Source organism: Gobio gobio (genome assembly GCF_949357685.1).
Source record: "Gobio gobio genome assembly, chromosome: 5".
Taxonomy (NCBI): domain Eukaryota; kingdom Metazoa; phylum Chordata; class Actinopteri; order Cypriniformes; family Gobionidae; genus Gobio; species Gobio gobio.
The window spans coordinates 58,596,456-58,740,634 of NC_137101.1; the positions used below are offsets into that span (position 1 = coordinate 58,596,456).

The 144,179-nt window shown below is 40.5% G+C and overlaps 5 protein-coding genes and 1 pseudogene across 13 annotated transcripts in view; 3 read left to right on the forward strand and 3 right to left on the reverse strand.

Annotated features, from left to right (window-relative positions):
* LOC307127066 (uncharacterized protein) overlaps window positions 1-3,345 on the forward strand; it is a 290,663-nt gene extending 287,318 nt beyond the window's left edge. For 3 of the 4 annotated variants that reach the window (XM_079818043.1, XM_079818042.1, XM_079818041.1), the window contains 2 exons: window positions 1-1,881; window positions 2,205-3,345. The exon at window positions 1-1,881 is cut by the window's left edge and continues 187 nt beyond it. In XM_079818043.1, the coding sequence (XP_079674169.1) occupies window positions 1-1,842 (1,842 nt within the window). In that variant the 3' untranslated portion in view covers window positions 1,843-1,881; window positions 2,205-3,345. The remainder of the gene's footprint in view (window positions 1,882-2,204) is intronic. The other variant, XR_013816596.1, reaches the window with a different exon arrangement.
* Window positions 3,346-18,634: 15,289 nt separating this feature from the next.
* Window positions 18,635-93,614, reverse strand: LOC307127074 (uncharacterized protein). Of its 4 annotated transcripts, none has more exons than XM_079818058.1 (10): window positions 93,236-93,324; window positions 42,235-42,359; window positions 30,159-31,422; window positions 29,871-29,918; window positions 27,665-27,701; window positions 20,155-20,243; window positions 19,847-20,042; window positions 19,552-19,693; window positions 19,287-19,401; window positions 18,702-18,940 (listed from the first exon to the last, which is right to left on the reverse strand). In XM_079818058.1, the coding sequence occupies exons 2-6, from the start codon at window positions 42,317-42,319 to the stop codon at window positions 20,157-20,159; spliced, it is 1,521 nt and encodes a 506-aa protein (XP_079674184.1). In that variant the 5' UTR covers window positions 42,320-42,359; window positions 93,236-93,324; the 3' UTR covers window positions 18,702-18,940; window positions 19,287-19,401; window positions 19,552-19,693; window positions 19,847-20,042; window positions 20,155-20,156. The 4 variants fall into 4 exon arrangements, with proteins under 4 accessions (XP_079674186.1, XP_079674184.1, XP_079674183.1 ...); XM_079818057.1 differs by lacking the exon at window positions 93,236-93,324 and adding an exon at window positions 43,184-43,263; XM_079818060.1 differs by lacking the exon at window positions 42,235-42,359 and having other exon boundaries at window positions 18,635-18,940; window positions 93,236-93,614.
* LOC307127065 (uncharacterized protein) lies at window positions 43,578-68,081 on the forward strand. The gene is made up of 14 exons (XM_079818040.1): window positions 43,578-43,639; window positions 44,027-44,197; window positions 44,822-45,168; window positions 47,391-47,523; window positions 47,645-47,849; window positions 54,276-54,552; window positions 54,633-54,810; window positions 54,924-55,000; window positions 55,090-55,270; window positions 56,554-56,802; window positions 58,944-59,115; window positions 59,191-59,321; window positions 59,438-59,582; window positions 66,411-68,081. The coding sequence occupies exons 2-13, from the start codon at window positions 44,077-44,079 to the stop codon at window positions 59,548-59,550; spliced, it is 2,184 nt and encodes a 727-aa protein (XP_079674166.1). The 5' UTR covers window positions 43,578-43,639; window positions 44,027-44,076; the 3' UTR covers window positions 59,551-59,582; window positions 66,411-68,081.
* Window positions 73,343-93,237, forward strand: LOC307127076 (uncharacterized protein). 2 transcript variants are annotated; one of them, XM_079818062.1, is made up of 3 exons: window positions 73,343-73,406; window positions 78,478-78,661; window positions 91,658-93,237. In XM_079818062.1, exons 2-3 carry the CDS (start codon window positions 78,541-78,543, stop codon window positions 92,695-92,697), a joined length of 1,161 nt encoding a protein of 386 aa, XP_079674188.1. In that variant the 5' UTR covers window positions 73,343-73,406; window positions 78,478-78,540; the 3' UTR covers window positions 92,698-93,237. The 2 variants fall into 2 exon arrangements, with proteins under 2 accessions (XP_079674188.1, XP_079674189.1); XM_079818063.1 differs by lacking the exon at window positions 73,343-73,406 and adding an exon at window positions 74,648-74,710.
* Window positions 93,615-115,319: 21,705 nt separating the features above from the next.
* On the reverse strand, window positions 115,320-127,366 carry LOC307127073 (E3 ubiquitin/ISG15 ligase TRIM25-like; annotated as a pseudogene). Its single transcript, XR_013818686.1, has 6 exons — window positions 126,753-127,366; window positions 116,961-117,056; window positions 116,643-116,876; window positions 116,312-116,471; window positions 116,138-116,173; window positions 115,320-115,996 (listed from the first exon to the last, which is right to left on the reverse strand). The product of XR_013818686.1 is annotated as an E3 ubiquitin/ISG15 ligase TRIM25-like (transcript).
* Window positions 127,367-130,607: 3,241 nt separating this feature from the next.
* LOC307126341 (uncharacterized protein) lies at window positions 130,608-132,209 on the reverse strand (the record flags this gene model as incomplete). The annotated part of the gene is made up of 1 exon (XM_079816804.1): window positions 130,608-132,209. One exon carries the CDS (start codon window positions 132,207-132,209, stop codon window positions 130,608-130,610), a length of 1,602 nt encoding a protein of 533 aa, XP_079672930.1.
* Window positions 132,210-144,179: the final 11,970 nt, after the last annotated feature.

A 144,179-nucleotide genomic window follows, 5' to 3' on the forward strand; every position in this document is an offset into this window, starting at 1 on the left:
TCTGTCAATAAAAATCCACCCAAAGATGGCTATACATTCATCAAATACCCTGAGTCCTTTCGCGCCTGCCTTATGCAAGTGTGTAACTCTGGTTGGTGGGCATTTCTTGAGGCCCATAAGAGCATGGATCAGATTCGCCTCCATACCTCCCAAGTTCCAGATTACATGAATGCAGCTGCGAGGATTCTGTTCCAAGATGATAATGAAGTTGTTAACACATTTCTTCCTGATCAGCTGAACAATATCATCGTCGTTGCTGAAGAATGTGTTAAGTTGTCTGAGGGCGCTGTAAAGCATTTCACCGATGTGATCAACATCATCCAAGAGCTGCTTGAAGCGTGTATCAATGCACAGAGCTTTTATGGGGAGGAGCTGGAAGCAATGAAGAAAAAAATACAAGAGAGCAAACTGAGGATGCAGTCAGCACTAGAATCCAAGAAAATATTTGAGAAGACAATGAGTGCTGTGGAGAAGCAAATGGATCGGGCTCATGAGGACTACAAGAAAGCCATGGATTCTCTCCCCAGTGGATGGGAAATGGTTGGAATGGATGTTGTGAGTGGGTTAACACAGTCCATTACAGGCCTACTTAATGGATTGGCAACTGCTATTTCTCAACCAGCACAATTTTTGGGAAAAATTAAAATGATAGATGCAATAAATGTATATAGTAAATCAGCTACAATTCTAAATTGTGTACTGACGTTCCTTAATTTTATGAATGTGAAGAGTGAGGGGAACCACATTGACTGGACAAACCTATACGATCAGAAGAATAAAACCACAAAGACGGATTTCATAGCAAAACAGTTTGAAGGACTCAATGAAATTTTTAAAGAAACCCCTGACAGCGACGCAAAGACACAAGCACAGGGGATTTCAAATAAGGGCTTGGAAATATGCACTGAGCTTGCAAAATATGCACCAGAAGGCAAACTGGACAAAGACAAAAGCACTCAGATAATACAAATGGTCTCGAACCTGATTAAGTCTGCTCGTAGTTTTGATAGCAAAAGCAAAGAAGTCACAAATTCTCCAGCCATTTTTCAAAAACCACCAATGATGTTTAAAGAAGAACAAAAGTTAGAGAGACCGACTGCTTCCCAGAGGGCTTCAGATAATGCAAGATTTTCCATAGAGCAGACCCGAGCTCAGCTGGACAAGACAAGAGAGGACTATAATAAGTGTATGGAGAACCTAGAGAAGAACCGGAAGGAACTGATTGATATCCTGGTCACTATGAGAAATTGTGAACTGAAAGAGATTGACTTCAAAACTACCATAGCAATGCTGACCAAAGGATTGGATGCCATGGGGAGAGTGAAGGAGCAGTGGGAGAAGATGGTCCTCTTATTTCAGATGGTATCCAACATTGTGAAAATCAGCCTGAGCACAACTCTCAAAAACTTTGTCTCAACATCTGAGAATACATCTCAACTCCTCTCCTACAGCGGAAAGCTCTTCTCAAAAGATATGCTGTACTTTCAAGTTTTCCAAGCTAGTAACCTTGCCAATCTGGTCTATATAATCTCTGGAACATACACAGATGTTTCCAGCAAGTACCTGATGGGCCGTGTCAGTTCACTGGGAAAACTGATGGCCATGGATAAAACTAAACCAGAATTTGAGACCGAGCGAATCGAGCTCCAGAAAGGCTGTGATGAGGCACAGGGTGAGATCCTAAAGCTTGTCCTGAAGAATAAACAGGAGTATGAACAGAAGAGCACTGCAAGACTAGAAAGGATCGAACGCGAATTGCTTGCCATTCTACCTGCTGCTCCCCCCGAAAAAATCAAGAGTATTCAAGAAGATGTTAAAGCTGGATTCAGTGAATACGTCTGAGGGAATGTGAAGAAATGTGTATTTTCTAGTTTTGCATTGGTAAGCACCAGATGATAATATGATTCAAATTGAAGTTGTTTTTCTTTAACACAAAGTCATGATAGAACGTTTTAGACTATTGCATTTCTTAGACTGTTAAAATTGAACTATTACTGTTTAAAAATGTGCAATTGTGTCTTTTGAATGGGAGAGTATTTTTAAAGACATTTCACAGACATTTCACGGTAGAAACACCATTAAACAAAATGTTATAATATTAAAAACATCCACCTGATATTAATTTGGCTTCAACATTGTCTGTGTGATAGCTTTGTCTTTTAAAATGGTTCAGGATTTCAATAACTGTGTATATTTCTTTTTAGAAAATACGAGACAAGACAAAAGCCTCTTCTTTCAAAAGCAACAACCATTATCGTCATCGATCAACATCTGCATTCCGAATTAATTGAGGAAAATTGGAGAGCATCTTTTTGAGTATATGGGATTTAGTGTGATTTTACTTATGGTGTTGGCTTATGCATTTCTCTTTGGATTTAACTATACTTCTGTTTACTTTTCTGTTTAAGAGTGTATTTCTATTTAGGAGTGTATGCAAATATTAATGGAGAGCACAATTATTACTTTAGTTCTGCTTTAAGTCTGCTTATATTGTTTTCTTCTTGAACTTAATTACATATCATGAACTCTTCTGCTTGCTAATTTTTGCTTTTTCCTAATAACTTGCCATGATTGAATACTAAACAAATCAATAACCATTTATTAACATTAGTTAACTATATTTGTTAACATTAACTAACAATGAAAATACCCCTGAAGCATGTATTAGTTTATGTTAATTTCAACATTTACTAATACATTGAAATCAAAAGTTGTAAGTTAGTATTATTTGTAGTATTATAGACTTGAGAAATAAGAATGAACAGTTGTGTTATTAACTGTTAATGTTATGAGCTAGTGTTAACAAAGATAAATAAATAATGTAACAAATGTATTGCTCATTGTTTTGAGCTATTTTTGGAAAAAGGGGTTCATTTTCCGTCTCCTCTAGAGTTTTCGAATCCATTCATTCTCCGGGTCTGGCGGTTGCACTTTTAGCATAGCTTAGCATAGATTAAATTGAATTGAATCTGATTAGACCTTTAGCATCTCACTCAAAAATAACCAAAGAGTTTCTATATTTTTACTATTTAAAACTTGACACTTCTGTAGTTACAACGTGTGCTAAGACAGACAGAAAATGAAAAGTTCAATGGATTCAAAAACGGTAAAACTCAACTGTTTAACTCTAGGGGAGTTGGAAAATGAGCCTATTTTCAAAAATAGTGGTGTGTTCCTTTAATGCATTAATCAATGTTAACTAATGGAACCTTATTGTAAACATGTGTTACCAATAGGCAAAATCTAAAGTATCTCTGTTCTGATAACCTGTTGGTCAGAGTTTACTTTTAAGGTGTGTAGCAGTGATTATCAAATTATAATAAAAGTTGATAATTATAGCAAACTGCTTCTGAGTTTAAATTTTATTTATTAATCGATGTGCAACAAAATGTAATTTGGGGAAAAAAATTCTGTTCTCTGATTGGCTGCCAACTCATACCGTTCACTTTAAGCAACCGTCTAACAGATCGAATAGTGTAGTAGACTGAGTGGATAATAATCTGGAGGGGATCAGAATTCACAGTATTTGGTAAAACGGTTTATCCCGGTAATTAATATACAATACAATATTTAGCACAAAGCACATTTTAAAACAACCAAGGCTGACTAAAGTGATGTATATAAAGTAATCAAACGAAAAGATAGAGAAGAAAAAAGTACCAAACTTAATGAACACACAACAATAATAAAACAATAACCGAACCTAAGATCAAGGAGTATTGAAAGCCTGAGAGAATAAATAGGTCTTTAGAGCAGATTTACAGGTGGAAATAGAGGGAGCTAATCTGATGTGAAGAGGTAAACTGTTCCAAAGTTTTGCGCGATCGGTGCGTTTTAAAAAAAAGTCTAGATCTAGGCACGATGAGTAGAATCGTTGAGTAAATCAACCAGCTAATCACGACTGTTTCCCGAAACCGTATTGTTGTAAAATCCACGTTGGTTAATGATATAATGAATCCAAGGTTGAATTAATGGTAGATTTCTTGCTATAATTTATGAACATGGCATCTGAGGACTAATTCACATTTTTCTCAGTTATTTTGATTATTTCCAGACTCAATCATTGGCCTGTCCTTACGTACTAGAGCACGTACGCACATGCGCAGTCTTCAAAAACAGTGCTTTAAAGCTCTTGACAAACTAAAAGACGTAAATTACATTTGTATGTATTCTAAATAAAATATATACATTGTAATGAATGTCAAACTTTGAATTGTGCAAACAAGAAACTATGCTTCTAACCACAGGTGGAGAGCTGTCGTTCCAACCACGCAACTTTGCGATGCTGTTTGCGAATGTTCTTTGGAACTATAGTTTCGGGAACCACAGACTCTTTGAACTTTGTTGATGACGACAGAACTTGCGACCATGGTTGGCTAACGACACTTTCGGGAAACGCACCCCAGATAAGTCAGGTACTGAGGGGCCAAATTGTTGAGGGATTTGTAAACATATAGAAGAATTTTAAAATCAATTCTAAATTTTACAGGTAGCCAAGTGCAGTTCAGATAAAATAGGAGTTACTTGCCAATACTTGCGGGTCCCAGTGAGGAGTCTAGCAGCTGCATTGTGCACGAGCTGTAGACGGGAGAGAGAAGACTGAGAGACACCATAATAAAGGGAATTACAATAATCTAAACGAGTTGTTACAAAAGCATGAATCACTGTTTGGAAGTTGCTCTGGGATTAAAACGGTTTCACTTTAGACCGTTGGCGAGGATGAAAAAAGCATGATTTCACATCAGTACTGATCTGCCCATACGGAAATGTAATATATGTACATATATGAAATATACATATATTAAATATATCCACATAGAGAGTGAAAACATATATGTACATATATATCTGCCCATATATAAAACCTATTAGAAAATGGAACAATTTCATATATTGACATATAAAACTAGCCCATATATTTTCAATATACAAACTACACATATATGCATAGCATATTGCTTGCATACATGTTACATATATGTCCCTAATATATGTTTTTATATAGTCTTATTATATATTTTACATTTAAAATTAAATATATAAAATATATTTTTGATAAATGTATATGGAATATATAAATGACATGCTTTCATTAATTTTGTACATATTTTTTAAATATAGGTTATGGATGTGTACTTACTGTCACAGGGTGTTTTGGTGATGGTTCATGTTCATTGTTCTTGGTTCTGTTTTCAGTTTATGTTCATGGTTATGTTTGAGTTTGTCATGTTCACAGTCTTGTCGTGCACTTCCTGGTCTTGTCATGTGACTCCCATGCCCTCATGTGATCTTGTGTCTTGTCCTGTCATTGGTTCATTGTCTCATCACTGTTCACAGGTGTCACTTGTCTTGTCATTAGTGTGTGTGTATTTAAGCCCTCATGTTTGCCATGTGTCTTTGTCAAGTATTGAATGTTGTAACCCGCTGTCGGTGAGTTTAGTTATTGTCAAGTCAAGTCAAGTCAAGTCAAGTCAAGTCAAGTCAAGTCAAGTCAAGTCAAGTCAAGTCAAGTCAAGTCAAGTCAAGTCAAGTCAAGTCTTTGTTTTATGTTTGGATGTAGTCAAGTCAAGTCTTTGTTTTATGTTGAGATTTATGTTTAATTGTAAATAAACTGCACTTGGGTCCTTCAACTTGCCTCCAGTGGATATACGTTACAGAATACTTGACCCAAAATTATGAACCCAGCAGTTGCCATCCTTCGCCTACTCCAAGGCCATCGATCCATTGAGGACTATGTTGTAGAATTTTGTGGACTCTCCAGTGAGGTAGATTTTAATGATGTAGCCCTCAAGGACATTTTTAGGTTTGGGCTAAACGACCCTATCCGCTCACAGATGCCAGGGGGGAAGATCCATTTTTCCCTGGCCCAATATATTGACTTTGCTCTTCTGCTGGCTGGGTCTTCTTTTACGGTGGGGACTGTGGAGGAGGGGCCCCACAACCCCACAGTACCCACCACAACCCAGCCAGAGTCATCCGCTCCAGCCCACGTCCAGGCTCCAGCCCAAGTCCAGGCTCCAGCCCAAGTCCAGGCTCCAGCCCAAGTCCAGGCTCCAGCCCAAGTCCAGGCTCCAGCCCAAGTCCAGGCTCCAGCCCAAGTCCAGGCTCCAGCCCAAGTCCAGGCTCCAGCCCAAGTCCAGGCTCCAGCCCACGTCCAGGCTCCAGCCCACGTCCACGTCCAGGCTCTTGCCCACGCCCAGGCTCCAGCCCAAGGCCCCGTCCAGGCTCCAGCCCAAGGCCCCGTCCAGGCTCCAGCCCAAGGCCCCGTCCAGGCTCCAGCCCAAGGCCCCGTCCAGGCTCCAGCCCAAGGCCCCGTCCAGGCTCCAGCCCAAGGCCCCGTCCAGGCTCCAGCCCAAGGCCCCGTCCAGGCTCCAGCCCAAGGCCCCGTCCAGGCTCCAGCCCACGGCCCCGTCCAGGCTCCAGCCCACGGCCCCGTCCAGGCTCCAGCCCACGGCCCCGTCCAGGCTCCAGCCCACGGCCCCGTCCAGGCTCCAGCCCACGGCCCCGTCCAGGCTCCAGCCCACGGCCCCGTCCAGGCTCCAGCCCACGGCCCCGTCCAGGCTCCAGCCCACGGCCCCGTCCAGGCTCCAGCCCACGGCCCCGTCCAGGCTCCAGCCCACGGCCCCGTCCAGGCTCCAGCCCAAGGCCCCGTCCAGGCTCCAGCCCAAGGCCCCGTCCAGGCTCCAGCCCAAGGCCCCGTCCAGGCTCCAGCCCAAGGCCCCGTCCAGGCTCCAGCCCAAGGCCCCGTCCAGGCTCCAGCCCAAGGCCCCGTCCAGGCTCCAGCCCAAGGCCCCGTCCAGGCTCCAGCCCACGGCCCCGTCCAGGCTCCAGCCCACGGCCCCGCTGTCCCGCCCAAGAAAATTTTGGGGGGGGGCAAGGGGTACATGGAGGCCATGAAGGCCCCGCCTCTGTGGCCTGATGAACTCCCGTTACCGCCATGGCCTGATGAACTCCCGTTACCGCCATGGCCTGATGAACTCCCGTTGCCGCCATGGCCCGGTGAACTGCCGTTGCCGCCATGGCCACCCACGCCTGAGGGTCCAGGTCCTCCCACGCCTGAGGGTCCAGGTCCTCCCACGCCTGAGGGTCCAGGTCCTCCCACGCCACAGGGTCCAGGTCCGCCCACGCCACAGTGTCCAGGTCCGCCCACGCCACAGTGTCCAGGTCCGCCCACGCCTCAGGGTCCAGGTCCGCCCACGCCACAGGGTCCAGGTCCGCCCACGCCACAGGGTCCAGGTCCGCCCACGCCACAGGGTCCAGGTCCGCCCACGCCACAGGGTCCAGGTCCGCCCACGCCACAGGGTCCAGGTCCGCCCACGCCACAGGGTCCAGGTCCGCCCACGCCACAGGGTCCAGGTCCGCCCACGCCACAGGGTCCAGGTCCGCCCACGCCTCAGGGTCCAGGTCCGCCCACGCCACAGTGTCCAGGTCCGCCCACGCCTCAGGGTCCAGGTCCGCCCACGCCACAGGGTCCAGGTCCGCCCACGCCACAGGGTCCAGGTCCGCCCACGCCACAGGGTCCAGGTCCGCCCACGCCACAGGGTCCAGGTCCGCCCACGCCACAGGGTCCAGGTCCGCCCACGCCTCAGGGTCCAGGTCCGCCCACGCCACAGGGTCCAGGTCCGCCCATGCTCCCAGGCCCGTCCAGGTCATGTCTGGGTCCGGTGCCCCTGCACGTGCCTGGCCCACCATCCCTCCCCCAAGACCGCCCCCCAAGACTTTTTGTTAAGACTTTGTTAGGCCATGGGTGTTTTGGTATTGTTTGGGCGTCAGGGGCCGCCCATAGAGGGGGGGATCTGTCACAGGGTGTTTTGGTGATGGTTCATGTTCATTGTTCTTGGTTCTGTTTTCAGTTTATGTTCATGGTTATGTTTGAGTTTGTCATGTTCACAGTCTTGTCGTGCACTTCCTGGTCTTGTCATGTGACTCCCATGCCCTCATGTGATCTTGTGTCTTGTCCTGTCATTGGTTCATTGTCTCATCACTGTTCACAGGTGTCTCTTGTCATTAGTGTGTGTGTATTTAAGCCCTCATGTTTGCCATGTGTCTTTGTCAAGTATTGAATGTTGTAACCCGCTGTCGGTGAGTTTAGTTATTGTCAAGCCAAGTCAAGTCTTTGTTTTATGTTTGGATGTAGTCAAGTCTTTGTTTTATGTTGAGATTTATGTTTAATTGTAAATAAACTGCACTTGGGTCCTTCAACTTGCCTCCAGTGGATATACGTTACACTTACACACTTACAATGCAATACATATGACATGCTTAAGCCTTAAATGTTAAACGGTGCAGTTAGCAACAAATAAGTAATACAGTAAAACATTTAAACTTTATTAAAACAGTTTTAAAATAAAAAGAAAAATTAAGCTGCGCAAAATTAGAAAACTACTGAACACACAACTTTATTATATATAAATACAATATTACAACAAAACAAGTAATAAATAAAACAGCACAGAACATGAAAATCCACCAACAGGTATATGATACAGCCTGTAATTTTAAGTTAGAGTCTTTTTGGATGTCCTCAGCTCAGTGATCTTTTGATTTATAGCTACCCCTAGTTGGCCCCTGGTGGTTCCAGGAAATTTCTGGATCCCCGATCACGGTTGTTCAGCTTAGGCTTGCGCCCTTGTCCTTTACGCACTGAAATTCCTCCAGATTCCTTGAATCTTTTAATTATGTTATGCACTGTTGAATGTGAAATATCCAAATCTCTTCCTATCTTTCTTTGAGGAACATTGTTTTTAAACATTTCAATAATTTTCTCACATATTTTTTGGCAAACTGGCGATCCTCGGCCCATCTTTGCTCCTAAAGTATTAGACCTTTCTTGGATGCTGCTTTTGTACCAAATCATAATTACAATCACCTGTTGACATCACCCGTTTCAAATCACATCATTATTTAACCATTTTACCTCATTACTAGCCCTAAATTGCTCCTGTCCCAACTTTTTTTGAAATGTGTTGCAGGTCTGAATGACATGAAGTTGACCAGACAAAACATGAAATATTTTGTGTTCACATTGTCTGCAATGAAATACAAGTCAAAGTAAATTTAGAAATCACTTGTTTTCCATACTGTCCCAACTTTTTCTGATTTGGGGTTGTATATATTTATATAAAAAAAACCTTTTTTTAATGAAATGTGGATTGTGTAGACTGTTCAAATAAGGAAAAGAAGGAATTAATTAATAAGGAAACCATAGGCATATAAAATGTATGTATGTTGTTTAAATAAATGGGCATATATAAATTAAACATATCGGTGACATATATGGTCATAACATACAATATTTTATAAACAATAGTCATATATATCGTATTAATATATGTCAATATACTAATTTAATATGGAAAATGTATATATGTTATAAACTTATATCAACATATATCTAGAGATATGTATATATGTGATAGCAATATATTGTCTTATATTTAGCATATATGACGGCGTCATTTGCGATATAGGGACATATATGTCATATATTACATTTCCGTATGGGTGTTTATCACATTTTAGGTTGTGATCAAATAGAACGCCTAGATTTCCAACGCATTGAGTTTAATATGGAGCGAGAGAACCACGGTCAACATCAAACACACAGTTTTCTTTAGGCCCAAATAGAATTATTTCAAGGGTTTTTTTTTTTCATTTAAATGTAGAAAATTTAGCAATAAAGAAGACAGAAAAATCCGCTGAGGGATTATTTTTCTATTATGTTGTTCAGATTCAGATTATAATTGTTTTGAATGTTGTTTCTATACATTAAGCCATTGTGACTTAAATGCAAATGTTCAATAGTATTCTTTTTTCATAACAAATCATTGCAGTTTTAAAGAATTGTGAGACATTGATTTCATTTAATAATTTCATTAGAAATGTTTTCACACCTATCATAGTAAAAACGTTTATTTTTTTTAAAGAGATGTTTGCGATCCAAAAGAGTCGGCTCACGAAAAAGAGCCGGAATGCCCATCACTAAACTGTAGCGTGTGAATGGGACTTTTATTATGGTCTGGTGGTGTGACATCATAAGGCTGCGCCGCGCTCTTGCATCTGTTGTGATTCGACCGAAGAAAGGTTTGTGTTTTAAGCATTTACGGTGTTTAAAACTGCAGTTGTAATCTTTTACAAACGACACAGATTGAATAATTTATTATTAAATGTAACATTGCTCACACAACGTTAAGCAATGCAAAGTAACGCAAATGAAAACACAAGAGTAACATAAATTCAGTCACTGGTGAGTAATGATGAGAGAAACTGAGCTTTAAATGCCTAAACTGTCTAAAATATATATTTATTTTTATTTATTTTACCTTTATTTAACCAGGTAAATCGGTTGAGAACAGGTTCTCATTTGCAACCGCGACCTGGCCAAGATAAGGCGCAGAGTACAAGGCGACATGAAATTACACATGACATACCAACATTCAAATACACAGTCATAAATATAGAAGACATTCAAATTTCAAATAAAAAGTTCTAGACATTGTGTAAAAAAAAATAATAATAAAAATGTGCAAATAGATGCAATAACAGCCATTTAGTTTGGTACGTGCAAAAAAGCAACAACTATATTCGCAAAAAGCATCAACATGTACAGTGGTCTGTCAGTAAATTTGATAGTAAAACTTTAAAAGTAGTGATTGAGACAATGGATTCTAATTTGAGAGACTTTTGTAAAGTGTTCCAATCATTTGCAGCAGAAAATTTAAAAGAAGAGCGGCCAAAAGAGGTGCAGGATTTTGTGGGGTCTAGAGAGATATATTTACTCGAGCGCAGGTTAAATACAGGCACTGATATGGTTATTAAAGTGCTTAGGTAAGATGGTGTTTTGCCTAGTATGGACTTGTAAATTAACTGATACCAGTGATTTAGGCGCCGGTTGTGTAACGAAGGCCATCCAACTAGTGAGTAAAGAGTGCAGTGGTGGGTGTTGTATGGGGCTTTAGTAATAAAGCGAATAGCACTGTGGTAAACAACGTCCAATTTCTTGAGTAAAGAATTAGAAGCAGTTCTGTATTCAACATCACTAAAGTCAAGCATTGGGATGATGGTCATTTTCACAAGGGCCTGTTTTGCAGGAAGAGTAAATGAAGCTTTATTTCTGAATAGAAACCCGATCCTGGACTTGATCTTTGACTGAAGATGGTTTATGCGGGTTTGAAAGGAAAGCGAGGGGTCTAGCCAGACCCCTAGATATTTGTATTTCTCCACATATTCCAGCTTAGACCCATTCAAGGTGGTGATGTTTATTGGGCACGAAGATACAGAATGTGTCCGATTAAAAATCATGCATTTTGTTTTACTAGAATTTAGAGACAATTGAAGATCACAGAAGGCTAATTGAATGTCTAAAAACTCTTTTGAAGTTTTTCTAAAACGTTGTCCAATGTTGAGCCTGAAGTGTACAGAACGGTATCGTCTGCGTAGAGATGAATAAAAGAGTTGCCCGCAGCACGAGCGACATCATTAATATAAACAGAGAATAACATTGGGCCAAGAATCGAGCCTTGGGGCACCCCCATAGATACAGCCATAGGCTCAGACAGCAAGCCCTCAGACTTAACACACTGAAATCTGTCAGTGAAATAATTAGAAAACCAGGAAAGGCACGTGTTTGAGAGACCCAGGGCCTTAAGTTTTCCAATGAGAATACTGTGGTTGACAGAATCGAAAGCTTTGGCCAAGTCAATGAAAACAGCAGCACAATGTTGTTTTTGGTCGAGAGCTGTTATAACATCGTTTAGGACCTTTAGTGTTGCTGAGGTGCACCCATGACCAACTCTGAAACCAGATTGCATATCAGAGAGGAAATGATGTGACTCAAGATGACCTATTATCTGTTTATTGACTTGACTTTCAAAGACTTTTGAAAGGCAGGGTAGGACGTTGATGGGTCGGTAACAGTTTGGGTCTGTAGTGTCCCCCCCTTTGAATAGGGGGACAACTGCAGCAACTTTCCAGTCTTTAGGTATCTCTGATGAAACACATGAGAGATTAAAAAGGCTGGTAATGGGTGAGGCAATGATTGCAGCTGACATCTTCAAAAAGAAGGGGTCCAGATTGTCAAGTCCAGCTGATTTATATGGGTTGAGGTTTTGTAGCTCTCTCAAGACATCTTCAGTTTGAATTTCAGCAAAAGAGAACTGTGGGTGGTTAGAGCCAGGTGCTACCGTAGGTGTTGTGTAGTTGGGCCGGGTAGATCCAGCCAGATGGAATGCATGGCCAGCCATAGTGAAGTGTTTATTGAGCCCCTCTATCATAGTGGACTTGTTGGTGGTGATGATGTCTCCTAGCTTTAAAGCCGTGGGCAGTTGAGCGGAAGTGTTCTTGTTCTCCATTGATTTAACTGTGTCCCAAAACTTTTTAGAATTTGTACTGCAAGAAGCAAATTTATGTTTATAGAAGCTAGCCTTAGCTTCCCTCACTGCCTGTGTGTACCGGTTTCTGGTTTCCTTAAAAAGCTGCATATCATGAGGATTAGTTGAGGCAAGGGCAGTCCGCCATAGACTGTTTTTGTGCTTGCTGAGGGCGGTCAATTCCGGGGTAAACCAAGGACTATATCTGTTTTTAGTTCTAAACTTTTTGAATGGAGCATGCTTATTCAGAATAGAAGTAAAAGCATCCTTAAAAAAGAACCAGGCATCTTCCACATATGGTATCAAGTCAATGTCCTTCCAGGGTACCTGGGCAAGATCTATTAAAAAGGCTTGTTCGCTGAAGTGCTTTAGAGAGCGTTTGATAGTGATGAGGGCAGGTCTTTTAACTGCAGCCCCATTACGAACACATGCGATAAGACAGTGATCACTTAGATCCTGACTGAAGACCGCTGGAGTATATTTTGAAGGCATATTAGTCAGAGCTATATCAATTAAAGTACTTTTGTTTGCAAATTTTAAATTGTATCTAGTGGGTTCATTAATCAATTGTGTAAGGTTGAGTGCATCCAACTTAGACTGAATATTTTTTGAAACGTTTAACATGTCCAAATTTAAATCTCCTAATAGTAAGAACTCAGAAGATAAGAATGGGGCAATCAATTCGCATAATGTATCTATAGCACAACTGGGAGCTGAAGGAGGTCTGTAACAAACGGCTACTGTAAGTGACTTATCTTTAGAGAAGTGGATTTTTAAAATTAAGATCTCAAACATTTTGGGGGCCTAGATAGAACAATGGAACATTTGAAGATTATCTCTGCAATAGAATCCAACTCCGCCCCCTTTTGCAGATCTATCTTGACGGAAGATATTGTAATTTGGGATAGATATTTCTGAATTTTTTGTGGATTTCTTAAGCCAAGATTCAGACACAGCTAAAATGTCAGGGTTAGCTGAATGTGTCAGTGCAGTGACTAAGTCAATTTTAGGGAGGAGGCTTCTAATGTTAATGTGCATGAAACCAAAGCTTTTACGATTACAGAAGTCATCAAATGAAAATATATGAGGCGTTAAGTTTTCAACAGAGTTTGCAGGGCCAGGATTTAACTGGACGTCACCTGAGGAAAATAGGAGAAGGAGGATAAGAGCCCGGCTGATGGCTTTGAAAACTGGCCGTTTAGTGCACTTAGGAAAATAAAATAAAGAAATAGGATTATGAAGATAGTACAATGAATACAGAGATTTGGGAATGAACAATGGTATCACTGCCTGGATATAAAAAGGAGGTGAACCTAAGCATTGTGTAACAATAAAGGCAATTGTATCTCTAGAAGAACCAGTTAAATCAGATGAGGTTATAGAGAAGAGGGGAATTGAAAGAACAGATGGTCCAGGTTCATGATGAATGAAAGATTTACAATGAAATAGTGCAATGGTAAAAATCAAAAGCAATAATGAACGAGACATACTGGTATTGTAGGCAACAGAAAACAGTCAACCGAACCAGCGCGATCACCGGCCAAGCGTTGCGCATGCGCACAGGGTCCTGCGTCAACACCAACGCACTGCAAGCGTATTTCTCCTGACGCAGCACTGTTCTGGCGAAACAATGTGTAATCCAATAAATAATCCAAGAGTCCTGCTAAGTATATGTAGTCCGAATTGCAGAAATTCCAGGAAAACAGCGAGGACCCGAAAGCGTTTAGGGGCAGGATGGGCCACCAAAGCTAGCCTGCCAATGTCTACCTCCGTACAGCCACAGATCCGCTCAGAGGTGGACAGTAACTAAGTACATTTACTTGAGTACTGTACTTAAGTACACTTTTTGAGTATCTGTACTTTACTGGAGTAATATTTTTTAGGGATACTTTTACTTTAACTTCACTACATTTGAAAGACAAATATCGTACTTTTTACTCCACTACATTTCTATCAAGGTCCTCTAAGTCGAAAGTCGTTTCTGTAGCAGCTTTAAAAATCAGTGGATACATTTTTTCTTCTTTAAAAGTTTTTTTTTTTTGCAGACAGCCTATCAGTAATCACTCTTGTATAGGGTCATGTGAAGTTTCCCAACATTTTTTGAACACTGGTCAGTTTATAGCAAAATGGAAGAAGACGGTTCCTCGGCACAGTGTGTGCACCCATGGCTATACTTAAAAAGTATGTTTCAGTTTTCTAAAAAGATTAAAGATTAGTTTAGTTGGCATACACTTTGATGCATGTCTCATAAAATGTTCAAAAATGTAAATGTCTGGGAGAAAGAGAAGAGTAAACAGTTGGGAGAATATCGGATGTGTATCAGTGTATAGGGTCCATGCATTCAGCCTTAAAGTGACAGCAGCTTTGTAACTTTTATACAAGAAATTGAAAATTTCAGTACTTGTATAAAAGTTACAACACTCTATATAAATGTAAAGAAATGAGTTTAAGGTGGTCGTATGCTAGCATGTCGGATGGAGCATCACTGACTGGCTTAAACCACCTTGTTGGCAGAATGTGCATTTATACAACAATAAAATAATGAATTGACATAAAAAAGGAAATTTACTTTTGATACTTAAGTACTTTTAAAAACAAATACTTCTGTACTTTTACTTAAGTAAAAATCTGTTTTTAGAACTTTCACTTGTAACGGAGTAATATTTGACCAATAGTACTTTTACTCTTACTCAAGTAATAGAGTTGTGTACTTTGTCCACCTCTGGATCCGCTAAACCAGCTGCCTGTGCTGGGGCCGATGTCCGATGTCAAGGGCTTTAACAAGCAGGTCCAACAGAATCTGGAGGGTTACTCATGATTAGCTCATCATGCTGAAAAATCATGCTGGAGATCCTGCCACAGTCGGGGACTCGGGGCACATCTGAGGAATACGTCGGCGATGCAGTTGGTTTGGATGTCGGCAACAACAGGTGTCCTGGGGCTGAAAACCCTCTCGACTCAGCGAAAAAGTAAGACGCAAACAGGACTAACATTACATAATATTAGACCCGGAGTAAAAGCAAGTGATGAGTTTTTGCGTCTGGAATGTGATAATATACTAATACAACTTTAAAAAATTTAAAAATAGAAACAGAAACAAGACAAAAACTAAACACAAGACGAACTGAATACACGCCTCACACGTTACGCCATCTTGTCTCGACCGACAGCTTCGCTTCATCAACAGTAGTATGTAATATGTAATAAATAATGACAGAGTAATTTGATTGCACTTGATTTTTCATTTACTACATTTTGAATATAACTTTTTACACTAAAATGACAGACACATACACAGCAATCTAATCTAAAAGGGCTTCTGGTCCTGCTCCATCTGAGAAAAACGGGACCAGGGTCTGAACATCCTGTAGGTTGGGCTTGTCGAAGGCAGCACATAAGTGATCTGCAACCTTCAGTTCATTCATCAGCTCTTGGTATGGGCCAGGATTAAAGACCACCTCCTCAAATAATAGTCTTAGCAGAGTCTCCACATAGTCTATAATAAGAAATATACAATGAATATGGCAGTTATGTAGACACTTTTCCACAGTAGGGATCAAACAACATTGTGGTCAATCAAACAACATTTTCCATATGTAACATATTCAATTAACATGTTGTGTATCTAATTTCGCAGTAGATAAACATCTTTTCCATAATTATTGGACAGTTACGTTATCCTTATACTTACTGTATGTTGGTGCTGTTTTTATGCAGAAAAGGGAATGGTCCCCTTTTTTGTATTTTGGCCATTTGACTCTGATTGATGGTTCACCACTCTGGTTGCATGCATATTCACGATTAGCATTTTCATTGTAGTGAAGAGCAGCAAGGAGTAACCTTCTTCGTTAAATCAAAATATGAAAAGGTTAAAATTGGTGAGAGGGCCTTGAGCAAGGTGTGATTCATTATGTGGATAAATTATATAACCTGTTCAGCATTCCCACAAAGGAAATTCAGATTTCAAATTTCAGAATCAGGCTATGGAAGCCTTCAACTGAGGAGGTCTGATGTTGAGGGCTCAGTTTTGCCACATCTTTCAAGAGTCGCTGGTTTATCATCAGGTCGCAAAAGCGTTTACAATCTTTAGTGCCTAATAAAGACAAAGAGTCCTAATCAACATATGTAATAATAATAATTAGTTACATTTATATAGCGCTTTTCTAGGCACTCAAAGCGCTTCACATATAGAAGGGGGGAATCTCCTCAAGCACCACCAATGTGCACCTGGGCCGTTTCTCAATATGCGTACTTGTCTGTACTTGTGTTCTCGTGGACTTGTGAAACGTCATCAGTCGCAGCCCAAGTACTGTTCCGATTCAAAGTTCACATCTAGCCATAGACAAGTACAGTTCAAATGTCCGGATGTGTCCTTGATCCGCCCCTTTTATCGAGGATGCATCGAGAGGAGACTTCAGACAGACCGGTATCCCAGAATGCATCTTGCACCGACGGACGCAACGATCAGTAATGCCCCCCAACACCCCCGCATGATAAGCTGAACTTGGTCGTGCGCGAGCCTCTACTACTAAGAACGTAACCGAGAGCAGAGCGACATTATCATATAATAATACTGTTAGCATGTGCTTTATAACAGTCTCAACGGGAATGCCATTGTTTTGTCACATGCAACACATCCAGAATACACATAATTTCTGCTTAAAATAAGCCTAAAATGCAAAACAAGACCAATTTAGGATAGTAAGAGTTATTTTTAAGCACAAGCCTAATAAAACATTTGAAGTAAAAAAAATTTTTTTATGTATTACTTATATAGTAGTATAAACTTGTGAAAATTAAAATATTAAATACAATTATAAAATGTTAAAATATTTGTTAAATAGTTTTATTTATCATATTTATGTTTTATTGTTGTAATGTGTTTTTGTTAAGTCATGTTATAATATTGTTTTGAACTGCTTGTTATTTACAATGGCAACTATTAACTCTTTAATTTTTTTTTTTCTCGGGTGCGTTGAATTGTATTAAATCCACATAAAAATCCTAATAATCAAACTAAATAATAATAATTATTAATGTTAATATTATAATAATATAGAGAGCCCACAACAACAACAAATAAACAAACAAAAACATTTAAAAATCCCGTTTTTTAATTAAAGAATAATAACAAATGAGATTTTAGTGATATTTTGACCACTCACATAGGAAATGTCCCCGGTTTCCATTTCAGAAATCTGGTCACCTTACCTAAACCACATATTAATGTTTAATATAGGCCTTTTTTTTTTATCTAAACGAAAAGAGGCAGGGTTGTGTTTTATACTTCGTTTTGTTATAAATATATAAGATAATCAATGTAACTGCCTGAACGACATTTGTGTGGCTAATATGTTTAAGATTTTTTTGTAAAAAAAAATGAAAAGAGGCAGTGGTGTTTTATGACATATTTCGTTTTATTGTAGCCAAAAATATACGTTTCTCTATACCAAGTAGGCCTATGCGAACTTCTGACTTGCGTCCGTGGTTAATTCAGGCTCGCCAAGTTCAACTCCGGAGAACGAACTCCCGAGGACGGGAGGACAATAGTCCGGTACTCTGCTAATGGAACAGCAGCGTTCTTGATAGTGTTATTCAGTGTATATATGTATATTTTAGGCTACAATAAAACAAAATATATGATAAAACACCACTCTGTCTCTTTTAATTTTCATTAAAAAAATATTAAACATATTATAGCCACACAAATGTAGTGCAGGCAATGTTATTGCATGTATATTTATAACAAAACGAAATATTAAAAACCCTGCCTCTTTTCGTTTACATAAAAAAAACCATTAATATGTGGTTCAGACAAGTGTGATTATCACTATATAAAATGAATTATGACATAAAACAACCCAGTCTATTTTTGTTAAAATGTCAGTTTGTGTTTAATAGCCTAAAAATATAAAGTTATGAAACTTCACTTTGCCCTCAGTCAAAACGATTTGCCAGGGAACAAATTATAAATTCATGAGACCAAAGATCGCCCGTTAGAAGACGAATTATATCTGAAGACATCAGAGCCAGCGGCAGACGGCAGAAGGACTGGCCGTGTTTAGGCTGGTTTCGGCGGGGAGATCGCCCGCTACTGTTATTTTTTTGGCTGGAAATATCTAAATAAAATATTAAATCACATTACATTTTTATATCACTGTGTTACTTGAATTCAACAGATTGTTGTCAATTTTAACCTATTATAGTCATGGGTTATAAAAGAAATTCTATCATTTCACTCAGAGCAGAATCAGTATTTTTTTTTTAAAAGTCAGTATAATACTTCAAGGCATTTTTCAGTATTATAGTTTAAAGCATTAGTTCAATCCTTACTTGGTGTCAGCCAAGCTCGCATCTCAAGAGGTGGGTGGGCACAGACTGGGAATAAGTCGCTGCTATGATGATGCACATTTTGCACGTGGTTGGTTACAGACTTCCACTTTTCCACGGCTTCTTCACCAGTCTTGGAGGAGGATGCACACCAGTACAGGTGGTTTATTATACTTTTCCTCCAGGCCAGATCCTCTCCGCAACTACACTATTTTCCTAGTGCATCATCTTCTTGGCAAGACCTTAAGTAGCAATTAGAGAAAATAGAATGAATTCAAATGTTAAACTATTCTCATAACATGTCACTTAGTTCAAGATAATTTGTGCTTTTGTCACTCGAGTCAAAAGTTGTGATATTATGTTTATGCTGTGTATACATCTGATTAATCTCAAATGACAAAAAAGTTACCCTTAGAGACTTGCCAGGTGTTATAGTCACAAGGTGTTATAAAATTTTAATAAAAAGTCTCTACACTGTTTTTTAACATAAAATTCTTCATAGCTCCACAAATTTCATAATGCTTTTACTGTGGTTGGAATGACCAGAAGAAACTGAATGTTATTATTTTAAACTCAAAATGAACAAACCTGTTGAATCAGCCCTCATGTCACCACCCAAGACAACAGCCTTTCCAGAATGCCTTGAACTCTCCAACAAAAATGTCCTGGGACACATACATTCCAGACAGAGAGCTGACAGGACCTAGAATATAAGTATGGCTCGCTGTTACACTGTTTTTTGTGGAGGCAATATTGAAGAAATAAAATGTATATGAACAATATCCTAAATGGCAATAATTAAATAAACCAAAATATGTTTGTACCAATTTGTAAGTGCTACATTTATAATCACCTGCGTGATGGATACAAATATACCGTTTACAAATTTCTCAACTGTGCAGGTATGACAGCATGCTGGACACGTCCGAAAAAGCTGTAGTAAATTGTCTTCATACACCATGTATTTCCTGGCTTTGTAGAGTGTTTGGCAAACCCTGGACAATCATAAATCAGCAAGTCATATCATACTTTCTAATAAGCAATCTTGTTTTGATCATCTCATACACTGACATTTTTTAATGCTTGACATTTTAGTAATAACCTGTGTACATCTATGTAAAACTTATCTCTACTGCCTATAGACTTACTTTTCACTGGCCTCCTGAGTGATATCAGGCTCATAGGTGATATCTGAAAGTTGTATTGAGGTGCGTGTTGAGCTCTCATCAAATGTAGTGATTTCCATGCGAGGCCTTTTATTTGGTGTTGAAGTGAGACATGGAGGTTCAATACCTGTGCCAACACTCACACCAACAGAGTGGCCAAAAGGCTTCACTTGAATCGCTAAAATTTTCAAAACACACGTATGACAATAAAACAAATGAAACACAACACAAGAATACAAATACCAGCTTATACAATGGAGATAAATATAGCTAGTGGCCTATAACTTTACCTTTACTCCGTCTTTTCGGCTTCCGTTTGAATTGACACACTCTTCAAAGATGGTGCATCATATTGACAGGCCACATCTCTTGTTAGGGGCTGTGTAACATAATAATATAATAAGCGATTACATGAGACATGATTGATTCTAATAAATTATTCTGTATATTTCAACATAAAGTTAAACTCTATATCGGTCTGACAAATCTCAATCTTGGTTATTTATTTAGTTTATTATGCATAATATGACATCAAGTCACACTCTGACATCCATACTAACACACCCACACAATTATGGCTGCATAATTTATCAAACTGACTTTATAATATGCGGAATAAAGTGAATGTTTGCTTTATAGGCCAAAAATTGTTAAAAAATAGTGAAGCCTTGCCAACAGAATGAAAGCCTATTAACAAAGATTGAATGTTAAAGTTAAATGGTTCTGAGATTTAAAAAGTCCAAAATGTCCTGAGAGGAAGTATTTTCAGTTACTAGTGTAAAATTGATTTTTGAAAGGAAATGAGGATGAAAAAGTAAAATTCCAATAAAAATACACACCTGTGCCAATATGTATGTAGTTGTCATTAACACAGGCTAAATTAACAAAAACCAAAACTGAATAAGACCAAAATGTCCATAAGGTCTTTAAGGGTTAATTACGTTGTCTGCGTTCGCTCGAACTGATTGGCTGAAATCAGGAACGGTAATAGTTTAGAGCCAGCCAATGACATTGCCGTTTGTGCATTACTCCCGCCCACTTCTGTGGCATTATCTTTGGCTTGTTCTTAAAAGCTGAATAATTCAGCCACTGCGCAATACCCACAAATCACAGTGGGATGGCGGGTGTTCATTTCATACACTGTGTACAATGGTAGCTTATTTAATGCATAAATTAAGATATATGTCCAAAAAACTGGAAGAAATGATACACACTTTTATCATGGCGTAATCATCTGAATCAAACAAAAAGCAGAACCGACAGGTCACTATGGGTATCAAATACAGTTATGGTGTTCATAATATACAGTTAACTTTATATCAGGGGTTCCCTTTCAGTCGGTCATGTTCGACGTACGTCGGTTGTACCGACTAATTGTTTCAGTGAGTGCAGACACAGGACTGCACTTACCTCCTGTGTGCTGCCACGGTCTTCCCCTGGGTGCTTCAGCACTGTTGAAAGAGCGTTTCCTCACAAAAGAGCAACACGGGTGTGACACTGCGTCTTTTTCAAGACGTCATTCCACTCGTGCGTTTCTGGATGCGGTTGTTTCCTGTCCTGACGGCCACGATCCCTCTCGCATAAACATGTTGAAACTGTGTTCGTGGGTGATCCATGTTCTCTCAGGGGAACGGGATCACGTCGACGCGCTGTTCATCTCACCTTCCGCGTGATGGTTTTAGGGTTCAGCGCGCCGTGTGGCATCTAGCTGCCGGGTGACGGCAACCCAGCGCGCGTGACTCGGCGCCTCCGATGCGTGGTCGAGACTATGATACCTCAAACGGGGTTGAGTCCCTTCGCTAATTCCCCGATCTAGTCTCTTTTCTGGTGCACCAGAAAAGGGGCTACTTTGGCTGATAAGTCAGGGTGACCTGAGGATTACAGTGAGGCTTCCCTGCCGAGTACACCTCCGTGGGGCCCCCACTCTATCGCATCGCAAGCATGTTGAGACTGTGTTTGTGGGTGGTCTATGCTCTCTCTCATGAGAGCATAACCACGTCGGCACGTTGTTCGTCTTGCCTTTTTCATAAGGGCTTGAGTGTTCAGCGCACCGTGTGCCGTCTCACGGCCACACTCACTGTCTCACATGTCTGCTGATAGCTTACAGATGAGATTGCTGGTCCTTAAAAAAAGGGGACCTAGCGTTTCATTTGGGGCTCTAGCAGAGGACAGATGTCAATCGCTGCATCGGAGAGAGGGCTGTTTTGTGTTGAAAATGAAGATGATGTTGTTCTTCTGTTCTTCCCCCGGAGGAGGGCCGAGTGGAAAACCATCCATTAGTAATTCTGTTCCGCCACTGGTGTTAAAAACAGCCAGTGGTACCCAAATAAAAAAAAACAAAAAAAACAAGAGCAGTTCCAATACCTCTGGGTCTCGGGAGTTCAGGAATGGCAGCGTGTGACGCTACAAAGCCTCGCCGCTCTCATTCCCCTCCCCACAAGAGGGTGAGAATTGGAGTGTGTGTGACGCTACAAAGCCTCGCCGCTCTCATTCCCCTCCCCACAAGAGGGCGAGGATGGCAGTGTGTGACGCTACAAAGCCTCGCCACTCTCATTCCTCTCTTCTCAGCGGTGCGTGGACGACAGTGCGCAACGCTATGCCTCGCCGCTCTTGTTCCCCGCTGAGGAAGGAGGTGAGGCAGGCCGTGTGCGACGCCACAAAGCCTTGCCACGCTCAGCCCCTCCTTCATTTGGAGAGCGCACTTGGCGGTGTTCAACGCTCTCATGCCTTGTCAGCCTCTGGTGCCTCCCCCAATCGCCAGCAGGGGGTGCCGGATGTGGGAACACACGCAAGCGGCCTTCCCACACCCGCACACCCCCTCATCGGAAGAAGGTAGTGTGGCACAGCACACTCAGACCCCACTGCGGGCCGCTACCAGGCGGTCCGTCGGGTCCCTGCATGCCGCTACGCTGCCCCTCTGCAGGTACGTCTCTGGTGCCGTTGGTCCCGCTTGCACGGCCTCTGGGAGCCTGGCTAGTGCTTCCCAGCTTGTCTCGCTGGCTTATCCGTACCATCAGACTCGGCTATGCGATTCAGTTCGTCCCGGCGCTCCCCAAAGTTCAGGGGCGTTCACTTCACTTCAGTATCGAAGGAGGACGCCCCTGTGCTTCAGGCGGAGATCGCAGTCCTACTGGCGAAGGACGGGATAAAGCCGGTCCCTCCAGCCGATATGGGGTCCGGGTTCTACAGCCCGTACTTCATTGTACCCAATGCGGCGGGTTACGACCGATCTTGGATCTGCGATACTTGAACCGCTCCCTTCACAGGATGCCATTCAGAATGTTAACGCAGAAACGCTTCTTCAGGTGCATCCGTCCCCAAGATTGGTTTGCAGCGATCGACCTGAAGGACGCGTACTTTCATGTCTCGATTCTCCCTCGACACAGACGCTTTGCATTCGACGGACGAGCATATCAGTATGAGTCCTGCCCCTCGGACTGTCCCTGTCGCCCCGTATCTTCACGAAAGTCGCGGAGGCGGCCATTGCTCCCATGAGAGAGTGAGGTGTTCGCCTTCTCAACTATCTCGACGACTAGCTGATACTTGCCCAGTCGCGGGATCAGTTGTGCGAACACAGGGACATGGTGCTCCGGCACCTTAGCCAGTTGGGTCTCTGTCCCGCACAGAGGATCTCTTTTCTCAGGATGGAGATTGACTCGGTCGCCATGACAGCGCGCCTCACAGAGGAGCGCGTCCAGTCAGTGTTGAACTGCTTGAATTTGTTCAAAACGCAGTAGAGCGGTACCACTGAAACATTTTCAGAGGCTCCTGGGGCATATGGCAGCCGCAGCCGCAGTAACACCGCTAGGGCTGCTCCATATAAGACCGCTTCAACACTGGCTACACTACCGAGTCCCGAGATGGGCGTGGCACAGCGGTCCCTCCCTGTCCAAGTGAAGCCAAGATGCCGCCAAACCTTCAGCCTGTGGTCGGATCCTTCATTTCTACGGGCAGGAGTGCCTCTAGAACAAGTGTCCAGGGATTCTGTTGTCTCCACGGATGCCTCATCCACCGGCTGGGGTGCCACGTACAACGGGCTTGCAGTTTCGGGTCTGTGGACGGGGCCCCAACTGCAATGGCATATCAATTGCCTGGAGTTGCTGGCAGTTTATCTTGCTCTCAGCCGCTTCAAAACGGCGCTCAAAGACAAGCACGTTCTGGTCCGGACAGACAGCACTGCGGCCGTTGCGTACATCAAAAAGTGGTCTACGCTCCCTCCCTTCCTACGCTGAGGTCCCTTCGTGCATTCACATTCCGGGCCCGCTCAATCGTGCGGCCGACGAGCTGTCATGGTTGCCGGTGCTCCCTGGAGAGTGGAGACTCCACCCCCAGGTGGTCCAGCTGATCTGGAGTCGCTTTGGGGCCGCACAGATCGATCTGTTTGCCGCCCCCGACACCACCCACTGCCAGTTGTTTTATTCCCTGATCGAGGGAACCCTCGGGATGCCCTGGCACACAGCTGGCCCCGGGGCCTACGCAAATATGCGTTTCCCCCAGTGAGCCTTCTCGCACAGACACTGTGCAAGGTCAGGGAGGACGAGGAGCAGCTCCTCTTGGTCGCTCCGTATTGGCCCAACAGGACTTGGTTTCCGGAACTAGTGCTCCTCGCGACAGCCCTCCTTGACCCACTCCTCTGAGGAAGGACCTCCTGACTCAGAGACGAGGCACCCTGGGGCACCCGCGTCCGGACCTCTGTCTATGTCTGGTCTCTGGATGGGACGCGGATGTTCGTTGTGACTTACCACAGGCTGTGGTAGACACCATCACTTCCGCCAGAGCCCCTTCTACAAGTGGAACCTATTCGTCGGTCGGTGCTCTTCTCATCGAGAAGACCCCCGAAAGTGTTCGGTCAGATCTGTGCTCTCTTTCCTTCAAGATGGGTTGGAGCGAAGGCTGTCTCCCTCCACCCTCAAGGTGTACGTTGCCGCTTTTGCCGCAAATCACAATATGGTTAATGGTGAGCCCTTAGGCAAGCACGATCTGATCGTCAGGTTCCTGAGGGAGACGAGGAGACTGAATCCGCCTCGTCCTCCCTCTATAACCTCTTGGGACTTAACTCTGGTGCTGACCGCACTGCAAAGGGCGCCCTTCGAGCCTTTGCAGTCAGCTGAGCTGAAAATCTTGTCTCTAAAGACAATACTGCTGATTGCATTGGCCTCTGTTAAGAGGGTAGGGGACCTGCAGGCATTTTCGATCGACGAATCGTGCCTGGAATTCGGGCCAGGCGACTCTCAGGTGAGACCCTGAGACCCCGGCCCGGATATGTGCCCAAGGTTCCCACTACTCCCTTTCGGGACCAAGTGGTGAGCCTGCAAGCGCTGCCCTAGGAGGAGGCAGACCCAGCCCTGGCTTTTCTCTATCCAGTTCGCACCCTGCGCATCTATGTTGACAGAACGCAAATCTGCAGGACCTCAGAGCAGCTCTTCGACTGTTACGGAGGACAGCAGAAGGGAAAGGCTGTCTCCAAGCAGAGGATGGCCCACTGGATAGTGGATGCCATCGTCTTGGCGTATGAATCCCAAGACGTGCCCTGCCCGCTTGGGGTTAGAGCTCACTCCACCAGGGGTGTAGCTTCTTCCTGGGCGCTGGCTTGTGGCGCCTCGCTGACAGACATTTGTAGAGCTGCTGGCTGGGCAGCACCTAACACTTTCGCTAGATTCTATAGCCTACGTGTAGAGCCGGTTGCTTCTCGTGTGCTCGCTTCCCATAGTCAGCTACACTGAAGTGCCCGTTCTAGTGTCGGCTTGCTGCGCCATTCCCTTCCCCATGGAACGGATACGTGCGCTTATTTCTCCAGATGAGTTCCCCAGGAAATGGCGAACCCTGTTGAGTCCTCCGCAACCCGCGGCAGTCGGATGTGGTGGAGCTTCCGACGCCAGGTCTGGCACTTGTATGCATTGGTGGAACTTGTCAGGCTGGGTTCCGTATGTTGTGACCCCTACAGCGGTCCCATGTGTATTCTCCACGATACAGCTCCCTTCGGTGAGCTTGTGTCTTTCCCTCGGCAGATCTCCTCTGCCGTCTCAGTACGGTGTTGTTCCCCCGCCTACAACAGGCCGGGGCCACCTCTGGGACTTCCGTATATTGCACTGCCCAAGGCCAGTCCATACGTGTTCTCCACATGGTAACTCCCTCCGGGCATGATGTGGCTTCCGCAGCATTCCTCCTGGCACACTTTCCCAGCCTTATCCAATAGTCTGCTGAGTGGGACTGCATGACCCCTTTAATATTTGATAACTGTTTACGATAGATGTATTCAACTACCCACAGTTATATCAAAATACAATGATTTTTTAATTTTACTGTTCATATTTTTTAATGGATATTCACCATCTTTTATTAAAATATGATATGACACATTCTGCATTTTTGACATATGTGCATATTTTAAATAAAATACTATTTGCAAAGAGTTTAGCCTAAATGGATTACCTCTCAATTAGGCTACTATTAGACTAGAACTTCTTTTACCGTTCTTTTTTTACTTCTTTATTCCCTTAAATCCCCATTTTATTTTTCAGGTATCATTACATGCTTGGCCTGTGTTTTCATTGCATTTAGTTTTGACCAACATGGGTCGCCATTTGTGTGTTTTGTGCATATCTGGATGTATTTCTGGATTACAGTGTGCGTTTCTGGATCTGTTAATGTTTTCACTTGATATATAACGGAAATTCAAGCTCTTTTCGGGCCAGACGCCTGGATAATTTTTAGATGATCATTTATTTATAATTATTTGTAGACCGAATAATTTCAGATACGTTAACACAGCTTTATCCATTTCAAAGTTTCTGTTATGGCATCTTTTAAAGTAACGGTTCACAGTTCATCATTCCAGATAATTTACCTCAAGCGCTCTGCGCACTGATGGAGAAGCATTTCCATTGGCTGCAGTCTGCCAGTATTGGCCACTCACAAAAGTCAACATTGCGACCACAGACTTGGCAACACTGATTGCTCATCCAATATAACAGATTATCCCGCTATGTTTTTATTATTATACATTACGCTACGTTTATGTGGCCATTATATTGTTGACTATTGAGTGGCTAAAATATAGAAATCCTTTTAATTTCCAAAAAAAAAGAAAGAAAATCTAACCCTTTTTTTTTCAACTGCAACGCCGCTCCCCTTGAAATTCACTCCCCAGACTCCGCCCCCCCCCCCCCCCCCCCCATTTCCACCCCTGCATACAACCATTTAACAACAGCGAAACAAGAGCAAGAAACATAAAGAAGAACATAATACAAATTAATATAATGAGTGATGAAATGAGACAACACAAACTTGTTTGCTCAGGTTCAAGTTCATTTAAAAAGTCAAATTACATCTATAGATAGCCAGTGTAAATATGTGGTTCTAAAATGAATCAATATATGATACAACACTAAAACACTGCTCCATATTTGAAACAACAGGAAAGCAAACGATCAGACGTGGCCACAGGCATTCATTGTAAATGCCAAAGGAAAAGAAAATGCATCAGGCAAAGTATAAAGACATTAAAATAAGTGTAAAATAACCAGTGACAAACATGCCAGAGTGGAGCGTCACCTGATGAGTATGATAGAGACCAAACTGTTCACGTTTCTGGTCTCTTTGAATGGAGAAAATCCTCTCACATTGAAGACAGAAAAGGCTGCTCTGCAGTGTTAAGCCTCATGATCATGTCAACTAACCCTTTAATTCACCCCAAAATTTACACTTACACTTTATTTTAAGGTGTCATTGTTACTTTTATTACTATGGTGAGTACATGGTAAGTATGGTAAGTACCAAATTCTGTCATCATTTACTCACCCTCATGTTGTTCTGAACCCATAAGACTTTGGATTGTCTACGAAACACAAATAAAGATAATTTTAAAGAAAAGAGATTTCTGAGGGCACCTACTATTATGACTTGAGTGGTTTAGTACACATTTTCTGAAGAGATTGATCGCTTTATATGATGAACAGATGACCACCAATGAGGTTCATTCTCATGTTACGCAGCACGTTTGAGCTTCAGTAAGAACCAATGAGGTTTGTTCCCATTCAGTAAGTCACTCCCGACACCACAACGGGGACCGATGAATAGGAATTTCGCTCGCTAGAGCCAATCTACTTCCAGTGTAACTAAACAAGCCAATGCACATTGGCATGCAATGATTGCACCAGCTGCTCATGCCACGCACTGCGGGTATAAATGAGGCACAGGTGCTTGCATCAAATTAGCTTTGTGCTTTGGAACCGAGGGGTGGATGGTTCGTCCACGATTCAGTTTACCCATTATCCCCCCAGGTTCATGGGTGTCTGCTTCACTTCACTTCTTCCTTGACACAGGCCATTTCTGCGCTTTGCGTTCAAGGGTCGAGCATATCAGTACAAAGTTCTGCCCTTCGGGCTGTCCCTGTCCCCCCGGGTCTTCACAAAGGTCGCGGAGGGGGCCCTTGTTCCCAAGAGAGAAGTCCAGGGATCAGTTGTGCGAACACAGCGACCTTGTGCTCAGACACCTCAGCCAGTTGGGTCTTCGGGTCAACTGGGAAAAGAGCAAACTCAGTCGACCTGTTTGCCTAGGCAGAAACATCCCACTCCCAGTGGTTTTATTTGCTGACCAAGGGCACACATTTCCCCCAGTCAACCTACTTGCACAAACCCTGTGAAAAGTCAGGGAGGACGAGGAGCAGGTCCTGTTGGTGACGCCGTACTGGCCCAACCAGACTTGTTCTCAGAGCTAATGCTCCTCGGGACAGCCCCTCCCTGGCAGATTCCTCTGAGGAAGGACCTGGAGGATGCCATTGTGGGCCTAAAGGCTGAGGAGAAGGAGAAGAATTTGATTTTGGACTTTCCTCAGCCTGCTGCAGACTATTCGGGCTTCCGAAACAGTCTAAAGAAGAACCTGGTATGCCTGGAAAACTGTATAATTCAAGAGATCGCTCACTGGCACGGTCAAAGTGATCAATGTAAGCTTCGAGAAGGTCGTCCATGTGCGAATAACATTTGATTCATGGAAATGCTATGCTGACATTTCTTGTACGTACATGAATAATGTTTATGGATGCGAAGATGTTGACACATTCTCATTTTCCATGGAATTTCCTTCCAAGTTCTGTGGCCCCACATGAGCAGGTGGAGTTCTGTTTGGACCTTCTGACTTAGAGACAGGGCACCCTGTGGCACCCACGTCCAGACCTCTAGAAACATCTGGTCCCTGCACAGGACGCGGAGGTTCTAGGTGATTTACCCCAAGAGGTAGTTAACACCATCTCTGCGGCACGAGCACCGAAGAGCCTCTGCAGCCGGCAGAGTCAAAAATTCTGTCCTTAAAGACTTGCACATTGCTGCTGGCTGCACTGGCTTCCAACAAGAGGGTAGGGGACCTGCAGGCATTTCAGTCGACAAATCATCCCTAATGTTCGAGCCGGGTAACACCCAGGTGATTGTGCCCAAGGTTCCTACCACTCCCTCCAGGGACCAGGTGGTGAACCTGCAAGCGCTGCCCCTGGAGGAGGCAGACCCAGCCCTAGCTCTGCAGCCGTACGTGGATAGAATGCAAAGCTTCAGGACCTCAGATCAGCTCTTTGTCTGTCACAGAGGTCAGCAGAAGGAGGGAACAGAGATGCCACGTACCATCGCCATGTCCTCTGTAACCTGCTGGGGTGCCAGTTCACCTACTTGGCTCCTCAGCAAAATTTAATTTGATGCAAGCACCTGTGTCTCATTTATACCCGCGCTGCGTGGCATGAGCAGCTGTTGCAATCATTGCATAGCAATGTGCATTGGCTCGTTTAATTACACTCGAAGTAGATTGGCTCTCGCAAGCAAGATTCCTATTCTTCGGTCCCTGCTTCAGGGAACGAGGGTTACATACGTAACAGAGTCGTTCTCATGTGTTGATCTCTTTATGTTTGCTGATCAATGTTTATATTAGACTAAAAGCCATAATAAATATATTTATCATATAATATAATATTTGGACTAAACAGTCAGATTCGTATGGATTATTTTTACAATCTCTTAATTACCTTTTTGTAGCGATTTTATGAGCTCCTCTTTTTGAGTTTCGTGGACTGCTAACGGAGAAACAGAAATCAGATTTTACAAAAAATATATTCATTTTTGTTTCAAAGATGAATGAAAGTCTTAAAGGTTTAAAATAACATGAGGGTTCTTTATGTGTGAAACTGACGTGGAAGTGTGAACTCTCATGTGTTTTAAGTTTTATGTCTTTTCAAGAAATACTATTCGCACACATTCTTTCCAGTGTGAATTTTCATGTGAACCACAGGGTTTCCTTTTCGGGTGAAACATACTCATCACTGCAGGTCAAAGGCTTTTTTCCAATGTGAATTCTCATGTGCCTTTTAAGGCTTCCTTTTCCAGTGAAACTCTTTCCACACTGTTGGCAGGTGTAAGGCTTCGCTCCAGTGTGAATTCTTATGTGGACGTTAAGGTTTCCTTGTTGATTGAAACTCTTTCCACACTGTTGGCAGGTGTACGGCTTCTCTCCAGTGTGAACTCTCATGTGGACTTCAAGCTGTCCAGTTTCAGTGAAGCTCTTTCCACACAATTTGCAGGTAAAAAGCTTATTTCCATTGTGAATTCTCAAGTGCCTTGCAAGGCTTCCTTTTTCAGTGAAACTCTTTCCACAATATTGGCAGTTGTAAGGCTTCTCTCCAATGTGAATTCTCATATGGACTTTAAGGTTTCCTTTTTGAGAGAAACTCTTTCCACACTGTTGGCAGGTGTACGGCTTCTCTCCAGTGTGAACTCTCATGTGGATTTCAAGGTGTCCAGTTTCAATGAAGTTCTTTCCACACAACTTGCAGGTAAAAGGCTTCTTTCCATTGTGAATTCTTAAGTGCCTTGCAAGGCTTCCTTTTTCAGTGAAACTCTTTCCACAATGTTGGCATGTGAACGGCTTCTCTCCAGTGTGAACTCTCGCGTGGGCTTTAAGGTGACCTTTTACAGTGAAACTCTTTCCACACTGAGGGCAGGTGTAAGGCTTCTCCCCAGAGTGAATTCTCATGTGGGTGTTAAGGCTTCCTTGTTGAGTGAAACTCTTTCCACACTCATGGCATTCGAAAGGCTTCTCTCCAGTGTGAATTCTCATGTGCCTGGTAAGGCCATTCATTCCTGAGAATCTCTTTCCACACAGACGACAACAGTTCTCTCTTAAGTGAATCCTAAAGTTGTTATTAAGGTTTACTTTACGTGTGAATCTCTTTCCAGACTGATCACATGTGGACGGCTTCTCTCCAGAGTGAATGCTTAGGTGATACCTAAGGTTTAGTTCTGTTGTGAAAGTCTTTCCACACTGTTGGCAGGTGTAAGGCTTCTCTCCATTGTGAATTCTCATGTGGATTTTAAGGTTTCCATAACAACTAAAACTCTTAACACATATAAAGCAAGTTAAAGAATGTCTAGTTCCAGTCTTCTGAGCTATTATTTGTGAGGAAGTCTTTTCAGTCTCTGAAGCAGAATTTTCTCCAGTTATGAAATCAGGATGTTTCTCATGCTGCTCTTTCTCTTCATTTTCATTCAGTTTTTCACTCTCCTCTTTCAGTGGCATCAGGTCTAAGACAAAAAGAGGCAAATTCAAATTAACCCCAGTTTAAAGGCAAAAACCAACAGACGTCAAAACATTTAGGCATTTAAGCATCAAAACTAACATGTATGCTAGATTATATACCCACTAAGCTACTGTAAAATGTTACCTGTAACCTGAAAAACTTCTCAATGGTGGTAACTCTTCTCTCTCTCTTTCAGAGAAAAAGTATTTGTGAATTTTAGATAGGATTTAACCCTTAGAGGTCGGTGGTCGTGCTGGCGTGACCACCTCACTTTATTTCTTAGTGTGAAAGAGACTCAAAATACTCGATTTAGTGTTAAACACCATTATAAACGGTCTACTTTTATTTTTGCATACCTCACAATAGCATTTCAATGACGTTCATTCTGATACTCATCAGAAAATAAACTGTAACTTAGCGAATACTTGTCACACAAATATGAGATAACATGTCTAAAGAAATGTTAAAAATGTCAGATTTTAAATCAGGTTAATCAAATCGAAATATTCTCTGTTTATGTAATCTGTTTGTAAAGAGATAGATGTCAGTCGGACACATATTTACTACAGGACCCTCAGTCCCGTAGGGGTTAAGATTACTTAAGATTACCCTGTTGTATTACTTAAGATCACAGCTACATCTATCTTCTAGACTAGAGCAATTAGATCTTTCAACAACATATAACTTGACATTATCCTGGATATTTTTGTTGACATTTGTGGACAAGCAATAGCACAGTTTAGGTCCTATCAATCCAACTGCTATTAATTAATTAGCCCAAAGGTAAATATGAATAATTCATTATAATTGATAATAAATAATTGGATCAGTTGATGTAGCCAAAATAAATCTTTAATTGCAAGATTCATTGGACAGAGTAGACAGCTTCACTGATTTTAATGGGAGTTTTTGCAAGAGTGCCGCTTTGTGTGCCTCGCACTGTCATTTACAGCTTCCGTAATAATGTCAGTGATCTTTGCTTGCTTTCTATGTATAATATAAATATTTTTCATGCTGCTACAGTTTCTGGACTGACAACCGTATCACCGTTCACATGGGTAGGGAACTTTGTACTGCGTGTTTATCCCTCTAAAGCTGCTTTGAAACAATCTGTATTGTATAAATAAAGTTGATGACTGGACTTGTGCATGGATAACTGTGTTCGTCTACCACCACCAGGGCCTGAAATTAACTTTTTTGACCACCAGCCACTGTAGCAGGTGGACTTAAAAATCCACCTGCCACAGTGACTTTTTCCCAGCCATTTTTTTTTTGCCTCACAGGGCATTAAGCCTGTTCACGTGCTTGTCCTGATTTTGTTTGTGTTTGTTGTAAATATAATTTATTCTGAAGAAATATTCTCAACAGTGTTCAATCTTCTTTCACATATTTAAATCTGCATATCTTTGATATTGTTACCTTTTATAAAGAGCATTTTTTCCATAATCTTATTAAATATAGGCTATGCTTCAGCTTTCAGATTATATTTTTAAATTTGATCTATAAATTAAATTAGAATAATTAGGGATGCATGATATTTATCGGACAGATAAATTATCGGGCGATATGGGTGAAAATTACATCATTTTTATTGCTCCGATAAATAAAAGAAATCCGATAACTAGATCCGATAAAGTACACGTGCTGGTAAATCAGTCTGATCCGAGGGTGTCTCAATCAGCTCCCTAGTTCAGTAGTCAGGGGACTGATCAGGGAGTCAACCCATTGTCTGTTTCCCTGATCAGTGCCCTGACTACTGAACTAGGGAGCTGATTGAGACACACCCCGAGATTCATCTGCTTTCCGAGTGCAAGTGACTGTGTCGCAGCTTGCGCTCATTTCGTCATCATCTATGAACATGTCTTCGCCGGTCTGGAAGTTTTTCTCTGTGGCAGCGGAGGACAGTGCTATTGCTATTTGCAAAGCAAGAATTCCGAGAGGGGGGAAAAGGCGTCAAGTTTTAATACAACAAATCTTATATCTCACTTGAAAGGGTATCATTGCGACGAAGCTGTATTAAAGGAACATGAAGCGGCCGCGGCTGCAGCTACTAGCGCTCGATGTCCCCGTTCAGCTGGCATTTGAACATTGTAAACGGTTTTCCAGAGACAGCGAAAAGGCTAAAGCCATAAACGGCAAAGTAATGGATTTCATTGATGACCAATGCATTTGATTTATTATATATTTGATACCTTCCTCATCCCTCATATTTATTTTGTTAAACTATATAATTTATCAACTATGCCCTATGCTCTTTTGTTGAAGATGCACTTTATTTTTGTTGAGGATGCACGAGAGAGAGTGAAAATGAAATGTCAATGCATTTTATTTGAAAAACATGTGACTTAAAGTCTATATACTGTACCTTCCTCATCCTCATGCACTTAGGTAAATAGATGCAGTTTTTTATGCATGAAATACTTGAATATAAATGTGTTGTTAATGAGTTAAGTGCAGATAAACCATATAGGTCTGTCATAGTTCAACCCTTTCTGTTACTAAGTATTGTGGTGCCTTATACAAAAAATAAAAGCATTTGAAGAATTTGCCATTAAATAGGCCAGAGCTACTAAAACATCAGTTTCATCAGTGCATCTTAGATGTTCTATTCTCCTGGGTGCACAAACTGTAGATTACATGGAAATTATAACATAAAAATATGAATGTATTGGTTATCGGTATCGGAATCGGCCATGAGAAGGACTTAATTATCGGTTATCGGTATCAGTTAACATTTTTCATATCGTCCATCCCTAAGAATAATAAGGCACTATAGGGCTGTTACCAATCAAATTAAATAATTTACACTGAAAAATGACAACTGCATTAAAAAATTTAATATTTTGAATATGTACAAATAAGAAATGTTGGAAAGAATGTTTAAACATGAAACTTAACTGCCAGTAGGTGGCGGCAGGTCTTAATGAGCGAGTCATTGAGTCGATTCGTTCAAACGGCTGATTCATTTAAGAACGAGGCAGTCGTTTATGGATAGGTCATTGAATCTTTGATACAAACGATTCATTCAAAACGATTAATCGTTCAGTAACACACTGTAGCTGTGAGATTCGTTATGGTTCTGCTATGATCTTTGTTTGGAACTATTTTCACTGCTGAAATTGAACAAAAACACTTAATAGTGTATCTAAAATGTAAGTGACTTAATATTAATTAATTGATTTCTCCTCGAGAGGCTGCGCGAGCGTCAACAGCGCAACACTGTTACCGTCAGTTTATTATATATTACATTAGACTATATATTATTATCCACTATCGATCGCCACTTACACTAAATTAATGCAGAATCATTCTTGCATTTTTGTGAATCCCTAGTTGTTTTTTGTTATTGACGTTTTAATGTCTAGAAAAATTCTCTTACACTTGCCCCTTCAAAAAATCCACTAGTCCCACAAACATTGTTCTTTAACTTGTAAGAATACACATTTAAGTGCTGTCAAGATATTAACGAAATAAATATAAGAAATAATAACTCTTCCAATATACATTTTTAAAAATCTTTTTATTAATTGATTTCCCGTTTCACAGGCAGTCATACTGACTGCTGCTAATCTGAGTCCACAGATATAGCCCTATCGCAGCTCGTATGTGAACACATCACACGCGGCTGTGTTGATGGCTGATTTAGTCACGTAGTCAGGTCCAGATCCAGTTAGAAGGCTTTAATCTACAAATCAGCAACATTTACCATGGGTTTACTGTAGTAACACAAACCGAAACATGGTAATTGTAGTACATTAGTATAGCATAGCACTAAGGGAATATAATTACAGTAATTTGTGTTATGAAACTGCAGCAGTTACATTTACATTAAAAATGTGTTTAAACTACATTCTCACATCCGGGGATTTGAACTGTCCTTGATGTAAAATCTTAAAGGGGTCATGAACTGGATTTTTTTATCGTTTTATAATGTTGTCAGAGGTCAACTTATTACGTTTGTTTGGTTTTTACATTCAAAAACATCATAATGAATAAGTAACAGGCTATTTTCTACCCTCGTTTTGAGGCTCTCTCAAGAAATGCTAGTTTTTTATGGGCGTGCCACACTGAAGACTTGGAAGTAAACGCCCACTGCTATGATTAGGGATGAAACGATTACCGGTTTCACCAGGGCCGGCGTTTGCTATAGGCGAGCTAGGCGGTTGCCTAGGGCGACAAATGTGTTGGGGGCGCAGCCAGGCGCCCTCTAGTGGCGCCCTTAAACTTATTTCCCATTAAGCATAGAATTAAAACAAGCGAAATAAAACATACTGTTTATTAAACATGATCATCCTTGGGCGCCCCCTCAGCCGCACGTTTAATTACTTAACCTGATTATTAGATTGAATTGAAAGTGAATATTGTCTAGCACAGGCGTTATGTCAAGCAATTGGTCATCACTGGCGCGTTCTTCAATAATGAAGCGGTCTAAACCCTCAAGTACACAGGGACGGAAAAAGAGAAAGGCAGACGATCAAAAGAAAGCCCAGTATAGAGGTAAGTCTTCTCATCTCAGCCATAAAGGTGTCAAACGAAATAAATTTACTTCGTATTATCGATATTATCAACTAATATTGGACGGCATTGGACGTTTTATTGCTGTCACTAAGCTATCACTAGCTAGCTAGTTATCTACATATTACAACGCATTTCACTGACAATAAGGAAGTCCAGACGAGCCAAATTTTAATGCTGTGTCAATTTTGAAGGTGAATAGAAATGCCAGAAACAACTGTTCATCTTTTATTATTTAAGATAGGGATAGAGCTACAATAACTTATATATTTTAATTTTGTAGTGGTAAGTAAAGTGTATCTATAATAGCACTTTTGTTTGTAGAGGGTATAACGTTAGTTAATCCAGTTTATGGGTCATAATTTGCTTAAAGGTCCCATGGCATGAAATTTTCATTTAATGAGGTATTTCAACATTAATATGAGTTCCCCTAGCCTGAATATTGTCCCCAAGTGGATAGAAATGTTGATCGGTGTAAAACCGAGTTGTGGCTGTCTTTCTCTGCCTTTGAGAAAATGACAGGCCAGACGAGCCAATCCTGAAGTCTCCTGGTTTGACGTCCAAGCAGGAACGGTTTCCTCCCTTTCCTCCGCCCAGAGAATCTGGCACGCCCATGCAAACGCTTGAGAGGTCATGGGTTGTGAACGAGTGAACGCTGGCAGTTTCTCAGTGTTTGGATGTACAAATGAAAACAGAAGTCTTTTTTCAGTTCCTTCTGATCTGTGATCAGTGATTTCTTATGTGTAGCTAATTATTTATTATTCGTGCACACACTGCGGCTTCTTTCTCTCTCGACAGACAGAACGGTGTTTTCTATCTTGTGAGTCAGTGTTTTTGTACGTCCTCGTCGCGTCTATCGGTTCTAAAATGTGCATACAGTCGTTTCTGCTCAACATAGAGAGCCACATCTTTAGAGATAAACCTCACACACGCCGAAGCTCGGGCTGACCGGTCGGCCTTCATCATCCCCGACCCCCAGTACTGCATCTGGCCCACAGCGGAGGCGCCTTACGCGGCGCGAGATAAAGCAGACGGGGGGTAAGCGTGAGGGTATCCGGCTAGGCTAGCCAGCTTTTCCCACAATAAACTGGATTACATTCGATTACTGCTGTTGTGTCTTTGTTTGCGCTGTGTACTCAATGCGCGTCACTGACGCTTTTCATTTGATAGGAACATGTCTAAAAATAATGCTATTATCAACACTTACTCGTAACTCGTTCGTCTCGACAGCTGTAATGGTACTTTGCATGTGTTACAAAGTTGGTAATAATGATGAAGACGGACTCGGTGTGACTGGAACTCGTGTTTATTCAGAACTCTCAGAAACAAACACAATAAACTCGCGCTGACAGACAGCGCTCTCACAACTCAGTAGTTACTATAAATAACTGTTAGTAATCGCTCCGTCTCCGTGATGTCCGGTTCGCGAACGAATCATTCTTTTGAACCGGTTCTTTTTATTGAACCGAATCAGTTGACCAAATCGAACTGAATCGTTCTAAACGGTTCGCGTCTCGAGTCAGCGCTGATCCATAATTTACTAAAGTTACTAACTTTCTGACATGAGTGACAGTCCCTCCGACTAGAAATAAACTAATAACCTGAAGTATATGCTGTAACTACAACAGTTCAGACATGCTGAGAACTGATGTGAAGTGAACTCAGGTCCATCCGTCTCTCTGGCAGCAGCTCGTGCCTGCTCGTGCCTCGTAGACCTCGTTAAACCACGCCCCCTCCGCTCATTTAAAATGCAAAGATGTCAGCCAATCACAACAGTGGGCGTTTTTACTGAAGTCTCACAGCAGACACGCCTCTTGAAGCAGGGCATTCAGCCAGAGGACAAACAGCAGTATTGAAAAAATGCCTTTTATTTCTAAATTATGACATTTTATGATGTAAAAATCATACTAACAATATAAGTACACCTCAGGAAACATTATAAAATAATAGAAAAATGCCATGCCATGGGACCTTTAAGTGTCTTTACAGGTGCTTAAGAGAGTTTTTGCACAGTTTATGGAGTTAATATTTGGTAAATATCCTTGAACATTCTTTCTAGCATTTGTATATGACCAATTTATTGCAGTTGATCCTTCAAGTCTTAACTTTCTTGATTAAGTGTTGGAGTGACTATAAAAGCATTTTTGTTTGTTCATCCATAGTTTGAGTCATAATTTGTTAAATATCCTCCAACTTTCTTTGTAGCATTTTTGTATGTGCAATTTATTAGAGTGTATCATTTAAGTCATAATTAGCTTTTTAAGTCTTGGAGTAACAATAGGAGCATTTTTGTTTATATAGTTTTTATAAATACTTAACCCATTTGTGCCCAATTTTTTCTGAATGGCATGTTCTGCATTTATTTTCCCCAGGTTTTTGTATTTTTTCTTGAAAATCGTATTTGAATCTGTGGCAACTATAGTTGCCGGTGGGCAAATATGTTGTATGCACCCCTTCAATGTCATTTAGCATCTAACTCAAAATAACTGCTTTCAACAGATCAATCTTTATTCATAATCAAATTTATTATGTTTGACTAAGTATACTAAAAACTATAGATCTGTTGTAAGATGTGTTTTGTTTGGATGATTCTAGAGACCTTCATGATTATGTTGATATATTATGTCAACAAAAAATACTTATTAGTAACATGAAAATGACCTTTCTTTGGGAGGGTTTGCCTTCGTTGCGCTCCCTGGAAGTAGGGGTAGGAAGTTGGCAGTCTCATGTGACAGGAAGGAAGTTAATATATATTTTTTTTCTTGAAATCCTTTATTTGGTTGTCTGCTTGTGTGTCATTAAGATATAAAACATGGATAATATCTAGAAAAATACTTACAGAAGGAAAATGACAACTATACACTGGCAACTATAGTTGCCGGTGGGCTTAACAATTAGGGGGGGGGGGGGATTATGGGCGCAAAACTCAATCTCGCCTAGGGCAACCAAAGAGCTAGAGCCGGCCCTGGGTTTCACGATAAACCACGATAAAATTTAGTGACGGTTAGTAATATCGTATAAAATTTTATTATCATTAAAACCGCGTGTGATTATCACGGTTGTGAAAACTCGCGGTAAATCTTGTCCAGTCAGCGTCAGTCTGGCGCACCGCTGTTTTCTGAATGAGGAGAAATGGCAGAAAGCAGTGACAGCACTCAGGGGATTGTTCTGCCTTCTAAAAGGACCAAATCTGAGGCGTGGTCATATTTTGGCTTTTACAAAAGTCCTGAGGGAAACTTAATCTAAGATGGTCACCCTGTCTGCAAACATGCCAGAAGAAAGTCGCTGTAATAGGGAAAACACTTCAAAACTACGAACGCAAGGCAAGTGGACTTTGACCTCAATACCAAACCTACGTCTGGGAAATAATAACGTGAAGCGAACGAACAAGTTCAGACAAGACTAGGGTGACATTTAAGGGATAATAATCAGGGTTTGACATTAACAACCGCCATTTGCCGGTGTAACGTTATTTCGGCTGCACACTAGCCACTCTGGCTGTTGAACTTATAATAGTCTTCTCAAAAGCCATCTGTTATAATCGCGTTGCGCATTATAAGCACTTACACGTGCTTCTATTGAGTTTATGAATGCAATATCTCATAATCAGAGGCGTTCAGATTAGCGGAGTTTTGTTCAGAGCGCGCGCCGCTCTCACTGAAATCTGCACTCAAAGCAGAGATAAACGTGCGCTGTACGCAGGAGATTCACTCATCATACAGTGGATGACTGCTTTCGTTCTATTTCAGCAGCGAAAATGGTTTAAAAAAAACAGAGCAGAACCACTGCGCATCTGATATGACTGGCATAACGCAGGCGAATTTAGGGACCGTCTGTAAAGTTACATACAACATTGGTAACGTTATACACGTTTCAAACTTCAATAGCATTTGAAGAGAATGACAGTCATAAAACTGACTGTAAAGTGTTCATCTAGGTGTCAGGTATGATACACACATTTTGATATTTAATAAAATAAACTGTCAAATCATATGGAAATATGGATATGCATTATTTCACTAGGATACTGTTTGGGCTCTAACACAAAATATGCTAGATTTAAATGTGTCTGATAGAACACTGATGAGAATATTGCTTGGGAATATATTTACAGTGATAATATTAGAAATTATATTTACGACAAATTATTATTATTTATGTGTTATGCGTTGCTATTGATGACGGCCATTAAGGAAGGAAATCCCACAGAATCTAGCTTAAAAAAGTGCTTAGAGCTGCTTTAGTTATTTGTTGTTTGTTGAATTTCAAATATAAAACTTGTTGAAATTTTTTAAGTGTGTGAATCTGTTCTTTTTGAACACTTTCATTTCGTTTGAACAAAACCGTGATAATATTGATAACCGTGATAATTTGGGTCACTATAATCGTGATGTTAAATTTCCATACCGTTTCATCCCTAGCTATGATTGGATAAGATTTGCATATTATAATGAGCTTCAGCTCCCCGTCAGTACATGTGAGGAATTGTTTTGAAAACTTCCAATTTTGAGAAACGGCAACCATAATGATTCGCCCACAGGGCTCGCAAAATGTCTTTATCAAACAAACACAATGATTTCTCTCTCATCCACCCGCGATTGATTGGAATGTTATTTTTTATTACTTGTCGCTGGATATAACCGCAAATCACACACACACACACACACACACACACACACACACACACACACACACACACACACACACACACACACACACACACACACACACAAACACACACACACAAACACACACACACACAAACCAAGTACGTGCATCAGCAAAACTTCACTGCAGACAAATCAGCATGATCAAAACTTCAACGATTGTATTTTTTTCTTCAAATATCAAGTCAAGAGAGTGAACAACTCACATCAAGAAAAAAAAATGTATTTCACTATTTAAGATAGCCCATCTGTGATACGTTTTGGTAGCCCGACTGGAAAATCCGTCGGGCTAGAGATTTTGCGAGCCCTGGCCCATACATGTTCTAGTCTGATCCCGAATCGCAGGACAATGAACCAACTAGGGCCGCATCGTAAAATTATTGTAGAGTCACTGTGGTGAGATGGACTTTGTAACGACGTGCCTTTTATGGGTCTTGGGAGTGTGAATGTACTGAATGCCAATGGAGGCCTATCTGAAGCCTTTCTCAGCCATCAGCTTTACACTAAAATATCTTCATATGTGTTCCGAAGATGAACGGAGGTCTTACGGGTGTCGAACGACATGAGGGCGAGTAATTAATGACAGAATTTTCATTTTTGGGTGAACAAACCCTTTAACACGCCCAAAACAAATTAATAACCCTTTAAGTAATGCCGACGTTGTTCCGTGGGAGTTTTATTCAGCGTCCACCTGGCTGAGGTTTAGACGCGCGTATGTGTCTCTCCAGTGTTTCCCCACACATATCACATGTGCGCCACATATTGCGTCTTTTGGCAGCCGCCAAAGCAAATTTTTATGTGACAAAGTGTACAGCAAACAAGCTAAACAAAACCCATAAGTTTTTATAAGCTGTTGACCCAAAAAACGAGCGTTTAAAGACAAAAAAGTGGATTCAGGCCATTGAGACAGAGCACCACGTTATATTACACTGAGAACTACGACGACTAGAGAGGAACGTAATCAGCGACAGGAAATAACATATATAAAACTGACATTTGGATATTTGACTTAACAGTGACAAAATGTTTACTGCACACATACTGAGACACACTGAGTGTCAGGATCCCAAAAATGACCCATTCTTCAGCTGAAGCGTCACGTTTTACTGCCTTTATCCACTTTTGTCTCCTTAAACTCTCGTTTTTTTGGGTCGACAGCTTATAAAAACTTATTTCTGTGTTTTTTAGCTTGTTTGCTGTACACTTTGTCACAAATCAGCAGTTAGACATTGTTCTGTTTTTTGTTATAAGTCAGAAATGACAAGGATGCAGCCTCACAAGGACAAGGATGCAGGGATTGTTTCCCCCCCGGTGTGGGCGTGGCCTAAATACGCTCTGTCTCTATTGTTATCATCATGATCATTGTGTCATTTTTATGATGTAAATTGAAGGAGCAAAAGCAGTATCGGCTCCAAATATTGGCTCAAGAAAATCGGCAGCCGGTATCGGTTATCGGCTAAGGCGGATGAAAAAAAAATTGGTATCGGCACTAAAAAATCCATATCGGTCGATCCCCATTTGATACAGCAAAAGATATTAAGATTGAGAAGAGCATTCTTCAAAAATATCACTCATTTCTGTAGAGCTGGACATTTGAATAAGGATCCGAGTTCAGCTTTGAGAATAAAACCAACCTGTTTGTTCCTCAGTTTCTTCAAGTTTCACTCTGAATGTTTCTTCAATCTTCACGTCTTCACTCTCCTCTTTAATAAATGCCATCTTTATAATTGTTTCACCAGGAGTTTTCTGTGTGTTTGTCCTGTTTAAGATGAGAATAATTCAGAGGAAGAAAAACACATACAAAATAAATCTCTAGGTGCGTCTTAATCAGCTCTAGGCAGTGAGAGTTATAGGCCTTAAATGACGACAAATCCCTTAAAAATAGGCCCTTTTCACATGACGTCACACATGGTTACTTATGAAGTTCCCTTCTACATCTGCCAGAAATACGTCTGGATGTTGTACAGCGACTTTCAGACAAAATTTCACTCACAACACGTTCTAAACTTGATAAAGGATACAAATTGTACATTGAACAGTACCCGTTTTATTATAAAAATAAGCGTTTTTAGGGCCTATTAGTGCTACAAATTAATTAAAGGACACAAACTACATACACATCATATTTAGTTATTATTTTTATGTTACATTTAATGATGAATGAATAAACAATTGATTACGCTTTCATGAAAGTAAACATTTGGAATTGGTAAACTTTAATGACGCCCGTGGGATGTGCATGTGACGTCAGCGTGCTCTGTTCAGGTGAATCATTTGGTGAATCGATTCAAATGACTCGGAGTTTCAAATTGCTCAGCTTCTCCCATCACTACTTACCAGTGCCCGAATTCGTGTGTACGATGCACTGATTCACGATATAAATAGCGAAACGAGACGCACCCTTTCTGTTACTCACGTGCGGAAGAGCTTTACGCACAAACATATCGCTCTTTAGTATTAGATAAAGCATTGCAATGTTACATTCAATAATAAGTGGTTCGTTTTGCAGCTATTGTAAAAACTAGGCAATTGCCTGGACGGTTTGCATCGAATTAAACATTTAAAACGCTTAAAAACACAAACCTTTCTTCAGCCGAATCACAACAGACGCGGGAGCGCGACGCAAACGTGTGACGTCATACTCCCGTACAAAATAAAAGTTCACAACGTTCACAACTTCACATGCTAAAATCGCTAAAACATACAGATAATTAAACTGTGAGTTCGTTCATTTAAACTCTAAATGTATAACATTGGCAAGGAAACGTTTTTTTTTAACAATACCAAGCCTTTTTTATTTCATTTTTGTTTGATGCATTTCTTTAAAAAAAATTTTTAAACTATTTTAATATTATACAAAAATGAAACCTTTATTATAGTCACTAAAACAGGGATTATATGGTGTAAAAAAATCGTTAAGACATATACAGTAGTTTGTGATTTTGGACAGCAAGAGTGTGAACGGGACTTTTATTATGGTGTGTGACGTCACAAGGCTGCGTCGCGCTCCTGCATCCGTTGTGCTTCGACTGAAGAAAGGTTTGTGTGCATTTCACCCGTTTAAGTCGATGGAAACCGTTCAAGCAATGAGAAATTAGTTTATTTACTATTGAATGTAACATTTTAATGCTTTATCTAACTTTAATACAGGTTTTTTTTTTGTGAATAAAGCATCCACTGGCGAGAAACAGTAAACTTTTCCCTCGTTCACCATAAACGCGAGTTCAGTCTCAAACAAACCTGTTATCATTAAAAAGTGTCCATTATAATTTATAAATGAAATACAAAATGTAGATCATGAATGTTTAGATAGGAATATAGTACCGTTTGGGTTCTTTTATTCATTTGAAGTGCTAGTTTTGAGTGTATCTCTTATTGCACCCAAAGATTTTCTTTCTTTTAATTATTCTCATCTTAAACACACAGAAAAACTCCTGGTGAAGAGACTGAGATCCACGTGACACACTATTATAAAGATGGCTTTTATTAAAGAGGAGACTGAAGACATAAAGATGGAGTTTGTTAAAGAGGAGACTGGAGAACTGAAGATTGAAAATGTATTCACTTTGAAACATGAAGAGACCGAGGCACAAACAGGTTGGTTTAATTTGATCCTAAACAAAATCATTAATCAACATTACGAATAGAGAACAATGATATATTCATCCTCCTACTAACATTTTAACACGTTAAGAATGCACTGATGCCACTTTTTCTGATGCCAATACTTTGCAGATACCTTTATAAACCAAAAGAATATGAATCATGTTAGTTGGCTTAATATGTTTAGCAAATATATATTTCCTTCAGTTATTTTCATGCTTAATCCTGCTAAAATATACTGTAGAGTCTTCTGTTACGTTCACTGATCATCATATGTTCAGGGATCAATGCTAGATTGGTTCAAATGTTTCGATACCTATGAAATAATTTTAACTCTCTATTCCAATTTTGATACTACAACAAAAGGTTACTAGCCTAGTTAATGTAAATATAACCGTATTAAAGGTACCATGTCACTTTATGAGTTTTTCAAACATTAATGAGTTCCCCTAGCCTGTATATGGTCCCCCAGTGGCTAGACATTTCGATAGGTGTAAATCTGGGTGTCCTGCTCTGCATCTGAGAAAATGAAAGCTCAGATGGGCCGATCTGGAATCTTCCCTATATGTCGTCATACGGGGAAAGGTTACCTTCCCTTTCTCTGCTTTTCCCGCCCAGAGAATATGGCCCGCCCGTGCGATGTTGGTTTTTCCTCGACCTCGAGAGACACCGGGGCTTTCAAACGAGCGAGGCATAGCAGTTGCTCCGTGTTTGGATGCACAAATGAACACAAAAGTCTTTATTCGGTTCCTTCATCCAATCCTCTGAAGGACCAGTGGGTTAATTTTATCTTCTCTGGAAATGCGCCGACACAACTTCCCAAACTTTTGTATGTCTGCGCCAACCATTTCACCGACGACTGTTTCCTCAACTTGGGCCAATTCAGAGTTGGCCTTGCTGAACGTCTGAAAATAATATCTGGATCAGTACCAACTCTCCTTGGATATGCTAAAAACCTCGGACAAGTAAGTCAACTAGCGTTATTTAATTTGGATGCTTTACTGTATATGGTTAGCTAGCTTGTTTCCCTAATGCTGCGTTCACACCGAACCCGGATAGAGTGTCTGGAGCGAGGGATTTCCATGTTACGTCAATGTTAAGACGCCTTTAGCGTAAACACGCCTGCGACACGATAGACGCCTTTAGCGTAAACACGCCTGCGGCACGATAGACGCCTTTAGCGTAAACACGCCTGCGGCACGATAGACGCCTTTAGCGTAAACACGCCTGCGACACGATAGACGCCTTTAGCGTAAACACGCCTGCGGCACGATAGACGCCTTTAGCGTAAACACGCCTGCGACACGATAGACGCCTTTAGCGTAAACACGCCTGCGGCACGATAGACGCCTTTAGCGTAAACACGCCTGCGGCACGATAGACGCCTTTAGCGTAAACACGCCTGCGGCACGATAGACGCCTTTAGCGTAAACACGCCTGCGGCACGATAGACGCCTTTAGCGTAAACACGCCTGCGACACGATAGACGCCTTTAGCGTAAACACGTCTGCGGCACGATAGACGCCTTTAGCGTAAACACGCCTGCGGCACGATAGACGCCTTTAGCGTAAACACGTCTGCGGCACGATAGACGCCTTTAGCGTAAACACGCCTGCGGCACGATATACGCCTTTAGCGTAAACACGCCTGCGGCACGATAGACGCCTTTAGCGTAAACACGTCTGCGACACGATAGACGCCTTTAGCGTAAACACGCCTGCGGCACGATAGACGCCTTTAGCGTAAACACGCCTGCGACACGATAGACGCCTTTAGCGTAAACACGCCTGCGGCACGATAGACGCCTTTAGCGTAAACACGCCTGCGACACGATAGACGCCTTTAGCGTAAACACGCCTGCGGCACGATAGACGCCTTTAGCGTAAACACGCCTGCGACACGATACATGCCTTTAGCGTAAACACGCCTGCGACACGATAGACGCCTTTAGCGTAAACACGTCTGCGGCACGATAGACGCCTTTAGCGTAAACACGCCTGCGACACGATCGACGCCTTTAGCGTAAACACGCCTGCGACACGATCGACGCCTTTAGCGTAAACACGTCTGCGACACGATAGACGCCTTTAGCGTAAACACGCCTGCGGCACGATAGACGCCTTTAGCGTAAACACGTCTGCGGCACGATAGACGCCTTTAGCGTAAACACGCCTGCGACACGATACATGCCTTTAGCGTAAACACGCCTGCGACACGATAGACGCCTTTAGCGTAAACACGCCTGCGACACGATCGACGCCTTTAGCGTAAACACGTCTGCGACACGATCGACGCCTTTAGCGTAAACACGCCTGCGACACGATAGACGCCTTTAACGTAAACACGTCTGCGACACGATAGACGCCTTTAGCGTAAACACGCCTGCGGCACGATAGACGCCTTTAGCGTAAACACGTCTGCGACACGATAGACGCCTTTAGCATAAACACGCCTGCGACACGATAGACGCCTTTAGCGTAAACACGCCTGCGACACGATAGACGCCTTTAGCATAAACACGCCTGCGACACGATAGACGCCTTTAGCGTAAACACGCCTGCGACACGATAGACGCCTTTAACGTAAACACGTCTGCGACACGATAGACGCCTTTAGCGCAGTGCAATGGATGCAAATTCGCCTCATGCGTCCGAGTGATTTTATTTGGTGCTTTTTGTCTATTCACGCGTTTGAAGCTAATTCACGCCTGGCGCCCGAGTTTAAAAAACTGAACTTTGCCGTCTGTTCACGTCGCATTAACCAATCAGGAGCCTGCTTGTGATAAACTCGATACTCGCTCCGGGACAACAGGTCATCAAACCGCCTAGCACCCTTTCGCCTCGAATGCGCGTCTATTTAGCTTCAAAAGTTTGAATTATACACGTGAATGGATTCAAAATGTTCAAGCGTCCAACTAGACGCGGATTTGACGTCCATTTGCATTCGGTGTGAACGCAGCAGTTGAATGTGGCTAACAGCCCAGTTTCTGTCGCGAATGTAAGGGTAGATAGTAGGGAGTATGTGTGTGAATACACACACTGTAACGCGAGGGTTGTACTCTTCTTTGTTATTTGGATAACTGTAATATGATTTTATCAATTCATTCATTCAAGTATGAATGTTATGCACTAAACATGCTTATCTTCTTGCACTTGGAATATAATTTGGCCGTGTTGTCTCTTCACAGGCCAGCACATCAAGCCCTTACATTCATCTGCCTCTCTCAAGGGATGTTGCCTGCCAGACAGACCGCCTGCCAAAGCGCACTGTAGGCACACAGCTTTCCGCAAAGACCCTGGGGCCCCACTTCAGAAGTGAAGGTATGTACGTGCCACCTTCGGTACATTACTTTTAAGAAGTAGTTAGTAAGTATTCTGGCATTTCTCTTTGCTATGTGTTGTTTCATTAGACTTGCCTTAGTAAAATGAACTTTGGCCGCAGGTGTCCAGGCAACTGTGTCCTGCAAAGATTTCGGTGTTGGGACGGTGTCACCGACACCTTTAAAAAGACCTCGCCTAGAGCCCGAAGAATGCGAGGAGGAAGATCCATTGGAGAGCAGCTCTTCAGTGGAAGCTTCAGACGGACAGGATTCCACTTATGATCCTGCCGACTCCATCACATCATCGTTAGACGACTCCATAAAGTCGTAAGTTACTGAGTGTGAAAATATATGTGTGGCTCGTGGCGCCGTTTGATTGGTTAATGGGCCATAAAGAGCGGTTACGCTCCGTGCGGATGAATCGTGTGTGTTTCGAAGACTATTGAAGAGAACTTATGCGACACAGAAAGGATAGGGACGCGCAGTCTCATGAATAATTAAACGAGGCCTCTTCTCTTGGATAAGGACATGTAGTCTCATGAATAATTAAGCGAGGACTATTCTCATAGGATAAGGACACGCAATCGCATGAATAATTAAGCCAGGCCTCTTCTCATAGGATAAGGACGTGCAGTCTCATGAATAATTAAGCGAGGCCTCTTCTCTTGGATAAGGACATGCAGTCTCATGAATAATTAACCAGGCCTCTTCTCATAGGATAAGGATGCGCAGTCTCATGAATAATTAAGCCAGGCCTCTTCTCATAGGATAAGGACGTGCAGTCTCATGAATAATTAAGCGAGGCCTCTTCTCATAGGATAAGGACGTGCAGTCTCATGAATAATTAAGCGAGGCCTCTTCTCATAGGATAGGGATGCGCAGTCTCATGAATAATTAAGCGAGGCCTCTTCTCATAGGATAAGGACATGTAGTCTCATGAATAATTAAGCGAGGACTATTCTCATAGGATAAGGACACGCAATCGCATGAATAATTAAGCCAGGCCTCTTCTCATAGGATAAGGACGTGCAGTCTCATGAATAATTAAGCGAGGCCTCTTCTCTTGGATAAGGACATGCAGTCTCATGAATAATTAACCAGGCCTCTTCTCATAGGATAAGGATGCGCAGTCTCATGAATAATTAAGCCAGGCCTCTTCTCATAGGATAAGGACGTGCAGTCTCATGAATAATTAAGCGAGGCCTCTTCTCATAGGATAAGGACGTGCAGTCTCATGAATAATTAAGCGAGGCCTCTTCTCATAGGATAGGGATGCGCAGTCTCATGAATAATTAAGCGAGGCCTCTTCTCATAGGATAGGGATGCGCAGTCTCATGAATAATTAAGCGAGGCCTCTTCTCATAGGATAGGGATGCGCAGTCTCATGAATAATTAAGCGAGGCCTCTTATAGGATAAGGACATGCAGTCTCATGAATAATTAACCAGGCCTCTTCTCATAGGATAAGGACACGCAGTCTCATGAATAATTAAGCGAGGCCTCTTCTCATAGGATAAGGACATGCAGTCTCATGAATAATTAAGCGAGGCCTCTTCTCATAGGATAAGGACGCGCAGTCTGATGAATAATTAAGCCAGGCCTCTTCTCATAGGATAAGGATGCGCAGTCTCATGAATAATTAAGCGAGGCCTCTTCTCATAGGATAAGGACATGCAGTCTCATGAATAATTAAGCGAGGCCTCTTCTCATAGGATAAGGACGCGCAGTCTGATGAATAATTAAGCCAGGCCTCTTCTCATAGGATAAGGACGCGCAGTCTCATGAATAATTAAGCAAGGCCTCTTCTCATAGGATAAGGACACGCAGTCTCATGAATAATTAAGCAAGGCCTCTTCTCATAGGATAAGGACACGCAGTCTCATGAATAATTAACCAGGCCTCTTCTCATAGGATAAGGACGCGCAGTCTCATGAATAATTAAGCGAGGCCTCTTCTCATAGGATAAGGACGCGCAGTCTCATGAATAATTAAGCAAAGCCTCTTCTCATAGGATAAGGACGCGCAGTCTGATGAATAATTTAGCCAGACCTCTTCTCATAGGATAAGGACGCGCAGTCTGATGAATAATTAAGCGAGGCCTCTTCTCATAGGATAAGGACATGCAGTCTCATGAATAATTAAGCGAGGCCTCTTCTCATAGGATAAGGACGCGCAGTCTGATGAATAATTAAGCCAGACCTCTTCTCATAGGATAAGGACGCGCAGTCTCATGAATAATTAAGCAAGGCCTCTTCTCATAGGATAAGGACACGCAGTCTCATGAATAATTATCCAGGCCTCTTCTCATAGGATAAGGACGCGCAGTCTCATGAATAATTAAGCGAGGCCTCTTCTCATAGGATAAGGACGCGCAGTCTCATGAATAATTAAGCAAAGCCTCTTCTCATAGGATAAGGACGCGCAGTCTCATGAATAATTAAGCGAGGCCTCTTTTTATAGGATAAGGACGTGCAGTCTCATGAATAATTAAGCCAGGCCTCTTCTCATAGGATAAGGGGCCGGTTGCGTAAAGTGCTTAGACTAGTCTTAAAAGTTAGTCGTCTATTTTTTTTCTTCAAGATTGATTCCTCAATATTTTAAAGTCAGTTACATAAAAAGTTAGATTGGTCTAATTTGAATCAGAAAAGTTAGACTGATTACCTCTTGACTAATTTCTAGTGTGTCAAATTAGTTCTTAAGACATAGTCTAAACATAATGGCTAAGTTTACGCAACTGGCCCAAGGACGCGCAGTCTCATGAATAATTAAGCCAGGCCTCTTCTCATAGGATAAGGATGCACAGTCTCATGAATAATTAAGCCAGGCCTCTTCTCATAGGATAAGGACACGCAGTCTCATGAATAATTAAGCGAGGCCTCTTATAGGATAAGGACACGCAGTCTCATGAATAATTAAGCGAGGCCTCTTCTCATAGGATAAGGACATGCAGACTCATGAATAATTAAATTAGACACTAATGAGTCATCACATTCTGTGACGTTGATCCAAAGATTAATTTAAAGGGTTAGTTCACCCAAAAATGAAAATTCTGTCATTAATTACTCACCCTCATGTCGTTCAAGACCCGTCAGACCTCCGTTCATATTCGGAACACAAATGTAGATATTTTAGTTGAAAGCTGATGCTGAGAAAGGCTTCACACAGGCCTCCATTGGCATTCAGTACATTCACACTCACAAGACCCATAAAAGGCACTTAAAACGTCGTTACAAAGTCCATCTCACCACAGTGACTCTACAATAATTTTACGATGCGACGACAATAGTTTTTGTGCGAAAAATAAAATAAAATTAACACCTTTATCCAACTTGTTCTTGTCTTCCGCGTGTGCCTCCAGGACGCATGCGCGAGAATAGGACGCAGGGCTCTACGGTAACATTTTTCTTGAGGAGCACTTGTGCTCCTAATTTTAAAAAAATTAGGAGCACAGTCAAAAATCTAGGAACACTTTCTGATCAATAACACGCATTCCAATTATAACTTTCCCATTACAGGACGATCTTTGTCCCTTTAAATTAATGCCATGGGGCATTTTTACCATTATAAGAGCAATGCTTTCTAATCTTATTAAATATATGGGTCATATTGTCAATTTCTTCAATTAAAATAGAAAAGTTGTTTTTAAAATGTTAATTTAAACAATAAATTCAGTTAGAGCAATAAGACACAATCAGACTGTTACCAATCGAATTAAATCAGCATCTAAAGATCCATCTTTGCTGTGTTTAAGTGGCTCAGCAGCTCTATCTGAAGTGCTGGTTAGACTGTTTAAGATGACAGGACGCGCGCAGCTCATGGGTAAATAATGTTGTATGAATGTTTTAAATATAAGTTTTTGAATTTAGAAATGGGTTATGTACAAGTTAAACTTTAAAATTTTTATATTTTAATTAAAAAGTTAATGCAAAGTATAAATATGAAAATAAAACCATGTCATTGATTCAATCAGATTCATTCGAACTGAACCGCTTGGAGATGCGCAACAGTTCTGGTGTTGTTTTGATTTTCACGAAATAAACAGTATTGTGGCTAAAACGTTGTTGCTTAACATCAGCTTGTCAATTGGACTTTTGTACAAGATCAGTATCACATTTGCAATCATGCCAACTCGGAGCAATAGCAGTCCGGGACTTTTGGCGCTCTGGCGCTAATAAACAGGGGCCCGTTTATAAGAGCAAGATTAATTGATGATGAACTCTTTCTCAGGAATGTTGCTACACAACTAAAGTCCTGTAGAAAACACTACACAATCACACAATCACACACAATCAAACACACAATCACTACCCTAACCCACCAGGGGCCCGTTCTTCGTACCTCGCTAACTCAGTTAGCCGGATTTGATTGTTGACGATTTGGCATGATCTTGGATTGTTTGGTTCTTCGAAGCTCATCCTGGACTTGCTGTCATAGTAACAGGTCCGTAAACTTAAACCTGCTCGAGCGGCTTATTTAATGTAAACAGGATTAGATTGCATCTTGAGGTGCTACTTAAAATCTGTCCCAGCCACTGCTACTTTATTACAAGAGTTCATTACTGAACCAGGGCAATAATAATAATTTTAAATAATAATATAAAAATTGTATATTGTATATGTATATGAGAATGTATAATACTATAGACACAGCCACTTGATTGAGCGATTTATTTGTGATGGAATAATGAATTTATAATTTTATTGGAGGTTTACACACGTTGTATAGTTACTCTGAGCCGTGCATTAATTTAAGTGATCACAGATATTATGGGATGGCTTGATGCAGCGCAAGAGATGCAGATCATTTGATCTTGACCCTTAAGAAACTTTAATACTGTCACGTTACAAATCTGCTCCAAATTGAATTAAACATTTAATTACAACATTGAAATAAAAATGTAAAGGGTGTACAAATACTGTATAAAATCTGAATATAAATATAAATAATTGGTAATCATGTAAAAAAAAAAAAAGATTTTTTATCATTTATCTGTTATAACCTATGTTGGTTTGGTGGTTTGGCTGTTTCCTTATAAAGGTTCAGAAATTCGTGGGGTTTTTATTGTGTCAATTTTTTTGCCAGGTGGCTTTTTTAATTATATGATGTCATTGCGTTGCTGTCTTGACGCCAGCCAATCGCTGCATTGCGGATCGTGGTTTCGAGTATCGATGCATCTGCCCTCTTCAGGGAACACAAGAACGTGCAGTGATCTTAGATCATTTAATCCAGATATTTTAATCCAATCCGCAAATTCGTTTGAAGAACCAAATTAGCCTGAGATCAGTTATCACGATTAAAAGATCTGGGATCTGTCAAATCATCTCAGATGTAATAAGCAACGTACGAAGAACGGGCCCCAGAACTGCACGTGTCTTGCGGAAGAACATTGCAGCCGGATCTACTTCTCTCTGTTTATGTCTATGGCGAGTCACACAGGGACTGTGCTCGTCCGCAGCGCTGAAACCCAAACTGGAATAAAATAGTGAGAATATAAACACTTATTATATGTGTACCGTAGTGATTCAGGGTAAGATAAAAACACGGTTTGGAAAATGGATTCATGATGTACTCTCATATATACATCTAGTCATTTTTAAACACGAGAAAAGTTATGGACTGCAGCTGATAAAGATTAAATCAAGAACTCATACAGGGGCTTTTTTAAATTATTATTTATTAATTCATAATTAATAATTTCCGACCTTGTTTTTGATATCCAAATGTGGTATTTCTAGTTAATTTGGATTTGGCTGCAAATAAACATCAGCGCGAGGCGTCTGGTATGGCTGCGTCACACCCGTTTCACCTGGTAAACAATAAAGTGCACACGTTTTTTGCACATGCTCTGCTGACAGAAGGCATGACAAGCAGTCGATCGCAGAACGAAACGTAACTGTTGTTCAGTCAGTGTTGATGCACTTTGGCAGCTGTAGTTTTTATTCCGATTGTATTATACATCTATTCATGAGAATCGATCGGGTCACTCGCACCGGTGCGCCTAAATATTTTTTCACAGTCGCACACAGTATTTTTCAGGCGCAAATGCGCCCAAAATGGTCGCTATGTAGAGCCCTGTGACGTAGCGCCAGCGTTCGGGAATCCATGAAATGCACACTCTAACCCCATTTTGAGCACTGCGCCGAGACCTAAAGCACGATCAATGTAGAATCCAACAGCTGAGATACGCGCGTCTTCCTCTGCTTGTAAACAAATCGCTTCTGGGTCATGTGTCCGAACGCCGGATCTGCGCCATATTCTTGCGCATGCGTCGTGGAGGCACACACGGAAGACGAGAACAAGTTGGATAAAGGTGTTATTTTGATTTTTTTTTTGCGCACATAAACTATTGTCGTCGCATCATAAAATTATTGTAGAGTCACTGTGGTGAGATGGACTTTGTAACGACGTTTTAAGAGCCTTTTATGGGTCTTGTGAGTGCGAATGGACTGAATGCCAATGGAGGCCTATCTGAAGCCTTTCTCAGCATCAGCTTTCAACTAAAATATCTTCATTTGTGTTCCGAATATGAACGGAGTGAACTAACCCTTTAAACCCGAAAGTTGAATACAGAAAATTAACTACTTTTCTCCACCAATCAAAACGAATGGATAGTAACATTGACTTCTATGATGCTCAACACTCATAACTCTTGTTAAAATCTCAGAAAATTGGGTTTAGGGTTTCACGACCCTTTATGAAATGTTCAATCTGTTTAACTCAAAATGAGTTTTCCTTTCTTTGTGGTTTGATATAGAGAAGAGCCATCCACTCCCACCCACCACAGCAACAAGTACATTATGTACGAGAGCTGCATCATGGAGTTGTTTAATGTATGTCCAGTCTGCACGGGGGCTTGTGACGTGAGGACCCAAAGGCTGGGGACGTTCCTGTCTGTGAATCAGCAGTGCCCCCATTGCTCATTTAGCAGACACTGGAATAGCCAGCCTATCCTTGGGAGTACGCCTGCTGGAAATCTGCACCTTTCTGCCGCCATGTACCTGAGTGGGGTATCTTTCAGACAAATCGAAAAGGTAAATGATGTGCAACTTGACTGTGAATTACTTCAATTTGGATCAAATTACATGTATTATTTATCCCCCCACACCAACAGGTCTTCAAGGCAATGAACCTACAGTTGTTTCAGTATGAAACATATCGCCGCCATGCCAGAGCTTTCATTGAACCGGCAGTTATTCACCACTGGAAAGTCACACAGGATGTGAATCTGCAGCGGCTGAATCAGGTGGAAAAAGTGACACTTGGTGGTGAAATGAGAACTAACTGTCCAGGTATTGATATTTTACTGAAATCGTGTAGTTTACACAGGGGTTAGATATTGTTTGCAGTTAAAATGAGTGACCTAAATAAAATGCCACTAATGTCACTATTTGAACAAAAACAGGCCACCCTGCAAAGTATGGGAGTTATACAATGATGGATCTCCATACTAACACCGTTGTGGACATTCAGTTGGTTCAGGTGAGTTGTCAAAATGTGATTGGTTGTGATTTGAAAATCAAAGTCCATAATGCATTTTCTATTAATATATTGTTTTTCTGTGTTAACAGAGAAACGAGGTTGGTGGTAGCTCCCACATGGAAAAAGAGGGCCTGACGAGGAGTCTAGCATTACTGGAGTCGCGTGGCGTCAACCTTGATTGCATTGTCACTGATCGCCACCCACAAGTGCAGAAGTTCCTCGGGGAGAGAAACATAACCCATTACTACGATGTCAGGCGCATGGCAAAAGGTATATTGACGTCCATAGTCCATTATACCATACAAAAGCCTTTTCCTTCCTTTGAGTTGTCAGTGATATCCTTTTGGTGAGAAGGACCTGATTTTAGATGTTTTTGAAGCTTGCGTAAAGACTTTGTTGGGGTAACAGCTTAGCACCCAGGACCAGTAGTGAAAAATGAAGACCACGAGTCAGGAGTTAGATTAACTAAAGAAAAATTTACTGAAGAATAGTTTGCAGTTTCATCAGCAGAAACCAGCTTCAAGTCTCACAAGGAGTTCATAGGCTGCGCTCCCTCTAACGGTCTCCCCGCCTCCGCTTCTCGTATATACAATTTCTGAACAGTTATACTGTTTTCAAGGTCTAACCACGTCATTATTGCTATGGGTAATGATTCTGATTGGCTCAGAGTAAATGGACAGTCTTGGTAAATTTCCACACATTGTCAGTTAATCAGATTCAAGTGTACAGATATCACTTGTTGACGCTTTCACCCCGGAATTAGGCACGTAATGACCTTCCAGATTCTGGAGCAGGCGCCAGCTTGCCCAGAACAACAAGCCCCTCATCTTTTAGGATGCCCATAATCCACCTCCAATACTGATCTGTAACACCGAATACTGTGCACATACACAGATTCACAGTCTTGCCAAGGTTGGAGTTGGTGAGATCTGGTCCAAACCAGAGAAGGTTTTCCAAAACGTATTGATAACGTGCTTTTCTCTCAGTGAGAGATACAAACAATAGTACAGACCATATTCATCTGGATTCTTTAGGGTTTCAGTAAAAGGAAATATAAAGAAATAAAATGAAAGACAAATCCATATTTCATCTCTGGAAGCCGGGCTAAATGAGCAATCACTGTTACTGCATTCCTGTTGAGTTGGAGGCGTATGATGCCTCTAAAATCCAAACACACGACAACATGTTGAAATCAAGTGTTTTTGCGAAACATCTCACACCACCAGGACAGATCCTCAGTCACCACTCAGAGACCAAATACAAACTTTAGAAATTATAAAGGAAGAAACAATCATGGGTCCTATTGATATAAGCAAACTCATAACTGGAAAGAATCATTAAAATCATAATTATATAGGAGGATGAATATTGATTGAGGCTTTGATTATAAATTTAATTAGGATATATACAATTATATTGAAGTGGTAGTGGATTTCAGAATCCACCTTTCAACTTTTTCGTGCTTTGAAATTGATTATGAAATGCTACAATAGAGTAATCACTCAGTTTATGAGTATCTTAGCGAAGTGTAATGTATTTTGCTTTCATCGTAGGAATTTCAAAGAAACTTGAAGTAATCAGTAAGCAGAAAGACTGTGAGAAACTCAAGAAGTGGATTAAAAGCATCGTCGACCACATATACTGGACTGCGGCTGGCTCAACCTCCGGGCCAGAGAGAATTGCAAAGTGGACCACGATCCTGAACCATGTTCGAGATGTCCATACACATGAGGATCCTCTTTACCCCAAGTGCGAGCATCCGATCCGCAAGACAACTGACGAGAGTAAATGGCTCCAAGCTGGTATGTCATCAATATACAGGCTAAATGTCAAAACAAACAACTACACATAGTTACAGTGTTAATTTTGACCGCAAATTTTGATTTAGTTTTAGTCATAGTCTTTTGACTAAAATGCCATTTAATTTAAGGGGGTTTTCACACCTACCTTGTTTGGTCTGTATTTTCGGACTTTTCAGTTTGGTCCGAATCAAAATTACAGGTGTGAAACCACGGTCCGGACCAAACAGACGAAATTTGGTTCGACAAAAAGAGGCAGTCTCGGTCTGGATCAAACTGAACAAAGGTTCGGTTCGTTTCTAGTGTGAAAGCATTTTCTGTATGGTTTGTACTTTCAGACCATTAGTTCCTGTTTATGTTTAAATATTATGTTATTTTTAAATTTCATCTAGGCTACATTGATTATGAAAAGTGAAAAGATGCGCAATCTGTCAGAAGGTCAGAAATTATTTTGAGAGAAATTTTGAATGATTTTGCTTAGAAAGCCTTTCTTTAATGTGAATTTCGTTTTGTATAAATTGTATCTTATTTTTAATCAACGTTTAATCAGATAATTGCCTGGATTTAATAAATAAGAAGCAAATAGTCTAGCAGACAATAATCGCGGTAGAGATCACATGCTTTGCACATGAACTGGAGACCGAAACTCAGTAGCTACTTGTCTCACAAACATGAGAAATATGTGTATATAAAGCTTGAAATGTCCACTTTTAAACGTAACGAAAAGAAAATAGTCAAGCAATGCGCACTGTTCAATAGTGGCAACGATATGCGTCCGTTCCTTCATTCTTGTCAAAGACGCTGACGTCAGACGCTCGTCCGTTTACAAACCAATCAATGTCCAGATGCCGCCCACATAGATGATGACGAGTGGACGCAAGTGTGTCATGTACAGTTCTTTAGTGCGCTCGCATAATTGCAATGTGAAACCAAACCAAAACTAACCGAATGTATAAAATGTATCAAAACATGAACTTCGGTTCGGACCTTGGTGCGGACATTCAGGTGTGAAAACGCCTGTAGTCATATTTTAGTCACCTGAATTGTTTTTAGTTTTAGTCGACTAATTCTACAGTAGTTTTAGTCTCCTTAAATCTAATGAGTTTAGTTCAGTTGTAATACATTAAGCATTTAAGCATTACATAACCGACTGTAACTTGAACTGACATTTTTACATAATTTTGTTTTTGACATTAAAATACAGGAAAGAGAGCACAATTCACTTTTTTGTTTGTTTTTTTAAAAACATCTATATGGTTTTTATAACTCTGTATTTCAGTTTTAGTTAGTAGGCCATATAAGGTTAAGCTAAAGCTTCAAATAAGTTTGTTTATTTATTTTTTTAATTTCAGTTAACATTTATTTAGTTTCAAGTAATGAAGATTTTTTTTATGGTTTTAGCTGACTATTATAACCCTGATACTTTATTTGAATATGTGTCAAATACTGGTCTTTCTCCTGACAATGAATTAAATGGGAATTAAATTAAATACAGTTTATTGTGTAACCAAAAACGAATATATAATGCGTGACTTTTAATTATAAAGAAGCTGGAAATACACCGGGACCGTCGAAATACAGACGGGAAATGTCTGCACCTTATTATTGCAGTTGCAGGAGCTCATTCAGATGAGGAGATACAATATGCATTGTTACAACCGTCTAAAACATATTACTATATAAACATCGTAAAGTAAACATTGTCATTATTCGATCGCACTAGTTCATAAACAATTGCCTGGCATAAATGTGCGCTATTCATTGATTTTGAGCCGCGCTGGATTGGGGATGCGAGAGCCTGTGGGCCGTGTTTTCCAGCGGTTAGATCAGCACGCGTTCAAATCAAATGTACGCATCTGTTACACAGGACATCAGTTCTGACTGGATCTCGTCCCTAATCGTCCCTCCCTAACATTTTCATCTCGTTTTTATTCGTTAACGAAAATGACAGTACGTTTTTGTCATCCAACACTAGTTTTTATTTAGTTATCGTCTCGTTTTCGTCAGTGAAAAAAGGTTGTTGACGAAAATTATGACAAATTATTTGTCAACGAAATTAACACTGTATAGTTATTAAGTCACTTTCAGAAATTTACCAGAGATCATTGTTGTAATATTCTGTACTGTATTGTTTTCTAATGCAGCAACTGTAGTTTTCAACAAGTTGGAGAAATTGCTGACAAGCAAAAGAACGCTGGAGGATGTTGAAAAACTGAGCCCCTACCACCAAACTTCATCGTTGGAGGCTTTCAACGCCGTCACCCTTAGTTTTGCCCCAAAGAATATTCTCTTTCCCTTTATTGGAATGCTGTGCAGGTAAAAGAACGTTTGTTTACTCAATTGTAGCCTAAAACATCTGTCAATATGAACAGGTTTTGTCTTGTACTTCAGACTCTACCTGGCTGCTATGCATTATAATGAAAACGCGGACCGACCACAGGCCGAAACGGAGGAAGGGGCAAAAATCTCCTTTCCGAAGGCTAGGAAGGGAGAGTGCAAGGTTAAACCTGGAAAGACCTATGGTATGGGTTCAAATCAATTCAAACAACACATATTTTGGAATTCTACAATTTATTTCTCTAGATGAAAAATCAATTAAATACAAAAACACAGTACAAACAAAACCTTTATGATACAGGTTATGTTGCTGACATGATGGACCTCATTTTTGAGAAAGTCTTTGTCGACCCTACGCCATACACCGATGCGCTGTTGGCCATCCCTGTCCCAGAGGACCTATCAGCACAGTAGGAGAAGCCGGACAAGGAGGAGGTCATTGCCAGGTCATTGAACAATTGATTCTGATCTTTAGTCTTGCATTGATTTATCATTGGTTTGTGTTATTGTTATCTAAACAAATCGTATTATGCTCCTATGGATAATCTTAATTGAATGTAACAATTTTCAAGTGTTTTGTTCCCTCCGATGTAAATTAATCTTGACACTGTCTACACTATTGAATGAAAATTATTGGTGATTTGTTGGTGGAATAAACAGTCAAGACTCAAGACAAGACTTAATTTATTATTTGATTAACTTCTGTAACAAAGCACAGCTTACTGGTGTATTCCTCTCAAATGTAGAGGACCATAGTCAGCTCTGTATATTTGGACGGCATTCTGCAGAGAGCAGACATTGAGGCAGACAGGCTCTAATAATGGATGGTCAACCATGCATGTGAGCTGTTCCTTGACCTCCTGTAGTCTTCTAGAAACCTAATTAGAAGTAGAGATGGTAAGTGTCATTTTCATGGCACAATTAGTTGTCAAACGAAGAGACAAAATAGTTTCCAATTTAGTGGTGAGAATGCTACCTGAGGTATCTCCAAGCAGCAAATATTGTCAGCTTCGGTGGGCATGGTAGCTTTTTTTTCACAACGGCACCTATTTAAAAAGGTAGATGTACGGCCAGAGGTCTGACTAATATAGTCGTGTATGTACATATCAACTCAACACCTGCTTGTCCACTGTCATATATATATGAATATGAATATGACTGAGTGGAGAAGCAGGTGTTGAGTAGAGGTAAATCATGGGTTATGTGTAACATGACTTCAATATACTTGGACATGGAGAACTTTGTCATTTAAAAAATGAACCAGAGTTCAGTCTTCTCTAAACTACAAAGAGTACTGATATAGATGCTAATACCGCTTTAGAACGATAGCAAATCAGAGCAGCACGAAAAGCCAACAACGGCGTTAGCTACATGATGATAACTGTAGCAGCATACATAAACAAACCAACTAAAGTACCGTATCCAGACACAATATTTTAAACTAACCATTCGGAGACGTCCTGCTGAGTTGCAACTTCTTCAGGTGCTTCTCCATCCGGATCAGATTCTGTGTCAAACTGGAAAGCTTGAACGACTGTGTGTCCACGAGCCATTGCGATACCTCAATTGTAAACATTAGCACATGGTACCATTGCCGCAAGCTGGTCAAGGACACACCGCCTCTTTCCTCCTCATTAGCATTTAAAGCTACAGACACAGAAATGGCACGTCCTAAGGAAAGCTCATTGTGGGAATGGCTCGTATTGGCTGTAATTGTGCACCAAGGCTGAATTTCGGGAAAGAGACTTGAGATGCAGTATTAGAGGACCACTAAGGCCTATATAAAAGCATCCAAAAAGCCTTTTTAAGGGTTCCTCATTTTGTTTTGCAGTCTCCTACAACATGTTTACATGCATCAAAGGTCAAAAAACACTTTCTCATTATATTTCACTTTGCCTCATTTCACTTTACCCCATTCAAGATTCAGTCTCTCTAAACTCCTTTCCGTGAACTACTCTGTTCTACTACTTATTCTGGTCATATGGCCCAGTCTGCTCTGATTGGTCAGATGGCCCAGTCTGTTGGGATTGGTCTACCGCTTGCAGCATGTGTCAGAAACAAAACACCTTTCAATCATCCAAGATTTTACAATCCTCTGCGATTGTACGCTGTAAAAACGGTAACAATGGCGGCAATTTTACCATATTAATATTGAATTATTGTCTGATAATTCAATGGCCAGCAATCGATTTTTCCACTTATGCACACCTCAAGTAGGGTTCCAGACTAACATTTGAGAGCGGTAACACCAGTGCCACTAATGGCTCGTTTCCACTGAGTAGTACAGTACGATTCAGGATGGTAAACCCTGATCTGGCTTGCGTTTCCACCTCCAACAGTGCCCTTACTTGATGGGCGTGGTGTATGCCGGAAAGTAGCGATCAACGTCATTCTCGCACGAAGAATGGAAGGGTCCCAAAAAAGTGGTACGGCACAGTTCGATATTTCGGTACCATTCAAAACTTCTGACAATCGAAATGGAAATAGTTGCATACAGTACTGTATTGTTATGTAGCATATAGCTCGGTGGAAACAAGCCATAAGCCATCAGTTGGTAGCGTTGAGCGGAGAGGGGCATACAAACCCTGAAATTGTCTATTTATGCCACAATACCATGGTTACAGTGGCATGGTGGTCCATGGTGAATGTTGGTGCTTTTTGGAGTGAAAAGCCTTCTATAACTTGTTCGTTCATGGCACAATGTTTCTCTTGGTTTCCACTAGGAGTGAAACGGTTGGATCATGGTTTTAGGGTCACGGTTTTCGGTTTGGTTTGGTATGTGCTCAGGGAAAAAGGAAAAAGAACAAATAATCATATACTACAAGCAACAACACAAATAAATACAATAGAATACAAAATAAACAGTGCTTTTGGGTGTCTAAGATTAGTTTTCAGGTACAGAAATGGAATAATCAAATGTAAATAAATATTGCAAATTATAATCTTTACTGTATAAATTAAATAAAGATTGATTATTAAAGTTACAAAAGCTATTCAATCAAAAGCAGCAAGTCATTTTCTTGTCTTTTGTTGTTTGATTAACATTAAGACCACAGGCAGCAGGAATATTAGGCTGCTGTCACTTTAAGACATATTGTACGGATCCAGTACACTAATACTGTACACATGACAAATTTCTGGACTGCTTACTAAAGACATAACCTACTAGGTTTGCTAGGATACTTGCCAAGACCAGCATGTTGATATAATCATTTTGAAATTGTCCATTATATTCTCAATATGGGCGCACTGTCTGAGAAGCGGCTTTATGTGTGTGCGCTTCCGATAAGTGCGCACACAAATATTCTCACAGTACGTGATTCAGTTCCCAAACTTGCTCTTGAATGTCTACATTGGCAAGGCTTAAATGAGTTTAGCTTCAACGCAGATAGCAACGAGCGCTATCATATTGTAGCTTACGGCACTTGCATTGAACAAAGATTACAAAGAGTGACTGTTTTGACCACATTTTTTTAATTAATTTGGTCACGCTAGTGCATCAAATCTTTTTGACATTGAAGGAAGAAGAGAGACTGGTCTGTAGTATTCAACTACTGCAGGATTGAGTGTTGGATTTATAGCAGTGGGGTTACCCAAGCCTGCTAAATGCAGTGGGAAATATGTCAGAAGTGCAGGATGTGTTGATAATGTGAATCAGAGCAGGTAGCAATGTTGGTGAGATCTCCTTTTGGATAGGATTGGGTCTAATGCTGTGTTCACACCGAACGCGAATAGAGCGCCTGGAACAAGTGATTTCCATGTTAAGTCAAAGGAAAGGCGCGTTGACGCGCGTCTGGAGGTCCTGCAGCGTGATAGACGCGATGGACGCGATTCCGCTTCTCAACCCTGGTCCTCGAGGCCCACTGTCCTACAGAGTTTAGCTCCAATCTTGATCAAACTCACCTGCCTGCAGGGTTGCCAGGTTTTCACAACAAAACTAGCCCAAAACAAGCCCTTCGCATTTGGGGGGTAAAATGTTTTTTTTTGGCATGGTTGCCTACTAAAATTTGCATTCCCGGGGATGAATATCACATAATTGGGGTTGCTTCAACCCGTGGACATGAAAAACAGCCCGCGGCAACAATGTTGAAGTAGCCCAATTCCACGGCAAAACCGCGGACTTGGCAACACTGCCTGTCTGTAGCTTTCTAGTAATCCTGAAGAGCTTAATTAGCTGTTTCAGGTGTGTTTGATTAGGGTTGGAGCTAAACTCTGCAGGACAGTGGGCCTTGAGGACCAGTGTTGAGAATGCCTGCCTTATGCTGCGTTCACACCAAACGCGAATAGAGCATCAAAATCGCGTCTAGTTGGACGCTTGAACAATTTGAATCCAGTCGCGCGTCCACAGCGAATTGGACCTGCGTATAAATTGAGCGTTTGAAGTGAAATAGATGCGCATTCAAGGCGCTCCAGGAGAAAACACCACTCTGCCTCTTTTCATTTTCATTAAAAATGTATATTAAACATTAATAGCCACACAAATGTGGTCCAGGCAACTCCTACATTATCTTCATTGCATGTATATTTAAATATCCTAAAAAAATAAAGTTATTAAACTTCTCTTTGCCCTCAGTCAAAACGATTTGGCAGACAACAAATGATAGATTCATGACACCAAAGATCGCCTGTTAGATCCACACAAGACGAACCACTACAGGACATCAGAGCCAGCGGCAGACGGCAGAAGGACTGGCCGAGGAAAGGCTGCCATCGCCGGGGTTAATGAGCGCTGAATGCCCGGTGATCGCCTGGATCTCACAATTTTTTTTTTTTAATAGGCTCTCTCTTTATAAATAAAAGCGTAAACCAATCAGAAGCCTGCTTGCTGTTGTCACGTGGTAAAGTGACGTGATGAGAAACCCTGCATAATTTAAAAATACTACTGTTGTGTCACAAAATGTAGTTTTAAGACTTTTTCAGGTGGGAATGTAGTTTAAAGCTCAAATCTGTGGTTTATTTCTAAAGAGAGCGCCTATTTAAAAAAAAAAATTATTGTGAGCTCCAGGCGATCAACGGGCGCTCATTAACCCCGGCGATGGCAGCCTTTCCTCGGCCAGTCCTTCTGACGTCTGCCACTGGCTCTGATGTCCTGTAGTGGTTCGTCTTGTGTGGATCTAACGGACGATCTTTGGTGTCATGAATCTATAATTTGTTGTCTGCCAAATCGTTTTGACTGAGGGCAAAGAAGTTTCATAACTTTATTTTTTAAGGATATTTAAATATACATGCAGGGAAGATAATGTAGGAGTCACCTGGACCACATTAGTGTGGCTATTAATGTTTAATATATATTTTTAATGAAAAGAGGCAGAGTGGTGTTTTATGACATATTTCCTCTGGAGCACCTTGAACGCGCGTCTATTTCGCTTCAAATGCTCAATTTATATGCGTGTCCAATTCACTGTGGACGCGCAAATGGATTCAAAATGTTCAAGCGTCCAACTAGACGCGTTTTGCATTCTCAACCCTGGTCCTCAAGGCCCACTGTCCTGCAGAGTTTAGCTCCAACCCTAATCCAACACACCTGAAACAGCTATTTAAGCTCTTCAGGATTACTATAAAAGATACAGGCAGGTGAGTTTGATCAAGGTTGGAGCTAAACTCTGTAGGACAGTGGGCCTCGAGGACCAGGGTTGAGAACCCCTGGTCTAAGGGGCAGGTTGTATTATGGCTGGCACTGAGAACTTTGGAGACCTCATTCTCTTTGAGGGGAGAGAAGGTAGAGAATGACTCCAGGGGAAGGTTGGCCGTGAGTAAGTGGTGCAGAGAACTCAAACAGCTGGCAAAGTCATCAGCAGACAGAAGGTGTGGAGGAGGACCGAGTAAAGAGATCATCATGTACATATTTACAAGTGTCTGAGGTGTTGCTGATTTTGTTTTCATAATAAGAGACCTTGGTAACAAAAACTCTAGAGAAGAAAGTGAAGTTCAGCTGGGTCTTTTGCCATTTCCTCTTAGCAGATGAGCTATGGTCACAAAGAACACAATAATCAGAAAGAGCTTTACTGCCAAGTGTGCCCTTTTCCTCACTCTGGAAAAGTACAGGTCCTGGAGAGTGGGCCGGGTGGCACCAATAATCCTCTCAGCAGCGGGCTGTCCGTTGTAGTCTCCCACTGTCTGATATGGTGGCTGAACCAAACCAGACCATTTTAGATGAACACAGGACAGACTCAATGCCAGCTGACTTCCTCAGTTGGCGAAGGAAGTACACCCTTTGCTGGGCCTCAATGTGATTGTCCCACTTCAGGTCCTGAGAGATGGTGGTGCCCAGGAACCTGAATGACTTCACTGCTCCCACAGTGATGTCCATGATGGTGAGTGGAGGGAGTGCTGAGATGTTCCTCCTGAATCCACCATCGTCTCCACTGTTTTGAGAGCGTTTAGCTCCAGGCACCAGCTAGCCAGTTGTTCAACCTCTTGACTCTAAGCAGACTCGTCACCATTTTGGATAAGACTGATGACTGTGGTGTTGTCTGCAAACGTAAGGAGTTTGACAGAAGAGTCTTTACAGGTGCAGTCATTTGTGTAGAGGGAGAAGACGCAACACTGAGGAGCGTCAGTGCTGATAGTGACGGTCCTGTATGTGAGTTTTCCCAGCCCCACTTGCTGCTGCCTATCTGTCAGAAAGCTGGAGATATGCTGGTCCAGTTTGTATGATAGAAGATCTGTCCTGATGGTATTGAAAGCCAAAGCAAAGTTTACAAATAAGATCCTTGCTGAAGTCCCAGGTCTGTTGAGATGTTGCAGGGTGTAGTGCAGTTCCATGTTGACTGCATCCACAGACATGTTTGCTCTGCAGGCAAACTAAAAAGGATCCAGCCGGGATCCAGTGATGTTCTACAGGTAGGCCAATACATTGGGCCAATTTCCATAATGACCAACACAATTTACCAGTTAGCGCCTGGTTTAAGATTTGTTTTGGGTGGCAAACAATGCCACAAAAACCAGTGAATTGAAGAGTACAAACCTTAGTAAATCACTTTGCATGGTTAATTTAAATACTCTCCACCCATAAACTTTGCTTCTGAAACAGAAATTCCTACAAAAATACTGAAATTTGTTTCTCAGTAAATCCCGACAGTAGTTTTTTTTTTGCGCCAAAAGTGATCGTTCTGATGCAACTTTTTGAGCAACCGCCCTCCTCTCGCCCCGTTGTGACGCCCCATGTATAGGATCTAGTTTTATATTGGTTTTGATGCTTTACATGTCTAAATGTTTTGTCTGTTGCTTTGTGCCATTAAACTGGTGTTAATTTGCATTTCTTTTCACCTTAGACCTGACTTCCCTGAAAGAGGAGAGCGAAGTACTGAATGAAATAGAAGAAAAAGATCAATATAACAATCATCATGATTTCATAACTGGAGAAAAAACGTTTAGTTGCTCACAGACTGAACAGACTGCCTCGCGAAAAAGGGCTAAAAAGACAAGAACTGGAAGTAATTTCACCTGCCAACAATGTGGAAGTAATTTCTCTCAAAAAGTAAGCCTTAACAGACACATGAGGATTCACACAGGAGAGAAGCGTCATACCTGCCAACAGTGTGGAAAGTGTTTTGCTGAAAAAGTAAGCCTTAAAAGACACCTGAGAGTTCACACTGGAGAGAAGCCTTACACCTGCCCTCAGTGTAGAAAGAGTTTCAGTTGTAAAGGAAACCTTAAAGTCCACATGAGAGTTCACACTGGAGAGAGCCCTTACACCTGCCAACAGTGTGGAAACAGATTCTCTCTAAAAGGAAGCCTTAAAAAGCACATGAGGACTCACACCGGAGAGAAGCCTTACACATGCCCACAGTGTGAAATAAGTTTCACTCTGAAAGAAAGTCTTAACAGACACATGAGAACTCACACAGGAGTGAAGCCTTACACATGCCCTCAGTGTGGAAAGACTTTTGCTGAAAAAGGAAGCCTTGACAGGCACATGAGAATTCACACTGGCGAGAAGCCTTACACCTGCCAACAGTGTGGAAAGGGTTTCACTCAGATTGGAAACCTTAAAGCCCACATGAGCGTTCACGCTGGAGAGACGCCTTTCACCTGCCAACATTGTGGAAGAAGTTTCAACCGAAAAGGAAACCTTAATTGCCACATGAGAGTCCACACTAAAGAGAGCCTTTTCATCTGCAAACAGTGTGGAATAAGTTTCACTCAAAAAGAAAGCTTTGATAGACACATTACAATTCACACTATAGAGAAGCCTTACACATGCCAACAGTGTGGAAAGTGTTTTGATCAACATGAAAAATTTAAAGTCCACATGAGACTTCACCCTGGAGAGCAACCCTACACGTGCCCTCAGTGTGGGAAGAGTTTCAAACAAGAACGACACTTTAAAATCCACATGAGAATTCACTCTGGAGAGCAACCCTACACATGCCCTCAGTGTGGAAAGAGTTTCAATCAGAAACAACACTTTGTAGACCACATAAGGATTCACACTGGAGAGAAGCCGTTCATCTGCCAACAGTGTGGAAAGAGTTTCAACCGAAAAGGAATCCTTACCAGGCACATGAGAGTTCACACTGGAGAGAAGCCGTTCACTTGTGGGCACTGTGGGAAAGGTTTTAGGTATAAAGTAGGCCTTAAGTACCATATGAGGATTCATGTATGAGAACTGTTTTTATGTCATCAGTAATAACAGAAACGGAAGATCTGGCAGTCGCCGCTTTTCCACAGTGAGCCAGGGCTTTTCAATGGGCCAGGTGGCCAATAGCCGTGGTCCTGTATCACCGAGCATAAAATCACTGTTTCCACCGTCGGGCCAGAAGCTCTGCAGTGCTTTACTAAAACCCTCCCTTAACACTTCTCGAAGTGTGATCAGACTACAAACTAGCGAGATCGCAAAATTAACATGATAAATGTTTTCCTTTGTTTTTTTACTTAAAGCATCAATGTTGTACCACAGTAATCATACAGAAATAAAGTGGTTTTTTTTTTACCATTATTTCACAGGAGAGGGAAGACACGTACTTATTCAGTGACGTCCGTTTCTGTTTATTTGTAGTCACAGGACAGCACAAAACTCTGGGGCTTTAGTCCGGAAGCATGCACATTTAACAAAATATAAAGTCTCATGTTTAACATCAAATTTCCTTAGAAAGAATGATAATTTCTGTAATTTTCCATAATCTGAGGAGCTTTGAGCGCTCTCTCCAGTCCCAATATAGTGTTATCATTTCTGCCAGAGAAACAGAGGGAGCTTTCGAATGAAAAACAGGAGTTATGATGGAGGAGGCTATATCTACTCACAGTTAATGGTACGTTGACACGGTTCGGTGCGCGTGTGTACTGAACGGTTATGAATGCAATCTTTAACAGTTAACAGTCGGCTTGTTTTAAAGGAACACGCCACTATTTTTGAAAAAAAGTCTCATTCTCCAACTCCCTTAGAGTTAAACTGTTGAGTTTGACCGCTTTCGAATCCATTCAGCCGATCTCCGGGTCTAGCGGCAGCACTTTTAGCATAGCGTAGCATAGATCATTGAATCGGATTAGCCCGTTAGCATCTCGCTCAAAAAAGACCAAAGAGTTTCCATATTTTTCCTATTTAAAACTCGACTCTTCTGTAGTTACATCGTGTACTAGAAACTTTCATGAAAAGTTGTGATTTTCTAGGCCGATATGGCTAGAAACTATACTTTCATTCCTGCATAATAATTAAGAGCTTTGAGCCGTCCCACGAGTGCAGCGGCGCAATGATATTACACAGCGCCTGAAAATAGGCTAACTTACGTCAACATAACCAACGTGACAACCGGCTTACACAGGGAGCGCTGGGGACTATTTTCAGGTGCTGTGTAATTGCCTACCGCAAGACCGTGGGATTAACTCCCACCTCGACTTTTTTCTCGCTATTTTTTTTTTATCAGAGCGAAAAACCATTTTCTGTGAAAAAAAAATGCCAATGGGGTAAGAAAAATAATCTTATTCCTTTGAAATCTTGTTTCTGTCCCAAACAGTCCCACACAAATCTTGTTTCTGACAAGATTTCAAAGGAATAAGATTAATTTCCTTACCGCATTGGCAGATAATTTTGCTTGCGAGACTCGAGTACAACTTTTCGCGACTTGGACTTCACAGACTCTGATGCAATTTTACTCTTACTTTATTTGGACTCGAAGGTTTGGGACTAAAGCCCTATTCGGACGGGATTAGTTTAACATGGGGAGGTGGGGGTAAAGTAATTATTACCAGAGGTTCTCTGTGATTTTAGTCCCGTCCGAATGTGCCATCTCGGTTATCATTACGGACAATGTCAGTAAAGATTACGGAGACTTTTACCTTCTGTAAAAAGGTCCGGAAAAATGACCTTGGGTAAAACTAATCCCGTTCGAATAGACCCGCTGTAAAAATGTACGGTAAAATTCCATCATTTCCTGTTTAAAAGTAGTTTTGGCGCATTTTGCAAGCATGGAAGCGCTTGAAGAAGCACTCGGTTTCGTTGTAGGTGGTGGGACCAGTCCCGCCGCTTTGATGCCCTAAGCGCGATCACTTTATGATGCCCGCGGTGGCGGCGTTCGCGAATTTTGCAGAGCCGCGGGAGGGTAGAGAGAGCATTTTCTTGTGGTGCGCGTGATGGTAGCGGCGTCACTGGGTGGGACAACTCTGTGGCAAACCTCCAGTATTTTCCGCATACCATTTAAAGCAAAAATAAGATCGAAAGCACTTTTTAGAGGCACAACACTTCTTTTAGCTCTTGGTAAGTGTCTATTACCAACACAATCCAAACAGAATCGTTAGACTGGACCTAAATGTTTATGTTTATATATTTATTTATATATATATATATATATATATATATATATATATATATATATATATATATATATATATATATATATATATATATATATATATATATATATATATATATAACACACACACACACACATATATATTGTGTGTTTGCTCACGTGAAAACAGGAAGCAACGCACATGACGACAAGGAGGTTACGGGGGTGCGTAAAGCGAGTTACCCCTCCCACTTCTGCTAGTTTTACTGAGATGTCTTATCCCGTGCGAATTGGCCATTAATATTACAGACGTCCTGAGGTAAAATTACTCTACCCCCACCTCCCCATGTTAAACTAATCCCGTCCGAATAGGGCTTAAGAAGGTGTCACTTGGTTTAGTGGGTTGAAATAACAGCACAGAAGGTTGCTGGTTCGATCCCAGCAGTCCTTGAGCAAGGCACTTTATTCCATGTTGCTCCAGGGGGATTGTCCCTCTAATAAGTGCACTGTAAGTCGCTTTGGATAAAAAGCGTCTGCCAAACCATGAGACCAACCAAGTCCAGAGACAAATGATTTGACGTAATTGTCACTGTCCAGATTGGATCAGTACTGCATTGTCACGAAAATGTCAATCATTCGCTTGAGTTTTTAAGTCTTGCCTGTTTATACGATCAATTAGAAGAAGAGTTTCTGTGCACGCTCACAGAAAGTGCTCACCAATCAGTCAGCATGCAAATGCCGAATTAAGCTTTCTTTCACGTCTAGACACTTGCTTTTACACACTTGAATACACACAGTGAGTATGCCCGTAAACACAGTCAGTTATGTCTTAAGCTAACAAACAGTTGGGGAGAAAATCAAATGTGTATTGGATGCATGCGTTAGATCTTAAAATGACAGCAGCTTAATAAACTGTCCTTAAAGCTACACTGTGTAACTTTTTTAGTTTATTCTTAGCTAAAAACACTTAGTTCTTTCAAAAATATTTGCTCATTAATGTATATTTACTTCTTTCAAGTAATAAAGTATTCTCGTAAGTTTATATGCCGCCATTGAAAATACATACGGGTGAGGGGTTTGAATGCGGGTCGCCATGTTGCTCCTCCATCTTGAAAGTACATTAGCCAAAGAGGGACATACCCGTAAATTCAAGCTTCGCCTTTCGCGTTTTAACACTCGATGGCACCGTGTCGAATGTGGACGAGGTCGAACTGGAAGCCATGTTAATCTTGGACTAAATCGGCCACCGTAGGAGTTAAAACGAAATCGGAATTGAGAGGAACAGAAACTAATATTCACTGGATGGTCATATACCTTTTCACCGCTAGATGGGGGAAAATATCACACAGTGTAGCTTTAATGACAATCAAACAACAAAAGAAAAATGATTCACTGCTCTTGACTAATTTTAATAATAATCCTTCATGTTTAATGCGTATGTAACAACTCTATATAGTGGTTGACTATGTTACAGTGACAGGTCGCTCTAAGCACCTGATATTGGACCAGTGTCTAGGTTCGGTTACAGGAGGGTAAGAATCAAGACACAGGCAATGACTGTAAATATATGAATGTATTTTGATTGGTGCAAAAAAAATGATGATAAAAGCAAATAAAAAATAAATCAAATCAAATGAAACAATTGTCCTTTTCAATCCCTTGTTGTTCTTTTAGATACCTTTTGAGCTCTGTTCACTATTTACTTCTAGTTATTCGTATACTTCTATATTTTTGTCGTTTAGTTTCTAATTTTAGTTATAGATATTATAGACATTTTAGTTTAATAAGAGCTTTTGTTATTTTGGGGTTTTAGTTCCTTTTCACTCTTTTAGTTCCCACTCATAGAAATGATTAAACAAAATATGAGGAAATAAATTACATTAAATCACAATAGACAAATCAAAACCATTAAATTCTTCGACAATATAACAGTCAATTACTCCTCAATAGAAATGTTCTTTTGTCACTCAAAGTGCACAAATATGTTAGTTTGTGCAAAGTCTTTTTGATGTAGGTGAGAGTTGTATTGCGCCAGTCAATAGTGCAAAATGATCGGGAAAATAATCTGATCCTTCCGATCAGAATGTACGCAATGAAAAAAATGGATTCCACCTGCTTAGTTGAAAGCACTACCGGAATCTTCCATTTGCGTTTCCCTCAAGTCACTGTGGTCCGGGTTGGGTGGCTCGCCATCTCGATGTCAAAAGGGTTCATCCAAATGCACCAAATCCGGGGGTATTATATGTTTTACATCCGCATGGATTTACAGGGGTTCTCATCAGCAATCGTCAGTGGTAATATCAACAATATCGTTTTTTTCTCTCTCACTGCTCCGCAGTTTACACTGAATATATCATTTCAGCATTTGGTCATTTGATTATTTATTATATTAAACTGCATTGACTTTAAGCAACATTCTATTTAATCTTTTTGCATTTTGTTAGAATTATAATTATTTGAAAATTATATCCTTTTCTTTCTGTTTCTCATATAGTAGGATTCTAACCTGTTACACATACAGTGAAGATTATGCAGTGTTGAATTTTTACATTTATTAGCCTACTAATGTTTGAGCTGGAAGGACGAGAGAGCCTGGTGGTGCCAATAGGACACGTGGTCCCAGGTGGAGCCGAGGTGGAGTTATGGGAATGGCATCCCGAAGCAAAGTCAGGGGATCTGGCTCCGTTGTGTGCATTAGCATTGGCTCAGGGTCCGTGTCGGGTGTTAGCGCAGTTAGACTCTGTAACAAATTTTTTTATTTTTATCCATCCATCCATCAGTTGCTCTACACAGCTCTTCATCTTCTGTTCTTTTTTTATTTAAAGTGAAACTACATTTATTGTAGCTGTTAAATTATTTCCTGATGGATACATATGATTTATCATAATCTGCAGTTTTTTTTAAGTGCATTTGAATGTCATTCTTTGTAATTGCATACACAACTTATGTTGAAGTTGATTTACAGGAGAAAAAAGTTTTTAAAAACATCTCACTGACAATGTAAGAGAAACATTATGCTAATTATTTTAGAGCGTTTATCAATGGCATAAAACATTGAGGAAAAAGTTCCTGCAATGTTTTGACTATGTATTAAAGAAACATGCTATACCAGATAAACACTTTTTTTGTCTTTGTTCTAATGTATTTGTCCTATTGTTTGTAATTTACTTCTTTGTTCATATTTTAATAGCAAAAGTTAAATAACAACATATATATCAGGATGTTATGCATTCAAAATTTTAAATAAGATTTTGGTAATATCTCCCATCCCTGCTTTATGAAGTCATAAACTCTTTTTTTTATCATTAATCTGTAGCCTAAACCACATTTATACGTGGTTTCATTTTTTGCCATATAGACAGAATCTATCTCTTTAATTATTCTTTATTAATATTTATTTAATAGTATACACATATTTGTGTGCACTTTTGTGATTTTAGACACAGCAGCGTGTGAGCAGGACTTTTATTTTGGTCAGAGGGTGTGATGTCATAAGGCTGCGCCGCGCTCCGGCATTTGTTGTGATTCTGCTGAAGACAGGTTTGTGGTGTTAATCATTTAAAGTGTTTCAATCAAATTATTCGCTTTACAAGCTTGTGTAGTGAATTAATTATGCTTTATTTAAAATTAGCGAGCGTTGTTTTTTATGAGTAAAGAGCATCACGCGTGAGTATCAGAAAAGGTGCGTCTCATGTCGCTCCCTGTGAATCAGTTCATTGTAAACACAACTTCTCCGAGTGTTTTTGTCTAATCAGGCGATTTAAGTGCATTTTAAAGTGCCCCAAATATGGATTTTTGAAAATTCCCTTTCATGCAGTGTGTAATTGAGCTGTAAGTGAATGTAAACCGTCTGCAAAGTTACAGTAAAGCTGAAAAATAAAGTAATTGTGAACCGCATAAACGAGTCGTTTGGATTTCGAATCTATTTTCACACGCACAACACGGGATTCACAAAACGCTCGCTCGTGAAAGATGGGGCAGTACTTTTTATTTGGACCAGCTTACTCCTCAGAATCATAACTTTTAAGTATTTTATATGTCTTTTTTATACTTCTGCTCATCAGCTGTGGGCTGCATTATTACCCAAAACTGTCTATTAATGCAGATGTCGGTCATTCTTACTACTTTGAGTAATGATAAAGATTTGCCTAACGTTCACATTGTTATTGATACAGTTCCCGCATGTGCACCGCAATAAATACACGCACATCAGTTTGTTGATGGACATTTTTGTCAATTTCTCATTTCGATCATTGACAGGTCTCAAAAAACAAATACTTGTCTGTCATGAAAGTGACAAATACTAAAAAATGACATGTAAACTCACTAAAAAAAATGAACTGCATCAATGTTACCTCTAATTACCTCTAAAAGGAAAAGCTGGAAAAGCTGAAGAGTAAATGATCTCCAGTAAACTTTAGCGGTTGTATGACACATCCTATGAGATTAATAATCAGATATACTAGATACATAACGGAAACGTAACTACACTTGAGCGTGCTAGTTTTTTACAGTCTAAAGCCCTATTCAGACGGGACTAGTTTAACATGTAGAGGTGGGGTAAAGTAATTATTACCAGAGCTTCTCAGTGATTTTAGTCCCGTCCCAATGTGCCGTGTCAGTCATCATCACGGACAATGTCAGATTGCAGCGATTTTTAACTTCTGTAAAAAGGTCCGGAAGAATTACCTCAGGTAATTACCGCTGTTAATATTTACGTAAATGCATCTTTTTCCGTTTAAAAGTATTTTTTTGTGATCTGTTGCTTTTCTTGGCGGTGTGACAAGTCTCAAGTGTTTCTGCTTACCATTCAGATCAAAAAGAAGGAGCACTTTTAGCTTTAGGTAAGTGCCTATTACCAACAGAATCCAATCAGAATATAATTCGTTTAGTTTAGGGATGCTCATTTCGGTTAATTTTCCCGACCGACAACTGCCGCTCATTATCCGATTGTTAACCGTTAACTGATATGATTTTAATATTGAATTGGCATTAAATAAAAATACGATTGACAAGTGTCTGTGACCTGTTAAAAAGACACTTTTTTTCACAGGTTTATTTATATAAAATAAATAGGCCTACACTAAATATTTTTCACTTAAATAATGACTAAATTAAGATGACAAAATGAAAATACACTGAATCAGTTTGAAGCTTTGAAGAACCGGAATAGTTTTTTCCGCCATAACTTCCGATAAGTGAGGTCAAAATACGAGCGTGGTCATAGATGTATACGTAGATGCCTCATTAGCGCCTGCACGGATCAGTAGAATGAAGAATCTACTATCGATACATCTATGACCACGCTCGTATTTGACCTCACTTAGCGGAAGTTATGGCGGAGCTCAGAGATGATCACGTTCATCTGATAAGAGGTAAAATAAAAGCATAAATACTGCTGGGTTTCTCTCAGAAACTGATGGTTTGTCTAGATAAGACCCTTATTCATCATCTGGTGTCGTTTAAAGCCCTCTGAAGCTGCACTGAAACTGTCATTTGGACCCTGAACCGTTTGGAGCCCATTGAAGTCCATTATATGGAGAACGATCCTAGAATGTTTTCATCCAAAACCTTAATTTCTTTTCGACTGCTGAAAGAAAGACATGGACATCTTGGATGACTTGGGGGTGAGTAAATTATCTGAAAAAGTTTATTTAAAAGTGAACTAATCCTTTAAGGTTTGAAAGGGAAATTCTAGATGCGCTCTTCCCTTAAAGGATTAGTTCATTTCAGAATAAAAATGTCCTCACCCCTATCTCATCCAAGATGTTCATGTCTTTCTATCTTCAGTGGAAAAAAAAAAGTTTTTTTGAGGAAAACATTCCAGATTTTTCTCCACATAATGGACTTCAATGGCAAAGGAAGGGCTTCAGAGGCTCTGCACGATCCCAGGCGAGGAATAGGGTCTTATCTAGACAAACCATCAGACATTTTCTAAAAAAATAAACATTTATACACTTTTTAACCACAATGTTTCTTCACGACGTATGACTTCATCACAACGGACCCGTGACGTAGGTGGAAGTCTCGACCCAGTGCCGAAAAACTCCATCTCATGTTCTCCTCCAACTTCAAAATCGCCCGACATCGTTGTTTTACCTTTATTTTTCTAAAGGCCGTTTGATTTACTTCCACATACTTCACGGCCTCGTGACCTTTCCGACAGCATGACGTCATGAAGCAGAATAAAGTATAAAGAAAACTGTTTGGGGTTGCCAGTTGGAGACTACTTCACCACAGGTGTCCGGTTAGGGACATGAAGAAGCAGTATGAAACTTCTTTGATGCTTTATTTTCAGCACATAAGTGCAAATGACTACATTTCTGTTTCCATACGTGTGTATGTATGTGTGTGTGTGTGGTCTAAAACAAAGCACACAATAAAATACTCAATATAACATAACAGAAACAATTCATTAACTAGATCAATGCTTTGAGAGGTAGCAGAAACACTTCCATCAACAATAAAGCAACATTCTGTGAATACATGAACACAAATCAATCCCTACTTCAATGTAAAGTATCCTTGAACAAGGAATATCAACCGAACATAATAAATTCATCAAACGGTTAACATGAGCTGGAGTGCATAAATCAATTTGCTTGTTCGTATAATATACGCACACATCAAATGTGAAGCAAACATTGAATCCGTTTGATACAATCACTCCATGCTGAGCTATTTACTAAAAAATACTTTATTTATAAAGTATATACATATGCAGTGTTGGGCAGGGTTCTCACTCGTCCTGGAAAACCTTGAAAACCTGGAAAATTGATGACAAATTTTCCAGTCCTGGAAAACACATGGAAAATTAGAGAAAATGTCAAATGTCCTGGAAAATCTTGTTGTTGTCTGGGAAAATTCTTTAAAAAAAAAGTTATTTCTTTAGCCGAGTATAAAGAGTTTATCGCTGGCCCAAATTAGCGCTAGTTGCAGAAAGCACATACGTGTGAGTAGTATTTTGAATAATGATGTTTAGTTTTGTGTTGCCACTTGCAGCCGTTAGCTAATGCTATAACTGCTCAAATGTATGCAGTTAATGTTAACTCGTAAGCTGCTACCTAATCACATAATTTTGATAAAAAGTCACATTTGTGTGTTATAAAGTCAGAATTTCAAGATATAGTCAGAATTGCGTGATATAAACTCGCAATTCTGACCTTTTCTTCACAATTGACTTTTTTGCGCAGTTGCGAGTTTATATCTTGCACTTCTGACATCTTTTCTCAGAATTGTGAGATCTAAACTGCAATTTCAAGTTATAAAGTCCAATTCTGAGGAAAAAAGAATTGCGACAATTTTCGCGTTTATATCACAAATATGTAAACTCGCAATTGCGAGATAAAAAGTCACAATTACCTTTTCTTTCTATTCTGTGGTGTAAACAAGCTTCAATAGTCATAATGTATGATTAAAGAGCTCATATTGAAAAATGCTGGATTGTTAAGTAATGGCAATAAACTGTACGGCTTTTAAAGACTTAGAAAGCAATATTTGGCATGATCCTTGTCTTTTATTCCTGCCGTAGTAAAATTGAAAAGTACTGGAAAATGGTTGCTGAAAAAGAGTGGGAACCCTGTTGGGGTAACGCATTACATGTACAACTTGAGTTATGTAATCAGATTACTTTTTCAAGTAACAAGTAATGCATTACTTTTAAAATTACAACAAAATATCTGAGTTACTTTTTCACATTTATTTGACTGACAGCTCTCCTGTCCCCATGTTGAAAAAAATCGAGAGTAAGTGAATTTGTTCTGAGGCTTATTATTTCAATTTTGGTATGCAGAGGTCTTTACATTTGCACAAAAATATAACTTTTTTTGTTATAATAAACAACAAGCCCAGCCCAGGTGAGAAAAGGTAATGCAAAAGTAACATAACGTATTACTTTTCTTAAAAAGTAACTAACTCAGTTACTTTTTAAGGGAGTAACACAATATCGTAATGCATTACTTTTCAAAGTAACTTCCGTCAACACTGTACATGAGTATTTTTTTAAAGAAAAATGGCTGATCGTTTTGCTAAGACCAAGCTGCAACCTCCCGTGGTCTCTCGGTTGAACCGCGGTTGAAACCAACACAGAAGTGACTTAAACTGCAATTCATCGTCTGGCCACTAGAGACAGGCTCCAAAATGTTAAAATGCCCAACTTTACAGCTGAATTTTTTACTGACTGGTACAAAAAGTGATAAGACCCTATTCCTTGTCTGGGATTTTGCAGAGCCTCTGAAGCCCTTTTGACACGGGCTGTAAGTGACCAATCACAACAGACTGGGCCATCTGGCCAATCACAGCAGAGTATCTGACAGAAAGGAGGGATTTAGAGAGACTGAATCATCCATTGAGTTGTTTGAGAATCATTGAACACTGTGGTGGTGTGCAGTGTATTTTATGAGAAAATGAAAGTGTTTTTTGACCTTTGACGCATGTAAACCTGTTGTTAGAGACCTCCAAAACAAAATTAGGAACCTCTAAAATAGCATAATAGGGGCACTCAGACTCTCTCTTACCAGTGACTGAATGACTGAACGAGCTGATTGAGACTCACTCAGAGATTTAGTGTGGATTATTTTTTCTTTCTGTTAATTATTCTTATCTTAAACAGGACAAACACACAGAAAAACTCCTGGTGAAGAGACTGAGATCCACGTGACACACTATTATAAAGATGGCTTTTATTAAAGAGGAGACTGAAGACATAAAGATGGTGTTTATTAAAGAGGAGACTGAAGATGTGAAGATTGAAGAAACATTCGTAGTGAAACTTGAAGAAATTGAGGAACAAACAGGTTGGTTTCATTCTCAAAGCTTAAAGGGATAGTTCACCCAAAAAGGTAAATTAGCCCATGATTTACTCACCCTCAAGTCATCCTAGGTGTATATGACATTCTTCTTTCAGACAAATAAGATCAGAGTTATATAAAAAATGTCCTGGATCTTTATAATGCTTTTATGGACCATAAAGTCCATAAAAGAGCATTAATCCATCATAAAAGTGCATTTATCCATCATAAAAGTGCATCTATCCATCATAAAAGTGCATCCATCCATCATAAAAGTGCATCTATTTATCATATAACTGCTCCACGTGGCTCTGAAGGGTTAATAAAGGCCTTCTGAAGCGAAGTAGGACCTTATGAAATCCGTTTTATTTTTTCCCAAATTCCGTCTTTTTTTCTTTTTTCGTTTTCATTTTTGGGAATTCAGTTTTTTTTACCCTTAACTGTTATTTTAGTTGTAAAAAGAGTGTGTTTTAAATGTTAATATAATAGAACATAAAACATAAAATAGGAATGACCTTAAATTTATTTACAGGGTAACAAACATCACATTTACTTTTCAGGACAAATACTGCATGATGCAACATAACACTGCACTCTAAGCACTTCAAGTCACAACAAAATATTAGTGCTGCGAATTGATAATTTAAAAAAAACGAATTAATCAAAAATGTTCTGTAATTATGATTAATTGCAATTAAAAACATTGGAGTTTTTAATATTTTGATATTGTAATAATTTCAGTTACTCTCCAAATTAATTTAGAAACAACTTAAAGACAGCATATTTTAAATGTGTTGTATTGTCATGTTTTTATGAATGAAGGCCAGTATCACTGATACTAAAGTCTCTGAAACATTGATGACGTTACATTACAGTATAACTGAAAGTTACCAATTTCAACATTTATTAGGCTTTAAAAAATAACAACTTTTAATTTAATTGAACTTAAAACAATCTTTACATAAACCCATTATAATAAATGTTATATTTACCTGTGGCCTTCCCTGTCAGACATAGCCTACACAGAAATTGAATAAAGTTATCAACATCTTTCTTAACTGCATAAATAATAAGTGAAATATAGATGAATCATCATTAAAGCTACAATCTTCTGTTCCCGTTGTTCTGTGATGAACATTAATGGCAGACATTATCAGTGATACTGTCACTTTAAGATCTACCTCAGCCAAACATGATGCGGATCAGACGCGCTGTCCCGCGCATCTCATTTTCTCTCAAGTTCATTTAAGACATTATTTTCCATACAGTACATTAAAGTGCATTAAAAACAAGGCAACATACAGCAAGCACTCCCCACGAGGGAACTGCTCGGCTCGGTACTGAAGGCTTAGCGTTGAGTTTCTTAATGTTTCCGCCGACGAAAGCAGAGCCGTAGAGAACCGCTTCGCCATACTTTCATTATTTTGAAGGGGAGCTGAAATGACGGGAGGGGTAGTGTTGCCCAGATTTGCTTCCCCTGGTCTGCATTTTCATTTTGAATAATGTTATGAGATTATTTTAAATATTTTTGAATATACAAATAAGAAATGTTGGAAAGATGAACCTAAACCACCAGTAGGTGGCAGCATGTGACCGTCTTAATGAGGGAGTCATTGAGTCGATTCAGTGAAACGGCTGATTCATTTAAGAATTTGGCGGTCGTTTACGAATAGGTCATTGAATCTTTGATTCAACCGATTCATTAAAACGCTGAATCTTTGGTCTCATTAATCCATAATTTGTTCCCTGGCAAATCGTTTTGACTGAGGGCAAAGTGAAGTTTCATAACTTTATATTTTTAGGCTATTAAACACAAACTGACATTTAACAAAAATAGACTGGGTTGTGTTTTATGTCATAATTCATTTTATATAGTGATAATCACACTTGTCTGAACCACATATTAATGTTTTTTTTTTATGTAAACGAAAAGAGGCAGGGGTTTTAATGTTTCGTTTTGTTATAAATATACATGTAATAACATTGCCTGCACTACATTTGTGTGGCTATAATATGTTTAATACTTTTTAATGAAAATGAAAAGAGACAGAGTGGTGTTTTATCATATATTTCGTTTTATTGTAGCCTAAAATATACATATATACACTGAATAACACTATCAAGAACGCTGCTGTTCCATTAGCAGAGTACCGGACTATTGTCCTCCCGTCCTCGGGAGTTCGTTCTCCGGAGTTGAACTTGGCGAGCCTGAAATACCACGGACGCAAGTCAGAAGTTCGCGTAGGCCTACTTGGTATAGAGAAACGTTTATTTTAGGCTACAATAAAACGAAATATGTCATAAAACCCCACTGCCTCTTTTCATCTTAAACATATTAGCCACACAAATGTCGTTCAGGCAGTTACATTGATTATCTTATATATTTATAACAAAACGAAGTATAAAACACAACCCTGTCTCTTTTCGTTTAGATAAAAAATAAAATAAAAAAAAAGGCCTATATTAAACATTAATATGTGGTTTAGGTAAGGTGACCAGATTTCTGAAATGGAAACCGGGGACATTTTCTATTTGAGTGGTCAAATATCACTAAAATCTCATTTGTTATTATCTTTTAATTAAAAAAACGGGACAATATATTTTAAAATGTTTTTGTTTGTTTATTTGTTGTTGTTGTTGTTGTGGGCTCTCTATATTATTATAATATTAACATTAATAATTATTATGATTTAGTTTGATTATTAGGATTTTTATGTGGATTTAATACAATTCAACGCACCCGAAAAAAAAATTTTTTTTAAACAGTTAATAGTTGCCATTGTAAATAACAAGCAGTTCAAAACAATATTATAACATGACTTAACAAAAACACATTACAAAAATGAAACATAAATATGATAAATAAAACTATTTAACAAATATTTTAACATTTTATAATTGTATTTAATATTTTAATTTTCACAAGTTTATACTACTATATAAGTAATAAATAAATAAAAAAAATATTTTTTTACTTCAAATGTTTTATTAGGCTTGTGCTTAAAAATAACTCTTACTATCCTAAATTGGTCTTGTTTTGCATTTTAGGCTTATTTTAAGCAGAAATGATGTGTATTCTGGATGTGTTGCATGTGACAAAACAATGGCGTTCCCGTTGAGACTGTTATAAAGCACATGCTAACAGTATTATTATATGATAATGTCGCTCTGCTCTCGGTTACGTTCTTAGTAGTAGAGGCTCGCGCACGACCATATCATGCGGGGGTGTTGGGGGGCATTACTGATCGTTGCGTCCGTCGGTGCAAGATGCATTCTGGGATACCAGTCTGTCTGAAGTCTCCTCTCGATGCATCGCATCCTCGATAAAAGGGGCGGATCAAGGACACATCCGGGCATTTGAACTGTACTTGTCTATGGCTAGATGTGAACTTTGAATTGGAACAGTACTTGGGCTGCGACTGATGACGTTTCACAAGTCCACGAGAACACAAGTACAGACAAGTACGCATATTGAGAAACGGCCACGCTGTTGCTGTGAGATGCGTCACGGTTCTGCTGTGATATTTGTTTGGAACTATTTTCGCTGCTGAAATAGAACAAAAACAGTCCATATTGCATCTAAAATGTAAGTGACTTAATGTTAAATAATTGTTTATGGAACTGGCGTATGAAATCAGTGTCATTTTCAGTCGTGATGGTATTCAGGAAAACAACACTCTTGTTAGTGTGATGTTGCTTAACTGTATCATATGTTATAAATATAAAAACTACACAATTTTAACCGTGTATGTTAACTGAGTTTCTCTGTATGAGCAGCGCTCATTTGTTTTCGTTTTTCTCCTCGAGAGGCTGCGCGAGAACAGGACAACCTTGTCAGTTCGCTTTATATTATTATCCACTATCGATCGCCACTTACACTAACTGAATGCAGAATCATTATTGCACTTTGTTATTTTTTGTTTTTGCACTTAGTTAATTTTTGTTTTGACATTTTACTCAGGATACTTGTCCGTCGGGCAAGTCAAATTATTTTTCACTTGCCCCTTCAAAAAATCCACTTGTCCCGGACAAGCGGACAAGTGTTAATGTCGAGCCCTGACCTAATTAACCTTCTATATTATCTATATTAATATTTAAAGGGTAACTTCAGTGATTTAGCATTAGGCTTTGTATCAGTAGAAACCCGGTAGTATATTCAAATGATGGTACTTTCCCCCCTCATATCCCCCTGAGACGAGAGAATTATGTAATTTATTTCTGGAAAAAATCCTCCGATGACACAAATATCGCCATTTTGCGTCATCGGAGGATTTTTTGGCCAGAGGCTAAAGACTGCAGACACTAGATGGAGCTGTTGCGCATTTTATCAACCCGCCCACAGGGGAGAGATCTCACGCACAGATGTAAGACACAGACGGCCACACGGACAATCATAATAACGGAGCGGTGCAGAGCAAAGAGTGTTTTCAACTTTTCAATGAATTCCTGTGATATTTTAGCTTCCATATGCAATCTGAAAACGTGTCAGACTGGCGCTTAACGTTACCTCGTTACCATGACTAACGTTACCATGACTTTCGTTCGGCTCACTCACACTTTATTGAAAAGACACGTTCAGTTTTTAATTATAGTGTTTATTCTCTAACTGAACGAAATGATTGTATTACTATGAAGATCAAAACGACGGTGTATGGAGTGGCCTCGTAGGGCAGCAAAGCAAGTGCATTCTGGGAGTTGTTGTCTTTCATCCACATGAGACAAAAATTTTCTGTCTTTTCTCGGTCTAGAAGGCACCAAATTCAAAAGTAATTTCACATTTCTACTGCATAAATGACCCAGTTTAAATACAAAGCTTAATGCTAAATCACTGAAGTAACCCTTTAAGGTACCATATACAGTGTATCCGGAAAGTATTCACAGCGATTCACATGTTAAAGCCTTATTCCAAAATGGATTAAATTCATGATCTTTTCCCCTGTGATAACATGAAAGAAGTTTGTTTGAAATCTTTGCAAATTCATTAAAAAAAAAAACATTAAAACTGGAAAAAATCACATAAGTATTCACAGCCTTTGCTTGATACTTTGTTGAAGCTCCTTTGGCACCAATTACAGCCTCAAGTCTTTTTGAGTTTGATGCTACAAGCTTGGCACACATATTTTTGGGCAGTTTCTCCCATTCTTCTTTGCAGGACCTCTCAAGCTCCATCAGGTTGGATGGGGAGTGTCTGTGCACAGCCATTTCCAGATCTCTCCAGAGATGTTCAATCGGGTTCAGGTCTGGGCTCTGGCCAGGCTACTCTAGGACATTCACAGAGTTGTCTCGTAGCCACTCCTTTGTTATCTTGGCTGTGTGCTTTGGGTCGTTGTCCTGTTGGAAGATGAACCTTCGCCCCAGTCTAAGGTCCAGAGTGCTGTACATTGCGACATTCATCTTTCCCTCGATCCTGACTAGTCTCCCAGTTCCTGCCACTGAAAACATCCCCACATCATGATGCTGCCACCACCATACTTCACTGTAGGGATGGGATTGGCCAGGTGATGGGCGGTGCCTAGTTTCCTCCAGACAATCTTTGTTCATCAGACCAGATTCTTTTTTTCTCGTGGTCTGAGAGTCCTTCAGGTGGCTTTTAGCAAACCCCAGGCTGCCTTTTACTGAGGAATGGCTTCCGTCTGGCCGCTCTTCTATGCAGGCCTGATTGGTGGAGAGCTGCAGAGATGGTTGTTCTTCTGGAAGGTTCTCTTCTCTCCACAGAGAAACGCTTGTGTCTGTCAGAGTGACCATCGGGTTCTTGGTCACCTCCCTGACTAAGGCCCTTCTCCCCTGATCGCTCAGTTTGGCCGGGCGGCAGCTCTAGGAAGAGTCCTGGTGGTTCCCAACTTCTTCCATTTACGGATGATGGAGGCCACTGTGCTCATTGGGACATTCAATGATGCAGGAATTTTTCTGTACCCTTCCCCAGATCTGTGCCTTGATACAATCCTGTATCGGAGGTCTACAGACAATTCCTTTGACTTCATGGCTCTGACATGCCCTGTGGGACCTTACATAGACAGGTGTGTGCCTTTCCAAATAATTTCCAATCAGCTGAATTTAGCACAGGTGGACTCCAATCAAGTTGTAGAAACATCTCCAGGATCAAACAAACGTCTTTCTCGTTGTCATTATGGGGTATTGTTTGTAGAATTGAGAAAAAAATTATGAATTTAATCAATTTTGGAATAAGGCTGTAACATAACAAAATGTGGAAAAAGTGAAGCGATGTGAATACTTCCCGGATGCACTGTACCATGCCAATTACGTTTTTCGTTTTATGACTGTAGGCTATTTCTGTAGGCCATTTGTGGTAATACATGAAATGACTTCATTTTTTAGGGGAATTTAACATTTTTATTATAATATTTCATCTCATTTAGTCTAGTCTTAATAGTCTATAGTAGGCCTAAGTAAAATTTTATACGGATAATTAGTGGTGCATCATCGAGAAAGAAATTGGTGTTTTTGAACAAATCATAGGCCTAAGTGAACAAATAATTTCGTTCATATCCAGTTTAATTTGCGAGCGAATCAGTGTTTTTGATGACTCAATTGAATCAAAGATGTAATGTCTTTGTCATTCTTAATTCAAAATAATCTCCATTTCTAATTATCCCATGGCCTACGTCAAGTTAAAATGCTGTGGCCACGACAAAACTCAGTAACAGTAAGTAAGAGCGAACACAGCTCTAATCTTTAGTTTTAGAAGGTAGGCCATAAAGACTTTCCAAGTCACAGGGCTCCAAATCAAGTCTCGAGTCGCATGTATTCTGTATGTCGAGTCGCAAGTCATCAAATTTGGGACTCGAGTCCAAGTCATTAGCTATTGCATAAAATACCAATCAGAGGTTGCGACTAATCTGGCTTGACTACTGTTTTATTTAGGGAATTTCTAACACGGTACCAGTCAAGAAGATACGTAATATTTAGGGATGCATCGATACCATACCATGATACATATGCTTTCATTTTTGGTAACCTACCAATGAGAATATATTATTATGGCATCTGGTCCCTGTAAAAAACCCGCAACAAAACAACAATTCTGGTTGAAATGCATTTAAAAGTAACAAAAATATATATATAAGAACTGCAAGTTTGTTGTAGTTGTAGGGCTGCATAAAATAATAATAATTTTACTTCACAGAAAACTTTTATTTTGGGGGGAAATGAAGGCAGCCTATAACTATAAATCATTAGAAATTAAACACTTAAGTACACTACCAGACCTGCCAACATGTACGCATTTTTCGTACTCGGCACGCATTTTGACCCTTTGGTACGCTTGTAACCTTTTGCAACCTTGATTCGCTGCTCTCTATGTACGCATTTTGTTGCATCTCGCATTTCGCCGGTTTCAGTGCAGTCTATAATGTAGATTCTGCTGCTGAGTCACAGTGTGTAAGTGGAGGGAAAAGCTTTCGGCCAATCAGAGCGCTTCATTTTAATCCTCCGCTTACATGTCCCTCCTAGCCAAATGCTTCGTGCCCTTTAAATTCAGTGCTTCAAGCAAGCCAGGCAGGCCGGATAACTGCAGGCTTGTATGCCATGGTTGAACCGCCTCATAGAGATACACTGTTGTCGGTTACAGCCGCGGATCGGGCGGATGACTTGACGAAAAATTATATTTTAATTCAATTCGGGCGGGTGGCGGTTGAACCAATCAAATGAAAAAAATATATCCATTGTTAAATATTTTTACAGTGAGTGCACTAAGCAAACCTGCAAGCTATGAGCCCAGCTGTCAGTATGGAGGGCTACTTCTCGTAGATGAGACTGCCTGGGTTATTTTGTTATGATATTAGTTATATTTTAAAACAGCCAGTCATTGTAGCCTACCACTCGGGGAATAGGCATTTAAAAAACAGACAGATTATGGAGTGATATAAAAATGGCATAGGGCAATGGCAGCGTGAGATGTTCAGAAGAACGCAAGAGCTAAGCTTCTACAAGCTCAATAACATCCACAGCAAAAAAAATTAAGGTAAGAAAAATAGTCGAAAAACTTTGCCCATCGCTTATTAGCATATGTGCAAGGCAAGCGGGCAAGTTTTGGGGTTGTTATGGATAATTAAAATGTGAACATGCACGTTGCACAGTTGTGCGGGGGACTTTCAGCGAATTTCAGTGTATGAATAGAGTTGGCGTTTCTTTAATATCAAAGCTCCATAATTTGTTTCTTGTATGATTTTGTTAGGCCTGCTGGTATCAAATAAATTAATGTAACTGTTGTGTTGCGTCGCGTCTCGCCACATCCAATGTAGAAAGCATTGCTTTCGTTTGAGGGTGCTTAACTCGCACCAGGTGTAGACAAAACGTTACCTGATTGTGACAGATGGCCGAATTCACATGACACATTATAAATTAGCATTATAGTCTGCCATAGCCTACCCTACAGTATCAAAAAGACCAAAGCCCTCTGATGCAGGGAAGATGAAAAATGGGGATAAAGACAGAGGTAAAGTGATGTAATGAATGAACAGTTTATCTACTTGCATAGTAAGATACTAGTAAATTAATGGACCTTATTTTTACCTTAAACTTTATGCAAACAATTGTCCTGGGTTGTCTAGAGAGGCACCAGACAGTATAACTTTGTCACAATCTTGTCAGTTTTTTTTTAAACGCATGTAATATCAGTTTTTTATTAATGTTTTTACTCTACAGTTGTGTAGTTGTGTTAAATTATATAATTTTTTATTTATTAATTAAAATTCACATTTAATTAAATAAAATATTAAATGAAATGTACATGTAAATTAGTAATATTAGGCTATTCATCTTCAATAGCATCTTCAAGGTTGGCAGGTCTGCTCTACAGAAAAATATATGGATTGTCTTGTTTAATTCAAATGTTTTCATAGTTTTACCCAGAATAGGGTGGTGTGAGCATTATTGAGCATTATTTTTATTTTATTCTATTCAAAAGTCTGGTGTCAATAAGTCAAAGCATTGCAGAGATACAGCCTCAAGAGTTATTTTGGCATCATGCCTAGACTTTGTCGCTGCGCTATATGGAAACGGTTTTGTCTATCAACACAAAATCTTTTCACAAAAAACTTTTTGTCGGCACGGTCTGAAGATGATACAATTCTATTTTGGTGAAAATCGGACAAACGGTCTAGAGTGAGTTAAAAAAAAGTAGGATTTTAACAAATAACAAGATGGTGGACAGAAAGTTTGGCCAAATATAGCAAAAGTGGTATCTGTGTTCTCGGCATGACCCAAGGAATGTATTATGACCAGTTTCGTTACAATAGGCGAATTTAATCAAAAGTTATTAGCGATTTTGGAAATTTTCAACTTTTTTCAATCAGGGCATGTGCCGAAGACACATACCAAGTTTCATAATTACATGCCAAAGCGTTAGGAAAACAAAGGGCTAGCGTTTTTTGTCATGGTTTTGCCTCGATTGGTCTAGCGTTTTCAAAGATATTCGCAAATGTTTTTTTTTAAGCGCTAAATTACAATGCTGCACAAACCAAAAAGTGAAACCTGGCATGTTTGGTATCTTTGGGCTCGGCAAGGATTCAGGAGACAAAAAAAGTTACTCCCGTAAAAAAAAGTTGACCACAGTTATAAGCATTTGGAAAATGTATTTTACCACTAGGTGGCGCTGGTCCGAAACTTCTCCGGCTCTGTTAATGCAATTCAACAATCCGTTCATGCGTTCTTAAAATACAGCATTTTAACACAAAATCCAAAATGACGGATATAGTAATATTGGATATCATTCGATTCGACATGGGAACAATTTTACTGTTCAAGAGTTAACTGCAAAAATAGCCATTTCCGGACCAGTAGGTGGCGCAGCGCCGAAACGCAGCATGCAACCTCAGGTCATGCTTGTGACGACATGTACCAAGTTTGGTCCGAATACGATAAAGCGTTGCAGAGATGTAGCCTTAAGTGTATTTTTGCAACCACCACGTAAAATTAGTTTGCGAAAGGTTGTATGGATCAAACAGTTTTTCGGCATAGTCTGATGATTTGTTTAAATTTTCATGAGAATCTAACCAGATCATCTTCAGATTATGCTGACAAAAAGTTATAGAATTCAGGTTGATTTCTCAAACCGTTTTTGAAAAACGCACCAACAAATGTTACGTAGCGATTGTGAAAATACACATAAGGCTATATCTCCACAACTCTTTATCGTATTCAAACCAAACTTAGTACATGTCATCACAAACATAACTTGAGGCAACGTGCAGCGTTTCGGTGCAGCGCCACCTACTGGTCCGGATATACGTAAAATGCTATTTTTGCTTATAACTTCTGAACTGTTTGTCTAAAAATCATAAAATTATGAGTTTTTATTTTTATTACCATCCAATTTTACCATATCGTATTTTGTCTGTCTGCCATTTTGAATTATGTGGTAAATGCTGTGCGTTTATGAACATATGAACAGATTGTTATGAAACTCGGTATGGGTCATCAGCACAATGCCCTGAAGGAGCCTGAGATGTTTCGAAACAGCGCCACCTAGTGGATAATTTTTCTTTTTTGACTTATTTTCATGGGAGTAACTTTTGTCTCCTGAATCCTTGCCGAGTCCAATGATACCAGACTTGCCAGGTTTCGTTGTATGGTTTGTGCAGCGTGGTAATTTAGCGCTTAAAAAACGTTAGCTGATATCTTTGAAACTGCTAGTCTGACCGAGACGAAACCAGCGTCAGAAGTTCGGAAACATAGGTTGATAGCTATACACTAATGCTCAAATGTAATAATATTGATAGTAAGGGGGAGTAATCCAATCAAAATCAGGTGTCAGTCATTTTTTACGTGTTTTTTCATATAAATGTCTATATCGCCAAAACGAAATGAGATATTTTCACCAAAATTGACACACACATGTATGGGTTCACTCTGAGGACACAAAAAAATTGTAGGATTGTGCCTCTTGGTGGCGCTATAATAGAAAAAAACATGAAATTCCCATAGACTACAATGCATTTTTCAGCCCTTTTGACTAAAATCATCTTAAAATGTGTTTAATTGCTCATTGCTGCAGTTTATCTGACACTCCCAGCCATTTTGGCATGTCTTGTAGGGCTGAAACGATTCATCGAGTTACTCGATTAACTCGATTACAAAAATTCCTCGAGGCAAAAATTCTGCCTCGAAGCCTCGTTAAATTCCTATGACGCGCAGGGATCTGATTCACACGGACCGCTGTTCAATGTTCAGGAAGCACACCATAGCGCGTGATACATTTTGAATTTAGTTTAGATTCTAGATGCCCAGAATCACTATAGTAACTGCATGTTTTACACAGTTTATGTAAATTGATTACCGTTCTTATAGCTGCCACACACACAAACACACACGGCGCGCGCAAGCCCCGAAGCCAGATCGCTTTCACTTCCGTCCTCATAAAGTTTGTCAAGTAAATGCTTTTAAAGCCTTGCCAGTTTGAACATTGAAGCGATTGTGCACTATTCAAAAACAACAATACGTAAAACTTATCCGTTCAGTGCTCAGCTTTTTCCTGTGACACAGAGAGCCGAGCCGTGTCGCGTCTTTGACAACGAGCGCGCGCCCTGAAGTAGACCTCTTTTCGCGTGAAGATCGCGCGCGGAGAGCAGCGCAGAAACGCAGTGTCAACGCCGTCCTGTGACTAAAGTAAAGTCACTAAAGTAGCTTAGAAACTCAACTCAACCGTTATAGCCATACATTTGAATACCTTTGAAGTAAGTACAAACCACAGCTTCATAATGAATAGAGACGGAATGAGTAATTCACACACACAATCACTCTCTCATTAATGCATCCAAATAAATGTAATGTAGGTCTACTACTGTGTTAATGTATCTGTATCTGATGTACAACAAACATAAATCCACCCCACAGACATCAATAACTGCTGAAAGTGAACGGTTTCCTTCAAATATTTTAAAATCACAAAGAAATGCACTTTTTGCATTTGTTGGAAAAATTCCAACTTTAATAGTAGAAAATCAGTAACACACACACACGCATGCACCCTCCTCTCTCACGCCAGTCAGACCAATCGTGGCAATGCATCACATATGCTTAAACTTTTATGTAGCCACGCAACAATAATTTCAGCATTCACTGTATACACCGGGATGTGATGTTGTGACGCGACTTTTCGAACGGATGCTTCACCTAAAATGCACCGCTATGCAATTGATGCAAGCCAAATGCAGTGTTCTATTGAAAATTAATGTATTTATGCCGTACCAAACTGCAATGGAGGCGCGCGCACACACACACACACACGCACACACACACACACACACACACACACACACACAGGTTGCTAGGTTACCATAGCAAATAGGCTCACCCCAGAAATGATGTATTAGTTGTTAGTAGCCTAATGGTAAATGCTGCAGGTGTAGAAATCTACATAAAAGATATTTACTTTGATGTCAGGGCTAGATTACAGCATGAAACCTGTTGTGCATATTAATAAATTAAATAGCTTTTCCTCTTCATTTTCGTTATGTATTATTTGTTTTGGTTGTTTAAAAACACAGATTTTTTTATCCGATTAATCGATCGATTAAGTGCTAGATTAATCGATTACAAAAAGAATCGATTGCTGCAGCCCTAATGTCTTGTCTTCTTCTTTGCGCTTGGCCCCGATAATGGCTGCTTGCAGCTATATTTAATGTTGTGACTGTCCTCTATCAGAATTTTAAACCGTTTCAACTTTCCCGCAAACGTTTCTATGGGCTACCATAGACTCCCATGGCGGAATAATACGAAATCTAACGATTTCAATAGGTGCCTCCGAACCTTCTGTGCTTGGTCCCTAATAATGAGGTCTGACTGGGACACATCTCTCATGTCCGTGTGGCAAGAATTCGCTAAGTTACAGTTTTCGATTTTCTGATGCATTTAAGAATCGACTTCACTGAGAGAAAGAGAGGCGGCAGAATGCGCATCCTGTTTGTTTTCTTTATTTTACGAAAAGCACAACATCTTGTTTTTGTCTGTTGTTAATTTTGTACTCATCTTCTTTCACTTTAGACCTGATGGCACTGAAAGATGAGAGTCAAGAACTGAATGAAATGGAAGAGAAAGATCCTGATTTTACGACGGGAGAGAAATCCACAGAGACTTCCTCACAAAAAAAACCTCAGGAAACTATATCTAACAGTTATTTCACCTGTCAGCAGACACAAAAGCTTGAAGACCACATGAGAAATCACACTGGAGAGAAACCGTTCACCTGCCAACAGTGTGGAAAGATTTTTGCACGTAAAGGAAACCTTAATGCCCACATGAGAACTCACACTGGAGAGAAGCCGTACAACTGCCAACCCTGTGGGAAGAGCTTCTCACGCAAAGAATGTCTTGAGAGTCACATGAGAACTCACACAGGAGATAAACCTATCACATGCCAACAGTGTGGACAGAGTTTTACACGTAAAGGAAACCTTTATGACCACATGAGAACTCACACTGGAGAGAAGCCATTCACCTGCCAACTGTGTGGACAGAGTTTTGCACGTAAAGGAAACCTTAATGCCCACATGAGAACTCACACCGGAGAGAAGCCTCACACCTGCAAACTGTGTGGGAAGAGCTTCTCACGAACTGAATGTCTCAAGACTCACATGAGGATTCACACTGGAGAGAAGCCGCTTGTATGTGATCAGTGTGGCAAGAGTTTCAGATTTAAAGAAAACCTCAAACAGCACATGAGGATTCACTCGAGAAAAAACGGGTTTGCATGTCATCATTGTGGAAAGAGTTTCAGAAACGGCGTTCACCTTAAGAATCATGTAATAACTCACACTGTAGAGAAGCCTTTCACCTGCCATCATTGCGGAAAGAGTTTCAAACATAAAGGAAACCTCAACATTCACATCAGAATTCACACTGGAGAGACGCCTTACAGCTGCCAACAGTGTGGAAAGAGCTTCAATCATAAAGGGAACCTTTATGTCCACATGAGAAATCACTCTGGAGAGAAGCCTTTCATGTGTCCTCAGTGTGAGAAGAGTTTCACATATCGAAGAGAGCTGAAACTGCATTTGCAAACTCATTTTGAAATGCAACTGTAGTGTTCTGAATGTGGGAAAACAAAATACGGCTGTTTCAGAAATTGACCATTCAAAAACGTACAGATTCTGTCATCACACTTACAGTCGCACCTGAAAAGTAGCGATGCAGTAGCGTTGGGCGGTATGACCAAAAATGTATATCTCGGTATTTTTCTAAATTATACCGGTTTCACGGTATATGATGGTATTTTTTCCCCTATGCGACAGGTGTTAACCAACACTGCAAAAAATGCTTTTCTTATTTAGTATTTTTCTCTCGTTTCTTGTCTAAATATAAAAAAATTCTTAACCTGATAAGCTTCATGAGCACGTGCACGGGTTGAAGCGCTATTTTTAGCACGAGTGTAATGTTTGTTAATAGATTTAACGTAAAAAAACATCATTAATCTTGACAAACTATATATCATTCTAAAGGTCTAAACCTCAAGCATCGAGGACAGACCACTGTTTTTCATTGAAAAGCTTATAACGGCTGTATTTTTGCATCAATGTAAGCAATACACATCAACGATTTTATAAATAAAAACAGAGTACATACCTTTAGTGTCCTAATTACGAGCCAAACACGCATCCATTGCAAACAATTCCAGAACGAATGGAAAGGTGAGGGTCCACTGAATAACATCCCATAGAGCATTTTAATCCAACGAAACAATAACGGTGTAATATTGATGGTTAATCCTTTGTTTACATTGCATTTCTGCGGAGCGAAGTATCATACTAGACTGTTATGCAATAAAATAATGCACCAAAAACAGTCTCCCGGTAGAATAAAGTGGCATGGGTTTAAAGCTTAGAATGTTACGAACAAAATCCAACTAACCCCACTCAAAAACATGCAAAGATAGCCGCGATATAGTCAAAAATATCCAACCATAGCGATCGTTTTATCTGATGTCATGACGTGCTCATCCAATGATAATGTCTGTTTATCTGGAGCCAATAAAAGCATTGAATCGTCATGACTGACAGAAAATGTAGCCAATGAGCACACGATTCCAACGAGACCTTGCATGTGTATGTTTGTCACATGGGCGTGAATATTTATTCATCTGAATGTGCCAATGTGGCGCTATCTCCCACGAGATGCTCCGATTCTGACACCCCCCCATTTGACAGCTAAAAGCTAACGGGCTAGTAAACAAACAGAGGTCTCTTTGTAGTAACTGTTTGCTAATCTTACTAACTGGACGGAATGTATTATCCAATGGATCGTCAAAAGAAGTTTTTATTGTGCTGAAATGCTTTATTTGAGCTCACTCGAAGCAGCGATGTGAAAAAGGAGAGTGAACACAGCGGTGACGGTGCTTGTTGACAGAGAAGTTGATCCAATAATATACCGGTGAGTTGCTATGTGTAGTTGTTTATGTATATTGAGAATGTGTGTGAGAATGTATGTATTTTATTGTTTCTGTGTGCTAGAAAAAATGCAATATACCAGTATGCATTATACATATGCTGATATTTTGCATTTTTCCTAGCACACATGGGGAAAAAGTATATAATTTTTCCCCATGTGTGTGTAAATAAAACATATATATATATATATATATATATAACACATGTAATTGTTTATTTATATATATATATATATATATATATATATATATATATATATATATATATATATATATATATATATATTGAGACTGTATTTATTTTATGTTTTTCCTGTGTGCTAGAAAAATTACAATATACCAGTATGCATTATACATATGCTGATATTTTGCATTTTTCCTAGCACACATGGGGAAAAAGTATATATAATTTTTCCCCATGTGTGTGTAAATAAAACATATATATATATATAACACATGTAATTGTTTATATATATATATATATATATATATATATATATATATATATATATATATATATATATATATATATATATATATATATATATATTGAGACTGTATTTATTTTATGTTTTTCCTGTGTGCTAGAAAAATTACAATATACCAGTATAGATTATACATATACTGATATTTAGCATTTTTTCTAGCACACACAGAAAAAAAAAATATATATATATATAATATATAAAATGCATTTTTTTCCCCTGTGCTACAAAAACAAATTGACGAAAAAAGAAAAGTTCTGGACGGCCGACCATCTGTGTGATTGTTGAATGCTCACTGTATCACAGGCCATTATATTGATTGTAGGACTGTGTGAGAATGTATGGGTCGCCGTCAATATGAATGCTCACTGTATAGCCGGCCGTTAGATTGATGCTTGGGCTGTGTGAGAATGTATGGGCCGCCGTCAATATGAATGCTGTCTAACCGACTGCCCATCAGTTTCATTGTTCATGGGATGGCCTGTAATTAGAGTGAATGATGACAGTGTGATTGTTGATTGAATGGGCAAACTATACAGAAATAGGACATGCAGTGCTAATTCTCATTCCTTTCCTTGCCATTCTACAGGCATCAGGTTGAGTCTTCAGATGAGCTATGGCATCCAAGCACCAGCCAACCAGCAGAAAAGAGAAGAACGCTTTCAGATTCTTCAAGATCTGCACTTGCTGTTGTAGACCTGAATCCGCCAGTAAAAGGCCAGTAAATGTTTTTTTTTTTTACATTTGCAAATTGTGTGTGTTTTTATAGCTATATATTTATATTATATTGTTATTTATATTACTAGTTATATTTATAGTTATTATACTTATATTACTTGTTGTATTTTCAGTTGCAAAGAAGTTTAGCTCTTTTTTATTAATATTTCATTTTTATTATATTTTTATAAGTTCTGTTGTACAAATAAATCACTAATACAAAGTCTTATGGTTCTGCCTATTATTTTATAGTTGAAAAAGCATTCAAGCATCATATATGATGGCTAAAACAGCTTGCAGTACACTTCATAACATTAGGTTATCAAGTCTCCTGTAGGTTTCTTGGCACCTGGACATATTCTTAGAAAAAAGCATGCAGGAACCCCATTTTTCATGATATCTTCGTCAAATTTTAAATATAAACTGATGAGACTTTTGCCTTTCAATTCATTAACTAACTGGATTCCTCCAGGCTTATTTTCATATATTTTTACATCAAATAATAAAGTGTTCATTGTAGCACAAATCATCTTCAAGACACTTCAACTTCTATAACTGTTTGTCTTTCTAAGTTTTTTTCTACTTTAATGTTTGGGTAATAAACTCTAAAGTGTCTTCTTTTTAAAGATGTCTAAATTGTGCATGTAGTGCAAATTGTTTAGCAACTGCAATTGTTTTAGTTGGGAGATGTCATTTCTGGGGATGTGCCTCAAGCAGGCGGAGGGAGAAATGGAACAGACATAGTCTTGGAAAAAAGCTTGCAGGAACCACATTTTTCATTATATCTTCCTCAAACTTGAAATATAAACTGATAAGTCGTGTGGCTTTCAATCCATAACTGAACTGGATTCCTCCAGGTCTATTTTCATATATTTTTACATGAAATAATACAACATTCTGTGTAGTGCAAATAATTTTTGAGGCATTTCAACTATTATAATTTTTTATCTGTTTGAGAATTATCAACTCTGATTGCTTTTTAGTAGAGTCCCAAGTGTCTTCTTTCCAAAGATACCTTAATTGTGCCTGTAGCACACTGTTCTCAGGAGCTATAATTGTTTTAATTCAGGTAGGTCGTTTTCAGCTGTGAGCCCCAAAGTGGGGTTGCAGTTTAACAGGTTAAAGTAAAATTTAAAGTTTAAGTAAGGTTTTTCAATTCTTTTAAGTAAATTAAAGAAAGAGTATTGCAATAAATAGAATAGTATTTTTTCTCCTTAACCTCTTGCTGTTCTTGTCGGCTAAGAATAGAATAACAAAAAACACTTGTGACAAGCCATCAGAACCGATCCGAACCAAAAACCGTGGTGTCCATGAGCAAGACACCTAACCCCAGCTGCTCCCGACGAGTTGGATGGCGCCTTGCATGGCTGACACCGCCGTCGGTGTGTGAATGAATGGGTGAATGTGAGGCAAAATGTAAAGCGCTTTGGATGGCTGTAGGTCTGTTAAAAGCGCTATATAAAATGCTGTCCATTTACCATTTGTGACCAGTCACGGAAGGTAGGGACACAAGTCGGTTCTGGAGCATTTTGAGTTATTTATAGATTCTGAAAGTGTAGTCTCCAAACTTTCCAGTGATGTGTAACACACAAGTTGTGGCCATTTGAAAGTAGACACTCCAAAAAGCTTAACAGGGAGAAATTTGCCTCAAAAGATTTTGTTCTCACCTGCTGGGAGAGACAATAGGGCTCATTTACATCTCATTTAGATAAGCCATACCCCCTGTAAAGCTGCATGGTTACAATCGGACCGCATACTATTAATAATAAAGGATAATGTGCATTGTAAATGTCAGTAATTTATCTTTTTTTGACTAAAAATTATTTAGAGGCTGAAATATGTGAGTTTTATCTTTTTATAAAACCTTTTTATTTGTTATTTGCTGGTTTTCTACATAAAACTTGGTGAATTGATTTCATTGTGTAGCATTAGGACTTTTTAACAGGATTCTGTGATAAGTCATGATCAACTATGATAAACTAAAATCAACTATAATTATGTGTTTTTATAGTATAATATGCAAAGTACAATTTTCTATAAGAAAAAAAAAATCTCTGATTCTGTTCTTTTCTCTGACATTTAAGGGTAACATAGGCCTACAAAGGCTCTTTTAGGTCTAAAACAGTTTGGATAGTTGTTAATACAGCGTTCCCACAGCTTGGTTAACTTCAAATTCAAGAACCTTTCAAGGACTTTACTTTTGGCCATATGACAGAGGTCTGATATTCTATTTGTCATATTTCTGTTTTGCATAAAACTGAAGCATATTCGGTACATCCTATACTGTATTCTAAAATTATCTGATATTAACTTTTGCTATTTTTACTATCCATTTTATTCTTCCGCGATTAGCTTACTTTCCCCACATCATTAAATGACGTTTTTTTTGTTTGTTTTTTTTCTCAATGGCAACGACCTGACACGCGACGCACTTGAGTTTATAGAGAGAGAGAGCGTGCACGCTCAGACAACAGAAAGCGGCACTTTTTAATGCACGGTCTGATGCGCTGATTTAAATTCAAATCTAGTGTAATGTGCTGTGTTGTTATGTCAGTCACACAGTAACTTAACACATATAGACACTTTGCACTTCGTATCAGCTGCTCGTTGCTCGCTGCTCGTGTATCAGCCACCAGGGTTGCCAGGTTTTCACAACAAAACCCGAACAATTGCTACTCAAAACTAGCCCAAAACAAGCCCAATCGTGTTTCAGGGGGGCTTCTCCGGTAAAAAAAAATCACATTTCAGGGGGTAAAATATGTGTTTTTTTGGCATGGTTGCCTACTAAAATTCACATTCCCGGGGCTAAATATCACATAATTGGGGTCGCTTCAACCCGTGGACATGAAAAACAGCGGACTTGGCAACACTGAGCCACGCTTCCCTTAGAGGGCGGGACAATAACAAAAGAGAAACACGCCTCTGCTGCATGCTAGAATCTCCTAAAAACAAGGCGATTTCAACCTCAAAGTGTATGCTTTTAAATATACCAATACTGCTATCTCAAACATGGAGAGGCTTCTTCATGATCTCAACTAACAGATTCGGCAAAAAAGCGAAAATCACCAATAAAAAAAAAAAACGCTTCATTCCCATTTTGCTCGAAACTTGTGCTGCCGACTTGTGTCCCTGGTTGCCGTAACGGGACACATTTAATAAGACCATGGACACGTTTGTGTGCATTTTGTTTTGTGATTTCACCGGAAAGTGTCTCCGGAAGTCTCTCTCCGCAAAGGCATTAAGCGATAGATTGACGCGCTCGTCTGTGTGTGAAGACTGTGCAGTGTGCACGAGCCAAAAGAGAATGTAAACCCCGCCTTCTTTGATTTGATTGGCCATCTCAATCATTTTGACATTGACGAGCGCTGTTAGACCACATTCGTTTCGACTGTCTGATCAGCTTCGTTCGTCTGTTCCTGTCAATCACGCGGTGTCAACCAATTATACTGCTATAACTACTATACTGAGGGAGGGGCAGGCCAACTCTCTCTCTCACACACACACACACACACACACACACACACACACACACACACACACACACACACACACAAAGGGGGCAGCAAGCGTGGCAAGCGCTGCATACGTAATGACTCAGCAAAAAGGTGCTTTTCAGAGCAACGTGCGGGCTGCACTAACACTAAACTTTGATGTCAAGTAGGGGGCCACAAAATATAATTTTCATCAGCCACAAGTTTGAGACCCCTGCTTTAAGGGTTGTTGAAGGAAACACAGTCTGTGGGAAAAACCCTGAAGGATGCTTTGAATATTTCCTGAAGGCAACGTGAAAGCATTTCAGTCTTCTCTACCCCACATTCCAGGAGCTGCAAAAAAAAAAGCATTTCCTCATTTCTTCATATTTGAGTCAGTATAAATAGCAGAGTCTCCTTTCAGATATCAGTTTGTCCTTTTTCCTGAACCTTGAAGCAAAACAGAAGCATGTCTCTAGTGCACAGCAATGTTATTCTTCAGGCACTTTCCAGCCTCACAGGTGCTACTGTGAAGTCCTTTTCAGACGATACACAGGATGGTGATAAACTCCATATATTACATTTTTTGCCTGCTGTCTTAAACAAACCAACTGATGTAACGGATTCAGCCCTGCTACAAGGTTGAAAAAAATTAAAAATGTGAAGTGACTGGAAAGACCTTCAGGTTCCTTCTGCAGAACAGGATCAATCCAAAGATGAGAAAAGTGTGTAAAAGAAAGGAGTACTGGCTGATTGAGGTTCCTAAGGGCACCCCGCCTGATAAAGAGAGTGAAATTGTGGAGAAGTCAATTCGCCCTTATGGATTTCTGTTTAAAGAGGTGTAAAATAATCCTTGTATCCTGACAATGGCAGGCCGTGTATGGACATTTGCTGCATGGTACTATTCTTCTTTCTGTCTCTATTATAAACTCAACTATAACTATACTAGTAACTCTACTATAAACTCAAGTGACCAATATTTTACATATTTTTGTATAAATTATATACAGAAAGGAAGAACGCACATATCTAAAATGGCGCAGTTACACGCTCAGCACGTGCGAAAGCATACAGCACATGTGGTAATCGCTAACACTCAATTCGGCTAACAATTAATTCACAGAACATGACAAAAACACATACCTGGGAAAAACACAAGGCCAAAAGCCTGGTTAAAGCACTGCATCGACGTTGCATGTAAAATCTTAAAATAAACAGAGTTCGGAGTTCACAAGCATGTTAATGCACACACACTCCTCATTTTATCGTCACAAATAACACATATGACTCTAATGACAGAACTAGGAGTTGACAGACAAAAGCAGTAAACTTGTGTGTAGCATAAAAGTTGAGCTATGCACTTGAAAACAATCCAAACTCGAGTTATTAAGACAGAGCGATCATCAAAGCAGCTTACCAGCAGCGAAGCATCGTGAAACTGCGGGTGATTACGTAGCACCGCCCCTCAATACAACATACGCAAATGAAGCAACAACCAATGGCGAGTTTTCCCAATTTGTGCATGAATTTAACTAACATTATTTAAACTCTGTTACATATACATATGTGAATAAAAACTATTAAACTGTGGTGTGTTATGAATTTTTTTATTAATTATCTTAGAGTAGAAAGCATTTATATTTTACATACGAAAAGCCACGGCATTGGATTCCATCGTTGGGCAGACAGATGGTTTCTTTCAAAGTGGTGACCCTGATGTGATCTCCAGATGGCGAGCGTCAAGAGGTTTGAACTTCTCTTTCTTCAGCTGTTGTTGTAAGTCCATTTTTACCACTGGTTAAGGCTCAGACTTATAAAACAGCTTTTACTTTGGTCTTGTCTCAGACTTTGCAAACACTGCACTTTATTAGGATCTCAAAAGAGACCAAAAATAATCTTGGTGCTTTCCAACCAACTTGTGTTTGTCCAATCTTTCTTTTCATATTCAAATAGATTCTCAAAAGAACACAATTGATAAGAAAAAACTTAAAATCTTTCATTTGACCCATGCTCTCAGTGCCTGCGGCTCATTGAATGTTCACAGCAGCAAAGCGTATAACTGGTTTCCAGTTTGGCTTGTTCCTGTGCACTCAATGTACGTGTCAGTACAGCTGTAGCTGCAGGGCCAAATGCCTTCTAAAAGATCTGTGAGATGATAAGTCATTCCAGAAACATTACTCAACAGAGGCCCTCCTGAGACCAGCACATAAAACTATTTTATACTGGGGGGTATTTTAGGGTATCAAACATACCCTGAACTCTCGGTTGATTAACCCAAACCTTATTTATCAAGCGCAGAGCTAAAGTCAAATTTAAACTAGAGAAAGTCAAATTTAAACTAAAGACATTACACGCATTATACCTTCGCCCACGCCGTTGGACCGATGGGAAGGTCCTTACAAAGTGGTGACCCCAATGTGATCTCCAATTGTAGAGTGTCTTTTCAGCGAAATACTGGGATTTGCAACAAGCAAGAGGTTTGATCTTCTCTTTCTTCAGCTGTTGTAGTAAGTCAACTCTTATTTGCCTTTTAGTAATGTTGGGTCAATATACCCAGAATAGTAATCCATTGTGTGTGAAATGTGAAGTTGGACAAAAGGAAAATGGACAATTTCAAAAGAAATTATCTGGGGGAAAATATATATTTAAGTCCTAGAGAACTGATGCTGCCATGCAGGAGTTCTAGAGACAGAAATTAGGAAAATGCAAAAACATTTTTTAAACTGATGCACATAATGATATTTATTGTGCCACTGACAGGCTTGGAGGCATGCCTGAGGGTTTCACCCATTCAGAGGACAGCCTGTCCTTGATTCATGAGAACATTTAGCCAAAGAATGAGATGAATGATGGTAGCGGCCCCTTAGTTTTATTGATCAAGATGCAGAGAGTTTCAAACGGGTGTCGATTTATTTCTTCCTCTCGACGAGCACCATGCAGCACAAGCACCATGAACACCGTGAAAACTACAGAATAAACAGAAGAAATACAAAATGCTTCTTATTCTCACAAATAATTTGCATATAAATCATGTTCATATATGAATCATGTTTATACCCAATACAGATCATTTTTAACTAATAACCAATATGAAATGACGTGTGTTTAAGCCTTTGTGATAAATAAAATATCACATGCTTCTTTTAAATGAAATACAATGCATTATGATTGTTCACAGAAAGAATATATTGTTTTTATATTGATGACATGTGTGCAATTAACCCATAAACAAATTAAGTAATGACATTCTCTTTCCTTAAACAAAATCCCTTCTGATAATAATACACACTCCACACATTTTTCCTTCATACCTCATTCCGCTCTCCAAGGGCGCTAATCAAAGTGTTTCTGCCATCATCTAGCATGCTCTTGTCACAATCACCAGTGAGATTAACCCTGATTACCACCTGAGGGCACTCCACCCTGGACTGTCACTCCATCAAGGACTACATCTCCCATAATCTTAATTGCCCGGACTCATCAGCACTCATTGATTACACTATATAAGCCTGGTCATGTCTATCATTCAGTGCGAAGTCTTGTTTGTTGTATATACTGAATTTCTGAGCATTCATTTACATTTATGCATTTGGCAGATGCTTTTATCCAAAGCGACTTACAGTGCCCTTATTAGAGGGATGCATTCTCCCTGGTTTCTTGTCTCTTGGTCTTGGATTACTTGCTTGTTCCGTAGATTACCCTTTTGCCTGTCTCTCCTGCCTTGTTTTCCTGTTTGGACTGCTTGCCTGTGTATGACCTTTTGCTTGTTTTGATTACGATTGTGGATTACCCTTCATTAAAGCTGCATTTGGATTCTCAACCTTCTGTCTCAGAGCAGTTACGTTACAGAAGACTTCGCCAAGCATTGATCCAGCAGTATGTCTTGTCCGTCTACGCCAAGGAACTCACTCACTCGAGGACCACATCAGCGACTTTCTGAACATTGCAAACATCACCAACCTCCCGGACTTTATGTTGATTTACTTTTTTTGCCACGGACTCAATAAACCGTTACAAACCAAACTAGTCCGTGATGGTCCTTGAGGGTCCCTGAGTGAGTTCCTTGATTATGCCCTTCAGGCGGCTCTGCATTCACTGTGGGAGTTGCAGAGGACGAATGTAGCAGTCCCGTCATGGCCGCCATTCCAGAGTCTCATCCCTTCATGGCCGCATTCCAGAGTCTCGTCCAGTCATGGCCGCATTCATGGACTCAATAAACCGTTACAAACCAAACTAGTCCGTGATGGTCCTTGAGGGTCCCTGAGTGAGTTCTTTGATTATGCCCTTCAGGCGGCTCTGTGCCAGACTACATTAAATCAATCACTATACTTTGAAATCGTTCACAAAGTTCTAAAAAGGTCCAGGACTGATATATATAAATATAAATACAAATTTTATTCTTTAAGGATAAACCCCTTGAGATGCATCATCTCGTTTTCAAGGGAGTCCTAATACACAGTGTTGAATAACACACAAAGCAAGAACAAGAAACACTGAAAAAATAAATAAATCACAAAACAATAAAACACAAGACAAAGCAATAATAACAGTCATCTAATCCAAATCAGCAGACATACCACTACTCACAATATATGGTGTAAACAGCACTGGTTAAGACTCAGTCTTATAAAACATAGCTTTTACTTTGGTCTTGTTTCAGACTTTGCAAACTCTGCACTCTTGTATGTTTCTCAGTGTCTCAAAAAAGACTGAAAAAATGAACAGATCTCTGAATGAACTCTATCATATTTGTGTTAGTCCAATCTTTTTTAAGTTCATTTACAAATAGGTTCTCAAAAGAATGCAATTGATGACAACTCAACCCAAAAAACGTAAAATCTTTCATTTGACCCATGCTCTCAGTGCCTGCGGCTCATTGAATGTTCACAGCAGCAAAGTCTATAACAGGTTTCCAGTTTGGCTTGTTCCTGCGCACTCAATGTACGTGTCAGTACAGCTGTAGCTGCAGGGCCAAATGCCTTCTAAAAGATCTGTGAGATGATAACCAGTCATTCTGGACACATTACTCAGCAGAGGCCCTCCTATATATATATATATATATATATATTTACTATTTAAAAAAAACTGATACCAGCTCTCAGTGATATCAGTAACTCTCTTGTATGTTTACAGAACAAGTGGGAACCCAGTGTGCCTGTAGCTATATCTATATCTGTTCTGTTAAGTGATAGAAAGTCTAAGGCCTTCTCAAATCGTACAGCAAACGCTTTTAAAGTCCTCGTGAAATCAAAATTGATCATATTTACTTTGTTAGCGCAAATTGCTAGTTTTGTGGTGAACAATCCATCCGTGCAAGTCAATCCGCATCAAAAAATTATTTGGCTTCGTAATCTTTAATCAAAATCTGAAAATGCTCCTCCCCTCTGCATTGGTAGGCCTTTTTTGATGACGTCTATATGACGGCTTGGGCTTCGACACCGATATGCCATCATTAAACACGCCCATGCAACTGCCCGCGAGCTAATAAACAGAGATGGCGAGGAGGTGCGTTTTTTGAATGAAACGCCTACGTTTCTATATCCAATCAGGTCACAGGGAGGAAAAAACAAACCACGCCCTCTGTTCTGCTCATTTAGTATTCCGTTTCTCTCGGAAATACGTCAAATCACTGAAATAAAGTCGGTTGCAACTTCCGGTTCACTGGGACTTTAAACATCTGCTCACTTAAAAATAAATCACTTCTAGTCAATGATATCATTAGGCGGAGGCATAGTTGCTCTGTTTAAAGATGTCTATCAATGTAAGCAAGAGTCATTTGGTGATTACTGTAACCCTGTCATTGGTTCGTCTTGACATCAGACAGCGCACAAGAACCTGGGCCTGGAACTCACGAAAATCTTCTTAAGAAAGAAGTTAAGAAAATTCTTAAGATAAATTCCTAGTAGTTCTTAAGATGTTCTAAAATATTTTCTAAAGAACATCTTAATTTTTTTACTTAAGAAGAAGATGAAAGGTGTTGTTTTATTGAAAGGCCGGTATTGCTGAATGAAGTCCAAATTAAATGGAAATGAAATGAAGCTGAATGAAAAACACCTCAAAGCCTGTCTTTTTGCGCTGCGTATTGTCACAAGGTACATGGTACGGCACAAAGTTTCTTGATTATTACGCAGGAATGAGAGTATAGTTCCTAGCCATATCGGTCTAGAAAATTTTCGTTTTCCATCGGTCTTAGAACACGATGTAACTACACACATCCCAACATGTAAATATGAAAATGTTGGCGTTATTTTGTCACTTATTGAGCAGTAGGCTAGCTGGAGCCATTTACCTCCAGTCTTTGTGCTAAGCTAGGATAGCGGGGGGTGCGTCAGACAGAGTTAAGGAACGCACAGAGATGAGAAAGGTATGTATGGATTTATCTAACTCTGGGGATACAGTGAATAAGCTAAAGTCCCAAAAAGTTGGCGTGTTCCTTTAACCCATAAACAGGCAACATGCACCAGAGGATTCATACTCTTTAATCTCTTGTAGCAGAAGCCTGAGTTAAAAAGAAATGTGCAAATGTTAATATTCACATGTCAAACCGATATTATTATGCTTAGTTAACTACATCTTTGCATTTTAACTAGATATGTTTGCAGGGTTTCACGCAGCTCATTTTATGGTATAACAGGGGTGTCCCAACCCTTCTCCCGGAGTGTGAAACTTCTCCAGTTTATTACTGGCATAAACATAAGGAAAAAAAAATATCACAAGACAAAAAACAAAAACAAAATCTGGAAATTGGAAAGGACCAGGTTTAAAATTAATGGTTCTATTTGTTGACATATTAGATGAGATTCAATTAGAGAATACTGACAATAGCCTTAAAAAAAAAGTATTTTCGCCATGTTTTTTAGAGTAAAAGGACCCATAACTCAGGATAGGAATGATATATCAACAAATCCCTCCGTAAAAGCCTTCAGAATATAGTCAAGTATACGACTGGGAAAGTTTGTAGGTGCTACTGAAGTGGATATATCTGCGAGTGTGAGAAACTAATTTTGAGAAAACTGCCGTTAAAGTTTTATATTGTATAGTTTCATACATTTCTATGAAACCCCCAACCTGCAAACAAAATATATATTCATTTCATTAATATCAGTAGAGTATAATATTTAAAACACATGGACATTGATGAATGAATAAATTATTAATAGCAATCGCTTTACCAAAATGAACCTTGGTTTTACTACAAATAAAATTTTCTGAGCAATCTTCAAAAGATTCTATCTCAAATAGTGTCGGCTCAGATCTGGCCAAAGCTTCAGTCCAATAGCTCATCCTGGGTCAACATTTCATTCAGTAACATTAGGCGGTTTATATGCGGTTTTATGTTGATGATCGTGTTATTTTACATATGCCATCGCTTGATTCTGCTTCTTATTTTCCTGTGTTTTGATTTGGAGATTCAGTAGTCTTTCAGAAGATGTGTAATAGCGCCCCCTACCGTATAACAGTGAAAACAAGGAAAGCTGGAAATAGTTGTCAATGCCGGGGAAGCGTTTCTCACAAATGACTGAATTTTCTTTCTTCTATTGAACACAATAGAATATTGATATGTTGAAGAATGTTGGTAACCAGGCAGTTGACGGTAGCCATAGATTAATTGTATTGCTTTCTGCATTGTCTTTGCATGGGTGAGAAACGGAAAAGGGCAAATTCACACATAGATAAGATATAAAACAGTCTTTTTACAGAAAAAATGAAGAGTCGACCTAGTTGTAGTACAACTATTTATTCAGACAAAAGAAAAGAAAACACAGAACAGACAACAAACCAGTTACATAGGCTACATAAAATGATGAGAACATCCTTAGAATTGAATACTTGTTAAGTGGCTTTAAATGGTGAGACTTTTATCGGCCAATATATCAGTTATCATCTTTCAAATAAAAAGGATTATTGGTTATCGGTATTAGCCAAAATTGTCGGTGCATCCTAGGGCTTATGATATGAATTTTGATTATACCGCAATACTGGTATATGTCGCTTAAACAACGTTCGGAACGCGGTGCGACACTTTTTGAGAGGGGTCCCATTTCACTGTTGCACTGTAGTGAGGACACCGCTGAGATTGCATTTCAGCCTATGGCTGAATCTGAAATCACCCCCTATACCCTCAAATAGGCCATTATTTGAAGGGACAGCAATTTGTAGTGGTGTCCGAAACCATAGTGGACATTATTGAGTGCACTCATTCTATCCCACATTGCACCGCAATAACGAGTGTACAACTGATGTACACTCAACGGCTGTCCGTCTTCACGCATTCGTTTTCATTCAATCCTTCAAGTGAACTATATTAGTGGATAACGTAGGGAATAGTGAATGAGGGTTTAGGGGGCGATTTCGGATTCAGCCTATGATTACAGCGGAGAATTCAAACAACACACGCAAGAGGGGCGGTTTCTGCATTGCTCACCACATGGATCATATAGATCAGACACAGACCGGAGCGAGCGCCTTTAAGTTCACTGCAAAAATGCTTTTCTTATCTTGTTTCTGTTTGAAATCTTGTCTTTTTAATCTTGAAACAAGCTTATTTTTCTTACCCCATGGACAGATAATTGTACTTGTTTCAAGCAAAAACTCACTTAATTTGGGTTTTTTTTTCTCAGAAAACAAGAAAAAATATTTTATGTAATTTTACTTATCTAGTAAATGCATCTTGATTTAAAAACACTTGTACACATTCCTTGTGTAAAGTTTAATATAAAATATATATACAAAGATTTACATTGGCAGCTCAGAGCTGTACAGCAGCATTCATGTTTGAAATTGAATGAATACATGTAAGAATAAAACACTACATAGACTTCACTATAGAATATACACTTACCTAAAGGATTATTAGGAACACCTGTTCAATTTCTCATTAATGCAATTATCTAATCAACCAATCACAAGGCAGTTGCTTCAATGCATTTAGGGGTGTGGTCCTGGTCAAGGCAATCTCCTGAACTCCAAACTGAATGTCAGAATGGGAAAGAAAGGGGATTTAAGCAATTTTGAGCGTGGCATGGTTGTTGGTGCCAGACGGGCCGGTCTGAGTATTTCACAATCTGCTCAGTTACTGGGATTTTCACGCACAACCATTTCTAGGGTTTACAAAGAATGGTGTGAAAAGGGAAAAACATACAGTATGCGGCAGGCCTGTGGGCGAAAATGCCTTGTTAATGCTAGAGGTCAGAGGAGAATGGGCCAACTGAATCAAGCTGATAGAAGAGCAACTTTGACTGAAATAACCACTCGTTACAACCGAGGTATGCAGCAAAGCATTTGTGAAGCCACAACACGCACAACCTTGAGGCGGATGGGCTACAACAGCAGAAGACCCCACCGGGTACCACTCATCTCCACTACAAATAGGAAAAAGAGGCTACAATTTGCACAAGCTCACCAAAATTGGACAGTTGAAGACTGGAAAAATGTTGCCTGGTCTGATGAGTCTCAATTTCTGTTGAGACATTCAGATGGTAGAGTCAGAATTTGGCATAAACAGAATGAGAACATGGATCCATCATGCCTTGTTACCACTGTGCAGGCTGTTGGTGGTGGTGTAATGGTGTGGGGGATGTTTTCTTGGCACACTTTAGGCCCCTTAGTGCCAAATCCCTTTATGACCACCATGTACTCATTCCTCTGATGGCTACTTCCAGCAGGAAGCCTCCGGAGTGTCCTTAGAATGAGTTTCCAGGCATGTTGTCGTATCAACAGATGCCTCCACCACAGGCTGGAGTGCCATGTGTAATGGACAAGCAGCCGCGGGCTCCTGGACAGGACCCCAGCGCCTTCTGTATGTCAATTGCCTCGAGTTGCTGGCAGTACGGTTCGCCCTGCACCGCTTCCGAGCGTTGCTGAGGGGTCAACATGTACTAGTCCGGACAGACAACACGGCCACAGTAGCGTACATCAACCACCAGGGCGGTCTACGCTCCCGCCGTATGTCTCAACTCACCCGCCAACTCGTTTTATGGAGTCAGAAGCACCTGAGGTCCCTTCGTGCTGTCCACATCCCGGGAGAACTGAACCGTGCAGCCGACGAGCTCTCACGGATTCAGCCACTTCCTGGAGAATGGAGACTCCATCCCCAGACGGTCCAGCTGATTTGGGAACAGTTTGGCGATGCACAGGTAAATCTGTTTGCCTCCCACGACTCATCCCACTGCAGCCTGTACTATTCCCAGACCGAGGGCACGCTCGGCACGGATGCACTGGCGCACAGCTGGCCCCAGGGCCTACGCTTATATGCGTTTCCCCCAGTGAGCCTTCTCACACGAGTACTGTGCAAGATCAGGGAGGACAAGGAGCAGGTCCTTTTCCCTTTTTTCCTATCCTTCTGAGACCGGACCTCCTCTCTCAGAGACGGGGCACTCTATGGCACCTGCGTCCAGTGTTCTGGAAGCTCCACGTGTGGCTTCTGGACGGGACGTGGCAGGTTTGAGTGGCCTGCCACCTACGGTGGTCGCCACCATCACTTCCGCTAGGGCAGAGTCTACACGACAGGTCTATGCGTTGAAGTGGAACCTTTTCGTCACCTGGTGCTTTTCCCGCCGAGAAGACCCCTGGAAATGCCCGATCGGGTCCGTGCTATCATTCCTCCAAGAGGGGCTGGAGTGAAGGCTGTCTCCCTCCACCCTGAAAGTGTATGTGGCTGCAATATCTGCCCATCACAACCTCTTGGGGGACAAGAAGGTAAGTCAGCACGACCTGATCATCAGGTTCCTGAGGGGGGCGAGGAGACTGAATCTTCCTCGCTCTCCTCTCGTTCCCTCTTGGGACCTCTCAGTAGTTCTAAGTGCTCTGCAGAGGCCTCCCTTTGAGCCTTTGCGGTCGGTTGATATTAAGTTCCTGTCGATGAAGACGGCTCTGCTGACCGCACTGGCCTCCGTTAAGAGGGTCGGGGACCTGCAGGCATTTTCGGTTGACGAAGCGTGCCTAGAATTCGGGCCGGCTAACTCTCACGTGATCCTGAGACCTCGGCCTGGATATGTGCCCACGGTTCCTACCACCCCATTCAGAGATCAGGTGGTGAACCTGCAAGCGCTGCCTTTGGAGGAGGCAGACCCAGCCTTGGCATTGCTCTGTCCAGTACGCGCACCCTCATGTCCGGCCAAGTGCCCCGTGTGCATGGTTCCCCTCCGGTGACCCCCACACAAGTATGTCCACCGTAAGCCTCCTCAGTGAGCAGGTTTCTTCCCTTGGCAAGCCCCTGCCACCCCTAGGGTTAAAAGTCCACCTTCGGCTGGTACCCTAGAGTTTCCCATATGCAGCCCACAGCGGGTCATATGTGTACTCTCTAAGTCCTCCCCACGGGTAGGCATTTTGGCATTCCCTCACTGGGATATGCTTCCCAGTGTACCTTGGTATTCCGGTGATAAGTGGGAGTCCGTGCGGCCTTTAGTGGCGGGATCTCACACTTACGCAGGGCACTGGACGACAGCTGAGTGGCGCTGTTATATTGGAACCCCCATTCGTTAGTCACTAACGTACGTCGTAGTGACTGAACGAAAGGGAACGTCTCGGTTACGTATGTAACCCTCGTTCCCTGAGGAGGGAACGGAGACGTACGTTCCTCTGCCACATCAGCTGTGCTGCTTGAACGCGGAGTTCAGATCTTGGCTCCGCAGCAGATACATTATGCGATGTTGCCAGCGTACTTCCTTATATACCCACGAGGTGGGGCGGAGTTACGCATGCAAATTCCGCATGCCCATGGCATTGGCACTGCCATTGGGCACTGTTAAATTCCTCGAAGGTGATTGGCTTCTAGGCGATACCCCCATTCGTTAGTCACTAACGTACGTCTCCGTTCCCTCCTCAGGGAACGAGGGTTACATACATAACCGAGACGTTTTTTTTAATTAACACAATTGAACATTGCCGTAAATAGTATTTCTTTGTGTGCCTGTAACTCTGAAAGTATTAAAGATATATTAATATCATTCTATATTATCATTCTTTATACTTTTTTTGTAATCTTCATTTTAAAGGTGCAGTGTGTAAGTTCTAGTGGCATCTAGTGGTGAGGTTGTGAATTGCACCCGCTCACCCCTCCCTTTCGGAGCACATAGAGAAGCTACGGTGGCCGACAAAGGACAAAAATATTGTCGTAGAGAACAGAGAGTGACTAGCGCTCCGTAGAGAAACTTGTCCCTTTAGGGCTACTGTAGAAACATAATGCCGCCAAATGGCGTCTTCACTGTAAGGGGACCCGCGGTGTGTGTAGATAGAAACGGCTCATTCTAAGGTCATTAAACGGTTCATTTGTAGGTCTTTGTATATTATATTGCATTTCTGTCAATAGATCCTCATAAATATTACACACTGCACCTTTAAAGGCCCTATATGGTTAAGTCCCATATATATAATGTGGCTCCATGTTCAAATTGATGCATTTTACTCAATTATCTATATATAGCTACACTAACACATTACAAAACATTATAAAACATTAATTGGCAATAGTGAAAGACGACTTCCCTTTTTATTTACGATTTCATGTTTTCTTGCGTGGCTGAATGTTGGACTCATGAACAATATCAAAAGGGATTTGCCGTTAGCGCGCTAGATCACCTTAATTTTCTCAACAATTTTCTGTGTGTTAAAGATGAGAATAATGAAAATAAACCCAAACTAAATCTCTGGAATGCGTATTGCATCAATTCCTCGAGTCTGCGTGTTTGTGGAATGATATATAGTTTAACTGTTTAATATTTAGTTTAGTCAGATGAAGAAAGCATACAGAGCTCTGGGTCACAACTGTCCCTGATTACACAATCCTATGCGAGGCTTATGTTCAGGCAGTCTGCAACTGCTCACCTTTCCCTCGACCCAACATTTATACACAAAATGAATAATGTTAATCAGATGACTTCTGGTCTTGTGAAAGTCAGATGAATTTCTGGTTGTGTGCTTCGTTTGCAACATTCCACTCCGTCATGATTTTTCATCCTGCACACAAAAACTGCTTCCTTTGTTAAGACACACAGAGAGTTGTCACACGGCAACTTTAGCCCCATGACACACATGGACCTGTCATACATACCAACACCATATGTCTATCACTCTGGTCACACACTTCAACAGAAAGTACATAATTTTCTTACCCTTTATATTCTTAATGCATAAATCATCTCATAAGCTTTAAATTCCCATTATCTTCAATTAACTATGTTAATGATTAATTTCTACAAGCATTGTTAGCAATAATCACAAACAAATATTTTATTCTCATCAGTCTCAATCAGCTCTAGTACTACAAATGAATAATTAATAAAAGAACACAAACTATACAGGCACTTCATATTTAGACATCATTTATATTTGGGATTTAATTTGAACTAGGGCTGAACGATTAATTGCATTTGCAATAATATCGCGATATGATAAAACACGATTTCCTAACCGCAAAGGCTGCGATTACAGTCTGGTCACGTGACACGCGAGAGTAAAGTCTGCAGCATCAACTTGGCACGTTACACATATCATATGCCTGGCCTAAAAGGAAAAAAAAAAATATTTGTGTGTGATCTATCTAATATTGTGTTGTTCATACTATAGGCTACAATAGAGGTGGGAGAAAATATTCTCTCTCCAATGATTCTGAGCTTAGATTTTAACTGCAGGTGCTCGGTGGCGCTGCGTGTTTTAGAAACACCCGTATTCTGATTGCTTCCATTATCTCTCTCTTACACAATCATACACGAACCAAAAATAATATTTCATAATGTTGGGAAAGGTTGACGGCGCGAATTGCGATGACATTCGCAGGCTTCTTTGCACAGGATATGCGCTGTGAGAAACTTTGCTTGATGTCACGCTTACAGTGTGTGTTCTCGCCCGCCGGTATTTTCCTTACAAACGCTCAACGAAGGCTTCATTCATGTCGTTAGGAATGCAGTGTGCTTGTATATAAAAAAATAAAGAAACTCACTGACAGAAGGCTTTCCATTTCAAATGCTCACGCGGCGCTTTGTGAAGAGTGCTCGCGAGCACGCGTCTGTGTGCGTCTCAAAATACTTTTATGACGCAAAATTAATGTAAACACCATCAGTAATGTCTTAATGAATTAAACAGACAGGGCAAAAACATCTTATATTTCAAAAGAGATCTGTGTATTAGTGTGAATGCAGGTCTCCCGCTGTCTATGATGATGTCATGTCATCAATAATAATCAAACAACAGTAAAGCTGAGAAAGAGAAAAATCACTCACAGTTCAGACACTCTTAAAGCAGCACTAGGTAACTTTTCAACCTTTATAATATATTTTCAAGACTCTTGTGATGATACATCGACTTAGAATAGGTTGAATGACACGTCTGCCATAGCCTGACGGGGTCTGTATCGTTTTTAATCGTACTTTTAAACTTCGGGTTTCGGGTAGTAACCCGAGAACAAAAAGAACTACAAAATTCGACTGCTTTACGGCATATACGTCACTTCCACCACCCCCACTTCCTTAAATTCAGACGTGCGAGCCAAACTATCATTTGTTTGCCGAATGTTATAGTCATGGCCGAAGCAGCACAGAAAAATAAGAAAGCAAAGGTTTTGTCATAGGAAAGCAAAGAGAGAAAGTGATGGGATTAAAGGCAGGACGAGGATCAACATTGGGCAGCGTTTGCTCGTTGGCGTGAGCTGAAGGAGGAGGGGCTACATTCTTGCAAGTAAATACATAAGACGTACAAAATCATATTTTAGGATACCTAACATGTCTGTGATATTTGTTTATTTGTCTTTCCTCAAGCTATAATGCAAATCGATTTTTCAAATTTGCAGATTCATCTATGGTAGCTTGATATTATAATATTGACGATATATGGTTATTACCTACCACTCAAACATTGAATTGAAGTATCATATAGATTCTGTAAAACGGTAACCAATAGACTAGGCTACTATAATGACGCTGGCTTGTAAACGTGAGCATCGCAAGCATTTGGCGTTTGAAAAAATTAATAAAACACATGAAATGATATTCATATGACATGCTGAAACATCTGCCACTGTACCTGGGATGAAGACATTTCACACGCGATGCAAGCAGAACACCTGCATGTGAACTCCATAGACAGGTGAACTCCTCCTGCAGTGTTCAGGGCTATCATAGCTGTCATGTCAACAAATGCACGTGCGATGCATCCCCTGATGTAGAATGACAGAGTTTACGACAGTAGTAGAGGACAATACTGTTTCCCAACTGTAGGGGGACCCAGAGAGCAAAACCTACCTAGTGCTGCTTTAAATACCGAAAGCACTCTTTGTTCATTGCTTGTAATATGTTTTTTTGTTCCTCTTTATGATTTACTAGCTTATGTTTTGCAGCTATATTAGTTTATATATTTAAAATTATTAACATGCAATTGTTTTAATTAAAATGTTATGTGTAGTTATTTAAAAAAGCGTATAATTATAATCATAATATTTTTTTTTTTAATTTTTAATAAATTAATAAGATTAATATTAATAATTAATAAGGAAAAAGTTCAAGAATTGTTTTGGAATCGGATCGGACTCCCAGAATCGGATCGTGAGGTACCAATTAAAGATTTCCACCATTACTATACAATGATGTATTGTTGAATAATACAGAAGATAAAGAGTTTAAAAAATAATTGCATATTAAATCGCAATCGCAATATTGGTTAAAAAAAAAAATTTGCAATTCGATTTTTTTCCAAAATCGTTCAGCCCTAATTTGAACAGATTACATTTTGTCACGCTGGTTTGTTTTGGTCAGCAGGTGATGTCAGCATGAGACGATTCGAGTGAATCATTTTACAAATCATTTGGTTCAGTTGAGTTTAGAAAAGCCCAGTTCCTCCATCACTACTCACCAGTAACAGAATTCATGTTTATGATAAACTCATTGACGATGCAGGGAAATGAGACGCATCTTTAATGTTACTCATGTATAAATGAGCTTTACTCGCACAAAATAACACTCATTAATATTAGACAAAGCATTACAATTTTACATTCGAGATGTATTCATTTATTTTACATAGCTTTTAAAAGCAATTAGATTGTTTTAACAGTTTGCACTGATTTAAAACGCTTAAAACACAAACCTTTCTTCAGCCGAATCACAACAGATGCAGGAGCGCGGCGCAGGCTTATGATGTCACTTCTCCACTACAAAATAAAAGTCTCGTTCACACACTGCTGTATACAATCACTAACGTATAGAAATGTAAATTCAAATATTAAGAACTTGTAATCAAAGATATAATGTGAGATTCTGTTTAATAGGCAAAGCTGTAATGTTTTGGGTGCAGAAACCATTTAATCCAGATATTACAGTATTAATGTGCAATTAATGTGGTTTACAAGTTAAAATACATACAGTGTATGAATTAATAAAGCAGAGTTCATATTGTGTGTCATTTTGGGGTGGGCGATATGACCAAAATCTTATTTCAAGATATAAGAAATTTGAATTCAAATAACAATAACAATATATCACCATGCAGACATTTTGTTTAGTATTTTTTTTGTTATTAAAAATACGAACAAAGAAGCAAATTACAAACAATAGGACAAAAGATTAAAAACAGAAATAAACTATTATTTAGTTACAGTAGGTTTGTTTTAATCCTTCGTGTGCTCATTTCAATTGAAAGGTAATTTTGATGATGATAATAATAATACTTTATCATGAGCTCAAAGCATTATGGGTAGAATCTCTCATCAGTCTATTCCGATTCATCAACACAGTTTCACTGATGAGTCAAATGTAAACCCTTTATAAACCCCAAGCCCAGGATAGAGTGTGTGTGTGAATGTGGTCTGGAGTGTGTGTATGAGGCTCATTGTGTTTCTGTAGACGCTGTAGAAGGACAGAGTTCCTGCTCTGAGATCCACATACACTCCGACTATTATCTCTCCAACTGATGGGCTTTACAGGGAGTTTAGTCTCTATGTCATTGTGTGTGAATGAGTATCTGTCAGGAGAGCAGTCTAAACTCCAGGACTGATCATTACATCCAAACACACACTCATTACCCCGTCCCTTCCTGCTGATGCTCTTATATGACACTGATATAGACACGCATTCACTCCACTCAATCTCCCAGTAACAGCGTCCACACACACTCTCTCCACACACACTCTCTCCACACAACACCTGACACACATCAAATCTGTCAGGATGATCAGGATACGGCTGAGGTGTGTGAGTGACTGTAATCACTCTGTTCCTCTCAGACAGACGGAGGAGTTTATTCACTGTGTTCAGATCCAGAGTGAGTCGATGATGAGAATCTGGTGGACAGAAAACACATCATATCCTGTGCAAATCATCATTCAACTCTAAAACTCTTCTGTCATGTTTTCTTTCACCTTCTACAGGAAGAACTTGAACACACTCAGTGAGTTTTTCTGCTTGTTTTCTCAGTGACTTACATTGTAGGAAGTCGTTCCTGGTCCTGGGAACAATGACTGTGGAAATCAACAGACATGAAGAGTGTGATTATCATGACAAGAGAAAATGATCCCTGCATCCGTTCCTAAGGCATTTCTAATATGATCTTCTACATGATATGAGATGATGGAGGATCATTTTCTCCAGGACTTTACCTCTGTCAGAGATCTTCATCAGCTCCACTTTGCAGAAATCCTCCAGTTTGTCTTTCAGCTGATGGACAGATTCTCTCACGCCATCAAAAGAGGAGAGAGAACTGAAGGGATTATCATTGACATCTGTAGATTCAGGAGGAGCTGAGAGAGACTGGAAACTCTACAGGAAACAGAAATCAAAGCTCATCACCTCCACACTTCAGTCAATAACCTGCACTACTGTCAGATTTGATCTTTAGCAACTCTCCTCAATCCAGCACTTTCACAGCATCAGCTTCAGTCTTCTTATATTCATCTCTGTGAGTCTCTTGTTCTTCTAGATGTCTGTTACCTGCAGGAAATGGATGTGATCCTGTGTGTGTGAAAGCTGCTCCAGCTCAGCGTCTCTCCTCCTCAGATCATTGATCTCCTGCTCCAGTCGCTCCAGTCGTCCTTCAGCTCGACTCACTGCAGTCTTTTCCTGATCTCTGATCTGCTGTGTGGCCTCAGAGCGGCTTCTCTTAAAGGAGTGGATGAGCTCAGTGAAGGTCCTCTCACTGTCCTCCACTGCTGTCTGTGCAGAGCGCTGTTAGGACACACATCACAATCACAGTGGCTTCAGTGAGTCCTGACTGACACTTCTCAAACTTCTCTTCTTCTCCAGACTCACCTTATGAGCCTCCACAGCCTCTCTCAGCTGCTGAAGATCTCTCTCTCTCTGCTGGATCCTCTGCTGGAATGACCTCTGCGTCTCCTTCAGCTGGTGCTAAAGTACAAACCAATGACAGCAGAAACATCACATTCCAGTATCAGTGAAGGGGTGAGACTGAGGCGTTAAAGATCTTGCATGGTAAGATTATAGGAGGTTCATTCATGAGTGCCAGCATTATTTCATCAATGCCTAGTTTTATAGGGAGAGTTCACCCAGAAATTTACATTTTTTCATTGTTTACTCATCCTCTCGTCTTTCCAAACTTGTATGATTTTCTCCTGCAGAACACAAAAGAAGATATTCTGAAGAATATCTGTTTCTAGAGCCCAAATCAAACATGGTAAAACGTCAAAAACATCAAACCGCACTGGCTCAAGCATGTTACATGATTAAACATTCCACCATATTTGATTTTTCTTAACACAAGCTGCGTCCCAATTCAGAGGCTGCATCCTTTAGACTTTTTGGTCTAAATGAATGGTTAATGTTTTGGTGTAATGAACAGAAACTACTCTTTGTAAATAATTCAAATCTTTTCTGGAAATGACCTAGGCTTTTCCGTGCTAATGGCCTGCACTCCCAGCAGAATCGGAGCAGATCTTCTGTCGGACAACATCTCTACACACCATATGATTAGTAAGTCACACCTCAAATCACAGTCACATTGTATAGAAACTGTGTCTATTTCCTGAATAGTGAGTTCAAACAATAAATCTACTATAGGATCTAGAAAAATCTGATAGTGTTTAACCCTTAACCCTCTGGGGTTCTTCGTTTATGGGTCACACCAGGACCTTCGGGTCAAAAATGACCCGGAGGGCGGAATTAAGATAAAAAAGATTTGAGTAAAATCAAAGAAATATATTTTTGTTCAATAATATTTTTTATTTTCTTTTTTGGTGTTTTGAGATAATTTTATGATTTATAATTATTATTTATGCAATAATTATGACCCATTTTTTCCCATTGAATATAATAAAAAAAAAAAAAAAAAAAAAAATTATATATATATATATAATTTATTTTATTTTATTAAAGCTGTATTTCTTTACAGAGTAGAGCCTAGGCCTCATGAAAGCAATTTTTTAAATGAGATCGGTGCCATCCAGTGGACACATTGAGCATTTTTATCACGCAATAGCACATTTTTACCACTATAGTGGATCTTGCGTTTTATAAAAACATTTTAAAAAATCGTAGCTTCATCGGAATGGTCCGATTGGTGACTTTATTGGTACTTGGTATATGAACACCCAAAAAAAATGGGGACAGGATTTGAAAAGTCTAAGTGGTCATAAAAATAGTCGCACTCAGGACCTTCGGGTCAAAAATGTTTTGGGGTGTTCATATACCAAGTACCAATAAAGTCACCAAGTTTCGGACCATTCCTATGAAGCTACGATTTTTTACATTTTATATTTTAAAAAATTTGGGTCCGAAATGACCGAAGAGCCCCAGAGGGTATGCATGACTGTTTCGCCAAACATTCTTACATTTTTGGGTTGCCACCCGGATCTATATCTAACATGGATAGATCTATACCTGTCGCGATAATATATAAAACTCCTGATATTAGAGAAATACAGAAGAACAAAATTCCTTTTGGAGCTTGGAAGGGTTCAGTTTGAGCAGATTTTTTATACCATCACCACTGTCCTCGCCAGAACTCATTTCCCAGCACATTCTGCATCTGGATCATATTAGCCATCTCACGCATATACTTAAAACTCATTTTCAACGCCTTGAAAATAAATATTTTGATCACTGACAGCTTCCTTCACCAGATCCATCATTAAGTGACAGTGACACTAATATTTGATTGTGTTCAGTACTTGCTCTGCAGTAAATTGCTGAGCCATTTCAAGTTTTGCAGACTATAATTATTATTGTTTCGTTTTCAGTCTGCAGTAAGTATGAGTGAAACGTCACTTCATCATTGTGTATCAGACATTGCCACCTTGTGGAAGGGGTGAATTGCACTTATTTTGTCATTATAGATGCATTTATTATTGTGCAGGAAAAAAATACATACAATCTTACACACCTCGGGTCGTTAGCGATAGGGCTGGGCCGGTTACCGCATTACCGCAATACCGCGGTCACGTGACGCCTACCGCGGGTCTGAGATTGTCACCGCCATCACCGCAAAAAAAAAAAAAAAAAACATTGGCCTGCACGTGTGCACGTTGTGTCTAATTCCATGGATTCATTGATTCTAATGACATGGATTGTGTCTAATGACGTGTGTCTTATATGGATTCAAGGTTTTCTAAACAAAACTTAATCAAAAGATGGAGCAAATCCGACCTTTCGCGAGTTGGGGAGCACAATGTTCCATTATAACATTCCACCTGTGTAATGTCTTTTAGCCTATAATTTTAATTTAATTTTACTAAAGCATAAAATACAGGCGCATAAGCAGGACGTGCACGTTTTAATTGCCCGTGCTTAACACAATTCTCTCACATGGTTGCGCAGCCGACAATAGCGGGTAGGGAGATAGAAGTCATGAAAGCAGAAGAAGAACGCATGGGTTTGCGTCGACCGCTGGTGACCGATTTCTCCCATAGCTGGCGGAAAAAAAACCCCCACGGCTTCAGAAAGAACAAACTGAGCTGGACCTGCCTTAGTACTGGTAAGTTTGAACTCTCTTCCAACTCTATTTGGGAAAGATTGACTACAAATAAGCTGTGCCTGCGAAATTTAATTCAATATAATCAATAAATAATCTATTGTAGGCAATTAAATATAAGTTGGCTATGTGATTCTGAAATTCCAATTTCATTAAAAGGCTATCGAAAAAGATATCCGTCTGGCAGGCTTACAATCACAGTAGTGTGCGACACTTTGCTAAATTAAATAGCCTTCGTTAAATATTTGAACCACTGAGACAGAAGCGCACACGAGATATATAAATTAATATGAATATGTAAACATATATAATACAAATATATATTATGAGTAATATACAATCACAGTAGGCTAGTGTGAGCAGCGACACTTTGTTAAATTAAATAGCCTTCGTTTAATAGCACCACTGAGACAAAAGCGCACACGAGAGGCATATAGCCTATATATAAATTAATATAAATATGTAAAATATGCCTAATATAATAATATAATATGTAAAAATGATTTATGTAATATAAATAACAAATATAAATAATTATATATATAGCCTATATAATTATTTATGTAATATAAATAACATATAGACTATATATATATGTATGTATGTATGTATGTATATGTCTATGTATGTACAATCATTAGCCTAAAAAGTATTTGTTAAATAGCCTTGAACCACTGAGACAAAAGCGCACACCACACGAGATACGTAAAATAATATATGTAAATGTTATAAAATATAAAAAATAAATATAAATAATAAAAGTAGCATAATATAGGCTACAATCAAGGTAGTGTGAGCAGCGAGTGACTACACTTTGTTAAATTAAATAGCCTTGAGCCTTCGTTATTCTTCATTAACCACTGAGACAAAAGCGCACACAAGATGTAAATTGTAAATGTAAATTAATAGCCTGAATATATAGCCTTAAAATAGCCTTAAAAATATGTAATATAAAAATATAAATACTATAAATATAAATATAAATAATATATTATATTATATGGGCGGGTGTGCGCGAAAGTCATTATAGTTTAAGTGATTGTTTGATGACTACGACTGTCAAATAAATATACATTACTGATCAATACCGATAAAGAAAAATGTGTTTGTTTGTCTTTGTTTATGCTGTTCCATCTTCAGATCTGTCAGTCGTGATCTGATCTGCTCTCTCAGCAAAATATGAAGGCTGGGATGTAAACCATGGTCTAGTCTAGATTTCGTTTTGCCAGCACTTTTTTTTCAGATATCATTCCATTTCTGTTCTAATTGTTCCTGTTCTAAACGTAAAAAAATAAATGTAAAATAAATGTTCCTTATTATGTTCAATTGCCTGCGCTGGTGTGTGTGTGTGCGGCTGTGCGCGAAAGTCGAGCGGGAGCCGTTTAAAGCGGTTTACCGCTGAACCGCAGGAATTTCTTGCTTTTCAACCGCGGTAAGAAAAAATCCATACCGTCCCAGCCCTAGTTAGCGACCCTATTCAATTTTGACAAAAAAATAGTGGAAAAACAGGCATTCGGTTATAATTTTATTTTTTTCTTGTTATATTGTTTAAAATGGATTGATAGAGGAATACTAAGAAGGTTGATGTCTAACTTTAAAAAATGAATGAGGAGGAGGGTAGTGAATGTCACGGGTTGCTAAAGACCCGAGGTATGCATTTAAGGGTTAAACCACAGACAAATTAGGATTACTTCAGGGAGGCCCTATCAGCTTCGAGATATAGAGAACAGGCCAATGGCGTGCTATATTTGCATCTCGCGCTCCGCTCGCACCGCGGGTATAAACAGGAAGCAAGAGCAGCGCACTATTGTTTTTCACTGAGGAGCCGAACTAGTGACTCGGCCATGCAGTGATGGTAAGGAACTGTGGTCATGGGACGTACGTCTCCGTTCCCTCCATCAGGGAACGAGGGTTACCATACGTACGTCGGTTGTCACAGACGAATTGGGATCCCTTTGGAAAATGCCACAGTTACTACCACTTCCAGCGTCCAGCAAAGAGCCCCTCAGACCCCGTCTGTTCCGGGCAGTAAAACTCACGCAGGGAGAGTCACACTGCTGTTCCGCAAGACCCACTCAGCAGACTATTGGATAACGCTGGGACAGCGTGCCCGGAGGGCCGCTGCGGAAGCCACATCATGCCCAGAGGGAGTTACCATGTGGAGAATACACATATGGACTACGCTTGGGCAGTACAACATACGGAAGTCCCAGGGGTGGCCCCGGCCCTTACACAGGAAGATACCGGCTCTACACGGAGGCTATAAAATCTAGCAAACGTGTTAGGTGTCACCCAGCCTGCAGCTCTACAAATATCTGTCAGCGAGGCGCCATGAGCCAATGTCCAGGAAGAGGCTACACCCCTGGTGGAGTGAGCTCTTAACCCGAGTGGGCAGGGCAAGTCTTGGGTTTCATATGCCAAGACGATGGCATTCACTATCCAGTGGGCCAACCTCTGCTTGGAGACAGCCTTTCCCTTCTGCTGTCCTCCGTAACAGACGAAGAGCTGCTCTGAGGTCCTGAAGCTTTGCGTGTGTCCACGTATGTCCGCAGGGCACGGGCTGGACAGAGAAAAGCTAGGGCTGTGTCTGCCTCCTCCGAAGGCAGCGATTGCAGGCTCACCACCTTGTCCCGGAAGGGAGTGGTGGGAACCTTGGGCACGTATCCGAGCCGGGGTCTCAGGATCACATGAGAGTTACCGGGCCCGAATTCCAGGCACGATTCATCGACCAAAAATGCCTGCAGGTCCCCTACCCTCTTGATTGAGGCCAATGCAGTCAAGAGTACTGTCTTCAAAGACAGAACTTTTAACTCAGCTGACTGCAAAGGCTGAAAGGGCGCTCTCTGCAGTGCGGTTAGCACCAGAGTTAAGTCCCAAGAGGGTATAGAGGGAGGGCGAGGCGGATTTAGTCTCCTTGCCCCCCTCAGGAACCTGACGATCAGATCGTGCTTACCTAAGGACTTTCCATCTACCATGTCATGATTAGCGGCGATAGCGGCAACATAAACTTTGATGGTGGAGGGAGACAGCCTTCGCTCCAACCCGTCTTGTAGGAGGGAAAACACAGAACTGATCAAACATCTTCGGGGGTCTTCTCGGCGAAGAGCACCAATCAACGAACAAGTTGCACTTCAACGCATAGAGCCGTCTCGTAGAGGGAGCTCTAGCGGAAGTGATGTCTACCACTGTCCTGTGGTCCGGACGCGGGTGCCCGAGGGTGCCCGTCTCTGAGTCAGGAGGTCCTTCCTCAGAGGAATGGGCCAAAGAGGTGCTGTCACGAGGAGCACTAGTTCTGGGAACCAAGTCTGGTTGGGCCAATACAGGGCGACCAATAGGACTTGCTCCTCGTCTTTCCTGATGTTGCACAGTGTCTGTGCAAGAAGGCTCACTGGGGGAAACGCATATTTGCGTAAGCCCCGGGGCCAGCTGTGTGCCAGGGCATCCGAGCCGAAGGTTTACAAGCAAAATGACGCGCCCCGTATCAAACCAATACGGGACGCGAATTGTCCCGTATTTTACATAGGTCCACACATTGTTCAATAAACATACGGATTTTGCAGTGTGGAGAATACTGATAGCAAATATAAAGAAATCAATTTCACAATAAGTAGTACAGGAGCTCATGTGTGCGTGATTGCGTTTTAGCGGCTTTGTTGCCATTACGGCGGAGTCTCGAGAACATGCGCGGTTTTTTAAAAACATGTCGAGCTTGCGTCACGTCCACCGTTTGAACGCAAGAGGATCTCCAGATATAGAGCTGAATATTAAAAAGGTATCAATGGGTCTGTCAAGTAACTCATGAGACGAACTGCACACTTTATGAGAAGCATTTCAGTGTCTCAGACTGTCTGACTTAAAGCAGCAGCGCTGACACACACATCCGTGCTTCTAAAGGTAGCCTATAGGCCTATAGTTTTTTTTTATGGATAATATATTAATATAATATTCCATACATTATCAGAGCTTGGCAGACAGAATTATTAATTGTTTAGACAGGTTAATTAATAGATTATAGCCTAATAAATGTTATTATTAATTTATAATTTAGCTAGGCTATATTAATCATACATAATAAATAATCCTGTCATATAAAGTTTGACATTTAAAAAAATATTTAGATAAAAATGAGACAAATAATTACATGATAATATAGTCATAATTTAAGTAAATTAATAATAAATAAAAAAACATTTTTGAAATCCAAAAAAGTGATTAGTGTTTCAGAATGACTGCTTAAAGGGACAGTTCACCCAAAAATGAAAATTCTGTCATCATTTACTCACCCTCAAGTTGTTCCAAACAATGTATACATTTCTTTGTTATGTTGAACACATTGGAAGATTCATTCCTACTATGGAAGTCATTGGTGCCCCAAAGCAGCCTGGGTACAAACTTTCTTCAAAATATCTTCTTTTGTGTTCAGCAGAAGAAAGAAACTCATACAGGTTTGGAAAATCATGAGGGCGAGTAAATGATGACAGAATTTTCATTTTGGGTTAACTATCCCTTTAAAGTGCACCAAATAGGCTACTAAAGAGTTATTTAGAAATAAATAAAATAATAAAATGTAAAATAATATAAATTGTGTTCTGTTGCAAGTTCACGTACTTGATCTCATGTTTTCTTATGGTTTATTATTGATCTGTCAAGTTGTCAATGTTGAAATAATCATTACATGACGATTTCTTTATTTCTGTCCTTTATGCAATCGTTTTTCTTCGTGAATTGGTGTCCCTTATTTACCCTAGTCAGTGTTCAAAATTACATTTGTGAGGATTCTTCTGACTGCACAGTGATCAATCACTCTGTATTTTGGGAAGATCATATGTGGACAAAAGTGGATAACATTTGGAAAACACAGATAATGCATGTGTGTTTTTTTGTTGTTGTTTTTTTCCTGTAAGGGTTTAAAATACTTCTAACACATCTTAAATGATGGATATAAAATCTAGTTATAGCTGTCTATATGTAGGCTACTATACGACTGAAAACAGGGACGGATTGACAATCTGTGCGTTCTGGAAAAGTCCAGAACGGCCGTCCAACCGAGGGCCGTCGGCAAAAAAAAAAAAAAAAAAGAGAAAGAAAAGAGTCTAATAACGCAATATGAACAGCCAACAGCAGGGGCACTAATACAATCACTTATATGCTGCTTTGCGCAAAAAAAAAAACCTGAGAAAGAAGAGTCGGCCTACTAGTAGCCAGTTTGTGATTGGTCCCCGGATTTCTAGAATTGGCACGGGCGTCACGGCTCGGTGCATGAATTTACACGGAGAATACACAATATAAAAATAAATAAAACTTGCGCGAAAATTAATGTAATGCGGAGAACTACTGTTAGAGAGAGACGTGATGTGTGTGTGTGTGTGTGTGAGAGAGAGAGAGAGAGAGAGAGAGAGAGAGAGAGAGAGAGAGAGAGAGAGGGATGAGGCCCGGACGCGATGCCGCGATCGAACAGTGGAAACATAAAAACAATACATACTCCGTAATTTTGTTCATACAGGACATCATTCAAACTGCAAAGTGTTTGCTTATAGGCCTATTTGTGTACACTCGCAATAAAACAAAATATTGTGCTTTTGTCAAACTGTAACCTACAACTGTGATCTAACCAAAATATCTCTCTCTTTCTCTCTCTCTCTCTCTCTCTCTCTCTCTCTATCTCTCTCTCTCTCTCTCTCTCTCTCTCTCACACACACACACACACACACACACACACAGTTTAAAAGAAAAAAATATGTATCCAAACTCATTTAAAAACAGTCTGTGGGTGTCATCTTTTGGACATTCATCATCGTATTGCATTGGTTTTCATTTCTTTCATTCACGTTGTTGTATATGAGAGGTTGTAGTGAGCTCACATTTTCTGGTGGAATGAAGACTAAGGTATTGAATTAAATGGGAAAACATCAGGCATGCATTGCTACCACTCTTAACGTGCTAACATACAAGGAAGGGGGCTAAATAATTGACTACGTTTTTGTTTAACCAAAAAATCCTAGCTTGCACTTTCTGTCTTCCATCAGAGTGCAGTTTTTCCTTGTCTTTCATATTTGTGTTTATTATTGTGGAATTGGCAAAGACATGGTGGTTGTTTGTGAAAGCTTCACAGACAAAATTAATAGGGCCTAGCCATAGGTTTTGAGATGTCACTTGTTGTGAATACCTTGTCTGATAGTCTGACAGTATTGTGGCATAGTAGCCTACATCCTTGCTAGTTTCTGTTGCGCACGGCTAGGGGCGAATGGCCGGATGATGGGCCTATTTGGGAGAAAGTCCAGGGCTGTTTTTTAGCCCCAGTCCGTCCCTGACTGAAAATGTATTCTCTTGCCTCTGAAATACATTTTGAAATATATTTTGGTATATGAAGGCTGGAACAAAAAATATTTTCACTTTCAAAAATATATTTCATCGAACTTCGAATATATTTCACTGTTTACAACATACATTTACCATATATTTAAAATATATTTTGGCCAGATTTTTTTTTTTTTTTTTCGTATGGGAACTAATCACAGATAAGTTTTGATGTAATCTGCTTTGCTTAAACCTAATGATTATGTCGGTCTTAATGAATCTACTCCACCTACTGTTATATGCGCAAGCCCCGTCTGTTTTTTGTGCTAAATGTTACACTCTCTGATATAAGAAAACCATCCCTATTATCTCTTGCTTTGGCTATCGTTTCGGTACCGTATAGATTTTCTCTCAGATCTATTGGTCCCTGTCGATAAAGCATTGATTGTTGGTAATTTTAACATTCACATAGATATTACAAATGATGCATTAGGGCTTGTGTCGTCACGTCACCAAACGACACACCCATCGTCCAAAATGCAGCTGCTAGAGTTCTTACCAGGTCAAGAAAATATGATAATATAACACCAATTTACTAGTGTTGTACCTATTAAGTTAAGTAATTCTTACAGTCTTATTCAGCATTTATCTCTCAGTATATGTATATTGTGTAAACATTTTCCTGGACATAATTGGACTCAATATTTTTCATGTAACAGTTTATTCATACAATCTTTCTATTTTATAGTTTTACACATTACTCAGTAAATGATCTGAACGACCACTTCCTGGTGTCAAGAGTTCCAGTTTAAAGTTCATACCTGTTTCTCTGTCCTCTAGCTGATACAGTGTCATGGTTTTTATGTATATCCATCGTACACAGCACACATATACACGTCTGATCAGTGCGGCAGAAAACCTCAAGGAGTTTATCATGTGTTTGGCAGATCATCTCCTGCAGTCGTCCAGTGGCATCGGTCACTTAATGTGGCTTGTGTGAGTGATAGTCCTCATGGCGGTCAAAATGTGTTTGACAGTAAGACTCCAGACACACCAGACAGGACTTGACAGCTTTGCGTTTTCTTCCAGTACAGACGTCACACTGCACATCTCCAGCTCCAGCGTAACAGTCATCAGGAAGTTTAGTCTTCTTCAGTTTCTCCACCACTTCAGCCAGCATGGTGTTTTTAGCTAAAGCAGGTCTTGGACTGAAGGTCTGTCTGCACTGAGGGCATCTGTAGACACTCATCTGATCCTCCTGATCCCAGCAGCCCGTAATACAGCTCTTACAGTACCTGTGTCCACAGGTAATGGCCACTGGATCCTTCAGGAGATCCAGACACACTGGACACAGGAACTCATCCACTGAAATTCTGGCTTCTGCCATTATACTGCATACAAAGAGAGAAACAAACACACAACAGCTCAACTTCACTTCAGTTTTGTTTCCCTGAACTCATGTGATTCCTGCTTCCTGGTTCTGTGTTTTAGTGACGTGTGCAAAAGTCACAGATCATAAAACGTCCACTAGATGTCGGTCTCAGACAGACACTCAGAGAATATAAGTTACAGAGAATTATAACAATGACAGTGATTAATATGCTTAAAACTATTTCCGATTAATTCCAATGGCATTTAAGAGTACATTGTAATCTTTTTCACCCTAAGAACAGAAACACATTTCAGTTTAAATCATGTTAATACCACTTATATACTTGCAAACAGTGGGTCTTTTTATTCAATTGCATTTGGACTCAATAGCATTTACACTAAGTAATGTTTCTTAAAAGCTTTCATAGATAGCAAGCACAGGCTTGTTCTAATAAACCCAAACATTAAAATTACCCAGATTAAAATGAAAACATTAACATTTTACATTAAAATGATGGTTCACCCAAAATGAAAATCATTTTCATAATTTACTCGCCCTCAGGTTGTTCCAAACCTGTATGAGTTTCTTTCTTCTGCTGAATGTGTGAAGAATGTGTGTAACCAAATAGTTTATTGACCCAATTGACTTAGTATAGTATGTTTAAAAAGTACCAGAAACTGTTTTGCAGAAGAAAGACATTCATACAGGTTTGGAATTTATCATTTAATTTATAGAAGAAAAAAAAAATTATAATAAAAGTAGCTTAATGTGTGGCTTACAAGGAGACATTTGTAAATATTACTTAAAAGTTTATGTTGGATAAACTTAAAACTATAGTTTGTAAATTGATAAAATTGTGTTGCCATTACTCAAGAGTCCAAGTTGAAAACATGTAAAGTCTAATAGGATAAACACAAATAGAATGAGTTTAACATACTCAAAAAGCTGATGCAAATAGTTGCCTCAATTTTATTGATTAAAACGGGCACAGTATTTTTTACAGTAGGGTGTCCAAACTATATATATATACACACACATATATATATATATACACACATATATATATATATACACACATATATATATATATATATATATATATATATATATATATATATATATATGTGTGTATATATATATATATATATATATATATATATATATATATATATGTGTGTGTATATATATATATATATATATATATATATATATATATATATATATATATATATATATATATATATATATATATAATGTTTTGTTTCTTGAAAACATGACAGATTTTACAAAAGCTTGAGCTGTCAGTCAAGTATCTTGAGATAGGACACAGATGTAAATTTAATACAACAATATCTGTAAAACTTTCAACAACCTCGGTTTTAAAGGGTGAAATTTAAATATTATTATTGAGTTAGAATTATATTCCTACTTAAATTAACAGGTACTCCATTTATATCACCACAGGTAAAACAATCTATGACCATTGAAAAAAATCTAAATCTAATCTAAATTAAATTAGTTTTTGCTTAAAACAAGCAAGATTATCTGCCAAAACGGGTAAGAAAAATAATCTTGTTTCTGTTATTATTCTACTAAAAGCATCTTGATTTAAGAATTATTAGATATTTAGACTAGAGACATGACAAAAATACTAAATAAGAGCATTTTTTGCAGTGCACACATGGCACCTTCACTACAAGGTAAAAAGTAAAAAAATATTATTTCTATATCTAGAATGGCTTCATGGTATTTCTTCTATAAACACGTTTAATATAAATACAAAGGCACAAAACTTCAAAAATTGTCTGTAACTTGCCCTTTATTTCTCACTAACACCTAAACTCAGACGTGGTGAAACTCTGCCTTGGTGCTCTTCATAACCCATTTCCCTAAATGTTGTAAAGTCCACCCACTGGCTCAATGACGAAATCCAGCAGCTGGTCGAAGGACTTCTGCGTGTATGTCTTTTCTGGCGCTTCTGTAAAAATCACTTTAATTCATTAAAATGTGAAGATCCATTTCCTCAAATCTGACTCCATATATATATAAGTTAATCTGACTCCAATTTCATGTGACTCCATAAAATGTTTTACGTTTAGAGTTTATCATCTGATTTTAAGATTAGTTGCGATTTAATTTAGATCATTGATTTTCTTAGTATCACTTATTTTCAAATATTAATATCCTCCATGGGACACGGAGTCGCAAATAGGCTAAGCGTCCGGATATTCGCTTGCTCTAACGGTCACAGATTAATCAGTTCTGATATTACAGAGGATTGCAGGGTGAACTATCTTACCTCTAAGTGAGTCACACATGTACACTCATAATAAAACATGTAATTTTAGTGATAGTCACGGAAACTGCAACTTATAATAACAGTGGCAGGTCAGAAATCAGGTTTTCCCTCATGCATGGCTCAATGCTCCCGCTATGGAGTTCCCAGTATGACCTGCCCTGACAGAGAGATCTGCGGTAACTCCTACAAACCCCGCATGGACAAGAATAAAATAATGATTTCAGAAGAATACAAGATAAATCAAAATTAATGTTTATTTAGCCAGGCAAAATATCAAATAAAGGAATTTAAAAATCCAACATACACAACTGATCAGCATAGAAGACAATTCATAATTACCAATTAATAGTATCAAAATAGTATCAAAATAGTTTCAAAGAGTCATACCTGGCAGTAGAGACACACCGCAACAGTGTGGGAAGTTCTGATTACAGATGCTTCCTTGAGCGGTTTGTCAATTCCCCTTAAATACTCACCCAGAACAAAAGAACAATAAACATTCAGCACCCAAATATTTATGCAGCTTTTGGTGGAACTTTTCTCGTGCCCAAATGGTCACACCTATTTTGGGGGGATGACAGCAAATGTTTATCAATGAGCATCTCCCACACCAGGAGAACAAGCATTGTTTTCTTTATTTGAACCTGCTCTACTGATGTGGGACTGAAACCTCTTTACCATTCGCACCAACAGTATTTTTTATTGACCCTCAAGAAAAGACCTGCAGGGTCTGAGATTTGCATGATTGTCTAAGCCCTGAGAAAGAGAGGGTGAAAAAGGTCAGGCCTCAGCAGGGAGAGGAGATAAGGTTGAAACAGGTGGTGTCCTGTTTTCTCTTGTAGATCTCCTATTCAGATGAGTGGAGTTTTATTGTCTTATTGCACCTTAGATCTTGTGAGTTCATTTCCAGGTGAAATCCATTCTTACAGACCGCCCTTGGCCCTTTGGGGCAGATTCAGAGCAGTCCCCGAGGGGCCACTTTTCAGGGATTTCTTGAACGTTTGTTTACAGCTGCACTTTCCGTAGGGCTGGCACCTGTAATGGGCTGAGTGCGATGGCCACGTTGGTTGAAGTGCGCATCGCTCGAAGAAGACATCTGAAGTAACAGCACTGGCAGAGGGTGAATATGAAGATGAGCACACTGGCGATGGCACATCCACGAAACATCCAGTCCCACCAGGTGTAGGCCTCCCGCGCAGAGCGGGTAGAGGAACTGGACAGGATCTCTGCAGTCTTTTTTGCCAGATTGGCCTCTACTTGTGCTTGGTTGAGATGATATTCCGTCTGTGAAAGCAATTTTTGTACCAAGTCCATTGTGTTGACCAAACCTTGTGTGCTTTGTTCATAAAAAGTGTCCTCCCACCAAGGGGAAACGTTTGCGTCCATTGGTACCCTTCCCAGGATGTTTATCTGACCCATTGAAAAGTCCTCTTTCACTTCTAAACAGAAAGTGTGGTTCGCAGGGCAGGTCAGACCTCCGTAGGTGAAGGAATTCATCTCACTAACGACGCACCACTGTGTGTGAGACACTTGAACAGCATCAGAATGACCATGCAATGACTGGACATTAACAAGCTTAGAGTCTTTAGGAGAAAAAGGCTGCAAAGTGTTGCAAGTGCAAATAATGTAACTTGATGTTTCATGACAACAGGTGCGAGTGGTAAACAAAGTTTCAGTGCCTTTCAAAGTCATATACCCCGTAAGATGGTCCCATTTAATAATTTGATCTTTCACTACAACGCCAATAGAGCGTATGGTAGTGGAATCTAGGTAAACCTGATCTGGGTGAATTAAAGGGAAAGTGGCAAAGAACCCAATACATCCAATACATTCAGTACCAGTATACATCATTAGTGTTGATAATAATTCAGAGTACTTAATATTTTTCATTTTCTCTGATGCAAGCCATCTATGCAAATCTAAAATTTCAATAAGATCATTTAAAACATGTCTAGGTGTCTTATGGAGACGAAGATCTAAAATCTCTTGTCTTGCTGCAGTAAATAAATCTTGTGCATACAACCTACAGGCTAAGTCATGCTCGATGGTACGGGTCTGATTGAAAATTGTCTGGCTGATCGTCAGAAGCGCCTGCGCTTCAGATCGGACAGCTTTGATAATATTCTCATTGCTATTAGTGATGTGTTGAAAACCAGTGGCCACCTGATTTGCCAACCATGTTGAAAATTGAGATTGACCTGTTATTTTGTAAGTGTTGGATATAGAATTGACTGAACCAAAAAGGCCTGCTATATTTCCAAAAAGATCTCGTTTAGTGCGAGCAGGTGGAATTTGGACTGCAAGTCTGGTTTTGTAATCAGAAACTAAATCATCGATGCGTGACTGTAGCCATGTGTATGTTTTGTCATCAACTTTACAGTGTTCTACATAAGCAGACAAAATATTAGAGATATTATACGTCACATGTGTTATTACAAGATTTACATCATGAAGCAAAGTCTTATTTACATTTCCTTTGATCAGACCACCAGGAGGAGTGGGATGTAATTTTGGACACTGTGTGGGTTTCCTGTATCCACAGGTAGTCAAATTAAAGCAATAGTTTAAAGTCCATGAACAATTGTGAGGGCTTGTAAAATTGTCCATATTTGCCTCACATTTTCCCACACAATATGTTCCTTCTTTCCGACCGGTCCAAACAAAAGTTTTTACAATGTTACTTGGTGTCTTGATTAGATCAAAAAGAAGTTCAGTAAACTTCAAATGTGTATCATTATGTGTTGTTCTGTGTGTGCACCTATATCTTGTTGGTTCTAGATCAGTAATGGAATAACATTTTCTGGGATCTGTGCCATAATTGTTTGTCGTATAAAATACATCCATCCCGCCAACTTTTGAATCTGGGTATTCTTTAAATTGATCCCAGGTTGTCTGGTTATGGTGCATTTTCGGTGCTTGTGCGTAGCTAGTGAGGTTTTGGTATGGGAGATGGGTAGAACCCGCGTTACAGCAGATTTTTGTGATGCAATTTGGTTCCGGTGCTAATCCGGGGGGCCATGTGACTACTTCTTTGTATGTAATTGGAGTGTAAGATGTGAATGGCCCCTTAAAGTATTTCCATACCCATCTCTCACATCCTAAGGTGTGTGTGAGTGTGATGCGTTGTCCTAATTCGATGCAGGCTGGTCCGGATATTTCCCGGGCGTCCGGCCTCCATGGAAGTGCAGTGATTGTCCTGAGAAGGAAGAAGATCATAATTAATTCACTGAACCTTTGAATGGTTTACACTGGGACATGTGGTACCATCTTAATTTTCCTCTGATAGTCACGGCCACGCAGCTATTGCAAACAGCTTTAATTTCATAGGGCCCGTGCCATCTAGGGGAAAATGCGTTTTGTTTCACAAAGACGCGTACCATCACCACATCCCCTTCTGAAAATTTTGTTTCAGAGATTGGATTAAAGTGTGCATCATTTGACAGGTCTGACTGTTGTTGTTTCAGTCCAGCCTGTGCGTACAGCACCTTCAATCTTTCTTGCAATTTCATCAACACAGTCTGCTGAGTTGAAAGCATGAGAGGCCCCAGGTCTGCTGGGGAAATTTCTGGATCAATGGGCAACTTCATCACCCTTCCAGTCATAAGCTCATATGGGCTAACGCCTGTAGCTTTTGATGGGGTTGCTCGCAGTACAGTCAGAACTGTGGGTAAAGCATCAATCCACCTGTTTTGGTGTTGTGCTATTTGCTTTGCAATATTTTCTTTTATTGTGCGGTTAACACGTTCAACAAACCCCGAACTTTGTGGACGATAGGCCACGTGGAATCGTTGCTTGATGTTCAGCATTTTGCACATGTTTTTCATCACTTGTCCAGTAAAATGAGTTCCCTGATCAGATTCAATTTGAATTGGTGCTCCCCAAAGAGGGATGATTTGGTTCGCCATCACACGTGCCACAGTATTTGCCGTGTTATTACGAGTGGGAATTGCTTCAACCCATTTTGAGAATTTATCAATTATCACGAGGCAATACCGATACCCCCCTTTGGTACTGGATAGCGGACCAATGAAATCTAATTGCAAGGACTCCCAGGGCCCTTTCGGTGGTTCTGGCCTACGCAGGTTTGTTCGGCCTTGCTTTCCCTGGTTGATTGTGGCACACACCATGCAGGTGCTGCACCATCTTTCAATGTCAGCTGTCATTCCTGGCCACCAAAACTGATTTTGTATCAACTGTGTTGTTTTTTTCGCCGATACATGCGCATAATCATGATACAATTTGATTATTGGTTTTTGGAGGGCTTCTGGAACGACAAATTTTTCATCTCGGATTACTATGCCTTCGAGTACTTTTACCATCTGATCATGTTTCAAGTGAGGTACAAGTTCTCCATCAGAGACCCACAGATCTTGTTGATACTGTTTGAGGTCAATTGGTGTGACTTGGACAGCACTTGATACAGAAGCAGCGGGTGTTTCTCTTTGCCACTGATCACCTTTCACAGCAGCCAGCTTAGCCAATTGGTCAACAACATTATTGTTTTCCTCATGCACATCCGGATTTTTGTTGATGTGTGCGCGCACTTTCACAACGGAAATGGGAGCTTCTCGCGCTTGTATTTCTTGCCATATTGACGTTATGGTGTTAAAATGTTTTATAGGCGTTCCGGCAGAAGTTAGGAATTTTCGCAACTGCCACTGAGCCATAAAATCAGTTACAACACCAAACGCATACCGACTGTCTGTATACACGCACAACGGTTCAGGGTATGCTTTAATTGCTTCTAGCAATGCAATGAGCTCGGCTTCCTGTGCGGATATGTTAGATGGTAATTTAAACAACAATTGTTGCCTCGCATCTGTTTCAGGAAGATGGGGAGCCCACACTGCACATCCAGCATAAAAATGACCATTTTGACAGAATCGCGAACCATCTATGTACACAGGGGCTTGGCCTGGTAATGGCTGGTCATGTACAAGGCTTTGTGCCTCTTTTACAGGCTGACATGTGTGTGGACTTCCCTCAACATCCCCGAGCAGATGTGGCAAAATTCGTGTGTTCTTAATGGTAATTTCACGGGCTTGAATGTCTGCTAGCCATCTCGCTAATCTTTGGGAAGAAACTCCCTTTATTCGGCCCTGTAACAGCATTCGTACCGGCGTGTGCATTGTGTGTACAACAACAGGCTGAAAACCTACAATGGGTTCTGTTGTTTTTAGCATCCAATGCACCGCTAGCACATGCTGTGTACATGCGTCGAATCCTTGCTCGACCAGAGATTTTTTCCGGCTATAATAAGCGATTGGACGCAGTTTTCCCCCATATTCTTGAGCTAAGACTCCGCTTAGCGTGCTTTCATGCGCGTCTACTTGAATGTGGAAAACTTTTGAAACATTGGGCAACCCCAGGGCAGGCGCTGAGCACAAACGCTGTTTTAAATCAGTAAAAGCTTGTTCGTGTTCGTCAGTCCATTCAAGGACCTCGCTTGGTTTTATTTTGCCTTTTAGAAGTGAGTACAACGGTGCCGCGGTGTTTGCAAAATCAGGGATAAATTCTCGCAAGTAGTTTGCGGTTCCTAATACTTTTTGCAGCGAGTTTAAAGTATGAGGTCGAGGCAGTTCGGCAATGCATTTCTTCCTATCGTCTGTCAAAGCTCTGTGGCTTTGCGTTAGAATGTATCCTAAATAGTGTACCTCTTTTAGTGCAATCTGGGCTTTTTCTTTGTTCATTTTAAAGCCTGCGTCGCCTAACATCTGTAACACTTCGTCAACCAGCTGCAAGTGGTTCTCAAGTGGCCCTTCTGTTGCTATCAGAATGTCGTCTACATAGTGAACGACCTTGCCATTCCCTAGTAAGGGGCTGAGCACATCTGCCACAGCTCTGTGAAAAATGGCTGGGCTGTTGTGAAGGCCTTGTGGCATTCGTTCCCATGTATACTGCATTTGATTGACAGTAAATGCTAACTTCCATTGGTCTTGTCGTTTAACTTTAAGAGACCAGAAACCATTTTTGATATCAAGCACTGTGAACCACGAAGCATTGGTTGAAACTTGTGATAAGATGGTAGCTGGATTTGCCACTATTGGTGTCGCTTTAGGTAAAACTTTGTTAAGACGCTGATAATCGATGCACAAACGCCATTTACCGTTAGGTTTTGGCACAGGAAGGCACGGAGAATTTGTAGTTGAACTGCATCGCCTAACTATTCCTCTCGCCTCAAGCTGTTGCACTATCTCATGAACAGCGACTTCCGCCTCTGGCTTAATGCGGTATTGCTTTTGTGGAGGAGGGGGCTCTCCTTCGATGCAAACCTCAAAGTCAACAAGGCCGCAGTCGTGTTCATGATCAGCCCAAACATTGCTGTGTTTGCTGATGAGAAGTTGAATTGGATCTGTGCTGGATATGGACATAACGTTTGCAATGCCTTTAGGCAAGCATTTCTTTGTAGTTTTATTCGTTTGTAGTTCAATTTGCTTTTCAAAACAATGAATCACAAAGCCGTGTTTTCTCATAATGTCCATTCCCAGCACAGTTCCTTCACTATTATCTGGTAAATACCAGAATTGTTCTGTTAGCACTACCATACCTAGATCGAGTTTAACTGGTATTGTTTGCGTTGCCGTCATCAAAGTATCGCCTATACCTTTAATTTGAATTGTTCTCGTGCTTAGGGGTAACGGAATGTTTGTGCAAGAGCAGGCGGCTCCAGAATCAATGAGAATGTTAACTAACCGGCCTCCAAGATTAGCTCGTATTTTGATTCGATTACCGCTTGTGATAACGCTTCCTATAGCAACGGAGGCCACGTACCCCTATTGGGGTTTGCTATGTTTTGTTAGCAGGGCAGCGAGCTCTGCCTGTAACGTGTTATACGGCCTTACTTGGTTCAAGGGCTGTTCTTCAGTTTGGTTTAAGCCGTTTTCTGAAGTACTTTTCTCTGCAATCAAATTCCCTAACCGCCTGAGAATTTCACTGTCACTTTTAGAGTGCAAGATTTGATTGTCTTGTGACGTTATTCGCTTCAATTTGAGACAATCCTGAATGGTGTGATTGATTTTCTTGCAATACTTACACCGAGGTATTACTCGAGGTTGAGAGCTAAGACTTTTAACACCCTTTCCTTCTGCTAACCATTGTGTCGTTGCAACGAAACGAGTTTTGTGTTGTTTTAGTCTGGCTTCTATTTTGGAAGCCCAATCCGCCAATGACCGGTAGGTATTCTCTGGTGGATCGGCTCCGTGAATTAATGCCTGCTGAATATGGGGTCCAGCGTTATTTTTCAGGAGTTGTAGTAACACTTCCTGATCACGCTGTGCATCCTCTAATCCCGAATGCTCTTTATATGTTACCCATAAGCGCTCAGCATAAATTTCAAACGGTTCTTTGTTGGCTTGTTTTATTTCTAAAATCCTATTCCACTCAGCATGTGTTGGTCCCCTAAGCTCTAATAAAACCTCCCTCAATCTTTCATATACTTCATCGTCTCCCTCATCTTCTTGTTTGATTACAATTTCGCCATTTCTTAATTCGCGGGGCATTTTTGGTTTTAGATCGTCTGGAATAGTGAGGAGTGCTACTTGCCAAACATCTCTGACCTCTAATCTGTACACCGATGCTTGCAACATTAAGTTGTCCCAGTAGGGTTGGAAAGGGCCTTTTCGTGGCATCATTCCCACAACATCTTTGTGTTTGGTGCATTCTTCGCACGTTAACGGACGGCTAATTGTAGTGACTTCATTATCAGCGTTAGTCATTGTCTTAAGCACAGCAATTTTCACGGGTTTTCGGAGAACCGTGCCTGATTTAATTCGAGTTATTACAGGACTACGTTGTTTTGGCTCGTCGGGCATGCTTTGCTCATTAGCGGGCGCTGAAGAAAGTTCACACTCTTTCAGATCCAGCTGTCCTTGCATACTGAATGAGAGAGCTGCTACATCATCTTCATCGCTATCACTATTTATCTCACTACCAAGTTTACTATTTATCGCAGCGACTCTTACCGCAGATACAGGAAATCCTGCTGATTTACAACAATCCTCGAGCGCGGACGTGTACTTTTTATCTAGTCGACGCTTCTTTTCAAGCTTTTTCATTTGTGTTTCCATCGCGTCGCCCTGTCTTGCCCAAGCTTGTTTATCATACACAGATGCTTCGACCTGTGCTTTGAGTTTTTTCAGCTCGTCTGATCGCTGCGATTCTAGCTCTTTGATGCTCGCTATCACACGTTCGTTTTCCGCAATAGTTTTCAAATCATTTCGACGTAGTAGATAGACGATCGCGACTAGAGTTTTCTTAAAAGGACCTTTAGTTTCCAATCTTCGGCCCTCAGTATTGTACCAAGCTAAAATTTGATCATTGTTCCACTCAAAATCTAATCCCTTGTTAATCAAGCGAACGAGGAGATCTTTAATTTGTATTGCGTGAGCGTCCATTACCTTCTGATCTACGCTGGAGCTACCATTTCCCTGATAAGCCATGTTGTTTTCTAATATCTTAAACACCACCGGATTTCTACGGTCTCCGGTCTATGATGAGTTTTCCGACTCGTTCTACAAATGTGTCTATATTGGGTGCGTCTAGGATTTCCCTCAACACTTTCTAAAAGGAAACAAAATGAACTTACCAGGACAGCTGTAGACAGAGAAGAAGAACCTCAAACCTCATCTCACTCAGTTTGGATCTGAATTGTCGCGCCAAAAGACGTCACTCTCCTGAGACTGGGAGATCACGGAGGGCGTGGTCACCACTTGTAAAGTCCACCCACTGGCTCAATGACGAAATCCAGCAGCTGGTCGAAGGACTTCTGCGTGTATGTCTTTTCTGGCGCTTCTGTAAAAATCACTTTAATTCATTAAAATGTGAAGATCCATTTCCTCAAATCTGACTCCATATATATATAAGTTAATCTGACTCCAATTTCATGTGACTCCATAAAATGTTTTACGTTTAGAGTTTATCATCTGATTTTAAGATTAGTTGCGATTTAATTTAGATCATTGATTTTCTTAGTATCACTTATTTTCAAATATTAATATCCTCCATGGGACACGGAGTCGCAAATAGGCTAAGCGTCCGGATATTCGCTTGCTCTAACGGTCACAGATTAATCAGTTCTGATATTACAGAGGATTGCAGGGTGAACTATCTTACCTCTAAGTGAGTCACACATGTACACTCATAATAAAACATGTAATTTTAGTGATAGTCACGGAAACTGCAACTTATAATAACAGTGGCAGGTCAGAAATCAGGTTTTCCCTCATGCATGGCTCAATGCTCCCGCTATGGAGTTCCCAGTATGACCTGCCCTGACAGAGAGATCTGCGGTAACTCCTACAAACCCCGCATGGACAAGAATAAAATAATGATTTCAGAAGAATACAAGATAAATCAAAATTAATGTTTATTTAGCCAGGCAAAATATCAAATAAAGGAATTTAAAAATCCAACATACACAACTGATCAGCATAGAAGACAATTCATAATTACCAATTAATAGTATCAAAATAGTATCAAAATAGTTTCAAAGAGTCATACCTGGCAGTAGAGACACACCGCAACAGTGTGGGAAGTTCTGATTACAGATGCTTCCTTGAGCGGTTTGTCAATTCCCCTTAAATACTCACCCAGAACAAAAGAACAATAAACATTCAGCACCCAAATATTTATGCAGCTTTTGGTGGAACTTTTCTCGTGCCCAAATGGTCACACCTATTTTGGGGGGATGACAGCAAATGTTTATCAATGAGCATCTCCCACACCAGGAGAACAAGCATTGTTTTCTTTATTTGAACCTGCTCTACTGATGTGGGACTGAAACCTCTTTACCATTCGCACCAACAGTATTTTTTATTGACCCTCAAGAAAAGACCTGCAGGGTCTGAGATTTGCATGATTGTCTAAGCCCTGAGAAAGAGAGGGTGAAAAAGGTCAGGCCTCAGCAGGGAGAGGAGATAAGGTTGAAACAGGTGGTGTCCTGTTTTCTCTTGTAGATCTCCTATTCAGATGAGTGGAGTTTTATTGTCTTATTGCACCTTAGATCTTGTGAGTTCATTTCCAGGTGAAATCCATTCTTACAATGTCTGATCAGCTCATCAGAACCCTCAGGAAAAGACATTCTCTATTCACCTTCTGAGTGCAGCGCTCACTTGCGTAATCCCCAGTGTTTGAGGAACGCCCGTGTTGGAGCATCACATATGAATGCATCAGGAGCAGCAACTGTGAAATGCACATCATTATACTGAGTACCCCCTCCTGTACAACAGCTTTAACATCTTGAATCAATTAATTTCGATACTCTTGCACATTTGATGGTTGTCACACCTGAGTACAAGACAATCGTAAAAACATCTGAATTTGTGATTTCCTCTATCCTACCCAAACTGGGCCACAAACTTACATTGTTGTTGCAGTATTAAAGGTAGACCATCAATATTAACTCTAAGAGTGAGTGTCTGTCAGGTCTCTCAGATCAGAATCTAAAGATGCCAATTATGCCAAAACTGAATTCTTAATTCCAAAAGGATAGCATGACCCTCCTGCTCCATTTTTCGCATCACAAGTAGGACAATCAAAAATAGCCTAAACATCCTAAAATAAATGTTCACATTACCAGCAAAACTGCATGCATTTGATTTGATTTGATTTGAATTGTTTAAAATGAACTAAATATTTTGAATTTAAAATACTATCTGGCACGTCGAAAGTAATGAATCAGCTCTATTCTAAAAGAAAACTTTATCTGAGAAGTAATTCATACACTTTAATTTTTATGGATATTTTGATATATTTATTCTAAAACATAAAAAGGATATTGGATGATTTTCAGCGATGTACTGTGTAAGGCACCAATGGCATTTATAGTCCGTATCTAATATTTTTTAATGTGTTGAACCTTTGACAGGAATGTACATGGAAATGATATGCAGATGAGGTTATGCATAGTAAAATTAGGCGTTGTGAGCTCCATATATGGTGATGTTGGGGAGGAGACGGGGTGGTGACTGGGATTTATAAAGTGATTTTTGTGCAGGTTAAATGCCCACAAGTGATACAAATATTATAGACAGAAGAACGTCTCGGTTACGTATGTAACCCTCGTTCCCTTTCAGTCAGTACACTACGAGTTACGTCAGTTACTGACGAAATGGGGTTTTCGCTTAGAAGCCTAATCGCCTTTGAGATCTACAAAACGAGCCAATGGCATGAAAATGCCATGGGTCTGCAGAATTTGCATAGTGCAACGCTGCCCCACCACGTGGGTATAAAGGGTGTTGCATTGCAGTCTCACATTATGTTTACCTGCTGAAGAGCAGAGGCATGAGCGCCTGGCCGTTCCAGCGGTACAGCGGTAGTAGCATGGGGACGTAACATACATACGTAACTGAGACGTTCCCTTTCAGTCAGTACACTACGAGTTAAGTCAGTTACTGACGAAATGGGGGTCCCAATTCAATCTCGCCACGACGGCTGTCTTCCAGCGCAGCCTGCGCTGACCCGAGGTCCATGACGTAAGTCTGAGCACGAACGAGGGACTGGGCTCAACACAATAACAAGGTACACTAGGAAGCATATCCCATGTGGAGAAATGCAACACAATGCCTGCCCGAAGGGAGGACTTAAGAATACACGTATGACCCCCATAGGGACTTCATACGGAAGACACTGGGGTGTCCAGCCGCAGGTTGAATATTTCAACCCCAGGGTGGCAAGGTGTCTTGCCAAGGGAAGACATTTGCTCGAGGAGACTTACCGTGGAAATACACATGTGGGGGTAGCCCAAAGGGGGAACCATGCACATGGAGGCACCTAGCCAGAACACGAGGGCTGACCAACCGGGCATCAACAGTGCTGGAGGAACTCAGGGCCTACTGAGAAGCTCACCTGAGTGGAGATGCGGACGCATCCAGTCCGAGGAGTGGAATGGCGCAGCAAGCGATGACACCTGAGCCTGTCCAGTTACTGGCCATTTGGGGCGAGTACACGAGAGGACAGGCCCCACTCTGAGATTATAGAATCTTGCGAATGTGTTAGGTGTCGCCCAGCCTGCAGCTCTACAAATGTCTGTCAGCGAGGCGCCATGCACTAAAGCCCAAGAGGAGGCAACACTCCTAGTGGAGTGTGCTCTTACCCCAAGGGGGCACGGCATGCCTTGAACCTGGTATGCCAGGACAATGGCGTCCACTATCCAGTGAGACAACCTCTGCTTGGAGAGAGCCTTCCCTTTCTGCTGCCCTCCGTAACAGACAAAGAGCTGGTCTGAGGTCCTGAAACACTGCGTCCGGTCTATGTAAGCACGGAGGGCGCGTACTGGACAGAGCAGTGCCAAGGCTGGGTCTGCCTCCTCCACAGGCAGCGCTTGCAGGTTCACCACCTGATCCCTGAAAGGAGTGGTGGGAACCTTGGGCACATATCCAGGCCGGGGTCTCAGGATCACATGGGAGTTAGCCGGCCCGAGTTACAGGCACGCTTCGTCAACCAAAAATGCCTGCAGGTCCCCTACCCTCTTGATGGAAGCCGGGGCAATCAAGAGCGCCACTTTCATTGAAAGGAACTTCAACTCTACAGATTGCAAGGGCTGAACCAGCGGGGTCATGCAAACCACAGGTGTACCCACGATGGGGCAGCGAGGCAGAATGACCTGTCCAGACATGGGAGACGTGGGAGCGTCCCGAGGTGGGCGCCCTCTTGGGGCTCGGAGATGAATGTGTCAGTTCTTTCTTTAACCATGTATAGGGTGCCGCCGACCGTAAGGCCAGCGGCGGAAGGGGAAAACCGAGGATTCTCCACCGGGGGAAGGAGTGGCCCTACTACCATCTCCTGGGGAAGAACTGAGATCACCTCCGAGCTGCCCACCCCAGCCCCCCAGCCTGCTAAACGGCAGTCCAAGCGGTGGTCCTGAGACGTGCAGCTCAGAGGTGATCTCAGTTGGGGACTACCTTCCTGCGACGTCCTCCGTGCTTTGCCCCGGGTGAAGGCTGCTGGTTGGGCCGAGTGGGAGGGGTGGGGGCCGCAGGAGGGCGGCCTCGGTGGGGAGCAGGCTGAAGGTTCTGTTCCGGCGGCTGGGTGGAGGCAGCAGCTGGCCGCCGGGGCAGAATGTGTTTTATCGCCTCAGTCTGCTTCTGAGCGGCCGAGAACTGTTGGGCAAAGTCCTCGACCGCCCCGCCGAATAGCCCAGCCTGGGAAATGGGAGAATTGAGGAACCTGGTCCGCTCAGATTCTTGCATATAAGCCAGGTTGAGCCATAGGTGGTGCTCCTGGACCACCAAAGTGGACATCACCTGACCCAGAGAACGCGCAGTCACCTTCGTCGCTCGTAGAGCGAGGTCGGTGGCTGCGCGCAGCTCTTGCATAAGCACGGGGTCAGCATTGCCCTCGTGCATGTCTCTGACCACCTTTGCCTGGTAGACCTGAAGGATGGCCATAGCATGCAGGGTGGACACGGCTTGTCCCGCAGCTCTATAGGTCTTCACTACCAGAGTAGACGTAAACCTACAGGCTTTGGACGGGTGCTTAGGGTCACCGCGCCCGGTTGAAGCACTCTGTGGGCAAAGCTGCATCGCGATAGAGCGGTCAACCGGGGGGACCCCAGTGTACCTTTTCTCTGTGCCGCCATCGAGAGCAGTGAAGGCGGAGGTAGATGCCGAGCAATCGCGAAAGGTCAGGGGAGACCTCCACGATTTCGATACCTCTTCATGCACTTCCGGGAATAAGGGCACTGGGGGTTTGCGGGCGCCTTTGGCACGGGCCGCCCCCAGGTACCAGTCGTCCAGCCTCGAACGCTCGGGACATGGCGGAGGGTTCCACACAAGCCCAAGGCTCTCGGCTGCCAGGGAAAGCATGGCCGTGAGCTCCGGATCGGACTCAGGCAATGCAGGAGCTCCCGAAGGAGGCAGCACAGCCGAATCCTCGTCTCCGGAGGAATCCAGCCCACCATGTGATGCGGTGAGCAACATGGCGTTTTCCGTCGGCGCGCCAAATGACACGCTGGGCCCAGCCTGGGAAACACCAGCGCCATCATCTGGCAACACCATGGGTTGCAGTGTGGTAGAAGGGGGTGTGGCCCGAGGAATGTTCGTCGGGTTGGCCCACACAGTCACCCTCAGATCACCCTGACCACCAGCCAAAGTATCCCCTCTCGCGGAGGAGATAGATTGGGGTGTGGTAGAGGGGACTCTCCCTCCTTTACGGAGATCATTGAGTCTTGATCGCAGCACTGCAATGGTCATGTTCCCGCAGAGAGGAGTTTGTACTCTGCAGAGATGCTGAAGCGCCCAGGGAGAACACACACACTGTGCTGATCACTGCACAGATCTGACAGGAATCTGAGTGGAACTCGCTGGAACGCCCCTTCACACCAACACACTGGAGAGAAGCTCGTCTTGAAGAGATATAAAAGCTCAGGCAAGTGATACTCGACTTTGAAGCAGAAAAATAATGCGAGACTGCAATGCAACGCCCCTTTATACCCACGCGGTGGGGCGATTTTCATGCCATGGGCTCGTTTTGTAGCTCTCAAAGGCGATTGGCTTCTAAGTGAAACCCCCATTTCGTCAGTAACTGATGTAACTCGTAGTGTACTGACTGAAAGGGAAACATGTCTACACTTGTACCAGT

Excerpts from the sequence above, each read along its gene's own strand:
- LOC307127074 (XM_079818058.1), bottom strand. The coding sequence starts at position 42,319 with ATGGCATTTATTAAAGAGGAGAGTGAAGACGTGAAGATTGAAGAAACA. Across the intron at positions 31,423-42,234 it reads AGAAACTGAGGAACAAACAG|ACCTGATGCCACTGAAAGAG; the intron begins GTTGGTTTTATT and ends TTTTTGTCTTAG. Across the intron at positions 29,919-30,158 it reads CCTTTGACCTGCAGTGATGA|CAGTCCACGAAACTCAAAAA; the intron begins GTATGTTTCACC and ends TTTCTCCGTTAG.
- LOC307127065 (XM_079818040.1), top strand. The coding sequence starts at position 44,077 with ATGGCTTTTATTAAAGAGGAGACTGAAGACATAAAGATGGAGTTTGTT. Across the intron at positions 47,850-54,275 it reads TTAGACGACTCCATAAAGTC|AGAAGAGCCATCCACTCCCA; the intron begins GTAAGTTACTGA and ends GGTTTGATATAG. Across the intron at positions 59,322-59,437 it reads TAAACCTGGAAAGACCTATG|GTTATGTTGCTGACATGATG; the intron begins GTATGGGTTCAA and ends TTTATGATACAG.
- LOC307127076 (XM_079818062.1), top strand. The coding sequence starts at position 78,541 with ATGGCTTTTATTAAAGAGGAGACTGAAGACATAAAGATGGTGTTTATT. Across the intron at positions 78,662-91,657 it reads AGAAATTGAGGAACAAACAG|ACCTGATGGCACTGAAAGAT; the intron begins GTTGGTTTCATT and ends CTTTCACTTTAG.